This window comes from Pieris rapae, chromosome W (genome assembly GCF_905147795.1).
Source record: "Pieris rapae chromosome W, ilPieRapa1.1, whole genome shotgun sequence".
In the NCBI taxonomy this organism is placed as follows: domain Eukaryota; kingdom Metazoa; phylum Arthropoda; class Insecta; order Lepidoptera; family Pieridae; genus Pieris; species Pieris rapae.
This window is the reverse complement of record NC_059533.1, coordinates 77,303-221,481: the sequence shown is the minus strand read 5'-3', so window position 1 is coordinate 221,481 and position 144,179 is coordinate 77,303. Positions and strand designations below refer to the sequence as shown.

Sequence of the window (144,179 nt, the reverse complement as noted above, 5' to 3'; positions counted from 1 at the left end):
GGTTTTTTGTATATCAATGGATGACACCTTCTACATCAAAATAATGTCGGATTGCGTTTATACACTCTATTAATATAGTTTGTCATATTATCTATTATTCTCTATTAGTCTCCAGTCCCAATTAAACATACTTTGTATGACTTTATATGGAAAATTGTACCCCGACTTATGCGAATTCGACTAACGCGGATAGCGCTCAGTCCCACCTATCGCGTAAGTCAGATAACAATTGTATTACAGCCATCAGCGTTAGTCATCAAGAACGAGGAGGGATGATTGAAAAGAAGATATTATAGGTATTAAACTGAGTCTACAAATCAATTTTGAGTGCTGTTTAGACAACAATTGTTTTTATATGAAAAGTTGTATTACTCTCTCTGTTTAAGATAATTGTGTGTACTTTATAAAAAAAAAATTTTATCTAATAACATTCTATTAATAAAATGATTGATTTAATCTACTATTTATTTAATGACTGCCTAATAGAAACGTAATAACCTTAAATTACATGGCTAAGCAGAAATTAAAAATATACCTATATGCTGTGTTACTGTATAGGTTATAATAAAAGAACAGCATAATAAGCGACACAACTTAATTTAATGTTAATAATCAACTTTTAACACACTACAAAATAACTTTCAGTAATACAAACGCAAACTTAAGTGTAATGAAAACTAATCAAACCCAGCCTCACATAGAGCTAATCTATTTCATACTACTTCATTTCGTAGACAAATATTATTATAATATATTTATTTTAATATCTCAATCAATCAATCAAATCAAAAAGCATTTATTCATATAGGTAACATAATGTACACTTATGAACGTCAAAAAAAAGAAAGAAAATCTATCTTCTAATCAGTTTAGAAAAAGTAATTGTTATGAACAAAAAAAAAATAGAAAGCTTAATAAGTACTTAAATGATCATATACATTATGATGGTATTTCATACTAAGTGTAAAACAGAATAATGTTTTTATCCAAAACTTAATCAATATTTATAAAGATATAAGAACCGCCAATTTATTATATCATTTATTATAAATTGAAATTCAATTACTTATTTGAAAATATCTGCACTATTGTGTTTTTCTATATCCAGCGTTCTTGTCATTGATAAAAATGTGATATTCTTCTTCAAAGGCAGAAAAATACAACCAGAAGTTTTTGAACATTTGGAACTGTGAAATTATTACATTTATAATTTTAGTATACCTATTTATAAAACAGGATGAATCCGCTGGAGACAAGACATGATCAAGAGTGTTGTATAGGCAGGATAAAAGGATAGTTAAGAATAACTTATCATAAGAAAAAAGCATTGCATTTGCAAGATTGCAAATGAAAAATGATGGTTACTGGTACAGAGGTGTTATCGGAATGACAAATTAATTATAAAAAATAATAGACGCCTTGTTCCGCTTGTAGATATGACATCTGCTGCGCAGTTGCTTATCAATATGTGTAGGCGCTATGCACCAACAAGTGTATCTGTTACAGCCAAAGTAATTAATCTGGATATTATGTATATTATCTAGCCATTATTTATAATGTCTACTCAATTTAGATAAAGTGATAATTGACACGGAATTAATCACATTAACTAGCAATTTTATATAATATCTTCAAAGACTTGGATAATGTAATAAAACAAGTAGGTACTGTTAAGGTATAAATTAAGAATTAAAATGACATTGCCATAGATAATAATTCTACATTGGTTTGACTTTTTACATTTACACCCATTAGAAACGCATTCTCCAGTACAGTTGCAGTGCTGAAATCGTTGGCCGCCAAGATGTGACTCGGGAGGTGTAACAAGTCAGTTAGACCGTATTTATTACTTTGGCTAACTTTGACCCGCTATTATAAATAATATCCGGATGAAGTGATTAATTTATCATATTGTCTAGTCAGTTTTGTTATTATATATAATGACCAGTCATTATGTATAATATCTATTTAATCACTGTGACTGACATATCGATAAATTGGTTCTGAGATAAAAATTATATTTCATTACCTTAGATTATCTATTTACTAGACTCTTCGTTTATCTCAGCAGCCCATATAGGAAATGTTATAGATTTCGTAAATTCCACATCATTTCTTGGGTATTGAAAAAGAGAGACAGTGACCAACGACGAGAAACCAGTTGGTCGTTTCATGGTCGTTCTTTCTTCGCCATCTATAGATATTGTATTAAGTATTTTTTAATTGCTTGCATAATTTATTTATTGAAATAGAGGTTTAAAGTGCAAGAAAACGGGTCTTCTGTAACAATAACAAAGTTCTATTTGACTGATCCTAATGCTTATGGATATGAATTTATCGTAAAAAAATGCTGTATTTATAAATATTAACTTATACACTTACCACATATATATAGATTGTCCTAGATTAGAATATTTTCACATAAAACAACCCTTAACTTCGCTAAAAAATGGCTAACTCATGATTTACAAGAATCATGATATCACCTAGGAAAAAGCAACTTTTTATTTGACGTAAAAAATCGATTTTTATTATTACCATGACTGCGTATAAAGTATCGTAATCAGCTCGGCTAATTATTTTTATTATTTACATTATTTATGTACCGATCCCACAAAATATGGGGACATTATCGGATAACAGTTTCAACGCCCCAACTGGGAATTAGAAATACTAGTTTGCTGTGATAATATTTTTTTATTTATTCATACTTCGTGGCTAGAAAGAAACACAAATAACACAATACATATAAATTACAAGGGATGCAACGGGCGGCCTTATCGCTAACAAGCGATCTCTTCCAGGCAACCCTAGTAAGAAAAGAAAACAATAAATAAAAAAATGATGAGTGCAAGAAGTGCATAACCAGAAGTTATATAAAAAACAAAATATATTTATATTAATCTATAGAACCTTAATCTAGAGAAAATAAAAAAAACAATATTAATAACTAACTAAAACTACAAAGCTAATCTTACAGATTCAAGAATAGCAAATACTGAATGACATATACAAAAAGAAGAGGAGAGGAAGAGATGCTAGATTATTGAGTGTCTTCTCAAGAGAAGATTTATCATGGGTAGTAAGGAGTAAGAGGAAAGTGAGAGTAAAGATTGTCTATATCAATGAATGAATGAATGAGCTGAAGAAATATTATTCTGTGCCGCTCTGCCAATCCCCAAGTTTTTGAGGAACTTCCAGATTTCCGTGGTGTCGCCATTGGATATTGAATCGTGAATATGTTGTCTTTGAGCATCACGACAGCGAGTGTTACAACGATTACGAACTACTTTATATTTTTCGCGCTCTGCATCAGATTTGGCAGCTCTCATTTTAGCTTTGGCTCTGTTTTTTTGTGAATCAAACTTTTTATATAATCAGAGAAATGTTTAAGTTTAACACGTCTCACTGGGGCGTGCTTATCATAGAGGTTTGTGATAGAATAGGTGAACAGCTTGAGCACCTTGTCATCGAGGAAGGCTAAGTCGTATAGACCACTCCAGTCAAATTTGAACGCATCACTAAGCAGGCTCTCATGATCGATTCCACCATAGCTGCGACGCATAACCACTGTCGGTTTCTGCTTGGGTGGCTTCGCATTAAATGAGAGATAGAGAAGGTGATGGTATGAGAAAGCGACAGCAGGAAGTTAGAAGCCAACGCGAGCAGATCTGTGTGATGAGCTGGAACACTTTGAGAGCTAATGGGTATAACGTTAAAGTACTTAGACAAGTTTTGGAAAATAGAGGATAAGAAATCAGGTAGGGGAGGCGTGGAAGAGTCTATACTATGGAAGGAGTCACAATCGGACGATTCCAGAGATAAGACATCAGAGTTATCACTATTGCAATCCATGAATTCACAAAAGATATATCCAACAGACAATGAGATATGGCTATATCCAAGAACAAATCACACACACAAATAAACCTATGTAACTATAAGAACACAAAAGGGAATAGTTAGTTATGTGCCAGCCCTGCACCTAACAATATAGGATTTCTGCTGACGAAGGACGCCACCGGCGACGCTAGATATAGTACTTAGTTTTAAGAATTCATTCTTGTAAGCATCGCGCTTGAGATCACTCTATTAATTTGTAATTATAATAAATTAGTTTATTATTAAATTGGTTTTTTTTGGAGTGCACCGGCGGGTGAAATATAATTGGCGCAGTCGGTAGGATCATTAGTAGTTAATTTATCTGACTCCGAATCGACTGTGACATGTCCTGACGAGCGACCTCTTATTAGCCTTTCATCGACTGATACTGCACCAACTTTAAGAGCCTACAGCACTGACGAAAGCGCTGATATAAATCAGGAAGGTACAAAACATACTAGTCGCGAAAGTCCAATACTTGACATCCCCATAAGTGAAGACCCTCTTAACTTGTTTCGAAAGCAAATCCTAATAAAAATCACAAATAACTCACCCTCAACTAAACCCGTCCTTAATAGACCTTTTGAGAATTTTTCGCGCGTCTCTGTATAAATTACTGAGAACAGCCTTCAACAAGAAATTATCGCCATAATTAAAAAATATGTAGATCCGAAAATACGTACTGCTATACTCGTCGAACCCTTAGGAAAAATGTTGAGTATAGTACCTATTATCCAAAACACTTTTCGAAGCTCATCTATGAAATTATTACTTGTTAATTATACGGCAAGTTGAAAATATTAGAGATTATTTAACCCAACAGGACACGATTAGAAAATATCATCAAGGTAAAACCAACCACCGCGGAATAAATGAAACATATATGTCCTTATCCCAAAGGTATTTCTGGCCTAAAATGAAACATGATATAGTTAATTACATAAGCATATGCCCAATCTGTAACTCCGCAAAATACGACCGTAATCCCGTACGCCCAGAGTTTAAAATTGTACCGCCGCCTTCTCGACCATTTGAAACAGTTCACATAGACGTCTTGACCTTAGAACAAGATAAATTTTTGACTTTCATTGACGCATTTTCTAAGTATGCTCAAGCATACCGACTTAATGACTGTACAGCTCCAAACATAATTGATAAACTATTAACTTTCATGACACATCATGGATCACCTATGACTTTAATTTCCGATAGAGGAACAGAGTTCACAAATCAAGTATTTGCTGAATTCCTACGCCTACATAAAATAAATCACCATATGATAGCACCTCACAGTCCTAATGAAAACGGAATGATAGAGCGTTTACATAGCACCCTTATAGAACATATTAGAATATTAAGATTAAAACACAAAAACGAATCGGCAGCCAATTTAATTTTATACGCTATTTTAGCATATAATAATTCTATACATAGCTTGACTAAATGTAGACCATATTATGACATTGTTACTGGATATTATGACTTTTGTCTGGACATTAGGACTTTAAATCTGTAGGGTCTCTAGGAGACCCTACAGATTTAAACTTAACAGATAGACTTTTACCACAATACATACAAAGTCACCGTAACAATATGCTAACAGTGTATAGTATGATACATTACTCATCGTTCGCAGAACGCCGAACGATAATGCAGAGACACAATTCCCATAGGGAACCCGAGACTGATTACACACCTGGACAGGATGTTTATATAAGTAATCCGATAGCTGCGAGATAAAAGTTAGCTCAACGTTATATACAAGATAAAGTTATTACAAATTTACCCATACATATATATACCTCTAAAAAACGATTTTTTTTTTTTTTTTTATAGAACAGGGGGCAAACGGGCAGGAGGCTCACCTGATGTTAAGTGATACCGCCGCCCATGGACACCCTCAATGCCAGAGGGCTCGCGAGTGCGTTGCCGGCCTTTTAAGAATTGGTACGCTCTTTTCTTGAAGGACCCTAAGTCGAATTGGTTCGGAAATACTTCAGTTGGCAGCTGGTTCCACAGAGTGGTGGTGCGCGGCAAAAACTGCCTGGAAAAACGCGCAGTTGTGGAACGGCGGACGTCGAGGTGATACGGGTGGAATTTCGTATTCTGCCTCGACGTCCGATGATGAAACTCAGCTGCAGGTATTAATCCGAACAACTCCTCTGAACACTCTCCATGGTAAATGCGGTAGAAGATGCAGAGAGACCCCACATCTCTACGCAACGCCAAAGGATCAAGCCGCTTGGAGAGATTTTGGTCGTCAACGATTCGAACCGCTCTTCGTTGAATACGGTCAAGTGGAAGAAGCTGGTACTGGGGAGCACCCGCCCAAAGGTGGGAACAGTACTCCATGTGGGGCCGAATTTGAGCTTTATATAGTTGCAAGCGGTGGCCCGGAGTGAAGTACCGTCTCGCCCTGCTGAGCACACCAAGCTTTTTGGAGGCTAATTTTGCCTTTCCCTCCAAGTGACCGCGAAACTGAACGTCGTTCGATATGTCAACGCCAAGTATTCCAATGCTGGCTGTGGCTTTAAGGAGAGTGTTTTCGAAAAGAGGAGTAGCGACAAAGGGTGTTTTTTTAGCGGAAAACGCGCAAACTTGTGTCTTTTTGGGGTTAAATTGGACTAGGTTTAGTCTGCCCCAGTCAGAGACTCCACATAGTAGGGTTTCTACTTCAGACACAAGTTTGTTCCGGTACTCATCGACATCTGCCCGAGAAATACTTGCCCGGCCAGTGTAAAGAGTGTCCCCAGTGCTGTCATCCGCATAGCAGTGAATGTTGCTAAGTTGCAACATATCATTGATATGCAGAAGAAACAGGGTCGGGGATAAAACACAGCCTTGTGGGACCCCAGCGTTCACGGGTTTAAGGTCGGAACATGCTCCGTCGATGACGACCTTGATGCTCCGATCGGCCAGAAAGCTGGAGATCCAATCGCATAATTTCTCGGGAAGCCCGTAGGCTGGAAGCTTCGAGAGCAGTGCTCTATGCCACACCCGATCGAAGGCTTTCGCTATGTCCAAACTAACCGCTAGAGCCTCCCCCTTGGACTCAATTGCCTCCGCCCATCTATGCGTAAGGTATACAAGAAGGTCACCAGCCGAACGACCACGACGAAAGCCGTACTGAGAGTCACTTATCAGCTGGTGGCCCTCCAGATACTCCAGGAGCTGGCAATTAATAATGGATTCCATTATTTTGGAGAACAAGGAGGTTATCGCTATTGGGCGATAGTTGGACGGATCGGAGCGATCGCCTTTTTTAGGGATCGGATGTATCGATGCGATCTTCCAGCACTCCGGGACAGTGCCAAGCGAGTACAGGTACCGATTACCTGTATCGAAGTCCCGACTTAAACGTGTTGGTCAGGATGCTGCTGACAACCCTGGTGTTGTCCCTGGACATAGACTCCTGGGTCATTCCCAGGAGATAATACTTGAGAATATGGACAACGGACCTGGACTGTTACCGTTTAATATCGGACTTACTGACATAATTACCCATTATCATACCTTTTTGCATTTCATTGACTTGGATAAAATTGGCCTGAAGATTGAAACATTAAAGACTCAAATTCATGACATTGAGGGTTACTTTGACAACCACAGTTTACCTATTTCTAAAGCTCGTCTTCAACATTTAACGGAAAAATTAGATAAAGCATCGTTGTTATTAAGTACATTAAAACCTGGTCGCGTTAAAAGAGGTTTAATTAATGATTTAGGCTCTATTATTAAAAGTGTAACCGGTAACTTAGACTACAGCGATGCCATTAAATATGACGAGGCCATTAAATTTCTTCAAAATAATCAAGATAGATAGATTTCCGAATTTAATAATCATATAAGTCTTAGTAAGGCGTGGATGTCCGAGCACGCGAAAATTATTGATAAATTAGTGGAAAATCAAATTGATTTAAATAAAACAATGTATTTTATGATTTCGAAATTTAATACTGAACATTGTTTAGATACAGTAATCTTCGCAGAAATTTCCCAATTATTAAATTCATTTGATGATAATATTAATGAGCTACTATTAGTTATAAGAAATATCGAAGGTAGTTTAGCTTTTACGCGCATTTATACAGCGCACAATATTATGTTAGATATAAGTATGTTACGTAGTATGTTAGGTACTTTAAGTTCTGTTTATAAACTGGAACAGTTATTAGATTTAGAACTCCGCGAAAACTATAGCGTAATTCGCACTGGGTCATATTTTAGTAATAAGTGAATAGTATTACGGTTTCCCATAATATCCCCTTATACTTTTACCCTTTTTAAATTATCCATCTTACCAAATCATTACCAACACATTATTATACCTCCCTTTCCTTATATAGCAACCAATAACGATAATTATGTGTACATAGAGGCTGAATGCCCGAAGTCAAGAAATCGGTTTCTGTGTGAAGAGACACTTAATCATCATATAAAACGTTCACCTGATTGCATAGCAGACCTTGTCATCAGCCAGCAAGTGTCAAATTCATGCATACCTACCACGTTGACACTCGCCAAGCTTGCCATGGAAAAATAAGACGACCAACATTACTGCGTTGCGTTTCCAAGTTTAACTAAAATATTCCTGTCATGTAAACGAAGAGAATATCTGAATCTGCAGGGCAGTTACCTTGTAACAATACCGCCGAACTGTTCTCTACATACTAAGGACCTCACCATTGTTAACATAAATAACCAATTTAAGGGGGAGCCTTTGAAGATTTTGCTACCAATGAACTATACCCCTACGACACCACAGCGATCCTTAAAGTTACATACGATTGATTTGAATGGATTTACATAATTTAGAGAAGCAAATCGAAGTACAAATGCCTATTATTCCGGAAAATCCAACCATCATTTACCACACCACTTTACCATTCTATGTAATGCTCCTGTGTTCAGCTATTTTTGTAATATACATCGGATATCGTCGACTCCATAAAATTACCCAGAATGCTGGAATTCAAGAGCAACAGGGACAACCAGAAGGTGATCCAGCCGCAACATTTTCCCTCAACGTCCTCAAATAGTTGCGGATCTGCGGGGGAAGGAGTTATGTGCCAGCCCTGCACCTAACAATATAGGATTTCTGCTGACGAAGGACGCCACCGGCGACGCTAGATATAGTACTTAGTTTTAAGAATTCATTCTTGTAAGCATCGCGCTTGAGATCACTCTATTAATTTGTAATTATAATAAATTAGTTTAATATAAAATTGGTTCTTTTTGGAGTGCACCGGCGGGTGAAATATAATTAGTTATATAATAATAATAATATATAAACAAAACAAAAAACAAATTACAATTAAAACCCAGAAACAACACACTAGTTCGCTATGTGGCTATCGTATCAGAGCTATAGGTATTTCATTGGAACACAGTCAATGTATAAGAATAATATGTTTAAATTATTTAACATTAAAAAAAAAAGATTATGTTATGAACCGAGAAACACACAGATTAAGACGTGGTACAATATTATGAGGGAATAATTTAATGATCTGTGGATGGACAATACAATCTATCCTTCGCTGACAATCACAAACTTTGACAGTGTCACACTCACATAAAGTTTGCTAGGTATCTGTCACTGAGCTGTAATAACTGACTAACTAACAATAAATAAACAAGACAAGGTAAAGATTGTGAGAAACCAAATAAGTAATTGACAGAGAACTATTTATCACTTTAAACTTATGCCCAGAAACCAAGAAGAAGTTAAAATTAAACGCACACACGGAACATAAGCACACATAAAACATATGGAAGTTTTTAAACCTACTTTGAACCCTTTTTGTTACGGGTCTTGTCTCCTCTCAGCTTTGGATCATCAGTGGTGGACGATAAGGGGATGCTGTCTGGGACTGTATCCAGTTCCTTCAGTAAAGAGATGCGTCGAAATTTCCCATCAGCCCCTAACACTTGTACCCGTCCATCCCAAGTATCAAGCATTTAGTGACACCAAACCGCTTTCTCGCCTCCATAAATAAGGAGTGCCTTGATTTGGTTAAAAACTCAGACAAGATTATGCCGGTGCCTTTGAGACTAGTTTTGGCAGCCCAGATCCTTAATTTATTGTTGTACTGTCGAAGCTTTATTAAGATTGGCCTAGGCTTCTCTCTGGATCTAATTCCCAATCGATGACACCTGGTAAGGCTCTGCTCCGTTAAGTTGGGACACTTTAGCAGGACGGATATCATCTTTGCTATGGAGCCGGAACTTTTATCCTTTGTTTCGTTAACCCCATGCAGCAACATACACTATCTCCTGCTCATCCTGTACAATAAATAGCATCGCCATTTGAGCCTGGAGATTTTCAAGGCAAAAGAGAAGGGAACTTCTAATACCTGAAACTCAAGAACAAGAGGACCTTTGTTCCAGCGGAGGGGACCTACTCTGCGTTGCAATAAGGCGCTGCTGGAACTCCTCCATTTTGGCAGACACCATCTCGGATACATCTTAGAGACTTCTTGAGATCCTCCATAATAAGGGTTAATGACCAATTTCCCTACATGAATCATGAACAGTTAATATTAGACTGAAAATTATCTCGTTTTCAGAAATTATCTCGCAAATTTGGCCTTTTAACGTGATTTTGTATTATAGAGCGCGGTTCTAGGGGCTTGGTATATAATGAGAGGAATTAAACTAAGCCTTCCGATGATAAATTAGCACAAGTCGCGGCGGCGCGAACTTGTGGGTCCTTAATACCCCAAATAACTACTGCGACAATTAACTCTTCACTCATTCCTCGTACAACACGCAATACGTGAGATAACTATCAGAGTCTGTTGTCATTACGTCGAATAAAATATTTGCTAAGTCTACTCGCTACGGAAAAAGCTATTTAAATTCTCTCAACTATGATCATTACTAAGCCACTCATTTAGCCACACTTTAGCATCCCCTTTCAAACAATATCCAATCAGAGATACACACTCACGGTCATCCCAATAATTAGACAACCGCGCAGTCTTCCTGCTCACACCATATATCGAAATATTTGAAAGACGGATCAAAATTAGAAATATAAATGGAGTTAGATCTTACCAGAATTGTGCTCAACGCACTTACTAGTTTGTCGGTCACCTGATTAAGTACCAGATCAGTGCTTGACTCGCATGCGCTGCTTGAACTTGGCACCGGAGCGTTCTCAGTACCATTGTGCGAACCGTCAGTACCAGGTGGTAACGAGTGTCACTTAAGGAAGAAAGCAGCAAATCCGATGGTGTTGCGCATGTCGGTGCAAAGGGCCGATCCCCTCGCGGTGTGTTGCTTGCGTCGGTTGACGGTTTAATATCGACTGTAACGTTTCTTCAAGCCCAGAGACGGGCACACCGTCTTTTTTTTTTTACGTGTTCACCGCCTACCCTCCATTATTTTTATTAAACGTATATCACTCGCGTTTCAAACTGACTAAAATAAAACCACGTGGGCGTTAATTTAAACTAATCAGAAATGAGAACGAATCCCACTACTGAAGTAAGAAATTAACAAATCAAATTACTAAAAATAACCAAATTAAATTACACGAAATTAACCACAAATTCAACAACAATAGTAACGTCCTATATCTAGTGCGAGCGTCGAAGAAGTGCGCCCGACCATACAGCGCGCCGTGCTTATATAGCCTGAAAACCAGTTTAGTCCAGTATACCCCACTGCTACACGTCACTTGACTTTTTACAGCTTATTATACCATACCAGAGCCGGTAAAATGTTTGAAGTTAAATCTTGATAACGATACCGACATTTCATTATCACGGTTAGTTGAAGCTACCGCATCTGACGCTGACTTCTGTGGAGATATTTATATTGAAGGTTATTGTAATGGTGAGCCTAGGAAAGAGCATTATTTGCACCAGGGAATTTATAGGGTTGTTGATGGAAAGTGCTATTTGCCCGTGACAAATTTATCTGATCAAAATCTCACATTATCCAAGAAATGCCCTACTGCTAAAGGAACTTGTTTTGTTGAAAAAGATAGTACCTATGTAAATAAAGTAACCAAAAATAATTCGGAATATGAGCCTTTACTAATATCTGACATAAATGTTGGTCCCCAAGTTAACAAAGAGGCATTAGTTAGACTTCATTCGCTTTTACTCAATTATCGAGATTGCTTTGCATTTAATTTAGGAGAAATAGGTTGTATCAGCTCAACTAAAATGAAAATAGACTTATTGGATGACAAACCTGTAGTTTACCGACCGTATAGATTATCCTTTTCGGAAAGAGGTCAGGTTAAGGAGATAATAAATGACTTGTTGCAAAATGATATTATACAAGAGTCTAATTCAAATTATGCCAGTCTTATTTTATTGGTTAGGAAGAAAACAGGAGAACAGCGCTTATGCGTTGATTATAGGGCTCTCAATAGTAAAACGAGGAAGGATTGTTTCCCTTTGCCGATAATCGATGATCAATTAACTAACCTTAGTGGCAATAGATTCTTTACATCGTTAGATCTGATTTCTGGGTATTATCAGGTGCCGGTGGCGGAAGAGAGTCGTCCATTGACTGCGTTCGTGACGCCAGATGGTCATTATGAATTTAAAAGGATGCCGTTTGGTCTTGCGAATGCTCCAGCTGTATTTCAGAGATCAATGAATACAATGCTGGGTAATAAACGTGATGAGTTAGCGTTGGCTTATTTGGATGACATTCTTGTGCCATCGGTTACCCTGGAGGAGGGATTTGAGAGGTTAGAGAATGTTTTGAAATTGTTACGGCAAAATGGGCTCACTTTAAAATTATCTAAATGCCGATTCTTCAATAATACCCTGGACTATTTAGGCTATGAGATTTCTGCAGAAGGCATACGTCCTAACGAAAGTAAGATTCTAGCTGTTAAAGAGTTTCCTGTTCCTCAGAACGTACATGAAGTCCGTCAGTTTTTGGGACTAGCAGGATATTTTAGAAAATTTATCAAAAGTTTAGGTGAGATAGCCAGGCCTCTTACCAACTTACTCAAGAAGGGTAATGTTTTTAAATGGACAGATAAAGAATTTCATTCGTTTAATACCTTAAAAGATAAGTTAATTGACCGACCAGTTTTAGCTCTATACAATCCTAATTTTGAAACTGAGATGCATACGGATGCAAGTTCTCTAGGCGTGGGTGGGATATTGATGCAATGGCAGCTGGAGTCGCGTGCTCTCAAGCCAATTGCTTACTTTAGCCGGCAAACCACCCCGGAAGAGCGTCACTTGCACTCTTATGAACTCGAGACCCTTGCAATTGTTTGTTCGTTAAAGAAATTTAGGGTATATTTGTTGGGGATTGAGTTCAAAATTGTAACAGACTGTAACGCTATTCGAACTACATTAACGAAACGCGATTTAATACCCCGAATAGCTAGGTGGTGGTTTTTAATAAGTGAGTTCAATTTTAGTATAGAATACCGGCCAGGCATCCGCATGACTCATGTGGACGCACTGAGCCGTAACACAAAATTAAAACCCGAGGTTATCGATAACTCTGCAGTTACAGTCTACATATGTCTATCAGTCTATCAGTCTATATAGGAGAGTTGATGATAAGCTCTGTTTAGTAATTCCTCGCAGTGCTCGATGGCAAATATGTAAATCTAACCACGATGACGCAGGTCATCTAGGAATATCAAAGACTACCGAGAAAATTCAATCTGTTTTCTGGTTTCCTAAGTTACGTAGATTTGTAAAAAAGTATGTTAAGTCTTGTATTAAGTGTGCTTATAATAAGGATAATACGTCTCGACATAAGAATGGTCAGTTGTATCCGATAGAGAAGGTTAACATCCCGTTCCACACCATTCACATTGACCACTTGGGTCCATTTGTCGAAAGCAAGAAAGGCAATGTTTACATTCTCACCATAGTGGATGGATTTACCAAGTATTTGTTTGTAAGAGCTGTTAAGGATACAAAGACTAAAACAACTGTTAAAGTATTACAAAATATTTTTTATGACTTCGGTTTACCATCCCGAATTATATCAGATCGAGGTACCTCTTTTACTTCAGCAGCTTTTAAATATTTTTGTGATACCCATGGTATTAAACATGTTTTGAATGCTGTTGCGTGTCCCAGAGCCAACGGCCAAGCCGAAAGATATAACCAAACGATATTAAATTCACTTGCAAAGTATTCTGACGGTGAGGACGAACGGAACTGGGACATGTGTGTAGGAAAAATTCAGTGGGGAATTAATAATGCAACAAACTCCACCACTCAAAAGACAGCTACGGAAGCATTATTTGGAACCAGATTGAAAGATAGCCTAAGTAATATGTTAGATATAAATAACGAGCCTAATTCAAACCATACAGAAGTGAGGCAAGAAGTTCGTACAAATTGAGTCTAGTCAAATTAAACAAAAACATAACTACGATCAAAACAGAGTTCCTGCCCCGACTTATAAAGCCCCTTCAAAATAGCAAAAGTTTTGGGCAATGATAGGTATAAAATTGTCGAAATACCTGGCTTTAGTAAACGCAAAAATAAATTCGATAGTGTGGTTGCGGTAGACAGGATTTGCCCGTGGATCAATATAAATGTGGCCGAACATAATGATAATTTAGATGCAGTAGCTAGCAGCAGTAGTACGTCTGATAGCGAAAGTAACAAAAGTGACAAATAAACTATCACAGAATCAATCTGAATCCAAATAATAGCCGAATGTAATGATTGTAATAATGATGTAAATGTAATGAATTTATGATAAAAACCAAATGTATAGATAGGTTACAATTAGTTCACAGGAAACTAAAATATTTTGTTAGTGTACTTATTTGAATTTATAAAACCTTCCCATGATTATATACCGTGCGTCAGGAGATCGCACGTAGTCGGACGGCCGAATGTAATGAATTTATGATAACTTATTATTATTTTACAATTTTATTATGCTTAAAATTATTATTTATAATTTAGAGTATAGATTATTTGATGATTGTATTTGTTAAATATGTTTTACTCGATGTAAGTAAGTCGATTGACTCGATACCAACATTCACGAACAAAATGACGAGTCGTCTTGAGACGATCAAAAAGAAGCGGGGGGGCATTCGGACCGATCCGCTTGACCAAGACGGACGTTAAATTGTAAGCTGTGTGGTTGTTTAAGGATAAGAAGTGTTGGAAATATACTTAGTTATTGTTGTAACAAAGCAGGCGTTTATTATTACACCGAGAATCGAATAGAGAGAATTCATCGCAGAAGGTAAACAAACAAGCTTGCCATTCAAAAGTGAAGGTTTCGGCGCAGTCTCTGCCGGTGGGCCTCCTTAGTGTAGGAGTACCACGCCGGCGCCGCGTACGTGAGATGTGGGCGCACGTACAGCTTGTACAGCGCGAGCTTGGTGCGGATCGGTATGTTGCCGGTGAATAGGGGGCGGAGTTTGCTCGACACCCCCTTCGCTCTTCCTACGATCCTCTTGACGTGGTGCCGCATGGTCAGATTCCGGTCGATGGTGACCCCAAGGTAGGTGACCGGCGTCTTCCACGGCACATCCTGGTCCAGGAATCGCAGGGGCGGCGGCAACCAACTCCGGCCGAAGGCGATCGCCTGTGTCTTGGTGGGGTTGGCGGCTAGTCTCCACTTGTTCAGCCACTCTGGCAGGAGGTCCAGAGCGCGTTGGAGCTTCGCCGCTGCTTCCTTGGTGTTGAGCGAGGTGGCCACGTACGCCGTGTCGTCGGCGAAGAGGGCCAGGCTACACCCGCTCGGGCAGGGGACGTCATCCGTATAGGTGGTGTACAGCAGCGGCGATAGCACGCTGCCTTGTGGGACGCCCGCCGTGATGGGTCGCGGTCTCGACGCAGCCTCTCCCGTCGCAACGTAGAACGTGCGGTTGGTGAGAAAGGCGCGGAGCACGGCGACTATACGGCGGGGCAGTGGAGACTCGGCGAGCTTCAGCACGAGGCCATCGTGCCAGACACGGTCGAAGGCCTTCTCCATGTCCAGCATCACGGCGGCGGCCCCTTCCTTCTTGTTGAGGGCCGCGGCTGCAGTGAAGAGCACCTTCGTCAGCTGCAGCGTGGTGCTGTGTTCGCCGCGGAAGCCGAACTGCTCGGGCCTCGGCTGCAGGTATTTGTAGGTCCTCTGCAGCAACAGCCTCTCGAACAGCTTCGACTGAGTTGAGAGCAAGGTGATAGGCCGGTAGCTCTCCGGTCGGGTGTAATCCTTTCCGGGCTTCGGCAGTAGGATCACCTTGCCCTCTTTCCAGGTACTGGGGAAGTGTAGGGACCGGATGATCCCCGTGAAGAGGCGTGCCAGCGCGACTATCCACCTCATGGGTAGGTGGCGCAGCGCCTGGTGAGTGATGCCGTCCGGTCCCGGCGCCTTCTTCAGTGGCAGCCGGAGTATCGCCTTCCGCACTTGTGAAGGCGAAAAGGCAATGGGGTCGTCATCGGGTGGGATCGGGCGAGCTAGCCAGCCCTCGACAGCGCTCTCGACCTCGGCCACGCGCGCTGGGCATGCCGCGGCGTTCGGTGAGAATTGGCGCTGGAGGTGCTCGGCGAAGATTTCGGCCCGATCGTTGTCGTCATAGGTGATGGCGCCGTTGCCGTCGCGTAGCGGACGCTTTGGCTCTGGAGTCCTATAGAGGCGGCGGCAGAGTTGGTGGAGGCGTGTGGGCTCGGTGGTCGCCTCCCCCAGCGCTTGCTCCCAGGAGCGCTGGGCGTGGGCGGCCAACTCGTTCTTGACCCGTTCGGCGAGGCGGTTCAGCTTTGTCTTCAGCACGGGGCAGCGATTGCGCTGCCACTGCCTCCTGAGCGCGCGCTTCTGTCTGATCAGCCTCAGCACGAACGGGGCTAGGTCTTCGCGTACGACCTCCGGCGGACGCGTGGTCGTTGCTTCCGCCAGAGCTGCCTGGAGTTGCCGCGTCATGGACTCCGCCATGTCGTCAACGGCGCCTGGTGTCGTGTCCGGTGGGCCTGGCGCGGTGGCGCCTTCGAGTATCGATTCGAAGGCATTCCAGTCGGTGACCCTCCAGCTGCGTGCGGGCGGGGATGGTGCCCCCGCGAGAAGGCACAGCACTGGTTGGTGGTCCGACTGGTACTCGTCCATCAGGACCTCCTGCGCCAGGTAGAGATCAGGCCGGTTATGCACCACCAAATCGATAATGTCCGGCCTGTGGGTGTTATTTCTCGGGTAGTGGGTGGCGGCATCTGGTCCGCACACCTGGTAGCCGCGAGCCTCGGCATGTTGCAGAAGCCGGTTGCCCCGCGAGCTGCTGGAGTGGGAATGCCAGCTAATGTGCTTGGCATTCCAGTCGCCCGCGAGGAGCGTCGGCTTCCGGCTGAGCGCGGCCTCCAGCTCGGCCGCTGCGAAGTTGGCGCCGGGGGGAGCGTAGACAGCTAGCACGTCTGTGGGCTGCCCGCCCAGTTCTAGCTCAACCCCCAGCGTCAGGATTTTTTCGCCGTTGACCGGCGGGATTGCGCGGTGAGCGATCCGTTGCCGTATCATCACCGCCAGTCCGCGAAAGGGCGCCCCGTTGGCCGCCTGGTGCTCTACGCGGTAGACGTAGTAGCCCGCGGCACGCAGTCGGTCGGTGGGGCGCAGATGCGTCTCAGAAATGAGCGCCACATCCACGTCCTGTGTGCGTAGGATGTGACGCAAGTGGTGGCCTTTATCCCGAAGGCCGTCGGCGTTCCAGTGCAGGAGGCGTAAGTTCATTTTCGTTGCCTCACGCCTCGACTGCGCGACCGGCGTCCTCCGTAGGTCGGTTCAGACGGGGTCGGATATAGGGCGCCCAGCAATGCGGTGACCGCCCTGTCAACCGCCTCAGCGATCGCCGTCTCGCTGGGGAGCGTCTGGCCCCTCAGTGGGCCCCCGCTGCGGGGGCGTGCGGCGCGCTGGTCAGCGGCTCTGGTAGCTCCAGCAACTGGAGCGGAGTCGGCGGCGGCCCTACTGGGGCCAGCCTCGGCGTGCGCGGCAGGTTCCGCGCGCGGGGCGGCGGGGGGTTGTACCCCCCCACGTCCTCTTCTTCTCCCCCCTCTGCGGCGTCGGCGTTGGCTGGGAGGCTCCGCGGGGTAGGTGACCATTTCTACCTCCTGCGGCTGCGAGAAGTGCTGCCCATGAGCACGCGGGTCAGCCTGCGCGTATTCGCGCGGCTCGTCCCTCCGCCGTGCTTGGGCAGCTGGTGTACTAGGCGCGCCAGGTGCGCCAGGTGCGCCAGGTGCGCCATGTGCGCCGCGGGCGCCAAATACGCCCTGCGCGCCACGTCCGCCGCCAGCGCCAGGCGCGCCATGTGCGCCATGTGCGCCGCGCGCGCCGCGACGTCGACCGCGCGCCTCGGAGGCGCCCATGCCCCGTGCTGCAAGTGCCACCGTGCCAGCGCGCTTGTTGCGCGCCTCCTCCTTCAGCACCGGACACGTGCTGTGGTTGGCCGGATGCGCCCCCTTGCAATTGGCGCATCTCGGCGTGGCCCCCTTAGGTAGGGGGCAGTCGGCGGTACGGTGGCCCTCCCCGCACTTCACACAGGCCAGGGCCCGGTGGCATTGGTGCGAGGAGTGTCTGAATCCCTGACATCGATGACATTGTGCGGGGCCCCTTTTGCCCCGCCAGGACTCGATGGTCACCCCCGGAATGCACAACAGCTCCGTTATGCCGTAGATCGCGGGGGTGATGTCTGGAGTGCGACGGAGTATCACCAGGAAGATACACCCTGGTCTCCCCTTCCTGGCTCTAATGGGCTGGGCGTGTTCAGGCTCGTACCCGAGGTCGCGCAGTTCTGATATGATGGCCTCGGGTTCCGTGTCCGCCGGAATGCCTCTTACTGCCACCTTCAGCTGCCGCTCTGCTGGTAGGGAGTAGGAGAAGTATACCACGTTAACTCCGCTGGTCTCCAACTCCCCAAGGTACCGCTGCACCAGGCGGTACTCCTCCTCGTCCTCCGGTGTTATTTTAAGCCCCTGTCCGTAGGCGCGCGCGTTCACCGTGCGCCCCAGTCTCTTTTTCATCTCCCTGACATGGGTGGTCCAGTCAGGGAGGGATTCTATGACAAATGGCGGGTATTTTGGTGTCTGAGGCGCGGCGGGCAGGGGCGCGAGTGGTGACCGACGGGCCACCGTCGGCGACGCGGTCATCGCGGCGTATGACGCCGCGTTTAAATTTGTAGTCGCCGCGTCTTGCGGCGTTGGTTGAGCCGTCGCAAGGGCCGCGCGGGGCGCGGGGTGGGCGGAGGGGGGCGCACTTGCCGACGCCGTGGCCATGGCCGTATCTTCGAAACGGCGGCGGCGCGGGTCCCTCTGAGAGAGCGGCGCCGGTTGCGCATGTTGTGTAGATTGATTGACGCCAGGGGGCGTCGTCTGCGCGCATACGCGCTTAGGCGCCGACCCGGCGGCGTCCTCGTCTGAGTCCGGCGGCGGCGGGCGGCGTAGAGCTTGATGCGCTCGTTTCACTCTAACGAGCGCATCGTGTTCGTCGCTCGATAGCGGCGAAGTCAGAAGGCCCTCGTTTAAGAGGCGCCTGCGCGTCTGCGATAGATACTCGCACATGGCGCGCGCGAGTCCGTCCGTTGCGAACCGGCCTATGAGTGTCTGCGCAACAAACAGCGCATCCGACTCATAGCCGGCACGGGGCGACACGGGCTGCGCCGGGCGCAGGTCGCCTTCTAGGAAGGCCAGCAGCTCCGCCGGGTCTTGCCCATGGGCAATACTTTCGTCTTCATGAATTGATAATGTTGGTGGACTCACCGTTGGGTGCTGTTGCTCCGGTGGCGCCACCAATGAGGGGCGTGGCCTGTGCGGTGTTGCGGTGAGGGCGCTCTCGCCATCGCTATACCGCGACGAGAGCTGCGGCCTCACATCACTATCACTTAGCACATTTAATAGGTCCTGAGTGTCACTATCACTATAACCCGCGAGGGGGGCTCGAGCGCCAGCCGGGCGCGAGTCACCAGCGACCTCGGGGTCATTCTGCGACGCAGTGTACCGCGGTAAAGTTTTTTCCGCGGGAGCGGGGTTGTGGGGGGCCGATACGGCGGGGTATACATGCGAAGTATACCGCGACGAGAGCTGTTTCTTATAAACGGCCGTCTCGCCCGGTTCTTCGGCTTCTGGTCCCGGGGCTCGATCGCTACGCGAGCGAGAGCCACTCAGGGACCGGTCAGCCATGCGCGACGCGGGAGCACTGTGTTCTGACGATGACGACGGCGGCGGCGGCGCGGCTCCACCGCGCGAGCGGGAGCGTTCCTTGGCGCGCGGGCCAGACGTATCGCGGCGGGATTTTCGCTCCATGACGGGAGCTGGAGTCTGCCAGGCACAGCCTGGACACCTTAGCGCCTCCCGCGCATGCGCATCCCCCGGTGAGACCCTCTGGTGGGAAGCCGGGATAGACGCAGCGCGTTCGTTGCTTCGGTGTCGGCGTAAACGGGTGCAGGCGGCTACTCAATGGTTTCTGCGTATGTGTTTTATAATTAAAACAATAGCAGTATTAAAAACGCGTAGAGGCTCGTGTGCACAAGGAGGCAGACGACCGTACGATTTTGTGATTTTTCGTTTAAGCATGTTTGATTTTGTAAGTATGGTCACCCTAAAATTTAAGTAGTAGTACAATGCGGCTAAACATGGGCCGCTTTATCGAAGAACGTATCGCAATGACAATACGGCTAATGGTTAAAACGCAGCATTACAAAACGGCTCTGTTTTTGAAAACAGCTAGCCGTAATGTAATACAGCGGATTATACAATACGGCTGCGACATTTATATTGTTTAATAAGCTTATAAGGTTTAGTTTTATTTTTAAATAACTTCCAATTTATATACCCAATCAGAAAAGAAATGTCACACGTATTTAACGATCCATTTTGATCTACTTTTAACACAATTGGTAAGAATCAGCAACCAGGCCCAGCCCTAAATATGACTTCAGTGTGACAACATCATTATTTTACTTAAGGGAGCCATAGTTAGTGCTAGCATTGTCGCGTAAAGAGCTTATTACACCACGCGATATTCAGACAGTCTTACTAAGATTCAGCCTAATGTAATAAGAGTTAGCCAGTTAGCCTGTCTAATTAGACCGACCGAATGGGTTCGGCGGTGCTTACTGGCTTACTTGCTGAATATCGTGTAGTGTAATAAGACTTAGCACGCTAAACCATTCAGTCAGCGCGCGGCAGTCGCAGAGCAAAGACGTTTGTACATGTTTGTTTTCTGTGGCCGCGTGCACCATGGCGTGTTCGCAAGAAAAAAAAGTACTTTGGAATGTTTTTTATTTTTTATAGATAAAGTTAGCCAACGCTCGACACACTGATACATTGGTAAAAACAAACATGAATCTTAAATTTAGAAAGAAGGTTCGGACAATCAATCTTATTATAGAATATCTTAGCTGCAAACGATGTGTCAATAAATTTAAATAAATTTTCTGCGATTCTCTAATGACAACATACTAAAGTGTGCCAGCCTGGTTCTGTTCTTGATTTGTACCGAGACATGCCATTTTTATTGCCATATTGAATGTATGGAGTGTATCACAAAGAACGGTTCGGTGGCCGTCGATACGTAATCTTATACTAAAATAAGTCCTGAGTACATACCTCAAGGTTGCTCCTTGTTAGGGCGAAAGGATTTGTCTCTTATATGCAGATGACTTAAAAATATTTACTTCTATTACTAATTTAGATGACTGCTTAACATTACAGCGTGATATCAATACCGTATCACAATGGTGCAAGACGAACTACATGTATTTAAATATAGACAAGTGTTTTGTCATATCGTTTACTAATAAACGAAACAAAATCGTATGGAACTACGTCATAGATGGTCAATTAGTTAACAGATCAGATGTTGCAAAAGACCTAGGTATCCTGTTCGATGACAAGCTTTCATTCCGTGCCCACTATAGTCACATCACGTCTAAAGCAAACCATCTACTGGGTTTTATTCTTAGATCCACAAAAGGTTTTAAAAATCCTCGTAGCACCTTGTACTTATACTTCAGCCTCGTAAGAAGTATATTAGAATACGGTAGTCCTATATGGTCGCCGAATTATAAGGTGCACATTGACGATATTGAACGAATTCAGAGGAAATTTCTCAGAATTTTATGTTATCGTATAAAACCTGGCCGGTCTAACTTAAATTATTGCGATAGACTCCTGAAATTTAAAGTTCAACCATTAGAATCCAGACGCATAGTCTTCGACTTAGTTTACCTTTACAAAATCACCCACTCCATTATAGACTCTCCCGAACTACTAGCTCACATTAGCCTTAACATTAGATTTAGTGCCCGTAGAGCTAACGAAGTCAATTTATTTTCCCTTCAAACTTATAAGAATAACATCTCTTTTTACAACCCTTTGACCAGGATGGCTCGTCAATATAACGAGATGGCAAAGAGCAACCACTTACTTGTGGACATATTCTGTCGCAACATCAATAAATTCATTAGTGTCGTTAAAGACATCCTCCATCGTAGGTTAAGTGCTGACCCTTGTGGTCCTGGTTAACGTTACGTTAAATTGGTGTCGAGGAACTTATTATTATTATTATTATTGTTTTTTTTTTTACTATGTTACCTTTGTTAGTTATGAGCCTTTTATTGATGTAACATTAATTTTGCAGTGTGCACATGGTTTTACATTAGAATCCTGTTCATAACTATTAGTTTTAAGTTTATTTTTGTAAAGATTATAATGTGTTTTGTGCACCAAATAAATAAATAAAATAAAAATAAAAAGGCACAAAAAAACACGTCAGCCGTAAGGATGGATAGATTGTTAGTTTTGGGAACAAGAAATGTTAGGACTGATGCTGTACCTTGCCTTACAATAATAGTTCACGAATACGCACAAAAACACTCACTATAATAGTCTAAATGGAGGACGTAACTATTGACAAGAGATGCACAAAAAAACACTATAAAATTGCATCTAACTGTACGCAACGAATGTTCAACCACGACTCATTCAATGCGAATCGCGGATCAGCCGAGTTAAAAATATTTTTGGGACCACCCTCATGGCCCTCAATTAATTTTACAAACTAAAAATGATTCTATTCCGAACAGTCCCCCGTCCCAGTCAGGCTTAACATGACTGAGTCCAAAACCGGAGGCTGGTAGCAAAGTTTATGCCACTGGAAGACGTGACAAGCAGGCCACCAATTTTCGGGTTGGTACAGCCAACCTGGAGCCCACCTTAAGGGATGGTCTAATATTACTGGAGCCTCACAACCTCGAGATGCACAGTCTGCCGGATTAAATTCTCCCGGTACATGCCTCCAATCCAAGGTCACGACAGATTGCTGAATTTGACAAACCCTATTGGCCACAAATACTTCCAAAACATGAACTGACGCTTGCAGCCATGCAAGAACTATCTGACTATCAGTCCAAGCAAAACACTTCTGAATATTCATTTTTTGGCCAAAAATGGATTTAACATGGTTTATCAAACGTGTCAATAGAACAGCACCTGATAACTCTAATTTAGGAATTGTTAAGCGTGTTCTTACCGGTGCAACCTTACTCTTTGCCATAACTAGTTTAACCGTTACAACACCAGATTGATTGACAGAACGAATATAAACTGCAGCAGCATAACCACTTTCCGATGCATCACAAAAACCATGAATATCCACTATGCATTTCCCTGGTGGCAATAAAGACCTATCAATTTTAATCAATTGAATTTCAGGAAGCGACGAAACAAACCTAACCCAAACACTTAACAATTCACCAACTAAAGGGGCATCCCATGTTAATCCTTGTAACCAAAGCTTTTGTATAAAACATTTTGCCCAAAAAACAACTGGAGCTAACCATCCATTAGGATCGTATATCCTGGCTACAGTTGAAAGTACTACACGCTTTGTCCAAGATTTAATTACATCTATGTCTTGCACTCGAAAGGTAAATATATCACCTAACGGTTGATACTGAATACCTAATACTGCAACAGCGTCAGGGTTGTCCACGTTCTGAAAAATATAAGGATGTTGTTGATGATCCTCGGGTAAACCAGCAAGAACAGCTTGTGAGTTAGACACCCATTTCCTTAACTCATATCCACCAGCCTTAAGAATCCCAATTAGCTCATCGCGTAGTATCAAGGCTTCTTTCTCATTTGCAGCTCCAGTGCAAATGTCATCAACGAAAACATCACTATTCAAAACATCAGCTGCTCTTGGAAATTGCAAACGTTCTCGCTCAGGCAATTCTAACAATGTACGAATAGCAATATAAGGACTTGATCTGAGTCCGTATGTATTGGTATTTAATTCAAATACTGTAACTGGATCGGATTCCTTCTCACGCCACAAGATAAGTTGATAGCAACGGTCATCAGTATGAATTACAGTTTGCCTAAACATCATTTTAATATCTGCAACAAATACAATCTGATGTCTTCTAAAATTTGTTAAAATATCACCAATGTCACGATGTAACTTTGGGCCCGAATGCAAACATTGATTTAAAGAAACTCCATTGGAAGTAGGCGCTGAGCCATCAAAAACCACTCTTATTTTACCACCTTTAAACACAGCATGATGTGGAATGAAGTAGTGCTCCTGTGTGCGCCAATCATAATCAGAAACTGACATATGTCCGAGCTTAAAGTACTCGTCCATAAACTCTATATACTTAGCACGAAAAGTAGAATCTCTCTTCATTCGTCTCTCCATGGATGTTAACCTTTTCTCAGCTAAAGACCTGGAGTGACCCAAAGGTGGTCGGGATGGTAAAAAAGGTAACCTCGTGACAAACCTACCCGAACGGAGACGACCAGTGTTATTCTGAAAAAACAATTCACATTCTTGGTGCTCCGGATTTTCACGAACCGCTGTGGGAGGCTCTTCGACTTCCCAAAACCGTTGAATGGATTCAGCAAGTGAGAGTCCCACACACAAGTTACCATCTTCAACGCTAAGAGATTCTATTGGAAACACAGGACCCATAATGACAACACCAAAATCAGTTGTGACTGCTACTAAACCCGCTGGTTGTAAAAGTGTGCTTTTACTTAGCCGCAGCATTCCCAAAACTTCTGCTCCGAGTAGCAAATCGATTTGACCTGGAATATGAAATGTACAATCCGCTAAGTTTAGACTACGTGTAAAATCTAATATCTCCGATGGTAATTTAACAAGTGGGTGTCTGCCCATAACATTATCTAAAATTATGGCAGAAATTGTAATCTGTGGCTGAGAGCATTGAACAGGAGAAAAAGTAAGTGTAACTTGTCCCCGCAAACCAGCAACCTTAGAGCCACCTACACCAAATATACTCCCGCTAGCAGGGAAAATACGCAACTGTAACCTATCCACCAAATCCATTGACACCAAACTTCCCTGTGCTCCAGAATCCAAAATCGCACGCGTGGTTACCTGCTCACCTGATGGAGAACCAACACAAATCTGTGCGGTGGGTAACAAAACAGTAATAGGAGATGTAGGAGTTCTAGTAGGGACGTGACCTAGTCAATATCCTTCTGGTTCAGGGACCCGCTGGCCTAAACGAGGCCACTCAGAAAAGGGCAAAGGCCTAACAAAATCACGACGTTGCTGTTCAATAGCAGGTAATGCACAAGAGTCATAATTATCTTTGCTCTTAGGAAGTTGTTGCTGATCAGAGGTGACACGAGTCCTGTCATGAGACCTTAAGTTTCCCCCGCCCCTGCAGGGTGGTGGCTGCCTCCGATGATAATCATAATAACCTGATCCTGTACGGTGCCTGGAAGCATGACCAAAACTACAGTGTCTAACCTTCACACCACCATTCCACTGATCACCTGTATTTTGCATATCTTCAACAAACTCCCGTGCCGGTGCAGCTGATTGGGGTGAACCATTCATATTACCACAAAGTATAATGTGATGATTGCCATTACATTGTTTGCATGGTCGTGACACTTGGCATTGTGATGCCAGGTGCTTACCTAAACAACCATAACACCACTTCCGCTGTCGGGCAATATTTCGCCGTGCTTGAAAACGTAATGCTAAAAACTTTTGACATGACACTACGGTGTGATCAGGGACTCGACAATAAACACAACATTTGCCTGGATGTTGAGTTGCCACGTTATAAACTCGCTGGTCAGGGCGTCGCATTAAGCGCATATGCTGTTGTCGCGGCCTAATAGAAATTGGGGCCGGCGTCGTGGACGGCGCTGGAACATTATCCTGTCTGCGACACTCATCCTCTAAAAACAAGATCAATTCATCAAACGTGGGAAGATGAGTGGTTGAATCTCCACCATACGCCTGTTCAAATCGGGTGCGCATATCTAAATTTAGTTTTTGTAATGTAATATGCAACAAAATAAAAGACCAACTATCTACAGGCAAATTTAAACCCCTTAAGCCATTAATTGCCACTAATAAAGGATTTAAAACTTGAATTCTTAAGTTGTGGCTCTGCACATTACTATGTAAATTTAAAATGACATTTACGTGGCTATCCGCTAGCCTACGTATATTTTGATAACGCCTCATTAGTAAATCTCTGGCTATATCATAATTGTTGTCCACAAGTGCTAAATGTTGGACTAACCCTTTAGCCTCCCCGGTGAGACTAGCCAACAAATATGCCAACTTTTGCGCAGATGTTAAATCACCCCTTGAGTGCACTAAACTATCGAATAAATGTATAAACGCCACCCATTGGCTTAAGTCGCCACTAAAATGGGGCAAATCTAATTTGGGTAACCTACCTATAATACCACTTGAAAAAGTTAAACTATCCTTCGATTGAAGGTTATTTGACTGAGTAGCCGAATTTAATTTAATAATACCAACGGCTTCCCTGATTTGATCAGCCAAATCCTCAGCCTGATCCATGTCTGCACAAACCTTGTCCATCACCTCCGGTTCCAAACCCAATTCAAGCAATGCCTGATACGATTTATATAAATCTTTCATCCTATCCTCTAACGCGTCACTTCTTGATAGAAGGGCCTGTACGCGATCTTTTCGCGAAATATTTAAAACGGCCGATCCTAGCCACCGCAATACACCAGCTATTTGTGCCTTGTGCGAAACCGCCATTATATAAAAGTATAAAAGTACAAACAATAGCACAAAAATCAAATAAAAAGCAAATTATAATAAGCGGCTAATAACTTACTACACAAAACGATTTATAACACTATCAAAACACTATAATCCCTACAAACATAACAAGATATATGCATTAATAAGTTATGAACCCAGGACTTATATACCGAAAAATCATTAACTAAAATGAAACCACGCTCTGCTACCAAAAAATTATGTATCACAAAGAACGGTTCGGTGGCCGTCGATACGTAATCTTATACTAAAATAAGTCCTGAGTACATACCTCAAGGTTGCTCCTTGTTAGGGCGAAAGGCACAAAAAAACACGTCAGCCGTAAGGATGGATAGATTGTTAGTTTTGGGAACAAGAAATGTTAGGACTGATGCTGTACCTTGCCTTACAATAATAGTTCACGAATACGCACAAAAACACTCACTATAATAGTCTAAATGGAGGACGTAACTATTGACAAGAGATGCACAAAAAAACACTATAAAATTGCATCTAACTGTACGCAACGAATGTTCAACCACGACTCATTCAATGCGAATCGCGGATCAGCCGAGTTAAAAATATTTTTGGGACCACCCTCATGGCCCTCAATTAATTTTACAAACTAAAAATGATTCTATTCCGAACATGGAGTATCTATTAAATTACATATAATAATATAAATTACTAATATAACATTTTAATAGTCATTCAAACTCGGCAACTCCTACTCTAAGGTAGTTTCTTAAGTCACATGGCGACATCCGTCACCGACAACGTACGCTTCGCAAATGAGTAAAAATGAGTTAGCATGCGGTATTCAGTCCAGTGTAATAGCGAGCTTGCTAATTAGATTTTAAGACAGTCTTACTAAGTCAGTCTGAATATCGCATAGTGTAATAAGCACTTAAGCCTCTAAGGAGTAAGGACCTGAACTCAAAGGTCCCCATTAGATTCAGGAGCGTCTACTGCACTACAGCGCGTTAAAATATTTTAATGTTTACCAAGACATAACTTTTTGGTTCAGTGGCGTATATCAATTACAGTTAAAGTGTATGTTTGATTGTATGGAGTTCGAAATATCTTTATCCATTTCTATATATTATGAATATTACTAATTAAAAATATTACTTTTCTTGTGCTGCGTAAACAGAAAAGAGTGTAAGGAAAAGCATATCAAAAACTGGTGAATTGATATGGCTTTTAGTGCACAAGCTTATATAAACATCGTCAACACACGTGCGTGAAAGCTTGAATATATTATTCGATTTTCAGATAGCTCATACACACAGGTCAAATTGATAAGATAACCTTCTTTTGGCGTCGGCTTACAAAATAATAGGCAAGTGCCACGAGAGAATTTATATGCAATGCGACGAAATTAACTTAACCTACCAGCTTAACTAGAAATACCAGCACAGCTAAGAAAACATAAATTTAAAACTGCTTCAAATTCATTTCTATTTAATTTACTATTCATTTCTATTTTATTTAATTTTTTTCAGTATACTTAATGTGCATAAAGGCATGCCATTTAAAATAATAGTTTGTGATTGTATATAACTTACCTACGTCTCTTAGAGGCTCTTCAGTTGTTTGGTTTTCTTTGTATTCTTGAATAATATCTTCGCTATACAGATACAAATTTCCATTGTGTTCATGATACACCTTTTTTATAATATAACGATGTTTTAGGTTACTATGTTGGTTAAGTTCCAATACAGAAGGGTCGCATAGTAAAGGGTGTGCTTGAGGTTTATCATTACATCTCACTTTTTTATTTCGCGTATAGCATTTTTTGCAGCGTGACGTTTTTTGAAAAACATTGAAGTTCGTCTCTTCTGTGACAAGAATATTTTCCTCTATTACTTTAAATGTAGTTCTAAATAAGAACGGACATTCGTCTTTAAAGTTATCATTTTTTTCAATACCGTTAGTTGCGTACCGTTGTACCCACAGAACATATAAAGGAGGTTAGAAAGGAAATAGTTCCTGATTTGTATCAGAACCCGTGTCGCCGTTTGTCTCCCACTCTTTAACTTCACTACAAGCATGAGACCAATGCCTACGCGGATTACGCACACTAATAAACAACACACACTTAAATCGTGAGTTTGCTATTGGGTTTCACACTAACGCAATCACTGCGTTTGACATACACTCATACACGCGTGAAAGCTCATTTATGCTAGGGCGACAAAAGGTCGATTGTTGATATCGATAAAATGAATGTAATCTTGCTTATTACTTTGCAAGTATTGTGGACTCTGTGGACTTCTGTAATGCATGTTGTGAACATGTATTTATGCGAATATAGAAGCAAATAAATAAAAGTGAATGAAATAAAAAATACATAACTGAATTTTAAAACCAATTTTATTATTAACATTAGGATTTAACATGGAATATCTACCATGTTTATTAGAGAAAGTCGGTTGCCTCTCAACCTTATATTTTTGGTGCTTATCACCAGTTCACAAATAAAAAAATTATTGTCCCTGAAATAATACTTATTTATTAAGTAGCATACGCTTGCTCTCTTTTAAATTACGGTTTTTCAAAATGAAATGCAATCTAACACTAATATATTTTTCTATAATAGCCTTAGATCTGTCACATGGCTCGCACTAGAATATAAGCCAACCTGATGATGACTTATGTTGTTAAATAAATCAGTCCCGATTGTCATCGAAATGTTGCGAACAAATTGTGCTACATTTAGTAGGGATCCAATCAATTCTACCAGTTGTCTCAATCCACAGTTTTCTTATACTTGGATCTGTTGGAAACCTAAAACATATTTAATCATAATATGTCAGTTTCAATTGAAAAATTACATAAAACTTAAATCCAAAAAAAATACGAATACCTTACCCACTTAAAATCTATATTAATAATTGGTCGTAATTATTTTAGTTATACTTTGTACTATTGATAATAATCAATTGTATCTTAGTCATTATCGACATTGCTTACAAATTGGCACAGCACTATCGATATGTCTAGATTTCGTGGAAATTAACCTTTGGTTTGGTATTCGGGACTCTCGCAGTGAACGTGATACATTGCGCGATCGCTCACGTAGTGCAAAATGGTACCCATATATTGCAAGCAATGTATTACTATCCGTCTGCTTGCGATTATATCGTTTTTGTCTACAAACTTCATAATGCTAATGTTATAATTACGAATATCACAAGTATTTTAATGTTTTTGGACTTATCGGTGGAAAGAAATCCCTTCTCGTACTACACTACACACCTGGCTTCTTTTCCGACACGATATAATAGCACAAGATGGCATAATTTGATTTTTTTGCGGAGCTTACGTACGCTGTCAAAACAAGAGCGCGATTGATGGCCGGTAAAGAAAATTTCGGTTGAAGTTGAGCATTTGCTCATAACCGCGGCGCGCGTGCCCCGCCCACAAGGCCTTTCTAACCTCCTTTATATGTTCTGTGGTTGTAACCCAGGAGGTTTTTCCTCCATTTCGCAGATAAGTCTCACAATTTGTATGTATGACATCTGAAAAAAAAATAGAATAGTTAAGTCTACATGTTGCTTTCTATGAAAAGGTAGCCTTTGTATGTCTTGATAGACCCTGCGCAGAGACCAGGACAAACATCCCGATGACGTCTCTTACCCTGAATTGCTCAGGACATGACAATCATAATTATACAAGATCGCGACGCCTGGGGCTTTGGAGGCGTCTAGTGGAAAGTTATTCTACGTTTAAAATAGTATTGTCCCGGACATTACATCACAATGAAATGAACACTATGTAATGCTTCGACCTCAGATTAATGCTGATTTTAACGATGAATATTTAAAATGTTTTGAGATTAATAAATTTTATCTTTCAAATGTTTTCGATATTTTCCTGACATCACTTTTCAATAAATTTAAACTAGGTTCTGGTCCGAATTAAGTTTAGTCTGTTGGAAAAATGCAAAAGTTATATAGAGAGAGACAGACTAATAGTGTTGTCAAAATAAATAAAAATATGGCTATAGTGAGAAGGCGCCACTGAAGTAATTTTTATTGTAGAAGGAACGACATTGTGGTGATAGTTGTATTAGAAGAGAAGATTATGCTGTATAATAAGAAATAAAGAACATTTTTTTCAAAACATTTTCTATGGTTTAAGTTCTACTACTAAATAAAATTCTACTATTCCAAATTGATCTATATTCAAATATTAAAACAATGATTTACAGGTGTTCTACAGAGTTTTAATTCTGTGGAAATGAAAATTTTATAAGATACCGTTACATTTCCCCATGCATGAAAGAGCGTTAACATCAAAATCTCAAAATGAATATGTTTGTAAGCGTTTCGTTTACTCGAGAACATGTTGTTCTTCTTCGTATGTTGAAATGTATATCTATGTAATATATGGTGCATATAAGTATTATATGTAGCAAACAAGTCTCATATCTATTATGACTAGATTTTTTTACATACATGGTACAAAACGCAGTGCTTTGATTATTTGGTATTCATCTTTGAATTGGTATGTAATTGTCTTTTTATACTAACAATAAAGATTTAAATCGACACTATTTATACAATTGTATTTACTTTAGTCTAGCTGCTCCCAAAACTTTAGATTTGAAATCGTTTTATAGTACTTTTTTTTTTAATATTTGTAATTTTCAGCAATTACTTTGATATGGCGTCGTTTTACCGATTTCTATATTTGGCCACTGGCTAAAGCTTATGAATTCTGAAGATAAATAAAAAAATGATTGCGTATTACTTACGGCGAGGCGAAAAGAAGAAATTGCACGTGGTGCAGTATGAAAATTCGCAGATGTCCCCGTCTATTGAATATATAATTGTTGAACAGTCTTTTCTCTTCATTGATGATTACAAATAATTCGCAACGTACACAAATAAGTGATATTTTTTTAAATCCGCCAGAAATTAGCACACATGGCATAATGAAAGACTGTGCACACTTCAAAGGACTACAATTTATGTTGTGTGGCGTTTGTTCGCTGAATAACGAGTTTTTTGTAACTACCTCCAAATAACTAAATCAGTACAAATTTTTCATTTGTTAACACACCAAATATTAGCTAGGCTCGGAAATTTTTATTTATTCACTCCACTTTTATTCCATACTAATTTTGCTATTGTGTAATACTATATACTTGGACTAACTTAGTTAGTTTTTATTATTATTGATTTGGGCCTTTTAATATGCACCACTAGGCTGAAAAAATAATATATTTTAAAATTTAATTATAGATACTCGGCGTACTATTTACACATTAATCGGTTAGTGGGTTCACACAATCTGTTTTAAACCTATCTTTATCGTTAATTCAAAGTATTTCTGCTGAGAGATATCGCATGTCAACAAACCGAGATCCACGAATCGTAAACACCTATTTTAATAATAAATAAGTAATTTTCTTGGTTATATGTTTATTTTTTATTTTTATTTGTTGTATAGCTAAGACCATATTAAAGTTTTTTACTTTGTTGGCTACGCTCTTAGCAAACACTATGACACGGTAGAAACTGCACCAGAGCCGAAAGAATTATCTCCAATGATAGATTAACTGGTAAAGGCGAATTTTAAAAGGTGTCTGATTCAGTAGTCACCGAAAGACTTGCCACGGTTGACTTACATGGCTTATAAGTTGCCATTCTGAGAACGACTAGTCATTTCATATAATAGGTATTCCACTTAGCAAATGTTTTATTAATTCGGTGCTACTTCGACATACGAGTTTAATTCGTGCCGTACCTTCGCTTGTAACGGCGACTTGTTTTTAAATAATTGCTTAGCGTAGTTGTTTGTGTATTTGCTTCTATTGGCTTCGACTGAGACAATTATATTATATTGACTCTAAACAGCCACAACATACAGCATTTGCAATGTACATAATTTCGTTATTATTTAAGTAAATTATCGTTAAAATATATTAAATTTACCTTTTTCTACCGCATTAGTGATGTAATTAAAGTTAGAAATTATTTTACGGATTTCGATTTTATAGGATTTCGGATTAATAGGGTATCAATAAAACTACCAAATATCCAAACTATATCTTTTTATTAATAACATTGGCACAATAACATTTTTATAAGAAGCTCAGCCTGGCCAGCCTTTTCGTTATGTCATTTAAATTGAAAACAATTCTATTCCAGGCACTAAAATATATATTTTCAATTAGATATTTATATTCTGTTACATAAATAAAAATAATTTTAATTGCTTTCAAATTTATTTCAAATATTTTATAATGTATCTCATGGAAAACGGTTGGTCAACTAAACAAAGAATATATTTACCGTAATCTAAATAAATGCCCGGTTTCTATATTCAAACTACCAGTCGTAATGATTTTCTTCGAATGTTTTTCCATAAATTCATTTTATCGATAACAAAAATATCACAGTTTGCGTTCACTACATTTCACCAAACTATAAATGCATATTTAGACAAATAAGAGCATTTTCATCTTTTGGTGAAAATGATTACAGTACATTTAATTACCCATCAAAATTCCGGTCGCGGCAAGCGTTCCTTAACCTTAATGTTCAAACTCATTTGTACTTTAATAATCCAAATTGTGCGAAGAAAAAATTCTCTGTCTGTCAAGAGAAAATATTTTTTTTTATTACTTTGAATAGTTTAGATTGTTAACGTGTCGCTTTTTTAAAGAGTCCGTTGTACTAATAAAAAACTAATTTTTGAGAAGGTAAAAATTGTGTTTCTAATAACCATTATTTTTATATTATTAAACATATTTTTGTTCGTTACCGACTTACAATTATTTAATAAAGCACAAATATGCGCATCGTTTTGTGTGTTTATAGGAAATATGTTTTTTATATATTTTACATAGACATGTCAAAAATAGTTGCGATCATGATCTCATCGTGAGACTTTAATCTAAGAACTAGCTCAAAATACAATCATGAAAAGTTTTTAAATTTAAAATTATGGCAATTGTACAAAAACACGAAATGTCAGGTTTATCTAAATATAGGTTGTGTCCGCCTCGAACGATGGATTCGTTGCACCTTTTAGATCTTGAAGCTTCGATATATCATTTCTTTTCTAAAACAAAAAAATGAAGAATTAATTCATATTATAATATTATAAATAATATCGGGACGAACGAAAGTTAACAGTCTACAGTCTTTTAAAAAACGGAAAGTCTCTGAGACGTTTTGAATCAACTTCGATACGATCTGTTGCAGCCTCTAACGATGGGCAATGAAAGGCAAGAGGCTGGCCGGGACGAGAGTGAACCGGCATCACATAGAGAGCTTTTTAGACTGGCACAAGATCACAAGCACAATTCTAATTGTTAACAACCACCCTTTTGCATTAAAATCATCAGTCGGACAGTAACATCAGAAGTCGTGGATTCGATTTCGTTCCGATGTTTATAATGAGACTTGAGTGCAACGAAAAGTGCAACTATAACAATTCATTTTTTTATATAACGGAAGTAGTCTGGTGTTAAACGATACCGCCGCCCATAGACACTTACATTGCCGGAGGGCTCGCAAGTGCGTTGCCGGTTTTACAATCTATTTATTATATCTATTCCGTTTATAGGCAGAGATCCTGATGATATTTTATTCCCGGGACTCGAAGGCACGACTTTAGGTTTGACAATAAGGAAACACTACTCACCAACGAACGGTACACTGTATTTGTAAGCCTTTTGACACCTGCAAAGTGTTTTTCTATATCATTCAATTTTTTCCCCTCGGTCTCCGGTAAAATGAAATAAAATACGAAACATCCCGTTAGGCTGAAACAATATTGATAGACAAATATAATATATTAAAACCTGTTTTAAATAATTAGGAGTACTTAAAGCTTGGGTCTACAAACAAATAAATAATACTTTAAAAGCATTATGGCTTTTGCCCGGGAATTAACAGTTCACGCTAAATATATTTTTTTGTCTTATTATTAACAAATTTTTGCTAAAAACTTCTTTACTCGAGTTATGTAACCTAACATTAGTTAAATTACATATTTATTTTAGTCAATACAGAAGCGTAAACCAAATGTTACAAATGATCGCATAATTGAAGCCGAAATGTCACAATTAACATGTTAACTAAGTAATATGTACCTGATAATTCCATAGAATCCATATGTGCCCCAAATGGACAAAGAATCGACCATCCCGATGTACAGTTTATTTGTCAGGAAGCCGAAGATGTAACCGACGGCACTCGTCAACCCAGCGCCTCCGGATCGAGTTTGGGCACCGAAAACCTAATATTGTTGTTAATTAATGTTCCCACCACAAATAGACATAAGCACGTTAGCCTTTGTGAACAATATTGAAAATTTAATTAATTATTATGTATTTTATTATACGATGTATATGTGATTTCAAAATATGCCCTATACTCCAAAATAAACTTCACGTTTTACTATTAATTCAAGAATATCAATTGAAGTCGCCTCGATTTACTCATTGAAACCCACTGACATATGACCATCACATAATATGTCAAAAGACAATGCATTTTTCATGTACGAGAGTACACCCGATTACGTCATTGACGTTACTTACCTCTCCAATAAGTAACCAGGGTAACAGCCGAATTCCCGTATGGGTAATCAAAGCCAATAACATTAAAAGTGTTGTTGGAATCCACGAATTTGGGTTATTCTGAAAAAATATGTCACGATAAACGTTGTTGAAATTAATTAATTTATAATAACCGGACGGGCATCACCCGATGATGAGAGACACCGACGTCACACTGCCAAAGAGGAATGCCACTGTTTTTTAATAATACTCGATCGTTATGTCTATATTTTTTTATGCACATTATTATATTTCATGAAATGTTTCTCCACATTGTCGTATTGGCATAGGCTCTAAAGATACAGTGTGTATTTCTGATATAAATAAATAATATATTATACCTTACCATGGTTACTTCGGTTCCCAGTGTAGAATTGTCCGCGCGCGGTAATATATTCTAAAATAAAAACACTTTTTATTATTATACTATAAGTATATTTGTAATGGTGACTACAAATCGTTCAATATGAGTCAGTGTAAACTTCAAGCCATACTTGATCAAATTTTTCAGTCAAAATTATTAGTTTAAGAAGTAACAGAGACAGGTTGTTCTTGAAATAATTTTGAAAAGCCCAGAAAGTCTTTTTAATGATTTACGATAGTTGATTTCTTGACATGGAATAAAATTGAAACACAAGAATGAAGCAATTAATTTTATCCATTTTTCAATAAAATTACATACCTTTTGTATATAGACATCATATCCAGCAACCAGCAGACAGCAGACTGCGGCTCCAGCTGTCGAGAAGAATGTGAGTGGTCTTTTCCCTGTATAGTGGACCATCAGAACACAACCTCCAGATCCAACAATTTGCAGCACTCCAAGAATTAAAGTGGCATAGTACTTGTCTATCGGAGCCTCCAGCATTTGGAAAATTGATACTGCATATGTCTGGAATAACATTATGAAATATATTCTTTTTATATAGATAATGTATATATTTTATTCCATTTATTAAGAAGTTTTATTGCTTATAATATTAAACATATAAACAACTATTTTGACAAATACATAAAAACATTTACATATAATAAAGTACAAATAATTAGCTGGATTGTACAAGTAAAATCATTATAATGAACATAAAACAATATACTAAATTAGGTTAGTTAACTATAAGTATAATAGAACATTTATTTCACTAAAGAAATTAGCTCTCTGTTTAGATGTTAAATTTAGTCGTCTATTGTATAATACACAATGAATTGAATAAAGACAATTTGTTAAGAATAAATGAATGAATACTTCAGTAAAAAGAATGCAATTGGCACTGATTAATTATAAACTCAGAGGTAATCTTTGTTTAAAGTCATGGTCCACTTAGGGCCTTAAACATTGCTAATAATAATATGCATAAATGCTTTTCTTACCTGTAAAGTCGTCATTCCACTGAAGTGTCCAACGAAAAAGGCATAACTTCACCTTCTGCTTCTGAAATATAAAAGTTCCCAATTATAAAATTACAATGTTTTTAATCTTGTTACTATCTTGTAACTATAAATACCTTGTTTTTTATTATAAAGTGCTTCTATATCACGCAATTCAGCATCCACTCTCTGTGGGGTTGTCCATCCCCGAAGCCATTGTAAGCTCTGAAATTATAATTATATATTTATTTAATTTAAGGTATTTAGCTATTTTAAATATTTTTAAATGTACATGTTTATTTTAGACATATATAACATAATATGTATAAGAATATTTTATATTTTATTCACAAAAGCTTGATTCTTCCTAAAATATTGCAGTTATTATTATTAATTTTCAAAAATATTGTTGGTTAAAAAGCAATAACATTATTTATATGTTTAAGTCAAACCTTTCTGGCATCATTATATCTTCCTCGTGAGACAAGCCAGTGTGGAGATTCTGGGACGAAGCAAAGTACAAAAGAAGCAAATTACAGCAAGGACCTAAAAGTTTGACATACTATTAATTTACAAAAATATCAAATTATATATATAATTATAAAAATCAAAACTCAATTTTAAAACATTATATAAGATATTTGAGAAAAATATTAGTTTTCTGTTTAAAGTTTTTAAAGTATCTATACTTTACTTTGACTTGTTGACAATGATAACAGACAAGAATAAGAAATACAATGGTATACCATATGCATACTAACTTAAGGTTATTCTTCAGAAGGGGATGGCCTAGAATTTCAAATCAGAAACAAATAGTCCTAATTTAATAATAAAGTAATATGGCTATGTTTCTCCATTTTGTACTTGGTATAGCATAGCTTAATAACACAACAACTTTCCTAATGCCTCATATAACTTAATTTTTGGAATTTAATAAGTCACCTAGGACATGGCTATCAAAATTCATAGCACTATATTTAGTCATAAAATTTCAATTTTCTTACCGTGAATATTATATTTAGTAATGCCACATGCCGCCAATAGAGAAATAAACCAAAGAGAAACTGTGTAAAGACACCTATGATGATGCACATAGAACTGGTAGCTGTAAGAGCTCCACGCAAGTGTGGCTGAGTAATCTCTGCTACATATGTTAGCACCTGGAATTGGAACATATCATCAAAATTCAGGAAGCTGTATTTGTAATAAAGAATAAATATTTTATAATCTTATAAATAAACAATCAGTTCTCTATATAAATTATTTTAAACTGCTACCATCACAAACTAGGGTATCTATTAAATTTGTATTAATTTTTTTGTTCTGAAATGACTATTAAGTACTATTAAATTAGGTATATAAGCCACTATTAAGAAATACATACCAGCTTCGTATTCATTTAACATTTTAGTCATTTTTACATCGGTTTGTTTTATAAGGTAAATGAGAAGGAATAAAAGTGAAATTCACAATTAGTCACTATTTTAGGAAACTGACTGACAGTGGTTTTGTTTATGTTTTTTTAAACATTCTATGGCCTGGTATCGACCTTAAGCCGAGTATTACTTTTTTTTTTTCCCCCCTTTCTTGGCCTGCACGGTTTGTGCGTCAGCCATGTACAAAAGTTAGGAAGTGCATTATTAGGTTTATTGGATAGGAAATTAGTACGGAATTTGGAAAAGGATCAGATAAATTTTATTATAAGTACGTATATACATAAAACATAGGTTATAATTTTATATTGTTATGAAAAATGAAACTGGCTAAAATTTTATATACATCAATATTTATATTAGATAAAAGGACAGAAATAGAAGTAGGAAAAGGAATATTTATGGATAAAAGCGAGGATATAAAAGCGGAACGGTCATGTCTATTACAGGCAAAAATATATGGTTAAAATCCCCAACGTCATTGCCACACTCACATGTGTCGTCAGGCAAAAGGTTAAGCCTTGCCAAATGCAAGGGTATGCATGCATGGCCCAGCCTCATACGTATAAGGGTCGAAGTAATATCTTTACCAAGCGTCAAAGTAGAAAACCATGGTTTAGGAGGTATATCCCCCTGAATCATGTTGTAATACCGTCCTTTCGTCTGACTTGAAGAACGCCAAATGTTTATCCAAGAATTTATTAACTGGGATTTAGGAAGGAGAGTTAAATCACAAGAAAATTTTTTGTATGGAACCAGGTCTCCGTCATTGACCGCAGCTTTGGCAAGCCTATCAGCCTTGGTATTGCCAAAGATACCTGAGTGACCCGGAATCCAAGCAAAAGATACAGTGTACTTTTTGATGAAGCATTGATATAATAAATCGCGACATGCAATAATTACTGGGTGATTATTTATATTACGGCTAAAAGGAAATCTTTTCAACGCTTGGAGGACACTTTTAGCGTCAGTTAAAATTATTGACTTTTTAAGCTTCATTATTAAAATGTACTCCAGAGACCTCAGCAGACCAAAGCATTCTCCAGTAAATACTGAAGTCTCTGGAGGTAATTTTATTTTCTGTACAATGTCAAACTGTTGATGGAAAACGCCAATTCCCACACACTCCTCGGGACCGGGTTTGGAAGCATCACAAAAAATTAAATGGTAATGTTTCCATTGGCTGTCACTGTCAATAATATCAGTAAATTTGGCATTTGCAGAAAGATCTTGTTTACTTATACCGAAGTCAAACAAAATAGTAGGGATGTGACCTCAAGTCGAAAAAATCGATTATTTAATAATCGATTCTTTTTGTTTCAAGATAAATCGATTTGTAAAAAATCGATTTTCGAGGAAATAATCGATTTTTATAGACATTTCGATTTTTCATACGAAAAATGCTTGTTCGATATATTATTCATCAGTATTGTTTAAAATTTGACTTAAAAAAATAAAATAAACTGATAAGGGTAAATAATGAATAAAATGACAAATTTTTAGTATGTTTTAAAACTAAAAAACACAATAATTTTATTCTTAAACTTTGAGTTTAAATAATAAAAAAAAACTAAAATAAATAATTGCCACAAATGTTTAGTATCACTTAACATTTGACTAGAATCGAAGTAAAATTAACTGATTAGTTTAAGTAGTAAACATAATGATAATTTTAAGTATCAAACTTAGAAAAAGAAAAAAAGTTTTCTTCAAGCTTTGAGTTTAAATAACATTGTCACAAATGTTTTGTATCACTAAACAATCGACTAGAATCAAAGTGAAATAAACCGATTAGTTTATAGACTTGTAATGCCCTAAACAGGAACCTGTCAGATAGAAATTGTCGTCTGAGGTGCAGGGGAGCTTCAGAACATTCGACCTGCAAAGCGTTAATAGGGCTCGATCTCATAGCCCCAGTAATTATTCTCAGAGCCTTAGACTGGATAATGTTTAACTTATGGAGAGCTACTGCATTACAGGGTTCAAGTATAAATGTTCCATAGTCTAAAATACTCCTTATTAGTGCATTATATAGAAGCTTTAAAGAGAAAGGGTGGGCTCCCCACCAAACTCCAGAGAGATAACGCAGTATATTTAGGATCTTCTCACATTTGGCACTTATATATTTGCAATGAGAGCTTCCTGTAAGTTTCGAGTAAAATTACCCCAAGAAATGTTGCTTCACTTTTAACAGGAACTCTAATATTATTATAAAATACAGTTACTGATGGAGGAAGTCTCATACGTGAAAATAAGACTATTATACTTTTATGAACTGAAAGGCTTAGAGAGTTATTGTCCAGCCAGACTTTTATGTGTGTATATTTTATGACTTTTATGGAATATGTCATAGTATCAGATATGTTGTCAATAGAATTACCTGAGATATATAAGAGTAAATCATTTGCATATTGGAGTGAGTTAACTTTACCCTTAAGGGAGGCTTCCAGATCATGAGAATATATATTGTAAAGTAAGGGACTCAAAACTGATCCCTGTGGTAAACCTTTCCAGGCAATACGGGATTGGTAGGAATCTTCTGACATTACTTTAAGCATTCTACCAGAGAGAAGATTTATTATGAAACTTATAAAAATTTGTGGGATATTCAAATTAATCATTTTTTGTTTCAGAATTATAAGGTTGACATTATCATAGGCTGCAGACACATCTAAGAATGCTGCTATCACAGGCTTGTTGTATGAAAATGCCAATCCTAAGTCTGTCATAAATATACTGAGACTATCCATAGTACCCCTGCCTTTCCTAAATCCAAACTGGTTTGGAGATAATAACCCGTTACTCTCAATAAACACTTCTAACCTATTTTTAACTAAATGTTCAGAAATTTTGGATATAACTGAAGCTAATGCAATTGGTCTGTATGATGATGGATCATTAATCGGTTTGTTAGGCTTATGTATTAGGATAACTTCGTGGATTTTCCATGATGGAGGAATATTACCTGATGTTAAAATTGAATTAATTAAACTGAGAAAATAAGAAAGGCTGGAGTCATTTAGGTTTTGAAGAAAAGAATATGGAATTCCATCACAACCTGGGGCTGAGTCCCTAAGTTTTGAAAGAACCCCTTTGAGTTCTGAAAGGCTAAACGAAATGAGTGAATCACTACTTCTGTGCTGGGAGAGGAAAGAAGGCTGTGAGTGAAAAGAAATATTATCTATAAATGGCACATATGGTGGAGCTAATTTGTCTAGAAACAAATCAACTGTACTGCTATCCATAAAATGAGATCTAGGAGGTTTAAAGGCAGATCTGAATCTCCGAATATTTTGCCAAACTTCCGATGGAGAAATGTCTGGTGAAATTGAGGCACAAAAAGATTTCCAGCCATTGAATTTTTTTTGCTTTAATAATTTACGTGTTTTAGTTATAAGATTACTAAGAATATATTCGGACCAGAATGGGCCGATGACGCAGAAGCAACAACGTCTGCATAAGATTTAGAAATTAGTGGATGGACTTTACTGGCTTCTGAATATGATATTGACTTTTTAGCCATTGTTTCTTTAATAGCTTTTAGCCCACACTTTTTATCCGTTGCAAAATGAGAACCAGAGCATAAGATACACACAGCATCATCCCTTTCAGTCTTGCAACTAATACTTGAATGGTTGTCACCACATTTGTAACACCTTGGAGTGCCTCTGCATTGCATTTTGGTGTGACCAAAACGGCAGCAATTGAAACATTGCAGTGTGGGGTAAATATAAAGGTCTACAGGTAGGAAGTTGTAACATATAAAGACCTTGGGAGGCAAGATCTTCCCATCAAAGGTTAAGACTACAGTCTCAGTTGGAATGAACTTGGAATTCTCTCCTTCAAAGATCTTCCTGTTTAACCTCCGAACTTTCAAAAGACTTCCACAATTATGCGGAAGCTCAATGTTTTCTAAAATTTCTTTTTCATCCCATTCACACGGAACACCTCTCACAATTCCCATGCGGGTGATTGTGAAAGCCGGAATAAAGGCTTTGTATTTATTTGTGTTGAGAGATTTATGATTTAAAAATAAGTTAGCATCTTGAAATGTCTCAAATTGCAATGACAACATATTCCTCCCTATTTTTTTTTATACTTCCCTCTACAATGCTTTTTACATAATTTTTTTTAAGGAAAAATCCAAATTGTATGGGGTGAACAGATCCGGTTTGATTTGTTTCCATGATTTTTTGGACATGGACAACATAAGGCGCAGGGTCTGACGCCTAGTAAAGCGACCTAGCAACGCGAGGATTAATTGAAATATTGTTAGAGTGGGCAGCCTCATTTGGGGGTATTTCTGTTGTTTTAACATCAGACTCGATGACTTTAGGAGTTATATTGTCTTTTATAAATCATGAGGGAAATTTTGGGAACTTTTTCTCTTTTTTTCATTTCTAACAGATACTCTTTTTCTTTTAACAGACTTCGTGCTATCCGAACAGTCTGTATCGAGGTTAAACTTTCCAATATGACCCGTCGATTTTTGAGGTTTTTTTGATGGGAGATGGAAGAGGGGATGGAGAAATACCCCCTGTGTCATTCCCAACCTGCGGAAACCCATAGTTACGGAGATATTCATGTTTAAAATTTTAAGGCTAGAATGGTAACAATTTAGAAATGTGTCCCTGAATTTGATAATACTGATTATGTAAGTGTCTCTTTACCTTTAATGGAACACCTCCAAGTTATTTTTTCTGCCGGAGTTCCGTCTAAATATTAATAAAGATTATTTAAACCTGTATAATGTATAGAAATTCGTAAATAAATCGTACATTTTCCATTGCTTATTTTTTTTTATTTTCAATTTATCCCTAATGGGAAAGGCAAAGGACTTTAGCCATACAGATTCCATTAGTTATTAGAGACGTGACATTTTGCATCAAAATCGTTTTTTTAATTTGTCGATAGTTTTTTTAGAATAAAAACTTGAATTTTATTCAAATATAATATAATAATATGATATAAATATTAGTTTTTTATATGTTTATTGATGATTTCAGCAACAGTTCTTAGAAAAAAGAAATTCATATACTAACCTAACCTAACCGAACTAGATAATAATTCGGTTTTTGAACGGCTCCGATTATTTATATACACTCTAGGGGTAGGAAAGACAAGACCACGTGGATAGTGGGGTGCTCTGATTCGGTGTTGGGTACTTTTAGGTTATTAAATAAAATGTTATTAAAAAAAAAATATTCATATACTAACCTAACCTAACCGAACTAGATAATAATTCGGTTTTTGAACGGCTCCGATTATTTATATACACTCTAGGGGTAGGGCAGACAAGACCACGTGGATAGTGGGGTGCTCTGATTCGGTGTTGGGTACTTAGTTATTAAATAAATTTAAAAAAAAAAATCATATACTAACCTAACCTAACCGAAATAGATAATAATTAAGTTTTTTGATTACAAATAATTAATTTGATCATAAGTTACAAATAATCTATGGTCCATATTGGAAAGTTTAGTAGTATCGATACGTCAAATTTTTCGAACCCTTCACTAATCGATACGTGAAATGGTTGATGTTTGACATCAGTCATTTGTCAAATTCATTGTGTTATGGCGTGTTATGGAATGATATTTGTCCATTTGTATGGAAAGTATAAATAAATATATCTCATGAACCGTAAGTTTCCGCAGCTTAATACTTTACAAAACGCTTTCTTATGGTGAGTACTATCTACAAAAAAAATTTGAGCATTCAAATCGACGGGTCATATTGGAAAGTTTAGCCCAGAACCTGTATTATTATATTAATTTAATTTTCAAAAGTTAAGCCAAAAAAAGACGCACGCCTATTTTTACACTTCCCGCGCTTTTCGAGTATTACTTTCTTTAGATGTTTTTCTGAATGTTTATTTTGGACTTTGGTTAGTGTTCTCAAAGACAATTTGCAAGTCAAACAAAGACAAAAAGTCGAACTACAGTTTATATTTATTTAACGTTGCTACTTATATCTGTGAATACTTTATGGCGGAGACAGATAGTACTATCACATAAAGTTTTTTATACTTATCTAACAAATAACGAATACATGTAATATTTAGGATATTCTTTGTTTATTTTACAATAAAAAGATATTAGAATAAATTATAATAATATAAAAGGATATCTTGCGTTAAGCGCTCTCTATAATAATTATTGAGCATCAGGACAGTAGAAAAGGTATTTTGTAATTCGCACAAGCGTTGATCCACAGAGGACGCTGCAATCAAATTTATTCAAAGTTTGGTTGCTTTAAATATAAAACAATCTGCACCTTGAATTGAGATCCTCTTCTAAGGTTTTTAAATCGGTAATTTGAATCTTACCGGTCAACGCACGCCGTATAACCTAGGAATTTTCGATTTTATACAGTTGAATACAAAAGACTAAAACGTCATCTAACGTTGCAGAAAAAATAAATTTACATGATTGGTAATTTTCTTTTTTTTCTACCTTAATTTTTTTCATAATAAACACACTAAAGTGTAAATAGCTTAAAGAGATTTTGCTCGACCTAATTCTCTTAGAAATATCAAGGTTATTGAGTCAATGTTGAGAACGCAGACAAGTCAGATGCTCATCGCGCGGAAAGGTCTTTCTGTGCATTGAAGGGCTTTTATAATCTAACTTAATAACTAATTAACTAATTTTATAATTAACTTAATATAACTTAAGAGCTCTGCTTTTGTGGCTGTCTTGACTACAACTATCACGGACCATGCCATGGTAGTATTAAACCTAGCACAAAAAACTGTAACTAGAAACTGCCATAGGTATTCAACTTCTATTGACTTTGAAAACGCGTGTAAAGACTTAATTAACTCAGACATGTCATTTTTCAATATTTACAATGATCCGGAGACCTTGGCTAATAAATTTATCCATGAAATAAAAACCATATTACTTTGTAACACTAAAACTAAGACAATCTCTAATAGCAAGCGAATTCTTAAACCTTGGATATCACTAGGAGCCCTACGCTGTATTAAACTTCGCAATAAAATGCAACTTAAACTAAAGAAAAATCCTTTTAACGTAATCTTAAAAATAACATTTAGACGCTTTCGTAACTTCTGTTCAAACTTAATTAAAAAACTTAAACGACAATTTCATAAAACTCAAATAGCTAACTCAGTTAAAAATCCTAAACAGCTTTGGATAAAAATTAATGAAGTAACTCAATTTAAAACCCCCAAATCCTCAAATACATGTCTACTGAATATTACTCCGAATCCGCTTGACTCACTAAACCGTATCAACCAATTCTTTGTTAAAATAGGGTCAACTTTAGCTGAGGACATTTTACTTAACTTCGGTAACCCAACAACTACAGACATTTGTTCTCGGGTGTCTTCGTTTGTTCTTCTTGAGACTAGTCCTCGTGAGGTGGATGCTATACTCATGGGTCTCGATTCTGGGAGCGCACCTGGTTGGGATGGTATACCCACAAAGTTTTTGAAAATGTCCAGAGACTTTATTGTCCCGCTCATTAGCCAGCTGGCTAATTCCTGCTTCAAAACAGGAATATTTCCAGCCGTATTTAAGAGATCGTTGATTACGCCTGTGCATAAGAGTGGGGACCTGAACGACGTCAATAACTACCGTCCTATATCCGTACTGCCATGTATCTCTAAAATATTAGAAAAGTTACTGAACAATAGACTGGTCAATTACTTAAATAAATTCAAAATTTTATCCAACACACAATACGGATTTAGGAAGGGCCTGTCTACACAAGATGCCGTGACTGCACTTACTAATGACATAATTGATAATGTAGACAGAGGTATTAAATGCGTAACAATATTCTTGGACCTTAAAAAGGCATTTGATACCGTTTCCGTTCCCATTCTTCTGCGCAGGCTGGAAGCCATAGGAATTCGTGATACAGCTCTCTCCCTTTTTAGAAGTTATCTACAAGGTCGAAAACAACAAGTTAAAATTAATAATTTGATAAGTGAAGAAGAAACCGTGGAATATGGCGTCCCGCAGGGAAGCGTGCTTGGCCCGACATTGTTCCTGATATATATAAATGACCTTTGTAATATTCGGAGCAATGGCGGACGGATCTACTCATACGCGGATGATACCGCGATTGTGTACACGGGAGCGACTTGGATGGCTGTGAAATCCGCAGCTGAACTAGGTCTGGCTGAAGTAGCTGGCTGGCTTAATACCAACTTACTTTCACTTAATGTTAATAAAACAAATTTTATATGTTTTACTGCGAATCAAAGATCTCAGCCGGGTTACGACTTTGGAGTTAGGATTCATAGGTGTGGTGATCCGATTGCCCAGAATTGTAGCTGTCAGACCATAGAACGTGTCAACTCTACCAAATATCTTGGAGTTACAGTGGACCAAAGGTTATCATGGCACTTACACATCGAAACAATTATGGCCCGGGTTAGAAAACTTATTTGGATATTTAAAAACTTACGCTACGTCATGCCCGCGTCATTGCTTAATAAAGTTTATCTAGCCCTGGCTCAATCTATTATAATATACTGCATTCCCGTATGGGGAGGAGCAACTAAAACTAAGTTTTTAGATTTAGAGAGATCTCAAAGGGCCCTTATTAAAGTAATGAACTACAAACCATATAGATACTCTACCGATGACCTTTACAGAAATAGTGGCTTATTGAGCGTTAGAAAATTATACATTTTGCATATCACCCTACGTATGCACAAAACACTACCATTTAGTCCAGGTAAACTAAAGAAGAGACGTAAAGATATTGTAGCATACGCCCCACGCGTGCACACAGTTTTTGCTCAACGTCAATATACTACACAGGCTGCCTACATCTATAATAAACTGAATCAGAAATTAAATATATATCCGATGTTATTATATAATTGTAAGAATACCGTAACTGGGTGGTTGAAAACTATCACATATGAAGAAACAGAATTAATTTTGACGAGAATCAGATAAACACACACACACACACACACGCACGCACGCACGCACACACACACACACACACACACACTCACACACACACTCACACACACACACACACACACAAATACACACACACACACACACACACACAAACACACATGCACGCACTCACACGCACGCACGCAAAGACCGTGCGTTATTATTTGTTTAATTTAGTTAGTTTTTAATTCAAAAATAAATAAATAGAAAAATAATATATTTTGTAACTAAGTTTGTCAAGTCATATTTCAGTTGTTTTGGTCCAAACATTGTAATCTATAATTTAAGGGAAGTTGCGAGGTTGCTCCATCACAAGTATTATTTAACTTACTGGGGCTACCTCAATTTTACATGTATGTTAATGTTTGTGATTCAATAAAATACTTTTTACTTTTTTTTTACTTTATAATCTTGACTACCTTTATAGGAATTCGGAACTTGTCATTTAAGTATTATCTATTTAAATGGCACTTGGCACATTAACAAGAACCTACTATTTAAGTGTGTCTAGAACACGCTCGTATTTTATACGCTATAGAATGTGTTGCTTAGAAAGTGACCTGCATGAAACTTTAAATAAATAGGTATTAATAGATCTGTTTCAATTGCTAACTAGAAATCTTGGAAATAAATTTGCCAGTGTTAGAAATAGGCCTACTGGTCTTTAGGAGTACCAAGTGAAATAATAACCATTTTTTTTAAATGGAATAAAAATAATCGTAATCTTATAATAATCTATATAATATAATCATGTAATTTATTATTACGAGGCAAATCTCCGCATCACCTCGATGTATGGAATACATTTTTTCTTTGATGGGATACCACGGCCGCTTTAAGATATTTTCTGCCATTTATTACTAAAATATCCAGTGGTAGAAACTCGTAAGACTTGCCCAATTACTAATTTGTCTTTTTTCCACCCCTAGTTAACTTATTAGAATATAATTAAATTATATAGACCCTCAATCCATTATGATGTAGTCGAATAAAATAAAAATATATGTCACATATTCCTCCAGCCTCCTGGAAATGTGATTTTTCTGTTGCAGATGGTGTATAAACATAAAAATGTATTTTGACATCTTTGAGTCACTCGCTTTTAATTTAAGCAGCGTCGATTCTTTTGCAGTAGGTACTTTACCGGTGCTTCGAGAAGTCCTCCCGCCAGACCAGTTAGAATGAGAGCCATGTAAAGATGCGAAGTGTTCTTCGAGAAATAGAAGATCAACCAGGCTATGAAGAATGGGACGTTAACCATCTGCATAGCCCGTCGTCTTCCAAGTGGTGCTGTTACTACGCCAGAGAGAGCGCACCCCAATGGCACTACTATTAAGTTTATTGAACCTGAAATTAATAGAACAGCTTGAAATTTGAAGGAAATTCAACTTTATGCAATGAACGTTAAGTGCAATTTTAAACGGACCACATACTTGGAACTGTTTTTAATCTATAATTGAGACGCAACATAATAAAACAATCCCTACACTAAGGCTCTGTTTCACAATGTCCGGATAAGTTCCAAATAAACTATTTATTACTTTTTGGCAGGATAAAAAGTATTTTTGCGTTTCACGACTGTCAGATAGCGCTATTTGTCATGAAACGCGAAGTATCTTATTTTTAACATGTATCTTTCGAATAATTTATGTGTTGCATAGCTATTGGGTACTTTATCCGTACATTGTTAAACAGGCCCTTAGAATAATTTTATTATCGGTTAGGTAAAAATTAAAGGTTCTATTGTCTATAATGGGGCCATTATATTAACACTTACTTATCCAAGAAACTTCGGAGCTGTGCAGCCGCAGTACCTCCCCCTCAACAGGGTTCTGCACGGCTGGAATTAGGATGGTGGGGAAACCCAGAGTCATTCCATAACCTAGACAAAAAATTTCAAACATTACATACCTTAATTTAAAATTATTATAAATAACAATACATCCCGAATGAAATCCCAACGGAAAGTAAAACAGACATTTCCTTGTGTCCGTTTTAATTGTTGTTAAATTTTGTCAACTGAATTTTCTACATATCAGCGATTATGAATAGTCATTGTCAAGAAAGAGGGGATGAAGCTCCGCCCCTAGTCATTATAACAAAACCTAGGGTTAGCTGTGACCTAAGTATTGTAGGTATCGTATTACCCGTGGGGGACGCCCCCTTTAGATACTCAACGGTAGGGGGGAACGCTCCTATGTACTCTGTGGACTTGTGCGTTTAAACAAAATTTTCATCCTTTAAAGCATATAAGGTAATTATAGTCGGAATAATGTTCTAATAAAGTGCAAATAATATAATATATTATGCATATGATACAGATATTCAGGCTGCACTAAGCAGTTGTTCTTGTGTCCAAATTTATTTTAACACTACAAAAACGTACCTATTATAAGACTTGAACTTAATCTCATCCTTATTATATGAGTATTAAATGCGACTATAATGATGTTAATATACATAATATCTTGAATTAGAAAATGAATTCATTCACAAGTTAGCATTTAACTTAGAAAAAGATTAGTCTCTCAATTTCACCGTCCGTAAACTTATACATTTTCTCCGCAAGCCTCTAACCCGTTGTTTCTAACAGCCAAGAGCAGGAGCAATTGTAAATAAAAATATCCTAGTGAAATATATCCATGCAAACAGTTTCAGCCTAATACAGATCAGAAGGTTTCAGAGATGCGCAACACAAGACGCGTTTCCTCCAATAGCATCTTAAAAATTGATCCCAGCAAAATAGGTGTTTGTGAAGCTGGGGCCCTGAACTAGAATACGGCAGGCGTGCTGCAATGCAATATAGAAACTAATGGACGAAAATAATCAAGATTGTGTTATCAATGGAACTGGAAATACTCGGTCTCTGAATTCATTAATACTTAATGTATTCTCAGAAAATAAACAAGATGAAATAGCTAATGTTTCTTGCCCCAAGCAAATTAAAAATATTTTGTGCTTTGGCAGAAAACGGCAAATTTTACTAAGAAAATATCGAGGCTTCAGAAAAATGTAAAACACTTATGACTTTGGCTTATTAAAATTATAAACTTACTAGTTAGTATAATATTAGTATAAAAATTAATATAATAAGTCTTTAGTAATTCTATTTATAGTAATAAAATTTATATCAACAGTTTCGCCTGAAGTGGTTTATAAAATTTTAAAAACCTATTCAAGTTAACCAACTAACCGCAAGCTAAGCATAATATTTTTATATTAAATTAACAAATATTTCTTATAATTTTTCCTTTTAGTTTCCAAGATAACTTGCAGCTGGTTTCCTTAGAGAACATGTGCTGTAGTCGCCTGGAGGGTGTACGTCTTTTGCAGCAGTTAGCTTGTTTCAATTCGCATTCACTTAAATATCTTTTCTTGTGGCGTTTTGTCCTTCCCAATGAGAACCCTCTTTTGGTCAACTACTCGTACATAACAGGTATTGTACATTAATAAAAGAATATATGAAAAAGGTTTTATTACTATAATATGCAAATTATGGTTTAATTTTCATGACCGGGCGTTATGATTTATAAGTGTTAGAGTTAGAGTGACTGAACTTTTTGACTTGAATGTTGGACAAATATGTGTATGACGACGGGACAAAAGAACCTGCATTGATGCATCGTTTAAATAAGTGAGTGTTGTTGGCCTGGGGTCGTAGTTTCGAGTCCCGGCTGCTCGATCGGTGAGGAATCCGACTTGCCTTAGACCCAATAAGTCGACGGTGTGTGTTGTGTGCAAATAATGTTAAGGGACCGGTTTTAAGCAACAACCTAAACAATATTTTTCTAAACGAATTAGTAGGGACTCATTGAGTGGATAAACAATATTTATTTATGTCTTACCGTTTGAATTAAAAATCGATATCGCATTGATCTGATACAAATTTAATATTAAGTTTAGGATAGTGCATACAATTAACAAGGCAGCCTTGACTTGCTGTCCTTACTATGTGATTTTTATTTTGGTCATTCGATTCAAACATTTTCTTGTGTAAAAAACTACTTACAGATAGAGATCATTAATAAACTTCATAAACATTATGACAACGTCATTTTATAAAAATAAAAAATATACACATGAATAAAAAATATTAAAATTAAAATGATACTATGTGGTCCCTTACTACTTTTGTGTATTCCCTGTTTCAAACTATTGTGTGTGATTGTTCCTTGTGCCTCAATTCTTAGCGTGGTTGGAATGTATATGGGGGGCGTTTTTTCGGCATTCAGTAATACTACTAATGTTAAATTGAACACATTTATAAACAACACATCATTTTGATGAAATCAATACTTATTATTGGAAATGGGAATACTGAGGAATACCTGTATAAAGGAGAAATTAAGCAGATTTCCTATAAAACCTTTATCAGTATAGGGCGGCGACTCAGTGGTCCAAGCAAGTCTGTTGCTCAGAAATAATGTAGCATTCCAATTTCCAGTGCTCCAGTGGTGAAATAATTGTTTAAATGGTCCACTTTTTGTTTATTCGTTACAAACATAACATAATGTATATGATATATTAATGTATCAATGGTTTTATTTTTACTAAAACTAACTTTTATTAAATTTACCTATATAAGCTGTGAAATCGTTTTTTATTGCATTTATATATTTAAATAAAACCTAAAAATAACAATTAAATTTAGAGAATTTACAATCGTAACCTACACAATAATTATAAATATTATTAAAAATATATAATTATAACAAATTTATAAAGTTTGGTCTCTGTAGCAGTGTACATTTAATGCCTTGCTGTATTGCGATACTTATTGGTTGAGCGAGGAATGCACCAGCTCTGGCTTATTTTTTTGCACGACACATGACAGCGCTCGAGACGAGATTGATACTTATTCAACAAATAATATTTAAAAAATAAGGCGATCAATTTTAACAACACACAAATTAGATTATCGTCCAATAGATTATGATAATAAATGACAATACCATACACAAAATATGTGCTTAGGGTTAGGTTATGAGTTTTCCAGTTGTTTGACGGTTACCCTACGTTGCCATGACAACAAAGAGCTTTATCAATGGCTACAGATGAAGAAAAATGTAAAGTGGCAAAATTACTGCATGATTTAGAAGTGCCCGAGCTAAAAATGCTCGAACGATGCTCTGGATTAGTGAAAGAATTTGAGCAGAAATATGGACTGGAAATGGAAAGTGAGGTTTTAGTAGAAGAGATTTACGATAATCCTTATGTTGTCGATAAGAAGTTATTGGATGAGAATGAGAGGAAGTTACGAGAGCTGTTAGCTGAGAATAAGCGGTAAATTTTAGAATACGATAAAGGACTATGGGAGTTTTGGAAAAGACACCAGCATCATCCTGTTTGTCGGGGTCACCATTTATGGGATGTTCTATATTTATAAATCACAACCCATCTTTATCTTTGTTAAATTGATATATTTCTTCACAAACAACGGTAATTAATTTATATGCTTATAGAAAAGTTCATAGGAAAAAATACATGTTCACTCATCTTAAAAGTCTGTTCTGAGTGACGTCTGTTTTCTTCTTTTCTAAGTGTCCTGTATTTATATTGCCACATACATCAAAATCGTATAGAAAATACTACACCATATAGTATGTACATTTTAGTGCGTATTTACGATACGCTACAGGACATAGTCCATAAATTATATTAGTAAATTTTGTCGATCTCATAACTATTGTTTCGAGTTGGAAATAAGAAAAAAGGTAAATAAAAACATCAGTTGCAAGGCAAATGCTTCAAAAAATCTTAGTTATGTGCCAGCCCTGCATCAGTTATGTGCCAGCCCTGCACCTAACGATATAGGATTTCTGCTGATGAAGGACGCCACCGGCGACGCTAGATATAAGACTTAGTTTTAAGAATTCATTCTTGTAAGCATCGCGCTACAGATCACTCTATTAATTTGTAATTATAATAAATTAGTTTGATATTAAATTGGTTTTTTTTGGAGTGCACCGGCGGGTGAAATATAATTGGCGCAGTCGGTAGGATACTCGGGTCGCGCCTCGCGGGCAAGATTTTCCGGAAAATTAAGAAAATATAACGGTTTCGAGGCCCCGCCTGGCCGACCGGTTTTTCTAAAAACCGCAAGCGAGTATCGAGAAGAAGAAAGCCCCTGGAATCTAGAAATCGATGCAGCAGTCCAGAAAACCAATGTGAGTTGCACAAATTACTTATTGTGTTGTTATATATATCCTAGTTTCCTAGTTGTTCCAAAATTTTCCATCCGAGGGAATTAAGTAATAAGGAGGCTGTTACTTACCAACAGTCTTTCAGAGGTAATTTTATTGATAGAATAAGAAACATAGAAGAAATGTCTTTCGACCCTGATATTATTTTTAAAGCTTTACGGGTGGTGCCCGAATTTGACGGGAACCCACATGTATTAACTAGATTTATAAGAATTTGTGATGAACTGGTGAAAAGATATTTAAAAAATGACGCCGAATCAACTGTATCGAATTTATCTTTGATTAACGGCATTTTAAATAAGATAACGGGACCGGCCGCTTGCCTCATAAATAGTAATGGCATCCTTGAGAGCTGGGGTGGCATTAGGGAAGCGTTAATTAACAACTTCTCAGATCAGAGGGATGAGACGGCGCTGTACAATGACATTTCTTTGCAAACTCAGGGTAATAGTACCCCTCAGGAATTTTATGATAGGTTACAATCCTTATTTAGTACAATGATGACTTATGTCACCTTACACGAAACCCTTTCTACAACAATAGAGGCCAAACGGCACTTATACAAAAAATTAACGAAACAGGCATTTATTCGTGGCCTTAAGGAGCCACTTGGGTCTCGTATAAGGTGCATGAGACCCGAATCTATTGAAAAGGCTCTCGAATACGTTCAAGAGGAATTAAATACTATATATCTACAACAACGTAACGATGCTTCATCTAAGCCAAATCACTCATCTAACTATAACAGTAATGTACCTAAGCCTACATATAACACTAACAATTCGTCAAACAGATTTACTTTACCACAAGTACCATACACTTTTCCGCCACAATTTAAACCTAACCCACCTTACCAATTTAGAATGCCTATTCTAAACCAACAATACCCACCTAGAATGCCCACACGTACCCAACAAATGTTCCGTGCCCTTCCACCTAATTATAATCCTCAAAGTAATGTATTCCGTGCACCCCCACGTCCTCAACCGAAACCCCAAACTGGCCCAACTCCAATGAGTGGCGTGAGTCATTATGTGACAAAGGAATCCGTACCTAGACACGATTGGCGTATACACGGAAATCCACCACCTACAAATTATTTTAAAACTCGTGACGTAAATTTAAATGAATGTGCAACCAATAACTTTTACCCAAATTATGACTATTATGAACCTGAGTATAACTATTACTATGATCGATATTCTGACGATTACAACTACTATTACGAAGACAGAAATCAAGAGTACTATAACGAACCTTGTGACTATAACGAAGATAACGAATCAAATACACAAACTGACATGACTGACACCGGAAATTTTACCAAGGTCAAGAGTTCAAAAGAACCAAAATAGATATTAACCTTCAAACGCAAAGACAGTTGCCCTATATACAAATTGAGAATCCCCCACTTAAACTTTTAATAGACACCGGGGCAAACCAATCCTTTATTAGCCCCGACGCAGTTAATACTTACTTTTACCATATCCCATTAACTTACGATCCGTTTGAAGTCACTAACGTTCATGCAACATCTCGAAATAAATATTCGATTACGATACCTTGTTTCCAGGAATTTAATAGTGATAAAGAAATTAAATTATTTATGTATAAATTTCATGACTACTTTGACGGTTTAATTGGACTTGACTTGTTGACAAAATGGGAGTCTAAAATAGACCTTAAACATAAAACATTAGTGACTAAATTTGCAACTAACCCGATTCGAATGTACGATTCTAAAAATTGTAATTTATACGAAGACATAGTGCCTGCAAACAGTTCAAAATTAATTAGAGTTCCTATTAATACATTAGACGGTGAAGTCTTAGTGCATGAGCAATTAATATGTAACTGTATTATACATGAGTGTTTAACCACAGTTAAAAATAATCGCGGATTCTTAGAAATTGACAATCCCACAGATAATGACGTAATTATTTCATTCGATCGCCCTGCAACCGCGGAATTATTTAATATTGAAAGTTTTGACAGTCGTTCACCAAATAAAGTCGAAGAGGTTATTTCAAAATTACGTATGGACCATTTAAACCCGGAGGAAAAAGCGAATTTAATTTCAGTTTGCTCTAAATATGCAGATGTTTTTTATATTGAAGGGGAATCGCTTACTTTTACCAACAAAATTAAACACCGAATTAGAACAACCGATGAAATCCCCATATATACTAAAAGTTATCGCTATCCGCAAATACACAGGCAGGAAGTTAGGGAACAAATTGAAAAAATGTTAAATCAAGGGATAATTAAACCTTCTGATTCAGCTTGGAGCTCACCAATTTGGATAGTACCAAAAAAGGCAGATGCTTCTGGAAAACAGAAATGGAGATTAGTCGTCGATTTTCGTAAATTAAATGAGAAAACTATTGATGACAAATATCCTATACCAAATATAACCGATGTCCTTGACAAATTAGGGAATTGCCAGTACTTCACTACTCTCGATTTAGCTAGTGGTTTTTACCAAGTGGAAATGGACCCAATCGACATTTCAAAGACCGCATTTAATGTAGAACACGGGCATTTTGAATTTTTGAGAATGCCCATGGGACTTAAGAACTCACCATCAACCTTTCAAAGAGTTATGGACAATGTTTTACGTGGCTTACAAAACGTTATTTGTCTAGTATATGTCGGCGCGAAGCACCTGTAAATAACGAATCCAGATTAATTAAAGCTGTCATTAAATTATTGAAGATAATGACGTCAGTAATACTGGTGTCATAGATTAGTTTGTTGGCATCTGCCATTTAATTTCGACATTAGAGTCTACACTTTAAAGGCTTCTGCTTGGTTCGACCGCTCAATCGAACTGAGGCTCGTACCAATCAGTTCCTGTATTTATAACAACCAGAATTTGTAATAAACAAGCTTCGTAACATTTCGGGTACTCGTTCCACGACCGAACCCGAATAGACAACAGAGTCAAACAGAGTCATAAGAACGAGTGTCAAAGATTACTTTAATATTTATTGTTATCTAGTTTCCAATATTTAAAATTATGATAAATAACTTTCCATAATAATAATTATGACTATGGAGTCAGAATTATTATCGATCATTGAATAGTGATTAATTATAAGATCTAGCAACATTGACAAGTTAAATGAACTAGTCATATTAACGGTTTTAAAGAGATTTGACTTCGATGTCATTAAATGATAATGACAGTGGCAGCTGACACTAACACGCCATTGCTGTAACATAAATAATAAAGAATATAAAATTACTACAGACTATCATAAAATATGAATCCCAAACATTATTAATATTTTTCGTAACAATATATAAATTTGCGCCGATACGGCCATACTGACTCCAGCGCGTCCCTTGCGCTGCTTTACATTGCAACAACTTTAAACAAGGCATCACTCATGACGAGATCTAGCCAACACGTAACGCATCACCCATCCTGGGTTCAGCCAACAAGACCAGGATCAAGGATACGCATGGTGGCCAGCCAGCGTTTTAGGAAGGTTATTGGATAGGAAAACAAAAGGCATCACTCATTACGAGATCTAGCCCAAACACAAGGCATCACTCATTACGAGATCTAGCCCACACACAAGGCATCACTCATTACGAGATCTAGCCCACACACAAGGCATCACTCATTACGAGATCTAGCCCACACACAAGGCATCACTCATTTAGAGATCTAGCCCACACAAGGCATCACCCATCCTGGGCTCAGCCAACAAGACCAGGATCAAGGATACGCATGGTGGCCAGCCAGCGTTTTAGGAAGGATATTGGATAGGTAAAACACATTTTTATTTTTTCATAAACATGTCAATGCATATACATAAAATAATTATTACCTTTAATTAGATTAGTTATTCAGTAATTCAATGCAATTACCTAGATCCAAAAACGTCAGTAGAAGAGGTCGAGGCCTCCTCACATAAAACTCTCCGACAAATCTTCCGCCGATACGGTCAATTCGACTGAAGTATAAACTCATGGCGTTCAAAGAATTGCCCCAATTGGTTACTCAACCAACCACAACATGTAAACCGCCTCGGCCTGCTGACATCTAGACTAAGAATTATAAAGCAGTTCTTCTCAAAAGCAGTCTAATGACAGAATATACCGATACCCGTTCTCTTTAAAAAAAGATATATTAAAAATTAAAACCCACAGTAAAATGGTATCACAAAATACTTGATATATTTTTTTTTTGTCATCACACTATTATCACATTAGTTATTCACATCAAATTACATTCATGCACCTGATGTTCGTCAAAAATATTAGAAGGTTTAATTTTACAATTACTTTTACAGTTACATTTACAACTTAAATTCAAATCTTAATTACTCATATCTGTAACGTATGGAATGTTTCGCTTATGATGGTTGATATAAAATGCACACTTAAGTTTTTAGTAATGGGCCAAACCCAGCAAAATAGAATAAGAACGAAAAGTGGGTAGAACGAATACGCAACGTACGGTAGACAAAAATCACTGCATTTTGATGTGTAGAATGCAACTGAGCTGAAGAGAAAGCGTTTTGGATTGAGTATTCATACAAAGTTGATATTTGTCATGACAACTATGAATAAAATTAAAATAAAACACATTTTGGAACATAAGATCGTCAAGGTATCACATTTTCCACGTCACCAAATTCGATCCCGTAGGCATCCCTACTCATTGGCAAAGAAGACAGGGTGTAGGCCGAGAGAAAAAGCCGACGTAAAAAACTCTCGGTAATTTTTAAAATAAAATAAGTCATCAAACAATACTACAACGCTCATAGCAAATTAATTAGAAGTAGCTTGCCCAGCACTAGTCCTAGGCCCTTTCATCAACTAGACAATCGCTGACTTTATAGTAAGCCTTTTTACACAGCTCCTCTTTTTAATACATTTCCCAAATTTATTAAAAGACAGAGATACAAGAGCATCTGGGATTTTATATTAAAGAAGAGAATCCCTTTTCCCAAAAAGAATTAGTAACTAAACCACTCAAATCAAATTTAATTTTTTTTTTTTGTGAGCAGTTAACGTCTCCAAATATTTGAATGTTCAAATTTATATTTACAACTTTGATTTGGATTTTACTTTGCCATATGTGCAAAATATTAGAGAATGTTATAATGACCGATATAAAATTCTCTTTTCACTTTCAGCGATGACGAAAAGTAAAAATACATAAATTTACCGAAAGACATACGTAAATATTAAACACAAAAGCTGTTTTTTTTAATAGTGTCATCTGATTAGGGAATTCCGTGAAAGCCAGATGCTATATCTAAGCATCTGTAATATCGGGCTCTGCCTAATCTCTAAATTTGGTCTGCTAATATCTCTAACCGCACTTGAATTCAACACGCAAAAATCAACGCAAAGTTGGTCCGTCCCGTTCTTTTTCTCGATTCATAAAATTCATATCTTATTATGACTTTCTCGAATTAATTGACAATTTTAATAGTTTTAAAAAGTCTTATACCTTTCTTTGAACAATTAATTACATATTTTGTTGTAGTAAGTTTAATAAATGAACAATACTTAATAGTTTAATTTAGCAAGTTACATTCGTCATTTTGACGGTAGTAGCAATTTTACTCTAGATGACCCACACAACGGCAGAAATCTCATTTAATAAACTGTGCCATGAAAACCGGTATTGTTGTTACTGAATTATGACGAAATAACGTTATGCTTAGACGAATTTCTCACTTTGCAGTCCCGGTAACACGGCAACGACAAACGACCCGGTTTAAGAAAGTGAAACGAACGAATTGATATTTTGAAGATACCATAACACGGGATCTTTGTTATATCATTATATTTACTCTACTTTCGATTTTACGCCTACGAAATATTATAAGAACTGATAAGAATTTATTTAGTGAATCGGAGGTAATTCTCAGTTACTCAGATCGAAAAAACTCAGGGTAAATACCTGTGATCACCGCAACCATTACCTCGGCGTCGGCGTCGGTAGCATATGGTCGAATCCTCTTAAAAAAACGTCCGTGCCATTGTAGCATACTCTGCGTAACGGCTCGCTTGGTCCGAAGTGTAGTTGCGCCATTTCGGCACGTCAATCGAGTACCGAAACTCTACACGTCACTTACGTATGGATCAGCTCTCCCGAAGTCTCTTGGAGATGTGTGATCCCGCCGCTGCTGTCGGCGCGAAGCACCTGTAAATAACGAATCCAGATTATAGACTGTCAAGTATAAGTTGGCGTTCCAGTGGCGGCGCCTCCTACAACCCTCTGTGTTGCCACTTTTTTTGTTTAGTTTGGATTGATGGATATTCTTAGATATTACATTAAAGGTAAATAAAAAACTCAATAACAAAAAATTATTTTTTATAGTAATTATGGTCTGTTAGAGGCATTATTCCTTCCATGAATTCTTCAGAGTCATCTGTGTCAGAAGAATCTGAGTCGCTGCTATTCAAATCAATTAAAAATGGTTCCATTACTGTTTCAAGGCGGTTGTCTGTCATACGATAATTATTTTCAACATTCTCTTCTGACTTCAGTTCTCGCTGTAAAATTACTTTCCATGATTTTTCCCTCTGAAACTATACGGTTCACGGTTCTTTCAGAAACACCTTAAATAAAACAAAAAATATTTTAAGTTATCCATCAATCACATTTACTTTCAAAAGCAATTATTATTTTTCCCTAAATTTGGGGATATAAATATCACTTTTAACTGGCAATACTTTACCTGTCAAAGCCGCTGTTCGAGCATTCACTTGTTGAAATGGAATAATCGGCCCATTGTTACATTTCTCCTCTTCACAAAAACGTTTTACAGCTAGAATAATTTCTCTAGCTGCACTCCGCACTACTTTTGGCATGTTTCGTAATGATTTTTACACTTTAAAACACAAATTATTAGCACCGACACACGTGAGGCTACCAAGCTGTTAGAACTGTCAACACAACTGTCAAAATTAGTACCTTTTTCTGCCACACGCCAACTTACACATGACAACCTATAATTAAAGCTGTCATTAAATTATTGAAGATAATGACGTCAGTAATACTGGTGTCATAGATTAGTTTGTTGGCATCTGCCATTTAATTTCGACATTAGAGTCTACACTTTAAAGGCTTCTGCTTGGTTCGACCGCTCAATCGAACTGAGGCTCGTACCAATCAGTTCCTGTATTTATAACAACCAGAATTTGTAATAAACAAGCTTCGTAACATTTCGGGTACTCGTTCCACGACCGAACCCGAATAGACAACAGAGTCAAACAGAGTCATAAGAACGAGTGTCAAAGATTACTTTAATATTTATTGTTATCTAGTTTCCAATATTTAAAATTATGATAAATAACTTTCCATAATAATAATTATGACTATGGAGTCAGAATTATTATCGATCATTGAATAGTGATTAATTATAAGATCTAGCAACATTGACAAGTTAAATGAACTAGTCATATTATAGGTTGTCATGTGTAAGTTGGCGTGTGGCAGAAAAAGGTACTAATTTTGACAGTTGTGTTGACAGTTCTAACAGCTTGGTAGCCTCACGTGTGTCGGTGCTAATAATTTGTGTTTTAAAGTGTAAAAATCATTACGAAACATGCCAAAAGTAGTGCGGAGTGCAGCTAGAGAAATTATTCTAGCTGTAAAACGTTTTTGTGAAGAGGAGAAACGTAACAATGGGCCGATTATTCCATTTCAACAAGTGAATGCTCGAACAGCGGCTTTGACAGGTAAAGTATTGCCAGTTAAAAGTGATATTTATATCCCCAAATTTAGGGAAAAATAATAATTGCTTTTGAAAGTAAATGTGATTGATGGATAACTTAAAATATTTTTTGTTTTATTTAAGGTGTTTCTGAAAGAACCGTGAACCGTATAGTTTCAGAGGGAAAAATCATGGAAAGTAATTTTACAGCGAGAACTGAAGTCCCTAATCAAGCAGCTCAAGGACCTTCCACATCCACAGCTTGTGATGACAATTCCACACCAGAGAACACTACTTCCGAGGCTAAGACGATAAAACTAGTCACTCCAGGTAAAAGTAGAAAAAGAAAATTAACTGTTTCTGATTTGGATGACTTTGATCTTTGTGTTATTAGACGCAAAATCCAATCTTATTATTTAAATAATTCCGTCCCTACTCTCAGAAAATTACATTGTGATCTAAAGGCAGACATCAATTTCAAGGGTAGTATAGAATCTCTCAGAAAAATACTACACAAGTTGGGATTTAGTTATAAAAAGAATAAATCCAAAAGGATGGTTCTCATGGAGCGATATGATGTTGTTGCCTGGCGATCAAGATTTTTACGAGAAATAGACAATAATAGAAGGAGTGACAATCCGAGGCCAATCGTTTATTTGGACGAGACTTATTTACACCCTGGCTATAAAGTTAAAAAATGTTGGCAGTCTGAGGAAACTGAAGGTGTCCTTACAGAAGTCTCAGAAGGTCAGAGATGGATCATAGTGAATGCCGGAAGTGAGAAAGGTTTTATCCCCAATAGTCTTTTGTGTTTCAAATCTAAGACCAAAAGTGGAGATTATCACGACGAGATGAATGGAGATAACTTCAGTAAATGGCTACAAGAAAAGCTTATCCCAAACTTAGAGCCCAATTCATTAATAGTGATGGACAATGCGTCATATCACTGTATTAAAATAAATAAACGCGTGACAATGAACAGTAAGAAACAAGAGATGCAAGATTTCATAAAAAAAAACAATCTTTCATACTTGGAAACCATGAAAAAAGCAGAATTGTATGAAATTATAAAAACAATCAATCAGGAGAATGTCTACTTAATTGATGAAATATTAAAGAAACATGGTCATAAGGCTGTAGGACTTCCGCCTTATCATTGTGACTTTAATGCAATAGAATTCATTTGGAGTTCGTTCAAAAGAATATTTGCAGACACAAATGTTACTGGCCTCTCTGAAAACATGGAACAGAGAATCCATAGTGCATTTTCCAAAATAACTGCTGAAGAATGGCAGAAACAATTATCGTATGACAGACAACCGCCTTGAAACAGTAATGGAACCATTTTTAATTGATTTGAATAGCAGCGACTCAGATTCTTCTGACACAGATGACTCTGAAGAATTCATGGAAGGAATAATGCCTCTAACAGACCATAATTACTATAAAAAATAATTTTTTGTTATTGAGTTTTTTATTTACCTTTAATGTAATATCTAAGAATATCCATCAATCCAAACTAAACAAAAAAAGTGGCAACACAGAGGGTTGTAGGAGGCGCCGCCACTGGAACGCCAACTTATACTTGACAGTCTATAACGGTTTTAAAGAGATTTGACTTCGATGTCATTAAATGATAATGACAGTGGCAGCTGACACTAACACGCCATTGCTGTAACATAAATAATAAAGAATATAAAATTACTACAGACTATCATAAAATATGAATCCCAAACATTATTAATATTTTTCGTAACAATATATAAATTTGCGCCGATATATACTTAGATGATATAATCGTATTTAGCACTAGTTTACAAGAGCATATAATTAACCTTGAAAAAGTATTTCAACGTCTCCGCGAATCTAACTTTAAAATACAAATGGACAAATCAGAATTCCTTAAATTAGAAACAGCATACCTAGGACATATAATAAGTAAAGAAGGAATTAAACCAAATCCGGACAAAATTAAAGCTATAACAAAATACCCAGTCCCGAAAACTACAAAAGAAATAAAACAATTTTTAGGTTTATTAGGCTATTACAGAAAATTTATTCCAGATTTCGCACGTGTTACCAAACCATTAACTAAATGTTTAAAAAAAGGTAGTAAGATTATTTTAAATTCAGAATATATGGATTGTTTTGAAAAATGTAAAGCTCTTTTAACTAATGACCCGATTTTGCAATACCCCGATTTTACAAAGGATTTTATACTGACCACAGATGCATCTAATTTAGCTATTGGCGCCGTTCTTTCTCAAGGCCCAATAGGCTCAGATACACCTGTCTCATTTGCCTCGCGTACTTTAAATGAAAGCGAAATTAATTATAGTACGATAGAGAAGGAATTGTTGGCTATAGTTTGGGCTACAAAATACTTTAGACCCTTTGGCCTTTTTATTTGGCCGTAAGTTTAAAATCGTTACAGACCATAAGCCTTTACAATGGATAATGAATTTGAAAGAGCCTAACTCACGTTTAACCCGTTGGCGATTAAAACTTAGTGAATATGACTATACGGTTGTGTATAAAAAAGGTAAGTCGAACACGAATGCCGACGCTTTGTCACGTGTAGAATTAAATAACGAGACAGTAGAATCATTAGTAGTTAATATATCTGACTCCGAATCGACTGTGACATGTCCTGACGATAGACCTCTTATTAGCCTTTCATCGACTGATACTGCACCAACTTTAAGAGCCTACAGCACTGACGAAAGCGCTGATATAAATCAGGTAGGTACAAAACATACTGGTCGCGAAAGTCCAATACTTGACATCCCCATAAGTGAAGACCCTCTTAACTTGTTTCGAAAGCAAATCCTAATAAAAATCACAAATAACTCACCCTCAACTAAACCCGTTCTTAATAGACCTTTTGAGAATTTTTCGCGCGTCTCTGTACAAATTACTGAGAACAGCCTTCAACAAGAAATTATCGCCATAATTAAAAAATATGTAGATCCGAAAATTGTTAGTCTATGGAATGTAAATTTGGTGCCTTCAGCAATTATTATAGAATACATTACTTATTGTCTATGTTATATCTGGTATCTATGATCTGCTCTGTGTAATATAATTAAGCCTACTTCCTTTTTCGCCATGGTCTGGTTAACATTAAAATATAATTAACACAGTGATTAAATAAAATACTCGTTTCATTTAACAGGTTATGGGCCCAGACCACCTGATTTTATTTAAAAACAAAATAGTTAAAGTGAAAAGTACGAAATTGAGTTCAGTATAACCTCAAAACTCGCCACGCGTTTTTCAATTTTCTTCATCAGCAAAAAATGTCTTCAAATAATACGATGGCACTGATTGAAAAGCTGACTGGAAGAGAAAACTATCCTACGTGGAGATTTGCAGTGCAAACCTACCTCGAACATGAGGAATTATGGAGTTGTGTCACCGCGAAAGACAATGAAGCAATTGATCCCAAACTTAACACAAAAGCGAAGTCGAAAATTATCTTATTAGTACATCCCATCAACTATGTACATATACAAGAAGCCAAAACAGCTAAAGAAGTTTGGAATAATTTAGCCAAAGCTTTCGATGACAAAGGTTTGACACGCCGAGTTGGTCTGTTGAGAGATCTGATCAATACAACACTTGAAAATTGTCTGAACATTGAAGATTATGTTAACAAGATCATGACCACTGCTCACAAGTTAAGAAACATTGGTTTTGAAGTCGATGATGAATGGCTTGGGACTTTATTACTTGCCGGTTTACCAGAAATGTATCAACCAATGATCATGGCACTTGAAAGCTCTGGTGTGACAATTACAGCTGATTCTGTGAAGACTAAGCTTCTGCAAGAAGTGAAAAGCTCTGAGTCTAGTGCATTGTATGTCAAAAGTAAGGGAAATCAGTTTGTCAAACAAGCTCAAGATAAAAACAAAACAAGTAAAGGTCCAAGGTGCTATGTGTGCAATCAATATGGGCATATAAGCAAATATTGCCGAAGTAAGAAAAAGGAACAGAAGTCTAAGGAGAACACAGATTCTGGGTATGTTGCTGTGCTATCTGCAACAATAAACAACGACAATAATTGGTATATTGATTCTGGAGCATCAATGCATATGACAATGAATCGTAACTTGATTTACGATGAAATTACACCTCCAATTTCCACAATAAGAGTAGCTAATGACAAGAAGCTAGTTGTGAAGGCCTGTGGAAAGGTAAATATTGAAGAAGCTGGACACCTGTGCTGAAGGTGTGCAAATGTCCCTGAGCAGTAATGTGACCTGTATTTCCTGTATAGAAGGTAAACAAACAAGCTTGCCATTCAAAAGTGAAGGTTTCCGAGCAACAAAATTGCTAGAACTTGTTCACTCCGACGTATGCGGGCCCATGGAAGTGAAGTCACTTGGAAATGCAAGGTATTTTCTTACCTTTACTGATGATTATTCTAGAAAAGTGACTGTTTTCATTTTAAAATCAAAGTCTGAATGTCTTAATAAATTTAAAGAATACAAATGTCTTGTAGAGAACCAACTTGACACTAAAATTAAAGTATTAAGAACCGATAATGGAACTGAGTATATAAATAATGATTTTACTGAATTTTTGACGTCATCCGGCATACAACATCAAACATCAATTCCATACACGCCTCAACAAAATGGCTTATCTGAACGTATGAACAGGACACTGCTTGAAAAAGCCAGATGTATGTTAATCAATGCTAACTTACAGAAAAACTTGTGGGCTGAAGCAATAATGACAGCAGCATACATAGTGAACCGTTCACCTACACGAGCACTAAATTATAAAACACCTGAGGAGATGTGGAGTGGAAGGAAACCTGATGTAAGTCACATGAAAATATTTGGTTGTTATGCAATGGCTCAAATACCTAAAGAGAAAATTAAGAAATGGGACTCTAAATCACAGAAACTTATTTTTGTTGGTTATTGTGAAAATAGTAAAGGATATAGATTATTAGATTCCAAAACAAAAAATATCATAAAAAGTAGAAATGTAATTTTCCTAGAGAATAGTATAACAAGAAATGTGGTTCCTCTCTCATTGTCAGAATCAGAAAATAAAGAATCAGATCATGTAATTGAAAGTTTTTCAAACCGTGAAGATAACACCACAGATTTGTCGTCTCATACACCCGTGGATCACAGCGATGGTTCTGATGACCCTGAGTATGTACCGGAGATGTCAGTGAAGTATCCTCAGAGTTCTAATATTACACTTCGTCCTCGAAATAAAATTAATAAGAACACAGGACCTAAGACATACCTATGCTCAAGTAATGTACCACTCTCTGTCACACCACAAACATATGCAGAAGCATTGTCATCAAAAGACTCTAACTTGTGGATGAAGTCGATTGAAGAAGAGCTGAAAGCACATAGTGATAATGGTACATGGCAGTTAGTAGAACAGCCACCTGAAGCTAGAGTTATAGGATGTAAATGGGTGTTTCGTATAAAGGATGAAACTTAAGGACTAAGGTACAAAGCAAGGCTATGCGCTAAAGGATTCACACAGAAAAGCGGTATTGACTATACTGAGACATTTGCACCAACTGTCAGGTATGACTCAATTCGCTTACTTTTATCTGTTGCTGCAGAACAGAAAATGTCAATGATACAATTTGATATTAAAACTGCATTTTTATATGGTGAGTTGAAAGAACAGATTTACATGACGCCGCCAGAGGGCCTTACTGTTCAAAAAGATATTGTATGCAAGCTCAAGAAATCTTTGTATGGCTTAAAACAATCACCTAGGTGTTGGAATGCTAAATTTGATAATGTTTTAAAGAAATATGGTTTTAAGAACAGTCATGCTGACAGATGTGTTTATGTGGGCTGCATCAATGGTATTAAAATATATTTATTACTGTATGTGGACGATAGATTATTACTGTCTACAGATGCCTCTGCTCTTACTCAAGTAATAAATGACTTAAAGAAAGAATTTGATGTAAAGATTTGTAAATCATTACATTTTATAGGAATGCATATAGAAAGATGTGATGATTATATATTTGTGCATCAAAGTACATACATTGAAGAGATGCTGAAAAGATTTAACATGTGTGATACCAATACTAATAGCATTCCTGCTGATCCGCATGTTACTTTGGTAAAAAGCACTGAGTCTGATAGCAACAACAAACACATTCCTTACAGAGAAGCTGTGGGTTCTCTCATATTTGCTGCAATAGTGAGCAGACCTGACATCATGTATGCAGTGTCGACAGTTGCTCGCTTCCTCAATAATTATGATCAGATGCATTGGAATGCGGTAAAGCGTATTTTTAAGTATTTAAAAGAAACAAAACATTTTGGACTCTGTTTCAGATCAACTCAAAGTAACATACTTGAATGTTACTCTGATGCCGACTATGCCAATGATCCTGACACCAGAAGGTCTATCACTGGTTACATCTTCATGAAAAATGGAGCAGCAGTGACGTGGAGCACTCAACGACAATCAACCGTCGCTCTGTCTACCACTGAGGCAGAGTTTATGGCATCCTGCTGTGCTACAAAAGAAGCTCTCTGGGTTCGGCAGTTAATGCTTGATATTAACGAATATAAACAGAGTTGTATTAATCTTCATATAGATAATCAAAGTGCTATTTGTTTGATCAAGAATAATGATTTTCATAAACGATGTAAACATATTGATATTAAGTATAACTTTGTAAAAGAAAAATACGCACAAAAATTGATAGATTTGAAATATGTTAGTACTAATAGTCAGTTAGCTGATATATTTACAAAAGCTCTATGTAAAGTAAAATTTCAATATTTCAGAGAGAAACTTGGTGTGATTGAGAAACCAAAAATGTAAAGCTATCATATTACTGTGTTGCTCAAGTATGTTTATATAAAGTTTTATAACTAAGCTATTTAATGTTTGGTTATCATTTGTAAGCTTTAATAGAAGGCTCAAATTTAGTAGGAGTGTTAGTCTATGGAATGTAAATTTGGTGCCTTCAGCAATTATTATAGAATACATTACTTATTGTCTATGTTATATCTGGTATCTATGATCTGCTCTGTGTAATATAATTAAGCCTACTTCCTTTTTCGCCATGGTCTGGTTAACATTAAAATATAATTAACACAGTGATTAAATAAAATACTCGTTTCATTTAACAAAAATACGTACTGCTATACTCGTCGAACCCTTAGGAAAAATGTTGAGTATAGTACCTATTATCCAAAACACTTTTCGAAGCTCATCTATGAAATTATTACTTGTTAAACGGCAAGTTGAAAATATTAGAGATTATTTAACCCAACAGGACACGATTAGAAAATATCATGAAGGTAAAACCAACCACCGCGGAATAAATGAAACATATATGTCCTTATCCCAAAGGTATTTCTGGCCTAAAATGAAACATGATATAGTTAATTACATAAGCATATGCCCAATCTGTAACTCCGCAAAATACGACCGTAATCCCGTACGCCCAGAGTTTAAAATTGTACCGCCGCCTTCTCGACCATTTGAAACAGTTCACATAGACGTCTTGACCTTAGAACAAGATAAATTTTTGACTTTCATTGACGCATTTTCTAAGTATGCTCAAGCATACCGACTTAATGACTGTACAGCTCCAAACATAATTGATAAACTATTAACTTTCATGACACATCATGGATCACCTATGACTTTAATTTCCGATAGAGGAACAGAGTTCACAAATCAAGTATTTGCTGAATTCCTACGCCTACATAAAATAAATCACCATATGATAGCACCTCACAGTCCTAATGAAAACGGAATGATAGAGCGTTTACATAGCACCCTTATAGAACATATTAGAATATTAAGATTAAAACACAAAAACGAATCGGCAGCCAATTTAATTTTATACGCTATTTTAGCATACAATAGTTCTATACATAGCTTGACTAAATGTAGACCATATGACATTGTTACTGGACATTATGACCCTAGAGACCCTACAGATTTAAACTTAACAGAAAGACTTTTACAACAATACATACAAAGTCACCGTAACGATATGCTAACAGTGTATAGTATGATACATGACTCATCGTTCGCAGAACGCCAAGCGATAATGCAAAGACACAATTCCCATAGGGAACCCGAGACTGATTACACACCTGGACAGGATGTTTATATAAGTAATCCGATAGCTGCGAGACAAAAGTTAGCTCAACGTTATATACAAGACAAAGTTGTTACAAATTTACCCATACATATATATACCTCTAAAAAACGATTACCTGTATCAAAGTCCCGACTAAAACGTGTTCCAAAAAGTAGTAAATTGTTACAGGATGCTGCTGACAACCCTGATGTTGTCCCTGGACATAGCAATGACCCAGGAGATAAGACTTGAGAATATGGACAACGGACCTGGACTATTACCGTTTAATATCGGACTTACTGACATAATTACCCATTATCATACCTTTTTGCATTTCATTGACTTGGATGAAATTGGCCTGAAGATTGAAACATTAAAGACTCAAATTCATGACATTGAGGGTTACTTTGACAACCACAGTTTACCTATTTCTAAAGCTCGTCTTCAACATTTAACGGAAAAATTAGATAAAGCATCGTTGTTATTAAGTACATTAAAACCTGGTCGCGTTAAAAGAGGTTTAATTAATGGTTTAGGCTCTATTATTAAAAGTGTAACAGGTAACTTAGACTACAGCGATGCCATTAAATATGACGAGGCCATTAAAATTCTTCAAAATAATCAAGATAATATAATTTCCGAATTTAATAATCATATAAGTCTTAGTAAGGCGTGGATGTCCGAGCACGCGAAAATTATTGATAAATTAGTGGAAAATCAAATTGATTTAAATAAAACAATGTATTTTATGATTTCGAAATTTAACACATTTAAACATTTAGAACATGTAGATACAGTAATCTTCGCAGAAATTTCCCAATTATTAAATTCATTTGATGATAATATTAATGAGCTACTATTAGTTATAAGAAATATCGAAGATAGTTTAGCTTTTACGCGCACTTATACAGCGCACCATACTATGTTAGATATAAGTATGTTACGTAGTATGTTAGGTACTTTAAGTTCTGTTTATAAACCGGAACAGTTATTAGATTTAGAACTCCGCGAATACTATGGCGTAATTCGCACTGGGTCATATTTTAGTAATAATAGAATAGTTATAGTGTTACGGTTTCCCATAATATCCCCTAATACTTTTACCCTTTTTAAATTATCCATCTTACCAAATCATTACCAACACATTATTATACCTCCCTTTCCTTATATAGCAACCAATAATGATAATTATGTGTACATAGAGGCTGAATGCCCGAAGTCAAGAAATCGGTTTCTGTGTGAAGAGACACTTAATCATCATATAAAACGCTCACCTGATTGCATAGCAGACCTTGTCATCTGCCAGCAAGTCAAATTCATGCATACCTACCACGTTGACACTCGCCAAGCCTGCCATGGAAAAATTAGACGACCAACATTACTGCGTTACGTTTCCAAGTTTAACTAAAATATCCCTGTCATGTAAACGAAGAGAATATCTGAATCTGCAGGGCAGTTACCTTGTAACAGTACCGCCGAACTGTTCTCTGCATACTAAGGACCTCACCATTGTTAACATAAATAATCAATTAAAAGGGGAGCCTTTGAAGATTTTGCTACCAATGAACTCTACCCCTACGACACCACAGCGATCCTTAAAGATACATACGATTGATTTGAATGGATTACATAATTTAGAGAAGCAAATCGAAGTACAAATGCCTATTACTCCGGAAAATCCAACCATCATTTACCACACCACTTTACCCTTCTACGTAATGCTCCTGTGTTCAGCTATTTTTGTAATATACATCGGATATCGTCGACTCCATAAAAGTACCCAGAATGCTGGAATTCAAGAGCAACAGGGACACCCAGAAGGTGATCCAGCCGCAACATTTTCCCTCAACGTCCTCAAATAGTTGCGGATCTGCGGGGGGAGGAGTTATGTGCCAGCCCTGCATCAGTTATGTGCCAGCCCTGCACCTAACGATATAGGATTTCTGCTGATGAAGGACGCCACCGGCGACGCTAGATATAAGACTTAGTTTTAAGAATTCATTCTTGTAAGCATCGCGCTACAGATCACTCTATTAATTTGTAATTATAATAAATTAGTTTGATATTAAATTGGTTTTTTTGGAGTGCACCGGCGGGTGAAATATAATTTCTTCCAAAACAAAGGTGCTATTATTATTTAACTGCCCGTTGAAAGAAATCGCCAAAATATAATCCCAATAAAATCTTAACATATTGTTTTTTCCTAGAATCTTACATGGAAATAATGATACCTTTGTCGTTGCAGAGCCAAAAAACAGTTGCCAGAGAACGTTTTTTCTGGACCCGATCCGAAACGACCGTGGCGTACACAATCATGCAAAGAAAAGCTTATGCGTATCGACAATGATATCAAAAGACTTTTGGAAAAGAGCAATCAGACTATCGACCCCCTTAAAGAAGAAGAAATGCAAGATCTGTTGAATGAATGTAGGGAAGAGACACTGCGTAACCCGCCCGTAAACCCAGACCGGCTCCGGGAAACGGTGGACGAGGCACGGAAGAATCTACCTTATTTCCAATACCACACGATTGAGAATAGCACAGCAACAAATAATAATAATAATAATAATTTATTCATTGCACGAATATGGTACAAAATGTCAAGGTGGTACAATTGTCAGTCGTTCGCATATTCTGCCACACACAGTGGCAGAATATTCTCCCTAATGCTCACGAAATGAACTCTGAAGTGCTTATCAAAGAATTTCCTTAATTATATGTCATAGCAGCGAACTGTATTATTATTAGTAACTGTATCACAAAGAACGGTTCGGTGGCCGTTGATACGTAATCTTATACTAAAATAAGTCCTGAGTACATACCTCAAGGTTGCTCCTTGTTAGGGCGAAAGGCACAAAAAAACACGTCAGCCGTAAGGATGGATAGATTGTTAGTTTTGGGAACAAGAAATGTTAGGACTGATGCTGTACCTTGCCTTACAATAATAGTTCACGAATACGCACAAAAACACTCACTATAATAGTCTAAATGGAGGACGTAACTATTGACAAGAGATGCACAAAAAAACACTATAAAATTGCATCTAACTGTACGCAACGAATGTTCAACCACGACTCCTTAACAATGCGTGTGCGAGGATCAGCCGAGTTAAAAATATTTTTGGGACCACCCTCATGGCCCTCAATTAATTTTATCAACTAAAAATGATTCTATTCCGAACAGTCCCCCGTCCCAGTCAGGCTTAACATGACTGAGTCTAAAACCGGAGGCTGGTAGCAAAGGTTATGCCACTGGAAGACGTGACAAGCAGGCCAACAATTTTCGGGTTGGTACAGCCAACCTGGAGCCCACCATAAGGGATGGTCTAATATTACTGGAGCCTCACAACCTCGAGATGCACAGTCTGCCGGATTAAATTCTCCCGGTACATGCCTCCAATCCAAGGTCACGACAGATTGCTGAATTTGACAAACCCTATTGGCCACAAATACTTCCAAAACATGAACTGACGCTTGCAGCCATGCAAGAACTATCTGACTATCAGTCCAAGCAAAACACTTCTGAATATTCATTTTTTGGCCAAAAATGGATTTAACATGGTTTATCAAACGTGTCAATAGAACAGCACCTGATAACTCTAATTTAGAAATTGTTAACCGTGTTCTTACCGGTGCAACCTTACTCTTTGCCATAACTAGTTTAACCGTTACAACACCAGATTGATTGACAGAACGAATATAAACTGCAGCAGCATAACCACTTTCCGATGCATCACAAAAACCATGAATATCCACTATGCATTTCCCTGGTGGCAATTGAGATAAATTCTCTCTATTCGATTCTCGGTGTATAATAATAAACGCCTGCTTTGTTACAACAATAACTAAGTATATTTCCAACACTTCTTATCCTTAAACAACCACACAGCTTACAATTTAACGTCCGTCTTCGTCAAGCGGATCGGTCCGAATAACCTCACTTATTTTAGATCGTATCAAGACTACCCTTCATTATGTTTGTCACTGTCGGTATCGAGTCAATCAACTAACTTACATCGAGTAAAACATATTAAACAAATACAATCATCAAATAATCTATACTGTAAATTATAAATATTAATTATAAACATAATAAAATTGTAAAGTAATAACATATCATCATAAATTCGTTACATCGTGAATCAAGTACAATCATCAAAATAAAGTAGCTTGTAAATTGAATATAAATATTATTTAAAAATAAACGTGATTTAAATAATAAATTTGTAAAATAATAACAAGTAATCTTAAATTCATTACATTCGGCCGTCCGACTACGTGCGATCTCCTGACGCACGGTATATAATCATGGTAAGGTTTTATAAATTCAAATAAGTACAGTAACAAAATATTTTAGTTTCATGTGACCTAATTGTAACCTATCTATACATTTGGTTTTTATCAATTATTCATTACATTCATATAATCATGGTAAGCTTTTATAAATTCAAATAAGTACACTAACAAAATATTTTAGTTTCATGTGACCTAATTGTAACGTATCTATACATTTGGTTTTTATCAATTATTCATTACATTCATATAATCATGGTAAGCTTTTATAAATTCAAATAAGTACAGTAACAAAATATTTTAGTTTCATGTGACCTAATTGTAACCTATCTATACATTTGGTTTTTATCAATTATTCATTACATTCATATAATCATGGTAAGCTTTTATAAATTCAAATAAGTACACTAACAAAATATTTTAGTTTCATGTGACCTAATTGTAACGTATCTATACATTTGGTTTTTATCAATTATTCATTACATTCATATAATCATGGTAAGCTTTTATAAATTCAAATAAGTACACTAACAAAATATTTTAGTTTCATGTGACCTAATTGTAACGTATCTATACATTTGGTTTTTATCAATTATTCATTACATTCATATAATCATGGTAAGCTTTTATAAATTCAAATAAGTACACTAACAAAATATTTTAGTTTCATGTGACCTAATTGTAACGTATCTATACATTTGGTTTTTATCAATTATTCATTACATTCGGCTATTATTTTCTTATTTTGGACGTTGGGGGGAGAAGCTAGAAGACTGCTTGCGTTTCTTCTTTGATCACTTTTTGTGTCTCTTAGACTTAGTTGCTGCTTTGGTGGACGATCGTGAACGCTTTCTCTGAAGTTCGTCATTACGAGTACGCGAGCCTTCGGGAGTCATCGCTTCATCAGTATTCATACTTCTTATTTCAGCACGTTTTTCTTCTTCTAGGTACACATGACCTCTACTCCAACATACTACACGCTCACAGAGACATACATAGCCTCGAATATCTAAAGCACACATGGCTCGATAGGCATACATAGCCTCTAGTAGCTGAAGCACACTTGGCTTCCTATTGTAGGCACACATAACCTCTAACAACTGAGCACACATGGCTCGATAGGCATACATAGCCCCTAGTAGCTGAAGCACACTTGGCTTCCTATTGTAGACTTAGTTGCTGCTTTGGAGGACGATCGTGAACGTTTTCTCTGAAGTTCGTCATTACGAGTAGGCGAGCCTTCGGGAGTCATCGCTTCATCAGTATTCATAACTCAAAAATAAAATATCATTTTATCATGTTAGTATATCAATTCATTGTCTAAACGTACTGAAACTATATGGATATTTTTAAAACATTTCAAAATTAAGTATTTAAAGAAATAAACTTCATTTATTTGAAATTAATCCTTGACTGAAAACAAAATACAATAATGATCCTTTAACGTTGAAGCGCCCTAAGGGGCACGAAGTATTCTATAGGCATACTTAACTTCTTATTTCAGCACGTTTTTCTTCTTCTAGGTACACATGACCTCTACTCCAACATACTACACGCTCACAGAGACATACATAGCCTCGAATATCTAAAGCACACATGGCTCGATAGGCATACATAGCCTCTAGTAGCTGAAGCACACTTGGCTTCCTATTGGAGGTACACATAACCTCTCACGACTAAGCACACATGGCTCGATAGGCATACATAGCCCCTAGTAGCTGAAGCACACTTGGCTTCCTATTGTAGGCACACATAACCTCTAACAACTGAGCACACATGGCTCGATAGGCATACATAGCCCCTCGTAGCTGAAGCACACTTGGCTTCCTATTGTAGGTACACATAACCTCTCACGACTAAGCACACATGGCTCGATAGGCATACATAGCCCCTAGTAGCTGAAGCACACTTGGCTTCCTATTGTAGGTACACATAACCTCTAACGACTAAGCGCACGTGGCTCGATAGGCATACATAGCCTCTAGTAGCTAAATTACACTTGGTTTCCTATTGTAGGCACACATAACCTCTAACTAATAAGCACATATGGCTTGCTATTGTAGGCACACATAGCCTCTAACTCAAATCAAAATGTATTTATTCAATTTAGATACGACTTAGGGTATGCTTATGAATATCAAAAACGTTTACAAAATTCGCGAAAGAGCAAAACTATGCCATTCGTTCGCCAAACTAAGAGGAGGCCTTGTTTTAAGGAGAACGGGCAAGAAACTCAGCAAGTTTTACCCTCCCTCTATCTACATACAATAATTCAAAGGAAAATGTCATAAACTACAACGTCATTTAAGTTACATAAGTGAAAAAAATTAAATACAAATCTGTTCTGTGATTTACCACATTCACCATTACATACATGTTCACAACACTTCCAAGATTACAAAACAAATTATAACAATATAATTAGAACTATTTCCAAGCGTTTTTATCTTCTAGATAGTCATTAACTGTGTAACGTAATTATAGGTGTTTGTGAAGAAAAAAAAAATCTTCAAAAATATCCGCAATCTCTGAGCTTCTTATCATCTACCTTTAAAAATAATGAATTATTAAGGGATTTAAGGTTTTCCAGTTTCTCTATAAATTATGATATTCCAAGTAGTTTTAATTTTATTACTTGAATTCTTAATTTTCTTACGTATATGCAAGGCCTTTTTATATTTACAGACTTTTCTAAAAGTTTTGGAATAATTTCTGACATATTTTATAAGCACTGCGTTGTGATTATATTATTTTTGAATGCATATAATTCATATAGCCTATTCCTACTCTTAAAAATACCACTCGTGGCCCAGTCATCAAACTTGATATTTTTGTTGCACTTTGCAGTCTAATGGGTAAACTAAATCAAACTCATTTTGAATAACATTTAAAAAAAATCTTTTGCATTGACTCTCCGAATTATTTAGAATTGAGTAATCTAACAACACAGCACAAACCTTGGAATTAACGTTATGCCTAAAACTTTCAATGCGACTTTTTGTGAAGGGTTGATATTTAACGTGCTTGCCTTAATCTAATATTTTATCAGAGAAGCCAACTATCAGACCACAATGGTCAGAAGTAAGGTTTGTTATTACTGATTTAGAAACACATTTGTCACTCAAAAATATGTTATCTAAACAAGTCGCTGAATGGGAGGTGATTCTAGTTGGTTCAGAGAATTGGTTTACAAAATTCAAACATTTAAAAATTGAAATAAATCTAGTGCTTACTGAAGTACTTTCAAGTATGTTTAGGTTAAGGTCTCCGTAAATATACATCTTCCATTACTGACTCAAATTTGTAGTAATCCCCGGAAGGGGGCCTGTACACGCATACTATAACATAATTCTCCAGTTCTACACAAGATAATTCAATAACACATTCAATTGATAGACTTACAATATCCTTACGATCTTTGTATTTGACACTACTATTTACTAATATTAATGAACCTCCACGAATCGTATACATATAATATACATACACAATTGGAAGTTGTCAATGACAACAGTTTCATAACTTCTTAGCTAATGTTCTGTCATGTAAATAACTTCAATTTCGCGACTTTTTGTAAACAGTTCTAATTCTAATTAATTGCCAGCCAAACCTTGTACATTTTGATAAACAATTCTTAATAAAACTGGCTTGGCTTTTGTCTTAGGTCCTAGTTTAAATTTGTAAAAAGTACATTTTTCGTGGCAGTTTTACTATGTGTCACGGATACCTTTTTATTATAATCACAATCATATTTCTTTATCAATTTGACAGTTTCTTTAAAATTACATGCTATAACAGCTTAGCAATTTGTTCTTTTTTATTTTATAAGAAAGATACAATGTATATCTTTGGTCAGTGTAAATTTAGTATTTAGTAGTTTAATAAGAAACTTGTTTCAATCAAAATATAAAAAAATACGTCACTATGAAGACATGTCAGATGGTGCATAAATTGATTTAAATTATAAATCTGTCGATTAAATTTATAATCTTGCATATAGAAAGAACACAGTGTTATTTTACATTTTTTTTCTGCCAAACTCCAAAAGTTAGTGATTGTTTGAGTAATGTGGGTTTTTTTTTATTCCCCTTACTGTCAACACACAATAATATTAATTAAGAGCTGCTACCTACACAATGATAATTTAATATTTTATCTACAATCCCTTGGTAAGACATTCCAGGTAAACAAATAATGACATTTTGAGGTAACTCATACCCCAGTAACTGTCCCAGCCCATGCCCTAAGGCCTAACCTATCTGAAAATATGTAGGTATTATTATTTCTTTGAGTGTTTGAACTGCTTGTAGGATAAAACTCTGGCACGTGGGACTTTGGTGATGAATTATCTCTATTCAGCTGTGAAGGAACTTGGTCATTATAAATTAACTTATTACCTTGCTCAACAGCACAAGTACAATGCTTACTGGTGAGAGATGCATACCTCTCAGTACTATAATTACATAAATCAATGATGTCATGCCTTGCAGATACTTGGTAATCTATTTTTTTTTTAACATGACATGATGATTATGACATTATTATTTATACATTGCTCCAGTTGATTAATTTTAATATTTAATTGTTTACTTATGCTCACATATGAACATTGACTTTCAATTACATTTTCTTTACAAGTTTTCCATTTCTGTTTTAATAATGTATGTTGTTGTCTTAGTAATAAGTGATGTTTCAAATAATTTTTCCTTTTAATTAATTTGTTGGTTTTTTTTTAATAAATTTACTAAGCATAATTTTTTTTTAATTCTTTTCCTACTTGTAAATAGGGAACCGATTGGGTATGACTTATTGCACCCACAGATCAATATTGTTACATAGTTCATTTACAATACCTGGATCACAGCTTTTTAACTTACTGAACAAGCTCTGAGAGGCATTAGCTTCTATGGCAACCTTATTTTCAAGTATTTGGACAGTTTTATGTGCCTCTGACAAAGTTAATTCCAAGTCACTGGTGCAATTCAAAGCCTGTTCCTGAGTATCATAGCACTGTTTATAAGAGTCAATCCTGTAAATGCACACACTGATCCACAATATCTGAATATTTCATATGTATTTCAGATAGTTCACATTTAAGTTCACTGTTTTTCCTAACAATATTCTGAATTCCCGTTCACTGTCCTCGCGTTCTTGCAGCAATCTATTATTGAGATCCTGCAATTTCTTCTGCTCCAACAAAGCCTGTTTCAGTCTCATTTCAATATCTTTAGTTGTGGCTTTGCGAGTCATTATTTGTGGTGTTATTGTTTTCTAGACTTAGATTGGGTCTTATCCCACTTCTGAATTGAGATAAATCCTCTCTATTCGATTCTCGGTGTATAATAATAAACGCCTGCTTTGTTACAACAATAACTAAGTATATTTCCAACACTTCTTATCCTTAAACAACCACACAGCTTACAATTTAACGTCCGTCTTCGTCAAGCGGATCGGTCCGAATAACCTCACTTATTTTAGATCGTATCAAGACTACCCTTCATTATGTTTGTCACTGTCGGTATCGAGTCAATCAACTAACTTACATCGAGTAAAACATATTAAACAAATACAATCATCAAATAATCTATACTGTAAATTATAAATATTAATTATAAACATAATAAAATTGTAAAGTAATAACATATCATCATAAATTCGTTACATCGTGAATCAAGTACAATCATCAAAATAAAGTAGCTTGTAAATTGAATATAAATATTATTTAAAAATAAACGTGATTTAAATAATAAATTTGTAAAATAATAACAAGTAATCTTAAATTCATTACATTCGGCCGTCCGACTACGTGCGATCTCCTGACGCACGGTATATAATCATGGTAAGGTTTTATAAATTCAAATAAGTACACTAACAAAATATTTTAGTTTCATGTGACCTAATTGTAACCTATCTATACATTTGGTTTTTATCAATTATTCATTACATTCATATAATCATGGTAAGCTTTTATAAATTCAAATAAGTACACTAACAAAATATTTTAGTTTCATGTGACCTAATTGTAACGTATCTATACATTTGGTTTTTATCAATTATTCATTACATTCATATAATCATGGTAAGCTTTTATAAATTCAAATAAGTACACTAACAAAATATTTTAGTTTCATGTGACCTAATTGTAACGTATCTATACATTTGGTTTTTATCAATTATTCATTACATTCATATAATCATGGTAAGCTTTTATAAATTCAAATAAGTACACTAACAAAATATTTTAGTTTCATGTGACCTAATTGTAACGTATCTATACATTTGGTTTTTATCAATTATTCATTACATTCATATAATCATGGTAAGCTTTTATAAATTCAAATAAGTACACTAACAAAATATTTAATTTCATGTGACCTAATTGTAACGTATCTATACATTTGGTTTTTATCAATTATTCATTACATTCGGCTATTATTTTCTTATTTTGGACGTTGGGGGGAGAAGCTAGAAGACTGCTTGCGTTTCTTCTTTGATCACTTTTTGTGTCTCTTAGACTTAGTTGCTGCTTTGGTGGACGATCGTGAACGCTTTCTCTGAAGTTCGTCATTACGAGTACGCGAGCCTTCGGGAGTCATCGCTTCATCAGTATTCATACTTCTTATTTCAGCACGTTTTTCTTCTTCTAGGTACACATGACCTCTACTCCAACATACTACACGCTCACAGAGACATACATAGCCTCGAATATCTAAAGCACACATGGCTCGATAGGCATACATAGCCTCTAGTAGCTGAAGCACACTTGGCTTCCTATTGTAGGCACACATAACCTCTAACAACTGAGCACACATGGCTCGATAGGCATACATAGCCCCTAGTAGCTGAAGCACACTTGGCTTCCTATTGTAGACTTAGTTGCTGCTTTGGAGGACGATCGTGAACGTTTTCTCTGAAGTTCGTCATTACGAGTAGGCGAGCCTTCGGGAGTCATCGCTTCATCAGTATTCATAACTCAAAAATAAAATATCATTTTATCATGTTAGTATATCAATTCATTGTCTAAACGTACTGAAACTATATGGATATTTTTAAAACATTTCAAAATTAAGTATTTAAAGAAATAAACTTCATTTATTTGAAATTAATCCTTGACTGAAAACAAAATACAATAATGATCCTTTAACGTTGAAGCGCCCTAAGGGGCACGAAGTATTCTATAGGCATACTTAACTTCTTATTTCAGCACGTTTTTCTTCTTCTAGGTACACATGACCTCTACTCCAACATACTACACGCTCACAGAGACATACATAGCCTCGAATATCTAAAGCACACATGGCTCGATAGGCATACATAGCCTCTAGTAGCTGAAGCACACTTGGCTTCCTATTGGAGGTACACATAACCTCTCACGACTAAGCACACATGGCTCGATAGGCATACATAGCCCCTAGTAGCTGAAGCACACTTGGCTTCCTATTGTAGGCACACATAACCTCTAACAACTGAGCACACATGGCTCGATAGGCATACATAGCCCCTCGTAGCTGAAGCACACTTGGCTTCCTATTGTAGGTACACATAACCTCTCACGACTAAGCACACATGGCTCGATAGGCATACATAGCCCCTAGTAGCTGAAGCACACTTGGCTTCCTATTGTAGGTACACATAACCTCTAACGACTAAGCGCACGTGGCTCGATAGGCATACATAGCCTCTAGTAGCTAAATTACACTTGGTTTCCTATTGTAGGCACACATAACCTCTAACTAATAAGCACATATGGCTTGCTATTGTAGGCACACATAGCCTCTAACTCAAATCAAAATGTATTTATTCAATTTAGATACGACTTAGGGTATGCTTATGAATATCAAAAACGTTTACAAAATTCGCGAAAGAGCAAAACTATGCCATTCGTTCGCCAAACTAAGAGGAGGCCTTGTTTTAAGGAGAACGGGCAAGAAACTCAGCAAGTTTTACCCTCCCTCTATCTACATACAATAATTCAAAGGAAAATGTCATAAACTACAACGTCATTTAAGTTACATAAGTGAAAAAAATTAAATACAAATCTGTTCTGTGATTTACCACATTCACCATTACATACATGTTCACAACACTTCCAAGATTACAAAACAAATTATAACAATATAATTAGAACTATTTCCAAGCGTTTTTATCTTCTAGATAGTCATTAACTGTGTAACGTAATTATAGGTGTTTGTGAAGAAAAAAAAAATCTTCAAAAATATCCGCAATCTCTGAGCTTCTTATCATCTACCTTTAAAAATAATGAATTATTAAGGGATTTAAGGTTTTCCAGTTTCTCTATAAATTATGATATTCCAAGTAGTTTTAATTTTATTACTTGAATTCTTAATTTTCTTACGTATATGCAAGGCCTTTTTATATTTACAGACTTTTCTAAAAGTTTTGGAATAATTTCTGACATATTTTATAAGCACTGCGTTGTGATTATATTATTTTTGAATGCATATAATTCATATAGCCTATTCCTACTCTTAAAAATACCACTCGTGGCCCAGTCATCAAACTTGATATTTTTGTTGCACTTTGCAGTCTAATGGGTAAACTAAATCAAACTCATTTTGAATAACATTTAAAAAAAATCTTTTGCATTGACTCTCCGAATTATTTAGAATTGAGTAATCTAACAACACAGCACAAACCTTGGAATTAACGTTATGCCTAAAACTTTCAATGCGACTTTTTGTGAAGGGTTGATATTTAACGTGCTTGCCTTAATCTAATATTTTATCAGAGAAGCCAACTATCAGACCACAATGGTCAGAAGTAAGTTTTGTTATTACTGATTTAGAAACACATTTGTCACTCAAAAATATGTTATCTAAACAAGTCGCTGAATGGGAGGTGATTCTAGTTGGTTCAGAGAATTGGTTTACAAAATTCAAACATTTAAAAATTGAAATAAATCTAGTGCTTACTGAAGTACTTTCAAGTATGTTTAGGTTAAGGTCTCCGTAAATATACATCTTCCATTACTGACTCAAATTTGTAGTAATCCCCGGAAGGGGGCCTGTACACGCATACTATAACATAATTCTCCAGTTCTACACAAGATAATTCAATAACACATTCAATTGATAGACTTACAATACCCTTACGATCTTTGTATTTGACACTACTATTTACTAATATTAATGAACCTCCACGAATAGTATACATATAATATACATACACAATTGGAAGTTGTCAATGACAACAGTTTCATAACTTCTTAGCTAATGTTCTGTCATGTAAATAACTTCAATTTCGCGACTTTTTGTAAACAGTTCTAATTCTAATTAATTGCCAGCCAAACCTTGTACATTTTGATAAACAATTCTTAATAAAACTGGCTTGGCTTTTGTCTTAGGTCCTAGTTTAAATTTGTAAAAAGTACATTTTTCGTGGCAGTTTTACTATGTGTCACGGATACCTTTTTATTATAATCACAATCATATTTCTTTATCAATTTGACAGTTTCTTTAAAATTATATGCTATAACAGCTTAGCAATTTGTTCTTTTTTATTTTATAAGAAAGATACAATGTATATCTTTGGTCAGTGTAAATTTAGTATTTAGTAGTTTAATAAGAAACTTGTTTCAATCAAAATATAAAAAAATACGTCACTATGAAGACATGTCAGATGGTGCATAAATTGATTTAAATTATAAATCTGTCGATTAAATTTATAATCTTGCATATAGAAAGAACACAGTGTTATTTTACTTTTTTTTTTCTGCCAAACTCCAAAAGTTAGTGATTGTTTGAGTAATGTGGGTTTTTTTTATTCCCCATACTGTCAACACACAATAATATTAATTAAGAGCTGCTACCTACACAATGATAATTTAATATTTTATCTACAATCCCTTGGTAAGACATTCCAGGTAAACAAATAATGACATTTTGAGGTAACTCATACCCCAGTAACTGTCCCAGCCCATGCCCTAAGGCCTAACCTATCTGAAAATATGTAGGTATTATTATTTCTTTGAGTGTTTGAACTGCTTGTAGGATAAAACTCTGGCACGTGGGACTTTGGTGATGAATTATCTCTATTCAGCTGTGAAGGAACTTGGTCATTATAAATTAACTTATTACCTTGCTCAACAGCACAAGTACAATGCTTACTGGTGAGAGATGCATACCTCTCAGTACTATAATTACATAAATCAATGATGTCATGCCTTGCAGATACTTGGTAATCTATTTTTTTTTTTAACATGACATGATGATTATGACATTATTATTTATACATTGCTCCAGTTGATTAATTTTAATATTTAATTGTTTACTTATGCTCACATATGAACATTGACTTTCAGTTACATTTTCTTTACAAGTTTTCCATTTCTGTTTTAATAATGTATGTTGTTGTCTTAGTAATAAGTGATGTTTCAAATAATTTTTCCTTTTAATTAATTTGTTGGTTTTTTTTTTAATAAATTTACTAAGCCGGACATAATTTTTTTAATTCTTTTCCTACTTGTAAATAGGGAACCGATTGGGTATGACTTATTGCACCCACAGATCAATATTGTTACATAGTTCATTTACAATACCTGGATCACAGCTTTTTAACTTACTGAACAAGCTCTGAGAGGCATTAGCTTCTATGGCAACCTTATTTTCAAGTATTTGGACAGTTTTATGTGCCTCTGACAAAGTTAATTCCAAGTCACTGGTGCACTTCAAAGCCTGTTCCTGAGTATCATAGCACTGTTTATAAGAGTCCATCCTGTAAATGCACACACTGATCCACAATATCTGAATATTTCATATGTATTTCAGATAGTTCACATTTAAGTTCACTGTTTTTCCTAACAATATTCTGAATTCCCGTTCACTGTCCTCGCGTTCTTGCAGCAATCTATTATTGAGATCCTGCAATTTCTTCTGCTCCAACAAAGCCTGTTTCAGTCTCATTTCAATATCTTTAGTTGTGGCTTTGCGAGTCATTATTTGTGGTGTTATTGTTTTCTAGACTTAGATTGGGTCTTATGCCACTTCTGAATTGAGATAAATTCTCTCTATTCGATTCTCGGTGTATAATAATAAACGCCTGCTTTGTTACAACAATAACTAAGTATATTTCCAACACTTCTTATCCTTAAACAACCACACAGCTTACAATTTAACGTCCGTCTTCGTCAAGCGGATCGGTCCGAATAACCTCACTTATTTTAGATCGTATCAAGACTACCCTTCATTATGTTTGTCACTGTCGGTATCGAGTCAATCAACTAACTTACATCGAGTAAAACATATTAAACAAATACAATCATCAAATAATCTATACTGTAAATTATAAATATTAATTATAAACATAATAAAATTGTAAAGTAATAACATATCATCATAAATTCGTTACATCGTGAATCAAGTACAATCATCAAAATAAAGTAGCTTGTAAATTGAATATAAATATTATTTAAAAATAAACGTGATTTAAATAATAAATTTGTAAAATAATAACAAGTAATCTTAAATTCATTACACAATAAAGACCTATCAATTTTAATCAATTGAATTTCAGGAAGCGACGAAACAAACCTAACCCAAACACTTAACAATTCACCAACTAAAGGGGCATCCCATGTTAATCCTTGTAGCCAAAGCTTTTGTATAAAACATTTTGCCCAAAAAACAACTGGAGCTAACCATCCATTAGGATCGTATATCCTGGCTACAGTTGAAAGTACTACACGCTTTGTCCAAGATTTAATTACATCTATGTCTTGCACTCGAAAGGTAAATATATCACCGGACGGTACTCGTCCATAAACTCTATATACTTAGCACGAAAAGTAGAATCTCTCTTCATTCGTCTCTCCATGGATGTTAACGTTTTCTCAGCTAAAGACCTGGAGTGACCCAAAGGTGGTCGGGATGGTAAAAAAGGTAACCTCGTGACAAACCTACCCGAACGAAGACGACCAGTGTTATTCTGAAAAAACAATTCACATTCTTGGTGCTCCGGATTTTCACGAACCGCTGTGGGAGGCTCTTCGACTTCCCAAAACCGTTGAATGGATTCAGCAAGTGAGAGTCCCACACACAAGTTACCATCTTCAACGCTAAGAGATTCTATTGGAAACACAGGACCCATAATGACATCACCAAAATCAGTTGTGACTGCTACTAAACCCGCTGGTTGTAAAAGTGTGCTTTTACTTAGCCGCAGCATTCCCAAAACTTCTGCTCCGAGTAGCAAATCGATTTGACCTGGAATATGAAATGTACAATCCGCTAAGTTTAGACTACGTGTAAAATCTAATATCTCCGATGGTAATTTAACAAGTGGGTGTCTGCCCATAACATTATCTAAAATTATGGCAGAAATTGTAATCTGTGGCTGAGAGCATTGAACAGGAGAAAAAGTAAGTGTAACTTGTCCCCGCAAACCAGCAACCTTAGAGCCACCTATACCAAATATACTCCCGCTAGCAGGGAAAATACGCAACTGTAACCTATCCACCAAATCCATTGACACCAAACTTCCCTGTGCTCCAGAATCCAAAATCGCACGCGTGGTTACCTGCTCACCTGATGGAGAACCAACACAAATCTGTGCGGTGGGTAACAAAACAGTAATAGGAGATGTAGGAGTTCTAGTAGGGACGTGACCTAGTCAATATCCTTCTGGTTCAGGGACCCGCTGGCCTAAACGAGGCCACTCAGAAAAGGGCAAAGGCCTAACAAAATCACGACGTTGCTGTTCAATAGCAGGTAATGCACAAGAGTCATAATTATCTTTGCTCTTAGGAAGTTGTTGCTGATCAGAGGTGACACGAGTCCTGTCATGAGACCTTAAGTTTCCCCCGCCCCTGCAGGGTGGTGGCTGCCTCCGATGATAATCATAATAACCTGATCCTGTACGGTGCCTGGAAGCATGACCAAAACTACAGTGTCTAACCTTCACACCACCATTCCACTGATCACCTGTATTTTGCATATCTTCAACAAACTCCCGTGCCGGTGCAGCTGATTGGGGTGAACCATTCATATTACCACAAAGTATAATGTGATGATTGCCATTACATTGTTTGCATGGTCGTGACACTTGGCATTGTGATGCCAGGTGCTTACCTAAACAACCATAACACCACTTCCGCTGTCGGGCAATATTTCGCCGTGCTTGAAAACGTAATGCTAAAAACTTTTGACATGACACTACGGTGTGATCAGGGACTCGACAATAAACACAACATTTGCCTGAATGTTGAGTTGCCACGTTATAAACTCGCTGGTCAGGGCGTCGCATTAAGCGCATATGCTGTTGTCGCGGCCTAGTAGAAATTGGGGCCGGCGTCGTGGACGGCGCTGGAACATTATCCTGTCTGCGACACTCATCCTCTAAAAACAAGATCAATTCATCAAACGTGGGAAGATGAGTGGTTGAATCTCCACCATACGCCTGTTCAAATCGGGTGCGCATATCTAAATTTAGTTTTTGTAATGTAATATGCAACAAAATAAAAGACCAACTATCTACAGGCAAATTTAAACCCCTTAAGCCATTAATTGCCACTAATAAAGGATTTAAAACTTGAATTTTTTTTTTTTTTTTTTTTATAGAACAGGGGGCAAACGGGCAGGAGGCTCACCTGATGTTAAGTGATACCGCCGCCCATGGACACCCTCAATGCCAGAGGGCTCGCGAGTGCGTTGCCGGCCTTTTAAGAATTGGTACGCTCTTTTCTTGAAGGACCCTAAGTCGAATTGGTTCGGAAATACTTCAGTTGGCAGCTGGTTCCACAGAGTGGTGGTGCGCGGCAAAAACTGCCTGGAAAAACGCGCAGTTGTGGAACGGCGGACGTCGAGGTGATACGGGTGGAATTTCGTATTCTGCCTCGACGTCCGATGATGAAACTCAGCTGCAGGTATTAATCCGAACAACTCCTCTGAACACTCTCCATGGTAAATGCGGTAGAAGATGCAGAGAGACCCCACATCTCTACGCAACGCCAAAGGATCAAGCCGCTTGGAGAGATTTTGGTCGTCAACGATTCGAACCGCTCTTCGTTGAATACGGTCAAGTGGAAGAAGCTGGTACTGGGGAGCACCCGCCCAAAGGTGGGAACAGTACTCCATGTGGGGCCGAATTTGCGCTTTATATAGTTGCAAGCGGTGGCCCGGAGTGAAGTACCGTCTCGCCCTGCTGAGCACACCGAGCTTTTTGGAGGCTAATTTTGCCTTTCCCTCCAAGTGACCGCGAAACTGAACGTCGTTCGATATGTCAACGCCAAGTATTCCAATGCTGGCTGTGGCTTTAAGGAGAGTGTTTTCGAAAAGAGGAGTAGCGACAAAGGGTGTTTTTTTAGCGGAAAACGCGCAAACTTGTGTCTTTTTGGGGTTAAATTGGACTAGGTTTAGTCTGCCCCAGTCAGAGACTCCACGTAGTAGGGTTTCTACTTCAGACACAAGTTTGTTCCGGTACTCATCGACATCTGCCCGAGAAATACCTGCCCGGCCAGTGTAAAGAGTGTCCCCAGTGCTGTCATCCGCATAGCAGTGAATGTTGCTAAGTTGCAACATATCATTGATATGCAGAAGAAACAGGGACGGGGATAAAACACAGCCTTGTGGGACCCCAGCGTTCACGGGTTTAAGGTCGGAACATGCTCCGTCGATGACGACCTTGATGCTCCGATCGGCCAGAAAGCTGGAGATCCAATCGCATAATTTCTCGGGAAGCCCATAGGCTGGAAGCTTCGAGAGCAGTGCTCTGTGCCAAACCCGATCGAAGGCTTTCGCTATGTCCAAACTAACCGCTAGAGCCTCCCCCTTGGACTCAATTGCCTCCGCCCATCTATGCGTAAGGTATACAAGAAGGTCACCAGCCGAACGACCACGACGAAAGCCGTACTGAGAGTCACTTATCAGCTGGTGGCCCTCCAGATACTCCAGGAGCTGGCAATTAATAATGGATTCCATTATTTTGGAGAACAAGGAGGTTATCGCTATTGGGCGATAGTTGGACGGATCGGAGCGATCGCCTTTTTTAGGGATCGGATGTATCGATGCGATCTTCCAGCACTCCGGGACAGTGCCAAGCGAGTACAGGTACCGGAAAAGGCGCGTTAAGACCGGAGCCAACTCAGGAGCACAAGTACGCAGCACAATTGGAGGAATACCATCCGGCCCGCTCGACTTATGTATGTCCAAGGAAGATAATGCTTTACGGACAGCACGTTGCCGGAATGTAACTTCCGGCATCGAAGAATCACACCGTGAAATGCTCGGTGGTGATCTCCCTCGGTCATGCAAAGTCGAGTTGGACGCGAAGAGACAGCCTAAAAGGTCGGCCTTCTCCTTCGCAGTGTGGGCCAGCGAGTCATCCTCCCTGTGCAATGGTGGAATGGAGGGCTGACAAAAATTCCCTTGGACAGCTTTGGCTAGAGACCAGAAGGCTCGAGTCCCCGAAGGGAGTTGGGCCAATCTCTCGCCAAATCTGGCAATGTGCTCTGACTTTGCTTTAGTGATTTCCCGTTTGAAGGACCTGGAGGCTGAGTTATATGCTTTTTTGAGTTCGCTGGTATTAGCATCACGAGATTTCGCCGCTTCTGCCCATGCCTTAAAACATTCTCGCTTTCGACGCGAGGCTGTCTTGCAAGAACGCTTAAACCAGGGCTGAGACTTGCCACCGATCGGCACCGCAGAAAAAGGAATAAAGAGTTCCATTCCCTGCAGAACCACTTCGGCGACAGAGGCAGCGACGGAATCTGGAGCTTCAGACGAAAAGCAAATAGGCCCCCAAGGGTAGGACGCAAAGAAAGACCGCATCCCGTCCCAATCTGCTGACTTGTAGTGCCAAATACGGCGAAAACCCAAAAAGCGCGACCGCGAAGGGCGCGTAGATGGCACAGTACTCCGGACCACACAATGATCTGATGAACCCAATGGCGGGTCAACGGAGACCTGATAGTTCTCCGGATGCGAAGTCAGCAGAAGGTCCAACAAAGAGGGTTTATGACCGTCCACATCTGGTATTCGCGTAATCGCAGGGACCATTTGTGTCAGGTCGTAGGCTAAAGCAAAGTCGTGAAAGGATCTTCCCGCGTGATCGGTGGTTTCAGAACCCAGCCAATCGGCATGGTGGGCGTTAAAATCGCCAAGTATCACGATTTCGGCGGTAGGAACCCTTTCAAGCAGGGAATCTGTAGCCATTTGGATGTGCTCGATGAGTCGGTCAGTTTCGTCATTTCCGCTGTGGGACCTATACAGGCACGCATAGAATCGCGGATGGTCATCGCAGTCTATGCGGAGCCAGAGGTTAGATAGGTCCCTTCCTTCAAGCGTCCCAAGGCGACGAGAACAGATATCCTCTCTGACGTACACGCAAACTCCCGCCCGCGGCACAAATGAATGTTCCAATTTGTACCCCGGGTAGGAGAGGTAAGAAGTATCAGCCGGGGAGGATATCTGAGTCTCAGTGAGGAAGAATAAGGCCGGCTTCGCAGATTCAAGGTGAAAGTGAACCGCGCTTAGGTTTGAGTTGAGCCCCCTAACATTGGTGAAGTCCACTGTGAGCGTGGAAGGGGTTGCCTTCGGCGAATTCTTCCGTTTGCCCCGAGATCGAAACCTAAAACTAGAACTGGATGTTTTGTTTAGAGCGCAGTTTTTGCCCACCCCAGAATACGAAGGGCAGCCTGTGCATCCACCACCGGATACTGATTGTTCCGATGATGGACGCCCAGAGGGGGATTCTCCACGTGTGGTACCCCCCTGGGGTAATCTTTCTTTAAACTGCACCGTCATACTCAGGGGAAGGGGGGGGGATGGGCTCCGGGAGTCTCACTCACCGAACGAAACGCGAGTACAATAAGATAAACCTATTGCATCACTTCACGCCGGTTTTCTGTGAGACAGTGGTACTGCCCCGGTCGTGCCTGCCCATTTGGCTGAAGCCCGAAAGCAACAGCATGGCACTCCCACTAGGAAGGGGGTTGACTGATTGCACTGGTGAAATAACCTCTTTCACAGGTTATTTCACCAGTGGGCGATGGGGTCGTCAGGTCCCTACGCCTAAAAAATGAATTCTTAAGTTGTGGCTCTGCACATTACTATGTAAATTTAAAATGACATTTACGTGGCTATCCGCTAGCCTACGTATATTTTGATACCGCCTCATTAGTAAATCTCTGGCTATATCATAATTGTTGTCCACAAGTGCTAAATGTTGGACTAACCCTTTAGCCTCCCCGGTGAGACTAGCCAACAAATATGCCAACTTTTGCGCAGATGTTAAATCACCCCTTGAGTGCACTAAACTATCGAATAAATGTATAAACGCCACCCATTGGCTTAAGTCGCCACTAAAATGGGGCAAATCTAATTTGGGTAACCTACCTATAATACCACTTGAAAAAGTTAAACTATCCTTCGATTGAAGGTTATTTGACTGAGTAGCCGAATTTAATTTAATAATACCAACGGCTTCCCTGATTTGATCAGCCAAATCCTCAGCCTGATCCATGTCTGCACAAACCTTGTCCATCACCTCCGGTTCCAAACCCAATTCAAGTAATGCCTGATACGATTTATATAAATCTTTCATCCTATCCTCTAACGCGTCACTTCTTGATAGAAGGGCCTGAACGCGATCTTTTCGCGAAATATTTAAAACGGCCGATCCTAGCCACCGCAATACACTAGCTATTTGTGCCTTGTGCGAAACCGCCATTATATAAAAGTATAAAAGAACAAACAATAGCACAAAAATCAAATAAAAAGCAAATTATAATAAGCGGCTAATAACTTACTACAAAAAACGATTTATAACACTATCAAAACACTATAATCCCTACAAACATAACAAGATATATGCATTAATAAGTTATGAACCCAGGACTTATATACCGAAAAATCATTAACTAAAATGAAACCACGCTCTGCTACCAAAAAATTATGTATCACAAAGAACGGTTCGGTGGCCGTTGATACGTAATCTTATACTAAAATAAGTCCTGAGTACATACCTCAAGGTTGCTCCTTGTTAGGGCGAAAGGCACAAAAAAAACACGTCAGCCGTAAGGATGGATAGATTGTTAGTTTTGGGAACAAGAAATGTTAGGACTGATGCTGTACCTTGCCTTACAATAATAGTTCACGAATACGCACAAAAACACTCACTATAATAGTCTAAATGGAGGACGTAACTATTGACAAGAGATGCACAAAAAAACACTATAAAATTGCATCTAACTGTACGCAACGAATGTTCAACCACGACTCCTTAACAATGCGTGTGCGAGGATCAGCCGAGTTAAAAATATTTTTGGGACCACCCTCATGGCCCTCAATTAATTTTATCAACTAAAAATGATTCTATTCCGAACAGTAACTGTCCCTAAGTAGTATTTTAAAACGTCTCAATACTTGATAATTTATCTTCAAATAATTTTGACTATAAATAGTCATTTCGATGATAATATGGATTCGATTTTATAAAAACTGTCGTGAAACGTTCTTATAGATCTGTAAATGTGTTCAAATCTTGTATGATTAGTGATAAAAAATAAAAATATTACGTATTTCTTGAAAATTTTTATTGTATTATCTACTTCAAGTGGATGAAACTGTTGTCCGACTCCAAAGCGATTTAAGTTATAATTAAAATTTATTATTATTATTCTATTAGAATGTAATAATTAATTTATATCTATATAAATGAGAAAACTTTATAGGAGTTATAAATTTAACTATAATTTGAAAGGCAGTGGTAAGCACATACCACGTCCAGAAACTAGACGCTGTTTCCTGCGGAGCCTGGCGGAGATGAGAAATTTGCGAATATTGGCATTAGAGTACTCGCACATAGCGGACAGCACCGGGGCAGCTCTTATTTCCTTGCTTACCGTTTTGCGCAGACCACATTTTCGTTTGCAGGTAAAAACTGTTTTGAAATAAAACAGATTTTTTAATCAATACGGTGAAAGGAGTTTCCGTTGATATCCCTCTGGTATGATTTCAGTTAATCTGTCGAGAAGATCAAATTCCTGGCCGCGCAGATGCGTCTCACGGTGTGGGCGGTCATCATATACCCGATACAGCCTGGCGTCGAGTTAATATCGCCTGCCCCGATTTATATTTATTGATGGCTTTCTGTTAGTAGAATATAGAAATGTTATTTTATTTAGCACATACTATATTTGAAACCAGAAATAACTGGAACTGGTTTTTATACATTTAGGTGTACTAAAATATAATATATCAATTGCAATAAGACGATATTGAAATGAGCAACTATCGCGCTGTATAATGATGATATACTACACCGATATATACACTAGACCGAGTAGAATGATATATTAGATTGTTAGGTTAGCTACTAATTATATTTTCAGTCCGAATACGGGACTACGACAACATCCGTCGGTTCTTGACACCCAGCATTCCTCTCCGGGAGACGCATTTGCAATTTGCCATCGACCTATTTAAACGGCAAAGGCAGGATTCCGACTTAAGCTGCTTTATTAGACATATTGCTTGGCGATACGGGGATACCTTGGGTAAGTCTTAGTTGTAGACAATAAGTACCAAACTAAAATCACTTATAGGCAGATTTTGGTCAATATCAAAATGTAGTCCTCAATCCGTACGTCATTTAATTTATAATTGTTTAGTCAAGCCGTGGCGTTCACCAACCAGATGGACCGATCAAGTGAAAGACTCATCGTCTTCAAAGCTATAGTGTCATAAGAGAAGCGCTGGACAGAAACCGGTAGAAGCAGATAGTCCACTCTGGATGCTTCGTTGCTGACCACTACGCTCAGACATGAGCTGCCGACTAAAGAGGGAGACACACATGACACACATGAGGGACTAGAAACGAACATCTTTATATGACACAGACGCTTTTATACTGTAGTCACATATAATTTTAAGAATACTTATAATGCGTAAATCTTGAGTCATAAAATTAGAATTTTTTTCTCAGTTTGGTGAGTGGATGAGAGGTCCTAAATTTATTTCCTAGTGATATAAACACTGTATACTTTTAACTACTACGATTTCCTTATGTTATATATAAGACGTGGAATACATTCTTTTTTAATTATATGAAAATGTACTTTGTTTAATAACCCTTAGTATTCACCAATGGCGTGGCGCGATCGTCCAACTACAGGGTTTCGTAGAACTGATACCAGGGCTGGTGAGACTGCTGTATATAGGCCTGGTGGATGAAGACGATTTGCGAAGCTTGTTCAATTTAATAGCGTGCGGAGTTGCCAGAAGTACATTTCAATCTTTATTTACTAACAAATCGTCAAGATTAGTCTTTTTTAATTACGTTTAAATTGATTGTAATTGCGGCATGAATTAATTACAATAATTATATGTATAACGATTTGCAGAATTGAAACAAGTGCATATACAAGTCCAGGATGAAGAGAGGAAACGGGAATTTTGGTCAGGCGCTGTTCGTAAACTAAACGAAGAATTTAAAGAGATCATGTCACTTTTTGATATCGAATTTTGTTTAAAAGTTTATAAAAGTTAAATCTGTATTTCGTTGTATCCTATAAATCCTAAACAGCAATGAGCTTTTAAATCATTCAAAACCTTTTTTTTTTTCAATTTTCATCACAAATATTTTGTGCTATGTCAAAACCTCGAATGGGGCATGGGGCGGATTAATTTCTACCGATTGATACAATTGCGGTGAGGATGAAATCTGCTGCTCGATTTTCTCGGTCAGAGAAATGAGCGCACGGCTCTTGGGCCACCGCTCTAGTTGTGGGAAATAAAAAGACCATTATCAAAAAAGTAGAATGTTTATTTTTACATTTTAACAATGTTTAGTCGCAGGCACGCGATACATATTTTGAAACTTTACCAATAATAATAAGTAAATATTTTCTACAGCGATAATTGTTACTATATACATTTTAACGCTGTGGAACACGGGGACGTTCCCCACATGAGCGAACGTTCGCTACGGCGCTAGTGTGGAGGACCACGAGCGTCTGCACAATAGATCAAACGAGCGTGGCGTTAATATTACAACTCTCGATTATATAATTTATTACTAACAAGGAATTTTACCATTCTCGTCCAGGGCCAATGGGCTCATAGGAATGCCACATTCTTCTAAGGTTATAATTATAACAAAAAACCCTGATTATCAAACTTCATACGGAAGCTAGGGACGAGCACAATCGTGTCAAAAATCTCACTAATGAACGAGGTCAACCTCGCAAACGGATGGGTCGTCGACCTCGAGCCGGGAGGTCAGCGACCCTTTTATGTCGCTCGAGTCGAACTGTTCATATAAAAATTTATATATCATATTTACGCGACATATAATCCTTGCCGATTCATTATCTCTATAGAATGATAATATTTGAGATGATAAATCCAGGCTGTTAATTATAAATAAATATATTAATTTTAACTAATATTCTTCAAATTGTAAAATAAGATTTTTAACCTATGTATTGAAACGGGTGCGGCTCGTCAGGCTTCGGAGCACGAGTCCTCGTTATCCGCCTCTCGTATGCTCGTGAAGAAAGACGTCAAAGCTTTCAGCATAACCGCTGAAAAAGAAAAAAAAAACAATAATACAATAAATAACATTACTTTAAAATAATACAAAAAAATGTTGCTCTGTAATTATTTTATTAATACAATTAATTGCTCAAAATGTGGCGTATTTGGCGTGAAGTTTTTACGATTTATGCAAATTTTACTTTAAAGAAGCTACTAATTCGTTTCCATATCAGATTTAATTATTAGATTCGATGAGCTAGCTCAGGTTTATTTTCATTTCATATCATTCAAATTCTACCGAAGACTTGGCCGGGTGGGCGTTCCCTTTGCCAACCCGGAATGGATGAAGAAAACAAAAAAATAAATCTCTGCTGCGGTTGACGCCGTTATCCAAAGTGTTCTTGCGAGTCGAGTCGTCTATATTTTATTTGAATTAATACCACTCGAACTCAGAATTGCACAAAACGCTTCGGAGAACATTTTACCGGAAAAGTAAAAAGGCGCTACATATCTTCGTCCGACGAATTTATTGCGTGAAGAGAAGATAAAAAAGCAAATAGTTTTATTGAATAGTTTAATTTTCGCAACTGTATTAAAAATAGTCGTTCAGTACAAGCGCGGAACCGTCATCGCAATTCGCTCCTACCGTCAGCCGGAACTGTTTGCAAATGAAATTTACTAATTTTTAAAAGTAAAATTGCTCAGTAAACCGAAAACATGTTGCAATATTTTTACCTTTTCCCTCTGGCTCCATCTCTGAAGTCTCCCATGCGATAAATCCATCCACAGATATTACGTATTGCTCGTGTAGGTATTGGAAAATATCTAACGTCAAGCCTGAAACAAATGCAACACAATTTTAGACAATCAACAGAACCGGAATTAAACGAGATTCGAGAAATAAACTTTGATATCGATTTATAATATACATAGGTCTGCAGGCCTCAGATTCCTCTATCCGTTTCATAGTCATTTATCGATCTAAAAGAAGCGAGTGGGTGAACATGGAGAGAGAGCGCCCAGCCGGAGCCGACGCTGCCTACGAACGCTTAGCCAAATCCAAATGGATCGGAACTCACCCTGCGGGTGTTCCAGCCGATGGATGAGCTGCTGAATGCCGAAGAGGCAAGCGGCTTCGCGCTGCGCCTGCGAGTCCCCATAATCCCCGATCAGGGGCGAATACTTGTTCATGCGATCGTGGCTCAGGTGCGGGGTCGGAGTACGCTCGGGGCCAAAGAGGGCGTGTTCGCATATCGCTTGCGTGAGACAGCGTAAGAACCACTCTTCACCGGTAGAGGCGCCAATGTTGTCCTGGAATCATAATCCACGTGCACTGTACTCTTTCATATAGCTCTTTTTTTTGACCTTCATACGTGTACATTATGTTACCTAATTTATATTGTTAAAATCTTGCTAAGAAAAAAGGAAACTCTCTAGAATTGTATCGAGTGATATTTTTCCATTCGTGGAATTAGAAGTTAGAATTTGACGCATTCGATATCAGTCTCTACTACGATTTATTAATATCAGTTCAAATTTAAAAGTTATAGTTAAAAAGCTCAGTCAACAGTGACAGCTGGTTAACGAGACGATCGTTTACCTTGACCCATCCCCTGAGGCAATCGCAGCTTTCATCGCCATTCATCAGCTGGAGCAATTTGCTCTGCGTCTCGCAAGGAGTCATGATCCGTTTGGTGTCTTCGATACTCTCTGAATCCTCAGAGCTCTCGAGAAACTCAAAGTGGTTGTCCGACATCCACTTTGTAATCTGTAAAGAATTCATCAATCAATACATATTTTATGTTCTGAGCCGGTAATCAGTTCTATATTAAGTAAGATAAGAAACATTTACATGAGAATATAATTACCATGTCGGAGTTCATCCACTGTTTCAATTGTAAGCCTGATTCCAGCCACTTGGTCCTAGTAAATGTTTTGCCCATACTTTCCTTGAGCTCGGCTATGACAGATTTTAGAAGCAAATTGCCCTGGTCCACTGAAATCAGGCTCTCGGCAGCCTCGTGGACCTGGGTAAATGTAATGTGCTGCAAAAAATATTAGTTTGGAATTAAAATAAAATTTACCTAATGTAATAAATAAAAAATATATATTTTACTGTTCGCCTCATACTTCTATATCTATATAGATACAAAAATTTATAATATAAATAAAATAATTTTATATACATAGATTCGATAAAGACTCACTTTCTTTTCTATATGGGGTGCGATAAATTTTCCTAAGTACGAGTATAACATCGGTATGTCTATATATAGGTCTGGACCGCATTCGAATATTTCTGCCATTCCCATCATTAAATTCTCTCTCGAAATCGCCCCACAACTGACCACGTGCGTCACTGACTTTGCTAGAATGCAAATATCTTTAGCGCTCCTGAAATCATAATATTTTATTAAAGTACACATTTGAAGTTTACCATATTGATGGTAAATTGGTGAATGTTGTCAGATTGTATAATAGTTTGTAAAAATATAATTAATATTGTCACATGTTTTTAAAGAAAATTCACTTGAGCATTGAATGTAAAAAACACCAGTCCAAGCCAAAGGTTATCCAAAAAATGTGCTCAAAACAAGTAAAACTTCACTCACTTCTCGAGCGCAACGTTAAGTATTTCCGTAATCACCGCTTCGGGTTGCAGGGAGGGCGAAGGCGTAGACGAAGGCCGAGCCCCTCCAGTGGAACCGGAGCGACCGCCGGTGGCTAAAGTTGACGATTGTATTACTTTCGAGAAAAAGCAAGTACACGGAACCACACTTTTTATTCAATACACCTAAAGCTGTGAGACCCCGATATAAAAATAACAGTGGAAATCTGAAGCCAAAGAAAAGTTTTATTAGTGAATTGCTTAATATATAACTTTGTACAAATTATATTAGCTTCAGCTCGGTTTAGTGATTATTTCTCCATTTTGATTGACAAGATGGGATTTTTGCAGATTTTCGGAAATCGGCTTCAGACAAAAGTTAGTCAATATTTTAAAAATAATTTCTTAAAATAAATATATTTATTATGAAGAAAGTGAAGCAGATCAAATATAAACTTCATCAATATGAACTACAGATGACCCATTAATAATAATAGAGCTTTGAATAGAATTTAATCAACATATTAAATTAATAATAAAGTGAAAGAGAAAAAAATCACTCACGGTTCAGGCCAACTATGAAAAAAAAATCATGTTAGTCATAGAATATAAAGAAACATTTACAGTTATCCCAATCATGTTAGTCTTCTAGTTATTTAATCAACAGCAATAATGTACATGTTAATATGTATGTATACAACAAAAATAAATGTTCGGTACTCACTGAAATCAGAGCGAGTGTTGAAGGTCGATCTCTCTATTGACTTTGATTGTTGATAAGCAGCAGGGGAAAGTTCCTTGCTACCTATAAACCAACAAATAATACAAATATAAATCCAATAATATTTCTTCGTAAATTTTGACAGTGATCTGATGATATACTTCCTTAATAGGGAAATTAAATGCATTTTGTTCTCACATAGCAAATTATTTTAAAAGCAACAGTTACTTTTGGTAAGATAGATATATGTTTAAGAAAAAGAAAATACCTCTCAGGGTAGTCGGGTCGACCTGTACATTCTCTAGAATGCTGTACATATTCTTGACAGGTGCAACCGCTTGAGCCTTTGTTCCCGAGCCCTGGTTCCATGCAATGTTGTGAGGAGCCAATTTAATAGTTCCTAAGTTCTGTAAACAATGTTTTAATACATTAAACTTTAAGTAAATCAATGCCAAGTTAAGATGAAAGTGGATTTAGTGGCTTATTTTTGAATTAAATATAGGTAAGAAAAAAGACAGCCCAGATTAATTCATTATTATGAATTTAAATTATGAATAGTTTAAAAATTACATCCAATACTGATGCACTGTCGGAGGCTACAGCTCAAGCTGTCAATAATGAGTTATAGTCAAGGTTCAAATTTAACGACGTGGAATAAGTGATACCAGGATGATCTTACCTTATCTTGACTTTTTTTGTTTGACACCGATATATTATGAGGATCCCGGTTACCATTTCTGATAGTCCTTACCTTTGGCGGCATGGACTTCAATTTGGTTGTGTCGACAACGAAGCTGGTTCTAGTCGCCGTAGTCTTCCATGAATTATCCATAAAGTTATTGCCCTGCCTTCGGCCTTCGCCTCCACGTTTTCTTCCACTTCCGCTGTCATCACGTCGGAAACCACCACCAATGGGCGAATTCATCAACTGTAAAAAGAAATAATATTCTGCTATCAAAGCTAATATAATGCCACTTCCGACACTAACAAATGACATGTATATTTTAGATTGGTTTTCCTAATACCATTAAGACCGGGGAAATTCTAAATTTTGTTTTAATATGGACGTTTGGTTATAAAAATACAGCAATAAATAAAATAAACAAGTAAATAAATAGACTTAGGAATAAATGACTCTTTAACTCTAAAAATTTACCTCAATATGTCTCTGTTGTTGTTCAGCCTCCTTCTGAATCTGGTCCATCATCTTGGGTTGTGAATCAATAACATTCTTGGCCACCCATTTGCGCCTTCTTAGTTCAATTACATCCTGTATGCAAAATCTTTATAAATATTCACTCGAAGAATGACAGTTTATAACATTAGCCGTTTTTAGTTTTTAACAATGCATAATATATAATTAGCTTAGTCTTTTTCTACTTCTTCTTCGTAAAAAAATTATTATTATATTTAAAACATGACTAAATAGATTGCCTATTAGATTGACGAATGATCATGAAACAGATACTGAAATCTGAGGCCGAGACCTAAAAATGCTGTTGCGATTTTTTTAAAGTAGACATTAATGTATAATTTCAGAGAGAAACCAAATATTTAAAAGCCCATTAAATCGCACAATCAGCATTAAAACATAGGCACAATGTCAATACTCGGATCAAACGCAGGCTGCAATTTCCCCGTACTAGGCTATCTAAAGTTAGTAATTCTTTTTTGGGAAAAGGGATAGTCTTCTTTAATAAAATCGCAGAGGCTCTTTTATCTCTGCATTTTAATTAATTTAAGAAATGCATTAAAGAAAAGCTTTGTAAAAAGGCTTACTATAAAGTTAGTGATTATCTAGTTGATAAAAGGGTCTGAGACTAGTGCCTGCCTAGCCTACTTCTAATTAATTTGATATATTTGTTTTAAATATTGTTTGATGATTTGCTTTTTTAAAGGAGTACCGAGAGTTTTTTAGGCCGGCTTTATCTCTCGGTCTCTGTCTTCTTTGCCGAGGATGCCTATAGGTAAAATTTATTGACGTGGAATAAGCGATATCTTGATGATCTTATGTTCCAAAATAAACGTATATTTTTTTACCTGTATCATAAATCGCACACGACTGCTAATCTTATTACTCTTGCGATCATTAACAATATCTTGCATTTTGTCCATTATGGTGTCCAACTGATCCTTCACCTCACCCTCCACTTGCTCCCCAATGGTGGTCAGAAGCTTACAGAGACATTCAAGTTTTTCCTCTTCCGGCTTATCAATTAGATAATTCATACAATATACCATAATTTTCGATATCAATATTTTTAGCTTGTACAATTCACCTGAAAATAAATATTGAATATATTATATTCTTGTGCAGCACACGTATTATTTCATTTAATTCACTAGTTAATAGTTATAATACATTTAAAGCTTTGGCTAGCATATCCACATGCTCTAGCCAATATAAAATATGATTGACACAGATAATCGCAATAAACGCAAGCTTTGCACGTCAAAACAGCATTTCGCAGTTCTAATATAGGCAATTCTAAGATTTCGCATTATCACCGACTTAATATAGTAATAATCTAATTTTGTCGTTATAGTGTTACGTCAGGATGTAAATCTACTTAAGATACTCGATCCCTTTTACTTCGTTATAGGCCGGTGATAAATTTAATAACTTAGGGTAAATTTTATGAATTCCGCTGCACTGCTACCAGACTGCACTTCTCAAAATTATTATTAATACAAGTCATCCCTCAACACAGTAAAAAATCTGGGAGATTTTATAACAAAAAAGGAAGTGCGATAGGCCTTTCAAATTACAAAGTTTGTCAGCAGTTCAGTTATTTCGAGCGCAACAAATCCTCAAAAGGGGATTTTTAAATTTTTTTACTCAATTTCTCGTTATTTTCAGTCTCATAAAACATTTTATCTATACAATTGCATTGGCAAATTAATAAGCATGAAAGCAAAACAAAACAATCGCAGTTGCACAGTAAATAAATATTTCGAAATCGTAGCACAATGTTTAGTTATATCTGTGTCAATCATAGTGGAATTACGTTTTAAACAAAAAATATTTAAAGCGTAAAATTAAACTAATTTCCTAACTAGAGATACATTGAAACTATTTTATTAATATGTCAAAAATGCACATGGCACATCTTTTATGGGTTATTATATTAATACAAAAAGCGAGCAAATCGATGTTATTATCGTAATGTAACAAATATATTTATTTATTCGTACTCATCGAGCAAAGTATGTAAGGAATATGAGTAAAGTTTAATATAAAAAACAGGACGTACCTATAAACCTGACATTTCCAACTGACCGCATGCGAATTCGACGCTGGACTTCTGCGAGTTGTAAATGCAGCTCCTTTTTCTTTGTCTGTTAAGTTTAATAAATATATACTATTAATCTTACAAAACTCAATAAAAATTGAAAAATCACATATACACATACTAATAAAATACTTACGGCGTCATTCGACTCGGCAATCTCTGCCTCGAGTTTGAGAACGTGCTCATCTGTCTTCTCTTTGATAAATTGATTTTGACATTTGCTAATTATCATCGCACGGAAGTTCACGCATTGTTCGGGTGAATTTGTTGACGGTACCTGATCAAATTATATTTCTTAAATAAGATTATTAATTACACGTATGTTTTCACAGATGCTCAGAGAATTTTATTTGTGGAAAAGACGCTTGTTTTGTTTGTTTATTTATGTATATCTGTGAGTTCTGGATTGATTATAAAATAATCGTATTTCTTTTATAAAAAGTGACTTTCAACTGAAATAACAAACTCTAAACGTTGTTTCCTGAAACAAATCATTTGGGCAACACATTTGAGTTTCACTCCCTCATATACATATACATTTAAAATCATTTTTAAAGTGGGACCAACATTTATCGATTTGATTCTTTAGGTAGCTTCAGTTTATATAGCTAAACTTGAGTTGTTGTATGTCAATAAACTTATTATACATTCGCCAACTTATACTCGACAGACTGTATAAGTCAAGGAAGTTGCAGGATACTGCGTGGCGAGAACGCGCATGCGCAAAAGGACATTTCATTCAACGTCGCACGCGCACATTTATTTCTGCGTCGTTTAGAACTTAAAAAAACTTGAACAAATCCTGGATATCATTTAATTTGGGGAAAAGTTTGCGATTCAATTATAGCAACAAACAATTGAGTGTTAAGAAGATTTTGTAAGTATAAAATTTCGGATACCAATACGCATCGCTAAATAGTATTAAAACAAATCAGAGTTTTTAGTGCATAGTCATAGCAATATCACATGCTATTTATTACTAGATGGTACATAAATTTATGGACAAATTCTTGAACCAAAGGGAAGGGGGTTCATAGTCGAGGCATTAACTGATTGTTTAAAATATTTTTTTCTGACGTATAAACTTCTGACATAATAAATTTCTAACATATTTTTATACGACGCCGTTTAGTTAAATGACTAGGCTGTTAACTGGACGGTTAATTAACCAAGTTGGCTGCGACATATTGCGATTTCATTGATGAATTATCCTTTTTTAATTCTACGTATCAACACTGTTCAAAGTAAGCAACTTGTTTTTGGGCTACACGAACACTGTAACATCTCTTTCGTGTGATTTATATTGTATGGGAATGGCATTAGATAACTCGACTGACGATGAAATATTGAGACTAATTGTAGGTATTATCTTGAATTGCAATCTTAGACAACCTTAAACGTGTTTATGTTTAATATGTTTTTAACAAAACAAAATGTCCAAATCTGGGGTTCCTCCCAATTCGAATAATATGTATCAATTTATTTATCAAAAATATCTGTATTTCAACCCAAGATCAAAGAGTATACAAAGTAATGTAATAATATGAGCTAATTATGATAATAGTATTCCCATGTTATGAAGGTTAATATTGACCAGTGAAGGACGGAAGTACCTATTGAAATATCCTGCGTCATTCTTCGGATGTCTTTTGCTTTTGAATAATTCAATAAGTCTCGCATCTTATACACTTGCAACGTGCTATTCAAAAATTGGCAACCTCGCCTGTGCCTCAGGCCGGAAATTTTTTGAATTATAAAGTAAATATTTGTTATTTTGATACAGCAATGAGTTTATTGTTTTTATTTATTTAGTGTAATTGTCGTTGGTATTACCACGACAAAAAAGATATTCCTAACACCGCGTACCTTCAATGTCGAAAGCTTGTTACACATAGCAGCATAGGCTTCAGAAAAGTTCGGCTCGTCAATAGCCTTCTCGAAGACGAGATCAATTACGCCTTCCAGACGCTCTTGTGTGTCAATTTCGAGTGACCTCACTTTGTCAACCAGAGTATCAAACTTCTGCGGCGTCAATTTGTTAAGTATACCACGGAATTTCTTATACAGCTCCTGTACAAAGATATATATGAAAAACCACATTTATCTTTCGCGGTGAATCGAAGCCATATTATCATTTTCGTAGAAGTGACAATTTTATTATAAATAAAATAAATAAATAAATAAAAAAATTTTATTACTGCCTGCCTTTATTACTGATTAACCTGATACAAATATACATTAGATTTATTTCAATTTTCGGTATCAGTTTGCCTTTTGGCATAGGCCTCCCCTAGGCTTTCCCATCCTTGAAGAATTTAGGTTTATTTGACAATATGAAATCTCATTTTTCACGTTCCCGTCTGGAGAAATCCAGGTCCATTTTTTATTTTTGTTTTTCTTATATAAACTATTTAATATCCTAAGGTTATGTGCCTGTGCCAGGTGTATTAGTCTTTGTCCGTTATCATTTCTTTTTCCTGTGCTGAATTGGCCTAGTATGTTATTTTCGTTTGTTAATCTTTTACCAATCTGGCCATTGAAATCTCCCATCAGTATGATTGCCTTGTGTGCATCTGCCAGTCCTGTCCAGGTCTTCGTAGAAATTATCCTTTATGTCTTTTGGTGTCAGCTCTGTCGGTGCATATACTTGAATTATTGACACAGTTGCATACCCAGGCAAGTTGATATTTAGTTGTGCAATTCGTTCTGATATTCCAATGAAGGACTGTATGTATTGACTTTAGCATTTTTTAATAAGGAAACCGACACCGTGTAGGCCTGGTGTGGTTCCTATATGGTATAATATGTAGTTTTCATGTTGTTCAATCTTTTCTCCCATTCTCCTCACTTCGCTTAGGCCAATAATGTCCCACTTTATAAAACCTAAGGCACATTCCAGTTCTTGTAAAGATTCGTCTGTTCTTAGAGTCCTGGTGTTAAGCGTTGCTATGTAAATACTATTTCTCTTATATTTTTTGACATTTATTTCTTTTCCGTTGTTTTCGTGTGCATTGTCTTGTTTCTGTATGTTGTGTTTTTTGTATGTTGTGTTTTTTTGGGAGGGGGCAATCCTAGGGGGTATTGGTCTCTTGCCCCACGGTGACCAGCCGGGTTGGGGCGATTTTCCTTTTCCAAATGTTCTGTGCTTGTAATTGTTGTTTTTGTCCGGTTACCGATGTCTCGAGATTGCTATGCTTTTGGTTTTGTTGTTTCAGTCAAAGAATGTGATCTAGACCTCATGCATGCGAATGGGTCAGTTCTTTGCAGTTTTGCAGGGGCTACTATATTTTTGTTGTTATCTCCTGACACTTGTTGATGTTGTTGTGTGGGTGATAGTCTTGCCCTCATATACTCAAATGCGTTCGTTTTGTGCAGTTTAGGAGGAGCAATGATCTTTTTCGAGCCACCGAAGTGTATGTTGTCAGGTGACGTCGAGTTTTCTGTCTTTCTTTTTTCTGTATCTGAAGTTTCTCTTATTACAATTTTTTTGTTTCGAATGAATGCGTCTTTTCCATTTTGTTTTTCTTGTTTTAATTTTTCTTGCAGGTTTTTACGCAATTCCATCGTTTCCTTCGAAAAATCTTCAGTTATATAAGTATGTTTAGACATTTTCATTTTATTTTTCAATATTGTTATCTTTTTTTGGAATGACGTAAAAGTTATAAGTATTGGTCTTACTTTTTTCTCGTCTTGTTTCCTTCCCAGTCTATAGTAGTTATTTATTTCGTAGTTATCGATGTTAATATCTAGATTTTTCAAGGTTTCTTTTATTGTGTTAAGTAATTCTTGGTGATTTTTTTCTGTTTCTTTAATACCGTGTAAGATCAAATTATTTTTCTTATTTTTATCTTCTAAATGTCTAACCTTTTCGTTCAATTTTTGTATCTCAGTTTTTAGGCATTTGTTTTCTTCTAAAATTGGTTGTAATTTTTCATCTATGGTGCGCATGATACCTTCAGTTACGTTCTTGGTAATAGTTGCGGTTTGTTCATGGAGTTCTAGTTTCATCATTTCAAATAACCTCACCATATCTTCTTGCATTCCTGTAGTATTCATGTTGCAACAAAACGTTTTACTTTGCGTATATCTATCCTTCTATCGTCTATTGGAACGTAATTCAACCGTTGGCTAGTGCGCAAATGACGTGTTGGTTGTATCAGTATTGTTATAATGTATATTACTGTTCAGCGACGTTAAACTTTATAATAGAATTTGCACATCACCTCTTCACTTACAGTTGATTATGTACAGACAATTTCAGAATGTTTATTGTATAAATGTTATCATTGAATAGCCTGCAGTGGATAATGTCCACTTCTTTTTCTTTTGTTTTATTTTATTTTTTTTGTTTATTAAGTAATAATGTTTCAAATGATTTAATTTGACAGTTTTGCTAATAGTAACAATACTACACTATTCCTGTTAATTTCATACATGAATAACTGTTACTGCCAGTTGCTTAGTCAGGTTTCTTTTAGACAATTTATGTAATTTACAAATGTTTAAAACAGACAGTTGAAGTTTGAAGGTGTAACAACTTTATACTTACACAATTCAACCTTTTACTTTTTACACAGTAATTATTATCAATTTAAAAAGTGAGATGGATTAATACAACTTCATTCAATTCGTGTGTTAAAAATCTGGACTCTAATTTGGAAACCTCACAACAATACAATACCTAACATATTGCTATTTACAACCAACAGGGTTATGACCTAGCTTCCTGTACAATATTTTATATTTACATTTATATTACATAAACTTATAAACATAAAGTAACAACTTTATACTTACACAATTCAACCTTTTACTTTTTGCACTGTAATTATCAATTTTGAAGTGAGATGGATTAATACACCTTCATTCAATCTATGTGTTAAAATCTGGACTCTAATTTGGAAACCTCACAACAATACAATAACTAATATATTGCTATTTATAACCAACAGGGCTATGACCTAGCTTCCTGTACAATATTTATATTTACATTATATAAAGTTATAAGCATAAAGTAAGAACTTTATACTTACACAATTCAACCTTTTACTTTTTGCACAGTAATTATCAATTTAAAAGTGAGATGGATTAATTACAGCTTCATTCAATCCATGAGTTAAAAATATGGACTCTACTTTGGAAACCTCAAGACAATACAATAACTAATATATTGCTATTTATAACCAACAGGGCTATGACCTGGCTTCCTGTACACTATATATATTTACATTTATATTACATAAAGTTATAAACATAAAGTCTTTCTAAAACATAAAATTTCACAATTCTGCAGTGGTGTTGACGTCACTGGCTTGTTGTCTTATTATTTCGGTTGAATTGTGTTTGAGTTTTCCTTTCAGCCACCAGTTAGTCACGATTTCCAAGTTTTTGTATTATTCTTCAAACAGGACATTGACGGTTTAGTTTGGTCCGGACCCTCTCTCTTTACGCAATCTTGAGTTGGGCGTAGCTTAATCCTAGTCAGTATGAAAAAGTATTTTTGAGTTTATGCTGACATCAATAGGGTCACCGTTCTTTTGTTCTGGTAGTTTTTGTACTACCGCCAAAGTTCACTTTAGCAGCAATTTTATTTTTGGTCTAATTCCAACTTACATATGCTATTTGTACTTCCAATTACATACGTATAGTGTTTTAGTGAATAAATTTTTCGTCTCCAAAACAATAACGGTGAGGGTATTTTTGTAATATAAATTGTTCACTGTATATTTATTTCATATTTCACTAATTTCTCAATAAATCGGGGTGTATGGGAAAGATCTCCAATGTATGTTATTTACAGTACCTTTATATAGTAAGGGATACACTTTTTAATAGGATTCACTTTGTATTTACTATGTTATTTTAGTAAAAACTTCACACAACCGCTTGCTTTGCGTCAAGGTATCCGGACACCTGAGAAGTGACAATTTTATTATGGGCCCTAAATATAGGTGGATGATAGTGGACATAGAAGCATTAAATAGGACGGGCATTATTATTATTAGATGACATCACTTAGGTAAAAACTTTTTTATAATAAAATGGATAGATTAAGAAAAATGATACCTGAGTTTTCAACTCCTGTTCATTCAGACTCTCTTTCTTTAGTCGAGTTGGTTTCCAAGCATCTTTACTCTCATTGAGTTTCACTTCTTCACGGAGAGAAATATATATATTTCTTCCCGCACTGTTGCTGGATGGTGAACTAAGTTTCATGCTTCCTTTTCCTATGATACGGTCTATATAGAGATACATTTTTAAGAGTACGAAATTACCAACAATTTTAGCACAGGGCAATGTTTCAGTTAAACAGTTATTATGTTTAAAACATACCTCTAATTGTTGTACCTATAAAGCTGTCATTTCCAAATTGCCCCTTTCTACTACAAACTAACCCCTAACATAATCACAAAAGGCAATATTTGTTTCATAGAAATCTTTAAAATATTGAATAATTCTCTCTTACCTGGTGGTGCGCCTACATTTCTAGTGTCTTTCTTGTTGTCCCGAAGAATAGGACTTCTCATGTTACCGGGACTCATATTCTTAAGGAATGTGGGGAATAAGGAGTCATTTGCTGGTCTATGAATATTTATTTATTTATTTATTTATTCCAGTAAATTTTCCTACCCAACCAACCAACTACCAACCAACTAGCCCAACCTCGCGACAATCATCGCAACAGTCGCTCTCGCCACTGTTACCAACAACGCTCGCGGAATGCATCAAGAAATCACCACGAAAGCCGACGTGAATCACCGACGGAAGACCGAAGCCGTAGAAAATCTCCAATGTTGTACTGCTATTATCATAATCGGTACGGTATGGACGCGAAGAAATGCGCATCGCCATGCAGTTTTAAGCCCATCGACGGTCAAGCACACGGTCAATATCAGTCGGAAAACTAAATGTAACGCTGGCCGCGGCGGAATCTGGCGTTACCGAAGCATCACACCGCCTTTTCGTTACCGACAAGAACAAACAAAACTTACTTTTTTGGTAGACACAGGAGCCAATATCTCCGTCCTACCAAAGAAAAAAGGCTCTCACGAAAAACCATTGCCATTCCAACTGTACGCCGCTAACAACACCGTTATACCGACATACGGAGAGAGGACACTGCAACTCAACCTAAACCTCCGAAGACCATTCACCTGGAAATTCATCGTAGCAGATGTGTCGAAGCCAATACTGGGAGCAGACTTTTTACAGCATCACCATCTCATTGTTGATGTTAAAAACAGAAGATTGATCGACGGGAAAACACAGCTGGTAACAAACGCTCAACTCAGTACTGCAAACATACCTACAGTTCGCAGTATCGACATTGAGCATAATTACCATAATATACTGGCAGATTTCCCTGGGACGACTAGAATCACGTCAATGAAACTTCCGGATCGGACCGCCCCTTCACTGCAGGCCACGTTAATCAGCGCTCTTCAGCGCTGCCAGAGACTGGCACGACGGCTAACGATCTCCTACTACTACTTCAATATTCAAGTCATTTATTTGATAGAATATCTAGTCGGGAGCAGAGGAACGGTAATTGTTGATATTTATGCCAATTGCGAGATTATTTAATAATATGTGGAAGTAAAACAACACGGGGGCAAGGTCGCGTAGGTTTAGCGGTGCGGCCAAATCTTCAAACGGATAGCCGGTTCGGTGTCCGGGAGCTCGCTGCCACCTAACTAACATAGACTAACTTACTTACGTTGACAAGATCGAAACTAAACCGCGAAACATAGTCTCACAACTTCCATATATTATTATCACATTCATAAATATAATCATCTAAGCTTCCCAATTTTGATATCATTCACTTAATTCTTAATCTCACAATATATCTCCCTTGGCACAATTATAACACAAATACTACACTCGCATCAAAAGCGACGACGCGTTCTCTACCTAGTCTAGGGGCCGGCCGGCGGCGGGCCGACGGCGCGTTTCCAACGTTAGTCGACGGCGGAACCGGCTCGGCCCCGAAAACGCGACGACACAAAAACCGTTATAAAGCTAACAAAATTACAAAGAAAACGATCAACAAATGTCACTTATAAATTAATCGTACACAAGTCCTCGACGTCCAACAATCACCGTGAGGTACAAATCTCTTGGAACGTATCATTCGGTGCGCGAGGGGCGCGTCAGTCCGCGTAGAGACGTCAACAGTATTCATCAATCGCCTGCAATCGTTTCAGGAAAGCCTCAGTAAAGCGAAAGTCAGTACGACCCACACACCGTAACATATTAATCTATATCTCAATAACAAAACATAATACGCGTCTGTATAATCGATTCGTCTACTTAACACTTGTATAAGAACCTAACGTGGACCACTATTGCATTTCATCCGTCGGATATATATATAACGGTAAACAATCTAACAATTATATACTTCATGAATATATGAAAAAAATATGTGTATATCTACATATGTGTAAAATACATTTGACAAATCACTCGCGGAACTTACAAATTTTATGTTTGAACAACGACTCTTTGCTATTTACAAACTCTCCCATCTTTATAATATCGCTATAACATTTGTATCAATAAACAGACAATCGTGTAAATATATAGACAGCTAGTGTAAAGGTGTGTCCGCGCCGGCGGCCGGGGCCGGGTGCGGACATAGCTTTACGATATTAAAGTAACAGTAGCGTATAAGGCCGATCATATTGTGGTGGAATACGCTAGCTCTACTGGCACTGAGGGGGAGGACGCGAAACGCAAAGAGGCAAGTGCATCGGAGGGGCGAGTGGGTATCGGGGGGTTAGGGGGGGCGGTGTGTCGGCGCGGTGGGGGTAACGTGTCCGGTCTACTGCTGCTGGGGAGGCGGCGGCGGCGGCTGCGCAGCACGGCGGTGCCGACCCGGCGCACTCGCCTGAGCCACCATGGCGCGGATGCGCCGCTGAGCAGACTGCACAACATAACACTTGGTTACTAACATCGCATCGCATCGCATATCACACATCGCTCAGCAGACACTAGTCTAGCTCCTATAACTTATGCTATTCACATTACTTTGTGTATTCAATACCTCAACTTAAATACCTATTTACCATTGTTGTTAGCAATTTAGTTTGTTTATGTTCATGTGTATGAAAAACCACTAATTTGCATGTGGTGCTAATTCTGAAGTACACAATCTATATTATTAACTACCACAGTATCTACCCGAATGCTACGGTTGACTGATAATGGCAATAAATAATGTCTTCAGATGTTCGAGAATATCGAGAAAGTTTTTTTAGTTATAACATTGCAATGCACAAAGTTCATGAAAATAGCAATAATATAAATAAAGCATCCAACACCTACAACTAATACGACTTCTAGACGCCGAGCAACGCGTCAGTTCTTCAAACATTTCATTGCGATCTAAAGAAAAGACCGCATTTAAAATTCAACTATAAACATATCTACTTATTTAAACATAAATATATGTATGTAAATCACAAATACACAATCTTTTCTTCAACTCGCCCAGTCGCAAGCCTTAAACTACATTACACTAAGAGTTACAAATACTATAATATATACGTTTGTATGACGTACTATGTGTAGTGTATAAATTTGAAGCTCGCACACATCCGTCCACTCACGTCCCAAGTACGAAGTCCGTGTCAATCGCCAATGACATGTAAAACATTCGCCGAGTCAATAAATTATGGAACGGGCACTCACCTATATTCGAGTGTAGTGAGGAGAAACCGTTGTTCAGCCGGGGTCGGGTGTTCGCTACAAAACGTACAAAATTATTATGACAGAGTTGCCGTTACGAAAAAATTTCGCAGTGCCAGCAAAACCCGTCAATACTTATCTTCCACCTCTCCTCTCGCTTCGAACTTGGAACTATCACATTCATTCATTCAAATACCTTTAACGCGAGCCCGATTTTTAAGTACGCGTAACTAATGTAATAAATAAACATGTTTTAGTGTGCAGTGTTTGTGTTTTATATATAATGTTACATCAGTAACCGACCATAAAAGATTACAATATACCAAATATTGGCTGCTATTTTGATTTAAATAGTATATAACTGTTGCCTTTTAATACTTATAATACAATATAATATACACTCCGATAGCTCAACGTCAAAAGTGCCGGTATATATATTTTTTGTATTTAAAACTTTCGACACGAGTGCCATTACTTCATTAAAAACGTATTATTATAACACTGATGTATGTTGCAATGTTATAACTTCAAACTTATATTTTAGTATAATAATAGTTTTCGTGAAGGTCACCGATAATACGACATAATAAGCATCCAAATAAAATTACATTTATTCATTGGTAGGCAACCGAGAACATAGCAGCCAAATATTTGCTATTTTGTCCTACTAATTTCGAAAGCTGATGCAAAGCATCTCAGACATCAAGTCGTCATCCACCACATTACACGTAAGCAAAATACAATACTACGAGAACTATGAATAAAAATTCTCTATAGTCCGATCTTTTCTTTTCATTTGCAAACAAAAACGCATTTAGACATTCTACCCGATGGATTCCATCTGCGCATAGCATATATATGACATACCTGCACACTGTAGAACGGCCCGACGATGTGGACAGTAGTCTCATGGTCCTGAGCGATCGCAGCCGCCGGCTGAGCTTGTTCGGGAAGCTTGATCACCGACCCGGTGACGCGTTGCAGTTCGCGGACATTTTGGCCACCCTTTCCTATGATACGTCCGACTTGGGACGAAGCCACGACTATTTCGACGGTGAGCCGCACATCGTCAGAGCCAGACATGAAGCCCTCCTCGCGCATCTTCTCAAAAATCAGGTACTGCGCCTGTAATTTTAATATACAGAGTTTAGTGACGTCTGGCGGTCGGAAAATATACAATTCTAAGACACCAAGAGTAATTTTGCAAGTCACCTTCCACTGAGCTTCGGGGCTGCCGACGATGGTCACCTTCCTCTCTTGCTGAGCGGCGGCCGCAACGGCGGCTCCGGCTCCGGCGTTCCCTTCGCCCTTGTCCTGCTCGAGCGGAGCAATTTTGACCGAAGCGTTGCTGAAGCGAATAATGTTGCGGATGTGCGAGCCCTTGGTGCCGATAATCGCTCCCACGGCGTTATTGGGTATGTACAGGTAGGTAGTCTCCTGTTAAAACATTTCGATAATTTGAAACGATATTAAATTTGTTTCGTTTTAATTATTTAGAGCCCGTAGTAACGAAATAATGGCAGATATCTGTCTAAGCAAATATTTCCTCGACTTGTTACAGTATCCAATAAATATTTAAAAAGTTATAAATAGCAGCGGTGCGCGTAAAAACGATAACACTCCACCAAATCAAAATCGCATTTTATCAACATGCATCACGAACGGCTAATCATTTCGTAGTAATGTTATTATATGCGACGTACCAACGATGAATCATGGCCCTATGGAATTTTAACAACCGGGCGGAACAAATTATTATTGTCAACTATGACAACTGCTTTAACAACTCAGTTCAAGCTAAATATATTGTAGTCATTACCAGTCAGTCACATAACTAATACTCCACAAATCAGTTTACTCTATTAAGTCGAGGAATTCCTGGTTCCAATTAAGAATGCCTCGGCACCATAGTATCGGAGTTTACCTGCGAATCACCAGCGCCCTGCTGAGCGCCGCCCTGGCCGCTAAGGGGCGCGTAAATGGGCGGTGGGAAGGGTGGTGGGGCGCCGCAGTAGCGAGTCGACATCATGGCCATCGGGTGCAGTCCCGGGAACATAATGCTTTGCGGAGCTAGCACCTGAAAATATCAGCAGTAAATCATATGGCACTTGAAAGCATAAAAAATATTAATGTCCCTTATAATCTCAAATAAACTTCTGAATCTTATAACTACTATTAATTCTTATGTACAGCAACGCAGTAACATACAGTACAGTATACCAAATGTATATTTGTTGCTAATCCTATTGTCAGATAAATATCATTAAACTCCGAAAAATATATACACAAACAAGATTTACGTATTTTAGCTGGCTTTGATAATTTAGTTACTATTCCGTTGCAACTAAAAAGACAATTCGAGTACTTGATTACCAATATAACTTTTTACCAGGATAACGATATGTTTTCTTCAACCCCATAACAAAGATGCGACTTATTAGAGACAAATGGACTTTAGTTGTGTACCACACCATATGGCCCCGTACTAGCAAGGTGAACAAGCATACAAAAAATTATCAAATCACTTGGACAAACTATGTACTAACATAGAGCATAATCAACAATGCCATATGATTTTACTACAAATGAATCACGACTACTCAGAGTTACAATACAACAATCAACTTTTACTGACACAGCATTTTACCGAGGACTCCAGGCAGCGTCGCGGTCTTATCAACGGTGTAGGTTACCTTGCGAACACATTGTTTGGTGTGCTAGATCAGCATTTTGCAGATAAATACTCTTGAGGACATAGAAACAATAAACAACGCATGGTAAATCTATGGCATACCAAACTTCTATAGTAGAGAAATAAACTTGCTAAAAAGAACAGAAGCATCGTAAGTAGTCGGTTAAACTCTCTCGATCAGGCAACTAACGTTTTAATAAGCAAATATAAAGCATGTCGGAAGTCGAGGATTTTATTACGTCAGCAATGTCGGCTATGAACTTTCTTCAGAATCTAAAAAGCATTCAAAATACCCTCTTGGACACCATTACTGACGTTTATCAAAGCCAACTGAACGAACGAACTAACAATTTATCATCTAAACACTGTACTTATGTTGCGATACATACAATTTGCGGATCATATATGACAATACAGTACATAGTCGCGATATAAAGAAATCTGGAATAATAACTCTGCAAGATAAGTGCCAAATTAAAGGCAAGGATTTCACATTACTGGCAAGCGGGCAACAATTCAATACTTTACAAACGGCACCGAACATCCTTACACCAGATGTTACAGACATCAACCACATTATCAATATAACAATGCCTTACTTCAAAGAAGACGATACAGATATCGATAAACTGAAGCCCTTTAGATAGAAGGCTTGGAATCCCAAATAAAGGGCATGAAGAGCAACATAGATGAAATGCCTGAGCTATCGAGCCACGACATACAATACTCCAGGGCGCGTCCGCAGCGCTCGTCGTCGCCTGGAGGAGGTGTCGGATAACAGTCAAATAAAATCACTTGTTCACAATGAAAGTGAAAGTGTTAATGCGCGAAAGGCATTCTTGATAATCGAAGATACTGTTATGTAGCTTAAGCACTCATAATTTTTTTTCTCTCATATTAATTAATAATTTTTAAGTGAAAGCAATCTTTTATTTAGTTGTCATTAAAGTGTTCGGCAGCAGCCCGAACACACACATTTACTAGAAAAGGATATTCTAATATAGTAAACTTTGCTGAACAAACTCATAAATCCTTAACTGAAGCAAGTCTACTTCAGAGAAATCTGTCTAAAAATACATGTTATGTTGCGCTTACGCAGAAATGTGTTCGTACAACATAAACATTAGCAGTATGTTATAGATTTAGTCTTATTTCAAAATACTTTTAAGAGGATGTATTGGTGTTTGGAAAAAATATTAATAAGCGATTTCAAAGTTCAAGTGCTGTATTGTAAGTGATACCATGATTATCTCATGTTCCAAAATAAACGTATTTTTGGATTTATAGATTTAATATATAATGACTTATATATTATAAAACAATGTAAACGTAATATATTGTACTTGAACAGATACGCACCTGCAAATCATTTTCGTAACTCTGCCGCATCTTAGCAGATATATATTTGTGACTCGGCCTACGCCATGTTTTCGATGGAACCCTTGACCGTGATGATGCGTTCTAGGTTAAAGCTGTTGATGTCATTGATAGAGGAGACAGTTATTTTTGTGTCAGTCTCTTGCATGATGCGTTTTATTGTGTTACCACCTTTACCAATAATTCGGCCGATCAGATTGTTGTGTGCGAGGATCTTCAAGCAAATCTCACTGAAAATAACAATTTCTAAATCAGTTCTATAAATTAGTAAGTCATATATATACTTGACAAACTTGATAAAATAATTTTCTAAAAGTAAGTTTTATTAGAAATTGCGTCTGGAAATAAGGAAATTATCTTAAGGAAAACTTTTAAACTTAAAAAAAACGTTTTCTGATACTTCAGAGGTCAAATTAAAATGTAGAAATATCTTTCGAATCGGGTTTAATTTGTGTTAAGCAAGGTTATGAGACAGCTTATTATGAGACTTCAAAACTTGACACTTTCAAAACGTAAAACGTTATCTTTGACCTAGTTTTTAGAAGTACCTAAGTTTTTAAATTAAATAACTAAACATACCCCTTGTTGGTGTTATTGGCCTCCTGTTGCATCACTTCCAGGATACGCTTGCAAGCGTTGGTGCAATTCTCCGGGTTACCATAGATAGTGATCGCCTTCTCCGACGAGCCAACATTATCCTTGCGATGCACGTCCACTCTAGCACGACTCTGCTGGGTGATTAGGCGAATGGTGCTGCCCTGGCGACCTATGATCGCACCGACCATGTCGCTCTGGACAAGTAGTCGCAGCGGAAAGTCCGTAGGCCTAGACCCGGCACCTGGGGCACCGCCACCACGGCCACCGCCCGGCCGTCCGCGCCGGCCGCCACGTGCTCCACCATCCGCCGGTTCCACCTTCATACGGCTGCCTTCCAGCTCAAACCCGTTCAGCAAATTTATCGCCCTGTTAAATCCCAACCATTACACATGTAAAACAACGCCACAGTCTACGTTATTAAATACCAATACCAAAGCACCATTCCATCCCAACCCACGAAAAATACCACCCAGACACTTACAAATTAACGATGGGTGTAGCATTGTAGACTTTTTTTTATTGATTAGATCAAAGATGCCAATTTAGATACTATCATAAACCAGTTGTCATCTAATTTAAGTTAACAATTATTTGAATATAAGTAGGTAAGAAGGATACATTGCGGTGCACTCTTTATTCTCGGTGTATTACAAATTATTTAGATAATATAATTTAAAAAGAATTAGGTCTGTGTCTAGGTTTATGCATATATCTACGACCATAATAAAATTTCTCAATAGTGAAGTAATAGGTGGTATGATATTTTCTGTAAAAGTTAATTTTCTATATGACCTTTAATATCAAAGTGCACTAAATCATCGCCATAAATATTATGGATATGTACGTTGTCTGATTATTAAGAATTTAAACCACATCCTAGCATGCAACACGCCAAAAAACTTGCGAAAAGAAAGCACACACATATCATGCAGTGGTTCAAAAGCCATTTACTCACTGCTGGGCCTGCTCAGGCGTTTCGAACGTGATGTACACCGCTTGGGTGTTGGCATCGCGCGCGTTCGCCTTATCGCAATGCTGCACGTTGCCGTATTGAAGTAAAAGGGGCTCGATGTTGTCGAAGCGAACGTGCAGTGGCAGCCCGCTGATCAGCACTTTAGAGGATCGGCTGCGACAAGCGACACGGCCCATTGGTAACAGTAAACAAAATAAACAGTAAAAAAAATGAATGGCCTCAGTATAGGGTGAACGGCCCCAAGTCAATCCAGGCTAGGCGCTATTTGTACGTATTGTAGCCAACTTTATCCTAGTTAAACAACAGACGGAAAAGCGCAATACTTGTGGCATATTGTGTTGTACTTCGGTCGCGGCGATGTGCGGGGAAGGAGGGGCGAGCGGCCAGTCGTGAGCGATATGCGACCCTAATCACAAAATGGCGGTGCCGGACATGACGTCATCGGACCGCCGCTTCCCGCACCCCGCGCGCCATTCACAAGTCGAACGTAGTGGCCGCTTGCATTTACGCTCCCGCCAGGTAGTGACGACCCCCACTTAGTTCGTTTACCTACATTCGCTCACAAAGTCTACGATAAGTTATAAAGAGATAAAGCGTATGCGGTAAGTTTATCAAGATGATACATCGCTTAATTCAATTATCGCTCGCCGGACACCGCACCCAGTATCTACAATATGCGACACGCAAACGATACATTTCGACGACAAGAATGATCGGCAAGCCGGCAACAAAAACTATCGGTAAATTTCATATACATATATAATTTTAGCTATATATTCTATGAAATTTACTGATCGTAAGTATGTACGTAGTAGTACGGCATCAAAATACATAGTATTTTTAGAACTCGATTATATTGTCCAATTTGTAGAGATTATGATAAATTATATTTATTTAATAGTGGCCCGACTATACTCAGGTAAATAACTAGAATACAAAGTAAACTGGTTTCATATACTCTTTGCAAGCGAGGTAAATTGCGAGAGGGCCTCGCGAAGGGTGGAACACTACACCCCAACTATTCACCAATATGCACTTTACCCAGTTGCTCTATGCATTATATAATATTAAACATGTACCTACGTTTTACCGAGTTTTTTTATGCCGCCTTTTTCTCTCGGCCTACACCCTGTCTTTGCCGATGAGTAGGGATGACTAATGTGGCAAATTTAATGACGTGGAATAGTGATACCTGTTAATTAAATCTGTACTACTAATTGCGCGCGAATGAGAATAAGGACATAAAAAGAAATAATTACAACAATTCAGAATTTTTACTTAAAGTGGTAATATGCTACTTACTGTTCAATGATTTTAGCGATAAGGATTTTATAAACGTGTTATTTCAAACCAGGTCGTTGACATGAAATTAATCGGAGCTTCCCAATTTTAATTCTTTGAGCAACTTTACAAACCAATCGAGCGGTTACACTCTCGTTTTTTTAAACGTTAAATTCTAGCGATAACCAGAATGCTTATGCCAGATATTACCCATTTTTTTGTTAATAATAGAATTCATATCAGTACGGCGTAAAAACATATCTAGGTATTGGTCAAAAACAGCTATTCGGTTCGTGGCTCGAGATCGTGTTTCGTTTTCGAGAACTCAATTTTTTTCAGTAAAGTTTCATTTCCCAAGTCATTAAGGCCGTGTCTCAGTAAACAAATAAAACCAAATATGGCGGTCGGCTGTCGGCCGCGAGCCGCGACCAGTTTTCAAACTTTTTGGCTTTCGTTTGGAAAGTTACAATTACTGAGCCCCCATCCGACCGGTTCCCGACTCGAAAAATAGCGCAAAAATCAACTTGTGCCTGTTAAATTTTCGCAATGAATGATATTTAACTATATCTGTAATTAAGCGTCGACTATGTCAAAATGTTGTAAGTACAAACAACACACTTGTCATTTTACAAAGATTTGATTGATTTATTTTAGTCAATTTATAGTTGAATGTAATACTTGGCCTGAACCAGTAAGAAAATTTATCAGTGTCGGATAAATCTGAGCTTGAATTTAGTCCGAATCACTTTCACATTTACTATATTTGGTGCCAATCCCCACGACACCTCACGAGACTCAGGCCTGCATGGTATATATAAAACATTATGTGATTGTTTGATAACACCAAAGTAACGAGACGGATGGGCCTGAATGATTTTGCTTGGGTATAGTCCTCTCTGCCCGGTTTTGGGATAAAAATGATTTTCACTTCTCTCCATTTCAGAGGTATATTACCGATGAGCTAAGCAGGCTCGAAATACTGGCACCAGATGGTTCACTAAGATACTCCCACTCCATCTATGCCCAAATAATATCTTGGAATACAGAGGAACAAAGAAGTGCTTATCACGGTTAAGAGAAGAAACTTTTTACGTAACTTCAAAAAATACAAGCTCCTTCAGCTAATCATACAAGGCAAAATGCCAGGTGGAAGGAGACCTGGCCGCAGACGCACGTCCTGGTTTAAAACCTTGAGACAATGGTTTGGTCAAAGCACCAAGTCATTGTTTAGAAGCGCGGCAGCCAAAACTAAAATAGCCATTAAGATCGCCAACCTTCGCTAGGAGATGGCACTATAAGAAGAAGAACTTATTTGAGTTTTGAGTTTTTTATGAGAGTTTGAGTTTGAACTCATACATAAAAAATCTACTTATGAGCTTAGAGCAATATTCTTATTTTACTTGCAATTAATTTAGTCGCCAACAATAGTAGTAAAACAACCGGTCCTCGTTTTTACAACAATGAGTTCCGATACTCCTGAAGTTGAATATTACTAGGTAGTAATATTCAACTTCAGGAGTATCGGAACTGTACCCATGAATTTTAAAACAATTTCAAAGGAAATTACTTTATTAACAAGTAAACAACATTAAGAGGTATAACTAGGGCATCGAAACTCGGTTCAATTCTGAAAACCCGGGTTTTCGGGTCTAAGAGTAATCAAAACCCGGGTAGACCGGTTTTTTCGAGCATTTCGATCTTTTGGCCTCAATCAATTCATGGACCCGTGAATGCGTATGAGACCTAGATTTCGAAAACTGCTATCCCTTGCAAAATTTGGTGAATGTAAAGTGATCCCTATATATCTTCTATTTTTCATAGATGTCCATTCATCGAATGATATCGAAAACTTCTTTTCATCTGACAGTATAATTTTTATCTCGTTTATTATTTCTAGCTTCCTTTTATCAAAGTCTTTGAGAATTATGTGGCGAACGGTATCAGCAGTAGTTGGTAATTTGTTGCCGGTCTTTTCAGAAAGGTACTTTAAATCTTGTGATTTTGAGAACGTTCTAAGAGAAATTCCATATTCCAAACTGCAGCCATATGAGACACCATAACCTGCATACTTGGGTTGGCATCAGTCTCAAATGGCGCCGGTATTCATCACCCGCGCAACGATACACCCTCCCCTCTCAACTGCTCCACAGTTCACCTCTCTCATGTCCTGAGATGGACGCGCATTTAACTTGCATGTCTTGTTTATGGGTAGGAACGTAGCAAGGAAGCTACTTTTTGGGTCATAAATAATAATTTATGAAAGCGAATTTTTATTTAATTTACTTATTATTGCATTCAAAGTGCTTTAAACTTAATAAACAACAAAAACAAAAGTATAAAAAAAAAACCCGAAAACCCGAGTTTTAAAAATTGAAACCCGGTTTTTTTTTGTAATCCTCAGAACCGGGAAAACCCGGGTTTTTACGGCCCGGGTAAACCCGGGCTCGATGCCCTAGGTATAACGAATAATGGTAATAATATCTTAACGAAATGAGGCTAGTCTTAAGCTATCTAGGATTTTTGGTCTAAATCTCTATTACATGTTATACAATTCGTCCAATGTAAACGGTTTATTTAACTTATCACTATCCTTCATATCATAATGTCCTTCGCCATAATGATATAATATAACGTTAGCTGAATCAATTTATTCCTTTGACAGTGCTCTACCAGGATAATATTGCGTTTAACTTAGTGAAATGCAATAATCCTGTTAAACTGAACGCATCCACTTAATATTATGTAGTCTGTATCAGTCAATGTAATCTGTATCTGTCAATGTAGTCTGTTATAATAAATATATCGCCCCTGTCTGTTCCAAGATATTGAGCGGTTCGCACCATTGTCTAACTCAGCTGTTTTATTTATTTCTCTTTACTAAATTCCTACTCTAAAATAGTTTGTAACAGGTTATGGGCCCAGACGCCCGGATAGAAATAGGGAAGTAGGATTTATAAAGTGATAGGCATCACGTTGATGCAAATTGATTTCGTGATACGTCGCGACGTCATTAACTTTTCAGCTTACAATGGCGGACCCCCGTTTTGCTCAAATTGATCGTTTGGCGGGCCGTGATAATTATCCTACATGGAGTTTCGCGGTGAAAACCTTTTTAGAGCATGAAGATTTGTGGAAATGTGTCGAGACATCGGGCATGGCTTTTACGAAGACCGAAGATACGAAGGCAAGGTCAAAAATAGTCCTTCTAGTTGACCCTATGAACTATGTTCATATCCAGGATGCCACCACGGCTAAGGAGGTATGGGATAACCTGAGAAAGGCTTTTGATGACTCCGGCTTGTTGAGGAAGGTAGGTCTTCTGCGAGAACTAATTACAACAGATCTGGAAAGTTGTGGTAGTGTTGAGAACTATGTCAACAAAATCATCACATGTGCACACAAGCTTCGTAATATAAAATTCATTGTAGATGATGAGTGGCTCGGCACATTATTATTAGCCGGGTTACCAGAGTCATATAGTCCTATGATTATGGCTATGGAAAGCTCAGGTGTGTCCATCACTGCTGATTTAGTTAAAACAAAGATTTTACAGGATGTAAAGTCTCCGGACAACTCATCTGTTTTTTTTTTCAAATTTCTACAAAGGCAAGGCAAAGAATAGTAAATGTTCAGGTTCTAAAGCAAATAGTAAAGGTCCCAGGTGCTTTAGGTGCAATAGGCATGGTCATTTAGCCAAATTTTGTGCCTCAAACAGCTCAAATCAAAAGAATAAGTCTGAAACTATTAATACTTCTTCTAGCTATGTTGCAGCGTTTCCAGCCTCACCAGGCCTAGAGAGTGGATGCTGGTACATTGATTCAGGAGCTGCAATGCACATGACAAACAAGAGAGATTGGCTTTATGACTACGGACCTGCTTTAGTAACAAACATTAAAGTTGCAGACAACAAAATATTAACAGTAAAAGGCTGTGGTAAAGTAAATATAGAAACATATGATGGTGAAAGTGAATTAAAAATTGGTACAATACAAGTAAAAAATGTTTTATATGTGCCAGATTTGGCTGTTAATCTTCTGTCAGTCCGCCAAATGACACAGAATAACTGTCAAGTAAAATTTAGTAAGAATACATGTAATGTTTATAAAGAGTCTAAATTAATTCTCACTGGATATATAAAGAACAATTTATATGTGGTTCATAATGAAACTTATGCTTTGATGTCATCTGTACATCTATGGCATCAAAGGATGGGTCATCTAAATTATAATGATCTTCAGAAACTTAATGAGTCTACAGATGGAGCAGATATAGAATCAAGTAGAGAGGAGCATGTGGTATGTAATACTTGCTTAAAAGGTAAGCAAACAAGGCAACCATTCAAACATGCTGGCACAAGGGCTTCCGCCCTCCTGGAGTTGGTGCATTCAGATGTATGTGGGCCAATGGAGGAAAAGTCTCTCGGTGGTGCCAGATATTATGTCACTTTTGTCGACGATTGGTCTAGAAAGGTATTTGTTTACTTTATCAGCTCTAAATCACAAGTACTCGAAAAGTTTAAAGATTTTAAGCTACTAGTAGAGAATCAATTAAATGCTAAAATTAAAACACTAAGATCTGACAATGGAAAGGAGTATGTCAATGAAGCATTTGATAAGGTTTGTAGGGATTCTGGTATCAAACGTCAACTCACTATACACTATACCCCCGAACAGAACGGCATGAGTGAGAGGATGAACCGAACTTTAACAGAACGTGCTAAATGTATGCTTATTAATTCTGGCCTACCTAAGAAGTTTTGGGCTGAGGCAGTAGCCACTGCTGCATATGTTATCAATCGCTCACCAACAAAGTCTTTACAATATAAAACTCCTGAGGAATTATGGTCCGGCATTAAACCTAATATCAGTAACATTAAAGTGTTTGGTAGCAGAGCGTGGTATGTTGATGACATTTTGTTGTTTCACAACTGTCAGGAGTCAGCAAACAATATAAAAGTAAAAATGAAGAATAATTTCAAAATGAATGAGCTTGGAATTGCTTATTGTTATATTGGACTTTGTATTTCATACAGTTCAGAAGGAATAGCCATTGATCAAACTAGGTACATAGAAAATACATTAAGACGTTTTGGTATGGAACAATGTAACTCAGTAGGAACTCCAATGGAACCGAATATAAAGTTTTCAAGTTCTGAAAAATTTGAAAGTATACCTTACCAGGAAGCCACTGGCTGCTTATTATACATCTCACAAGGAACAAGGCCAGATATATGCTATGCAGTGCATACATTATGTCGATATAATAGTTCTCATACAGAAGAGCATTGGAATGCTGTTAAGAGGTTATTTCGATACTTACAAGGTACAAAGTATCTACAGCTTGTATACAAAAGTAATGTTGATGAAGAAATCACTGGATACTCAGACTCTGATTGGGCTTCCTGTACTGAAGACAGAAAATCATGTACTGGATACATTTTTAATTTCCAGGGTGCAGCGATATCTTGGAATTCAAAAAGGCAGCAAACTGTTGCCTTGTCTACTACTGAGGCAGAGTATATGGCGCTCTCAGCTGCTACTCAAGAAGCTATGTGGCTGAGACAGTTGCACTGTGAACTGTGGCCTTCTTTAAAGGTTACACCTATTACTTTGTACTGTGATAATCAAAGTGCTATTAAACTTACAGGTACTTACAGTTATCATGCTAGGAGTAAACACATTGATGTTCGTCACCACTATCTGAGGAACAAAGTTGAATGTGGTGATGTCAAGATTGAATATGTGGGCACTGATTCGATGGTTGCTGACTGCCTCACCAAAGCCCTACCGAAGCCCAAACACCAGCACTTCCTCATCGCTATGGGTTTGCGTTCAAGGGAGGATGTTAAACTGAACGCATCCACTTAATATTATGTAGTCTGTATCAGTCAATGTAATCTGTATCTGTCAATGTAGTCTGTTATAATAAATATATCGCCCCTGTCTGTTCCAAGATATTGAGCGGTTCGCACCATTGTCTAACTCAGCTGTTTTATTTATTTCTCTTTACTAAATTCCTACTCTAAAATAGTTTGTAACAAATCCACGTCTAGTTCAAAAAAAACTACCAGGCTAAATCGCATTATGCTAGCATAAAGAAAAGTAAGAAATAAGTAGAAATCTTTTCTCATTTGTATATTCGAACTTATGTGTTTTTAAACCAACACCAGTACGTGAAATACAGAATACACACACAATAAGTGTTACAAATTTTATCAGTGACTTGTCCGTTGCCGGCTGGCGCAATGACTCATCAAGCTTAAAAATTCACGCCGTCGCCGCAGTGCTGCCCCACTTGCTTGAGTATGTCGCTATATTATCTAGCGGCTTTTGAAGAAGATAAGGTAATTTCATGCACATGAAATGCTTGTGTGCTTTCTACACACTGCTCTAGGTTTACTTTCTGTTTACCTGTTTGTACTTTATTAGTTAGGGTTAAAGTTTACAATTCAATACCTAACCTAACCTAAACAAACTATATAATAATTCGTTTTTTGGACAGTTGTTTAAAATAAAATATTAATATACTAACCTAACCGAAATAGATAATAATTCGTTTTTTGGACGCTTAGATTCGTACATACTCAGTATAATCAAATTCAAGGTATTGAATTGTAAACCCAAGTTAGAAATACCCTTACTTACTTACCTTCTACGCCACAAGTAATAAATTAAAATGAAACAATAACAAAAAACATAACTGTCTCCATTATAGAGGAGAGTGCGAGCCTACTACTGAAAAACATTATGTGACGTCTTTTCAGAGTTTGTTGTTGTATATGGTATGTATAGTATCGGTCTCGAAATCGTATCAACGAGATTTTCATAAAAACTGAAAACTTTCGAATTTCGATCTCGACATCCATAGTAATTCAATGTGGAAAACTGCGGCGCCGGCGCCGCCATTTTATTTACGAACCACGTGCTTATGTGTAAGAAACACAATAAACTACAACAAAACTTTTCTAATGCATTCAAGAAATATCTTTGCTATACGTTCGAAGGTAATACAATAGTAAAAACCGATTGGACGACGTACCTGCGATATTTACTTCTATCCATGTTATCAATTGCAATTGGTTACACTAGAAGCCAGGACTTATCACACACGCAACTTAATGTAATTTTGAAACGGTTTCAACGACCGAAGAGCGGCGTATCACCACAAGTGACTCCGGTTGACTGCGTCGGCCGTCGGGCTTGAACCGCTTGTAGCCGGCGGCAGTGTTACCGCTATATTAAATTTTAAATTCCAGATAGTATCCGGAAAAAGCAGCCAGATAATATTATCTAAAATCCTAACACTACGCGATAGAAATCTATAAAACATAATGAATATCGGCCTTGCTCTATAGTTCAGCCAAATTTTTTTTTACATATATTATGTGACAAATATATACATACATCTAAGCATATTATATTATATATCATATGTATTGCTATTCGCAATAATTTCTAAAATATATAGTAAGCTAATCAAATAAATTGCCTAGGTACCTCATTCTAAACAAAGGACCATCGTCTTGAAATTTCATTTATAACCGATCTAGCGAAGCCATTTTAAAGAGACAAAGTTATTTTCTTTGCTAAATACCACCAACGCTCTTTTTATAATTAAGGGAAAATTTTGTAAAATGGCAACACTGACCCGTGGGCGTGCGATTGCGTCCTGTTGAGAGGGATGGGGGGAGGGGAGTTATAGTCACCGGTCGCGGGTCGCGAGGCAGGGTTCCTGCAAGTTGTACTCGAGCGCATTATTGTTACATACTTGCAACACACAATTAAAATAGTAGTTTGAAGCGTCAAATAATAGCATCCTGAGTAAATTAACTACAATGTCTAGGTTGTGACGGAAAATATGTTTATGTCACAAGTTTGGCTCATCAAAATCACAAAACCATTAATTGGTGTCCATTAGTCCATTAAACTAAATCTTAGTTAAAAACGCCACAACAAAGACCGACTAAGAATCTAGATTTTCCAATGAGTTATTTTTAGGTTTGAAAGTAAATTAGCACCCATTTGACTTGTAAGAAATGACACTAACACGAAATAGGGGTGGTGAACCCCAAGTTGACAAAATATGTAATCTGTATTGTATTCTAGTACCTAACCATGTATTAACCAAGTGTATAAACATTACGCAAATGATTTCAAACGACATTTGGCAAGCAAGGATATCTCACGCCCGAGCCCAATAATTAGTCCACAATGTCACATTGAAAACAATCTGAGATCAGACCATGACAGTTCATCTATCTCCTATCTTATATCAATCCGTTGATTAGTTATTGGTACACTTTTATCAAAACTTGGATTAAGATCTCTATCTCAAATGGTGAAAAATGGAATGAAATTGGGTTTGGACGTCAGCCCCTTCTGGCGTTATACTAACACCAGTTAATATTAGCACCAGAACCTCTCTTCAACTAGCGTGGCAATTAAGTGCTTAAATTTGAAAAATTTCAGTGTCAGCTCCGTTAGCAAGATTATATTAAACTACGGTAACAGACTGTCTAATATTAAATATTTTGTGTAGGCACTTTATTTTAAATTTTATTTGTATACTAAATTGATTGAAACGACTTCTAATCTGATGAAAACCCTTTACTATTTGAAAGCCGAAGTGTAAAATAGCACGCGTCGGAATTTGCAAAGAAAGCTGCAATAATACACCTGCATCTTAACATGAACTAAACTTTAATTGTTTTTGAAAAGCATGTTTAATAATAAGAATAAATTGATTCTAGTATGTAGCCAAATGACTTACGGGCAATTCTTTTAAATTATTCATTCTTTAAAATTTTATTCATCAGTCACCAGAGAGGTCATACATACATAGCGTTAATGTCATTTAAATCACGCAATGCTGTGGAAATAGTGGAAGAAATGGAAATATGATTTATATTGTTGGCTGAAAGTAAACTATGTAAGTAGATAAATAATTTTTTATATATACAAAATGAGAAGTTTCAAGCGTATACAACTCCAGCATGTTTTGGCCGAAGTTTCAAAAGCAGCGCAACTAACTGGCTAATTCCATGTCGAAAGCAGGACAGGAAGAAGGTAACATCGGCTCGCGATATATCTCGTGATAAAAACGATCGATTTAAAACGTTTTAAGAGTATGAGGGGTATAAAAAGCTGTGTGCATTTGTGCAATCTGGCGAGCCGCGCACGTGCGACGTTTCCACCTGTCGACAGGTGCGCGGCGCTCCAACATCTATGTAATATAATATGTATATTATACAAACATGTTACCGGTATGAATATTAACACAACCATACACATTCTATAATTTGACAAAACAGCTACCATAAACAAATCAAACATCTATACATATTAATTGAACTGTTTACTTTAAACTTTCTTAGGATTTATTTACGCGTTGCCCTCTGACAATAGCTTATATAGCCCTAATAAAGTATAGTCAAATCACATCTATATACACACATAGGTACATAATCCATCAGGTGAGGTAAAAAAAGCCACGTTTATGTGTCATATTATATTAACCCGAAAGACTTGGTCGAATATGCAATGTAAGTCGAAGAAAATCTGTAGGACATGAAAACGGTTTTACTTATATTACAGTCATAATTAATTATAAGAGTTCAAATAAGCGTTTTAAAAATCGTCACGAGATGAATCTTGAAGTCGGGATTGTACCGAGGGGACCATTAAGATAGATTTTATTCAATTTATCGAGTTCAAGGGACCGAAAAATATTTAAATTATTATTAGTGTTTATTGTAAGTATGTAAGAACAAGTCTTCATCGCGTCTAACGGTCTTTTGGCGACAAAGAAAAAAATTTTTTTTGAGGAAGGTATAATTTTTCATGATTTACGTACTAGCTATTAACAATCTACCAATAGTTAAATGTTTACATTATTGCTATCTTGTTACCTCCGCATTTAGATAACTAGCTGCCCCTTTCTAGAAGGTACCTTCGTTGAATATAACAGTTATATTTGTAATGAATCATTGCCAACAGTTCAAAGTACTTACTTGTAGAGATAATTAAAAACGCCAACTTACGATAAGAAGGTTATCTTATTCTACTGTGCCTCTATTATCTTTGAAGAAGCTATTTAAAATCATGAAACACACGTATTGGTTTTAAATGAAAATCTATATGGATTTCTGTGTATAATCCATGTGACGCTACATTTAACCAGATAGTATTATAAATAAACATTATCTATCAATTCTTTCTTTCTGGCAAGAAATATAAAGAATTATGAACGGAGTGCGCCAGACCAAAATAAAAATAGCCAACCCCTTGCTACTTGAAGCAAGGAAGTGTACGCGGTCGTGATCAAGCTAAATTCTAATAATAACGAGCCCAATAATGCGTTCAATTTTCCACAACGTCGAAAATGTCACTGGCCTCAGCGGAATTTTGCATTTTTCCATTGCCTCTTAAATAATAAGAGCACTAATATGTTTTAAAAAAATCCTTCTTAATCTCTTTAGAAAGCCTTATTATTTTGTTTTAGTTTGGTTTTCATTATAAAAAAAATGATAGGGGGAAAATAAAATAGGTTACTTTTCCGGTTAAAGTAACCTATTTTATTTTCCCTTAGGTCTTACGATGTTGTTATTTATATCAACAAATATGGTTAGTAGTTATTATTTTCTCCTTTGCAAAAACATTAATTAGTCTAGTCAGTCAAGACAATTAATTCATTATATGTAATTCCAAAAGTTTTCAAACTACGGGCAAGTGAATGGTACATTGTGGCGAAAATAAATCTCATTTTTCAACCTTGCTCGCAGTCCGGAACATTGTTAAAATTGCAATTACATTAATTTTTGCTGTATGGTCGTGAAAAATATTCCAAATGTTCTGCAAAAATCACGTGTTAAATTTAAGTGTACGGAACATTTTTTGTTATAAAAAATTAATGTTTTTCTTTATTAAACTGAAGGAAAACGTTCCAAAAGTTCTGCAAATTTGACACATATCGGAAAAATATACCGGAAAAATATATATATATAGTTTTCAAACTTGGTTGCAAACTTCGAAACAAAACAAACACCTATTCTGATGCATTTACAATTTGTAACCTCATACACGATCCGGAACTTTATGCAATTTGCAAAAATGTAATTTTTTCATTTTCTAAAATGTTTAAATCATCCCCAGTATGGCAAAGTTATCACCTGGCGATGACTTAGGCATGACCTACCAACAAATTTTTCGTGTTTGTGAGTCATCTAATGACCTTGACTTGGTTTCAATTCAGAGATTGGTATGATATTGAACTTGGCCGACTAGCTCCGCGACTTTACTAGTCACGGACGTAAATAGCTTGTAAGCACTAATAATAAGCACATAATATGTGCAAAATATACAGTTTTCTTTTCTTGCTTACGCAAAGGCAACTCTACTTTGCAACGACGCTGACTTGTATTTTGACGTCGCAAGCACTCTCCAAACGCAGACCACCCCTGAACCATTCCCTAGTAAAACTGGCTATATTTAATAAGATAATTTAGTATCTGTATGCATAAAATATGACCTTTTAATTACGTTTATATAACTTCTAGTAATGTAGAGTAAAAAAAGATTTTGAAATTAAGATGGAATGATAGGCGGACGCCATTCTATAATGCCACAAGTTTATTCGATCCAGTTTCGTCAGGCTAGCTACTCAAGGCCAGCATTAGCAGTTTAAGCCAAATTCGAATTCCCGTCATACAGCAACCTTTAACTGCTAAGATAAAAGTTCTTTGAATGACAAACCTTCTTTCGGCAGACAAAGAAAGGATTAAGAGTAACAAAACCTCCCCTATTCTGGGAATCCGAGGGGATAGGGAGTTTAGAATGCAGGCTACCTACCTACCCATTATTATATAATGCGGAATGCCGTTTAGCCGGTCGAGATTTTTAAACTGGGTTGTTATTGTGCGCAGAGTATAACCAAAAACTGTTTCCTAAACTGTAGTACATGAAAATAGCATAACAATATTTAAGAAATCGTTATGATTAAGTACTTGGAATTGTGAATAAATTAGAAAAGCTATTAAAATAATTTTAAAATTCCTCGTAACGATTAATATTAAATTATCGTCTGTGATACGATGATGATAACGGCAATAACATGTTTGTTAGTTAGTTTTTACTATAAGATAAGTAATGTTATTTGTTAGAATGCGTCAGTCGCATCTAAACTCATGAACAGGAAAACATTATATGAATATTGTATAAACCAAGTTGAGGATAAAAATGTTTGAAAGCAAATTAACTAAAACCGAAATAACAAAAATAACTTATAGTTATAGAGATAATGGTTATTGAACTATAAATAACGCTCCGCTTTGTAGGTATACACATAATAAGTTCTCAACTTCATAATCAGCTTCGTAATAATTACGTCGTGGGTATAAGATTAAGCCTTACTAATTTGTTGGGGACCATGTGGTCTTTTCGATTTCAAATTCTAAATTCTTTCATTACCAAACGCCAGTTCGCAAAAATCGTAAAATTGGTGGCGGCAAATTTTTTTAAATATTTGGGCCGGATGTCTTAAATAATGGAACTCTGTCCTTTTCTAAACGCAGCGCGGGAAAGCGAGATAGACGCCAAGATCGGGGAGCCATCAATTGAACCTTTTAGGGTTGCCATACAATTCAAATCTACCATATTGGTTTTTAATATATAGAAATATCGTTAGAGAATAACTTTATTTTCCACTTTTTTGAAAACTACCTATATGTACCGTGAACGAATTATATTTCAATAATTTATTTAATTTGCATGTATCGTTTAGTATCGATTGAGCGTCATCAGACTCGTTTTGATGATTCCGTGTTGAAACTGAATTATTTATCTATAATATGTTAACTTAATTAGAATAATAAAATTCTACGAAATTTCCGTATTATGAGAGCAAGTTATGTTAAGTTATGCGTAGATACATGGATTTTTTAACGACAACCCTAGCCGCCATCATAAATGTGGCCGGCGTCACGGCGCGGCGATGCGCGGCGCGGCGTCGAGTGGCGTAGGTGTCTTTGCTGATAGTCTATTTTATACACGAAAAATGGTACTGTAACAACACTGCGGAGTATGAAATTATTAAATATGAGTAAATCTATATTTAATTTCTTATATACGCACCTGTCTTGCTGATCATCTTGATCGTACATTTGATCATGCTCGTCCTGGGAAAGGCTGAGCTCGCCAAACTGTTGCTCCACAGAGTTAGACATTTCATTTTCACAACCACAAACACAGGAATACTGGATAAACAGTTCACTTTGTCCGAAACGTGGGTTTACACGAAAATTGGTGTGTTAATGTAGAGTCGGAAATGCTTGATTGTTGGACGACCGGTGCGCACACGTGCTCGTTAAATGTCGTGGTTTATTTTTGTATTACATAATAATGTGAAGCGGGCAAAAGCACCGAGAGCGGCGTGGTTTAGATACGGGCACGTGTGCGCCGCGCGTACGGTTCGCTAGCTATCGAGAGCTGTAACCGACTGAGTGACGTGCCGTGCGTAACGTCGTAATCGAGTCGAACGAAGCCAACCCAACTTGCGACGATTCTCCTTTCATCAATTTCGTGTACATTTGGTCGAGAATGCGCACGTTGGGCGTGTCTGACGAGGGGCCCGCGGGGAGCACAAACGCGCCTTAGTGACGTGCCCGTGTCGATAACCTTAATCGATATTTGGAGAAACTAATTTTCCTAACAAAAATTGGCTCTATTATAACAGTTACGAGCTTTTAGTTTAAGAAATACTATAGAAATACTTATGAAGTCTAAAAATACATAATTAAGACGATGTTCAGATAATACAATTGTCTATGTGGTCACTGTCAAATATTTTGTCTCTACGGCGGTACAGGTACGATTCAATTGACTTCACAAGCGTGTTCTATACTGAATATGACAACGGAGACTGCTTTTGCTTATTGATACCTATAATTGTATCGATAACTTCGGCACTACATACAATTATTATTTTAGAGGCTTATTACACTATGCGATATTCAGACTGACTTAAAGGCTTATTACACCACGCGATATTCAGACAGTCTTACTGAGATTCAGCCTAGTGTAATAAGAGTTAGCCAGTTAGCCTGTCTAATTAGACCGACCGAATGGGTTCGGCGGTGCTTACTGGCTTACTTGCTGAATATCGTGTAGTGTAATAAGACTTAGCACGCTAAATCATTCAGTCAGCGCGCGGCAGTCGCAGAGCAAAGACGTTTGTACATGTTTGTTTTCTGTGGCCGCGTGCACCATGGAGTGTTCGCAAGAAAACTAAGTACTTTGGAATGTTTTTTATTTTTTATAGATAAAGTTAGCCAACGCTCGACACACTGATACATTGGTAAAAACAAACATGAATCTTAAATTTAGAAAGAAGGTTCGGACAATCAATCTTATTATAGAATATCTTAGCTGCAAACGATGTGTCAATAAATTTAAATAAATTTTCGGCGATTCTCTAATGACAACATACTAAAGTGTGCCAGCCTGGTTCTGTTCTTGATTTGTACCGAGACATGCCATTTTTATTGCCATATTGAATGTATGGAGTATCTATTAAATTACATATAATAATATAAATTACTAATATAACATTTTAATAGTCATTCAAACTCGGCAGCTCCGAAGCTCCAAAGCTGGCGAATGAATGATTCTAGTCGCGGGCGCTGCGTCTGGTATGCTGCAGTCTAGTGTTGCTAACATTGTTTCATTCAATATTATTATAAAATGTAAAAGCAATTTTAAGACAAAACAATACGTACGTATATTATGTATATTACGTACGTTACGTACTGTTAGAAGTATCCCAGTAATTGGGATTTTAAAAAAAGAAAGATGAATTCACTTTTCACAACTTTATTTAATTACACGATATAATGAAAGCCAACAAATGTGTGTGCGCGACGAAGGATGATACCGAACTGATTCATATTTTAATTATTCATTTTACCTCTCGGTTGAGAAATGCTGACTAAACAGAAGGTACTAGTATGTCAGCCACATAGGGTGCAAGGCTATGATATAACAACCCCCCGTTTAAGAGTAAACTTACAGTTTTAGGTAAGTTTGCGAAAAAAGGTAAGATGGTTATTCCATGCGGAGACGAGGCTGAGGATGTGGGGCTTCACTTGTTGAAGAGATATTATCTGGATTCTCTATGTCTTTGTTTCGGAAAACGCATTTATTGGCTTTTACAAGGATTATTAATGCAATACTTAAGATAATTATAAAAGAAATTACACTAAAGCTAAAACTAACATAGTCTGAAGAGTCATTAAGGAAAACATCTAAATTATCATCAATGGGCTTAATAGGTAAGTCGTGAATTAAATTCAAACTATCAAGATTCACATGACGTAACTGATGTGTTGAAATATTAATATTTACTTTGGAAAATTCCATTAAATTACAACAACTATCATTAATAATGTTAAAATTTGAAACAATAGGACTTACGGTAATTTCATAAACATTTTTCGCTTCAAATCTATTTTCTTTACAAAATGCGGTACAACCTGGTGTCAGGCTAAGTATTCCGGTTCCTGATATAACAATTTCGATTGTTCTATGATTACATTTAATATTCAGTTTCTCATCATTAGATTCAACATAAAACCATTTATTATTATTTAGTTTATGCCAGATATCAACTTTACCGAATATAAATTTTGTAGTACAACTTTTAGGTAATTTTTCAATAGCTTTGGTGATTATTTCTGTTTCACATATTGGATAATTAACAACACTGAGAGTATTCAAAGGGTTACAAATATACTGATGTCCAATTATTAAATTACAAGAATCTATATTATCAAAATTAAAATATAATTTCTTATCTTCACTAATTCCTATAAAAGATTTCGTAGCAGTAATAAGTGCAAATGAATTTGGAGATGTCGGGTTATGTGGTACAGGGATAGGTATAACTTTATAAAGATTGTATGTTTCTACATTTACAAGTGGAATTTTTATTACAAATACTAGACAATTATCGATAACATATGAAATTATTTTAGCGAGGTTCATGAGGATATTAATATTATCTAAATTTAACTCTACAGGGAAATCCTTAAGTCTAGATACATCTTTAATATTACTTACTAAATCTACATATAATTGCTTAGGAGTAATGATTGACGGATGAATAGTGTTTGATTTTGAAAACAATACACTGTTTACAATGTCTTCAATCTTAAATGAAAGTGTTAATAAGCTAGCTTGTAACACACTCAAGATTTCATCTAAGTTCGTTTGGAACTTGACAGAGTTAATGACCTCAGAAACATTTTTGACGGAAAGAGATAATTTATCAAGCACATCGTTAAGTAGAATTTGGTTTTTATTGAGTTCGTTCATTGAAGCGTTGAAATTTGTAATTGCTGATTTAGAAATATAGATGCTTTGTTTAAGATTCGAATTTAGATCTTTATCGGTTTGTTGCATTTTAGCTATTGCTTTATTATATCGATGTGCATCATCTGCATCCAAAGTTCCAAAGATATGTTTAAACACAGTTCCAATACCGGCAAACCAGGCAGATCGTTTCGATTTGGAAGTTGTAAGGTGTGATATAGACTGAAAATCCCGAATTATATCTTTGAACAACGAATCGAGTGGTTGAATAAGATTATGACATTCAAAGTGGTTGAATGATTGGCTTTGTTGACACAAGTAACGTATTGTACCGAAAGCATTTTTAATATTGTCAATATGAGTTGGGGCAAAGGATATATCAATTGGGATCACTATGTGAATATGATCATTTATTATTTTTGCAGTACCGTGTGGATCGAAGTATATACCAGGACTTGAGGTGATAGTATGAATATACTCTGCATTCTCGATTCCCAGGATAGGATTATAAATTATTAGTCTGTAAGAAGAAATAGAATAATAAGTGCAAATTAAAATTAGTACCCTGATCGGTTAGGATAGATTTTGGAATACCGAATAAAGAAATAAAATGAGTTAAGCATTCACAGGATTCTTCAGCATTAGCATTGGTAATAGGATAAGCTAAAGAGAATTTAGTAAGATCATCTTGTAGAGTAAGTATGTATTTAAGTTTAATAATACCAGCTTCGGGCAAGGGACCGACTATGTCTAAAGCAACTCTTTCGAAAGGACGAGTTGATGTCGTAGTTATTTGCATAGGAGCTCTATTGATTTTGCGAAAAGCTTTGTTAGATTGACATAAACTACAATTTTTTACATAATTTTCAATGTCGGATCGCATTCCTTTCCAATAGTATCTTTCTTTGATGCGAGAGAACATTCGATTAGAGCCTAGATGTCCAGCAATAGGAATATCATGATTTTCTTTCAGCAGTTTAGTAATTTCTGTTGGAACAGGATATATGATACTGTTATGATAGACATTAACTATTATGTTTGTATTATTAAATAAATAAATTAACATGTTATATATTTTACAGAAAGATTGGTTTTCATACGGATTTTTAAAGTCAGATATAGCTATTTCACTGATATTACCGGATAATAAAATTTTATCCCGTATAGTTTTTAAGGTTTTAAATATATCTGTATAAGAGCAACTGTCGAAATAGTAAACTTTTGTTAAGAGGAGGTAAAAGAATTTTTCATTTATCTGAAGTTCCTTAAAAGAATGGAGTTCTCGTTCTTCATTCAATATTTCCTGGTTTTCTAAATTAGAAAGGATTTCCTCGAGATAAGGATTGGATTCGTCGAAATCGATTGACACCGGTACAAGGATAGTTTTGGATTTAGTCTTCAGGAGATTTTCATTATGTTCTTTAATGTGTTTCTTAAAGTCTAAAGTTTTGGTTGCTTCGCTGTTTGAGTTTATTCCTTTAAGTAAGATCTGGGGCGGTTCGAAGAATTGCTTCTTCTGGATGCAAGATTGTTTCATTAGGCTAACTGACGAGCCTGAATCAATAAGGAATTTAATTGGAGTTTTGGATACATTTGTCTGGAGTAATACATATGGTAAGGATCTCTTTATGGCATTGGATGTCACCTCGAATACAGTAGGTGTGTCTTTAGAGTAAGAGCTTGTGGATGTATTGGGTATAGTGGAATCAGGAAGCCCAAACTTCGCGGCGGAAGCATAAGATTTAGTGGGGCTTATAGGTATACTGGAAACAGAGGATTTAGTCACAATAGCATCTCGTTGGTTAATAATATGACAACCATGTCGCGGAGTCTGTGGATTTGGATTACCCTGAGAGGATATTGAAGATTTACAAAATTGACTACCATGTAGCGGAGTCGAGGAGTTGGATTTTGGTTTAGAGGGTAAAGAAATGGGATCACTATAATTGATAGCATTGTTGTTAGATGTTGTGCCGTATTTTATCCTTTGACCCGCACGGCACTTACGCGAGTCGGGATTCAGTTTAAATCATCGACAACTTCATCATTATTAGTATCTTCATAAGATATCGGATCTGCAAAGTTTACGCGGTTAGAACTATCGTTAGTTCGTGGTTGGAATGTGCGTGGATTTTGATTTGTATTTTGGAACCTTTTATTATTAAATTCACGCTTCCGGCAGTTTTCAATTACATGTCCTTTAGCTTTACAGTATCGACAAAATAACGACTGTGCACTGCTTGCATTTACATTATTAGGAGCCCGTTCATAAGTTAATGTTGGTTTGTTTTGATAACGATCTCGGAATTGGTAGTTAGGGCGCGTATAATTATTCTTATTGAGTGGCCCTTGAGGATTATTGTATCTTTTCCGAGAAGCTTCGATGATTTTCTCCTCGGAAATTGCAAAATTTATAGCGTCATTTAAAGTTTCCGGGTCTCGACATCTGACAATAGTAGATAATTGTGGTTTTAAACCAATAACAAAATGATGCAGAGCTAGATCCTGCATTGCTGCGATTCGGCCAGCAAGTTCGCTCTTCTTTTTTTTTTGGGACAGATTTACTTCTGTCAATAGTCTGGATAAACATGATTCTACACGTAAAGCAAACTCATTAACCGAATCATTATTCTGATTACAATTTTGTAAGTCGGATAATAAGGCCGAATAATGTTTTTTTTTCTCCGAATTGTGTATTTAAAAATTCCGATAATTGTTCCCATGACTCGAATTCTTTAATGGCACATGCACTTTCGGCTTTACCCTCCAACTGACTTAAAATATATTTTAATAATACGGGCCGTTTTGAATCACTTGCTAAATCATAAGCGTTTTCGCAATTGTTGAGAAATGGGATTAGTTTTTCTCTAGACCCATCGAAAGGTTTAATAAACTTTAATAATATATTTAAGTCCATCTTATCGTCGTTGTCTTCCTTTTTTGTTCGCCTTGAAACTATCTCGGCTTGTGTAGTCATAACAATTAAGGTGTCACGTTACTTGTTATGGTATGCGGAGATTGATAACTCGGTATTGAATTGTAAGTTGGACAAAAGTATTTAGAAAACTTACAGGGTGATGTACATAAATATCATTCTTGGAAAATAATATTATAGTTCCGTCGGTGCTGGGCTCAACTGGGCTGATGATGAGGCCTGTGCCACTTATCACACAGTGGACGGAATGAGTTCGATACCACTTTTCACTTTCACTAAAACACTTTCACACACAGGAGACGTTTCCAGGATTTATAAAAATCCCACCGCTGCCACCAATGTTAGAAGTATCCCAGTAATTGGGATTTTAAAAAAAGAAAGATGAATTCACTTTTCACAACTTTATTTAATTACACGATATAATGAAAGCCAACAAATGTGTGTGCGCGACGAAGGATGATACCGAACTGATTCATATTTTAATTATTCATTTTACCTCTCGGTTGAGAAATGCTGACTAAACAGAAGGTACTAGTATGTCAGCCACATAGGGTGCAAGGCTATGATATAACAGTACGTTAACAAAATATATAATAAACTTAAGAATCAAACCTAACTCGTTGCATCTTTAATTATTTTGTGAAATAGTGGAACTTTTATATTCCATAGTATTTGTTGTAAAAAAAAATTAAATGTATTTTTTTGTTTGTTAGAAAAAAAATATCTTTGATTTTTCGTACCAAAGTTGTTATAAAAAAATAGCAAATTTGGTACGAATAACTTCTAGTTTCTACCCAAACACACAACACATTTCATTATTTTCACAAATAGGTACATACGCCAAAGTTAGGAACCTGAGCTGACAAGAGTAGCTTAACATCCAAGGACCTAGTACACAAAATTAGGTAACTAAGATTAAGTTGTATTTCGACCTTGAACTTGACCTTTCGTTAGGATTATGATACAGGCGAGCGAGCCCGCAAAACTGCCTCTTAGTGCTCTTTAGTGTTTTGTTAAGCACCCTTCGTGCTATGCTATTTTGTTTTTGAGCATTCCCCATCGTGATTTTCATTAGCTCACGTTAATTTAAATCACACGTGACCAAGAAATGCATGAAAACTCCATGGTTAATTATTTAGTAGGAGTTCCTCCGAACTTGCACTATTATTATTAAGGGAGTCTCTCTTTACTAACTCCCACATTCCAAGACTAAAAAATAAAAATAAAATAAAAACTCACTAGAGTCTTTAGTTAGTTTACTTTGGCAATTTCAGTTTTATAACGAGCCTGGGGTCTACAAAAGAAACCGTTACAATAATTTTTGTACGTTGCACATGTTTAATAAAGAAAATTGTGTATATTGTATGTGAAAAGAATAAATTGTGATACGCACTCATTAAAGTATCCATACAATTTTAACCCTAATTAGGCAGGCCCAGCAAGTACACTTATTTTAGAAAGCTATTGATTTTTTATTCTCATAATTCAATCGCTCACTGTAAAAATTTAACACGGCCTCAAACTTGTCACTACCAAAAAAGTACATCCATCTGTGATAAATGCACGAGGGTCTGAGGGTTCGCTTTTTGTTTATAACAATAATAAAAAAATCGCTGTGCGGTGGGCAAACAAGCGTGAACCTTTCGATTCCCGCGCATTGAGCTTTACAAATAGTATTCTAATGACGTTACGGATGTAATAATAACAGCGCCGTTACAACCCCATTAAAAGCGCTTCAGAGCTGCTTCGCCCAACTGAATAAGACCGGCTATCAAGGCTGTAAGGATGCGAGCGGTAAAAATATCTTATCCGTTGCCACGTGCTCACACATGCAACAAGCAAATCCATTAAACGCAACTTAGATCTTATCCAAATTTATTTCTTTATAATCGAAAACATGTTTCAGTTCAGTGGGGCAACTGAAGGACGTGAAGTCCGCGACGTTTGCGTTATTACGTTACGCGCGGCCGTTAGAGCCGATAGAGCATTATTAGCTTAAAAAATAAGCTTAATTATATCAATATAAGTTTAATACAATCTTTAAATATCCCCAACAATTAAATGCTGAAATACAGTGTAACTTCATAATAATGGCTCTAAAGAAATTATAGAAAGTAGGGTACACTTAGATGCACATAATATAACGACCTGGGAGATAGGGCTCTACTCTACACATGCTAATTCATCATCACAATGTACCAAAATGCACCAATTTTAATGAGACATCTAAAAGGCTACGTTTTGACACATATCTCACCTCAACAAACGTTCAGCCATTCAAAACCGGGGAACCTCCCAACGAATATAATCTACACTAAATATCACAGCTAATATTACAATAATTAATTCACGTATTCAACCACCCCCCATCAACTTGATAGCGATACTGTAATCGTTACGCGACTTGAGCTAAAAATCTAGAAGCCTGATCCTGTCTAAAGACGTCGTTAAACTCGGATGCTTAGCTCACGGGGGTGAGGTGATTTGGGCGGAGTGCATGGATGCAATGCGCGCGCCAGGTTGCATTCGACCAATCAAGGGGCGTGTCCCACCCGCGACCCGTTTCTAGGACACCTAGCCACGTGCAATCACCTTTCACCCCATCCTAGGCTCATGTGTGACGTCACCCCTTATCCAATTAGGCAAACCAAATGTACTCTACCTACAAGGATATTAATATATTGTATGCTGTACGTAACAACAGGTGCGTTTAAAAGTGTGTGCTCCCGAGTTATCAATATATCTGCATGAAATTTCCTAGTTTTGTGAGTACCACCAGAGACGCTGTAAATTTTCATAGCAATTCTTAAAACACGTTAGCTTACAATAGATTGCCAACAAGGTTCAGCTATTATAATACAAAGTTACCTGGACGAGTAAGTGAACGACCCTTTGTGATGTAACTTTTTATAAAGTTCCAGGTAATAATAGAGCTGAACAAAAAACAACATTTTTTTTTTTACCAAGTTAACAAATAACTAAAACTTAATTATACAAATTGTATGGCAACTATCGTATTGAGAAATACTTTAAACTATCGTATTGCAAGTGTCAAATACCTATCCCAGCTGTCGTGTTTCGCTAGGTCGCGCGCGGCCCGCGAGATGGCGCTTTATGAAGTTGAAGTCACATTACATATGAGTTCAGCATAAAGAGACACTTTAAGGAATAAACAATAAAGGTAATCCGCAATGGCGTACCCGTGAAATATGTTAATGCTTTCAAATAACACACCCTTTGCCGAAGAAGCGCGGTCCGCTAGTTGGAGGGTTATACGATCGATACCGCATTCACTATCGCCCGAACCCAATAATTAATCCACTATCTCAGATTGTTTTCAATCTGATTTGATTGGACCGTGACCAAACCCTACGCAGACAATCCATTTTTGGCGGATAGAATGCAATTTCTTCGCTCCTATTTGATATTTGATAAAACAAAGTAAATAAAACCGTACAAATAATATTAAAATATACTTGTCTATGTTAAAACCATATCAAATAGCCTTTTAATTATTTTAAATACTGGTTGGTGTAAGTTAAAATTTTAAGATAGGATATTTGCACAGATGAACTGTAATATTCATACAAAAGTGTATCCACATACACCGATCCTACCTATGGTAGGTAGGATCGGTGTATGCGTGTATGTGATAGCTTGTATCGACAGATGCCAAATAACAATCCGTTGATTGGTTATTGGCACACTTATAACAATATTTGGATTTAGATTCTTATCACAGATGGTCAAAAATAAATTGAGACGGATATTGCGTTTAGGCGTGAGAGTTTAAATAGATTATTCCTTTAGAAAAAAAATACCAAAAGTTGAGTCAAAAGTCGCACGATTTAAATTTTCTTTGTACGATGGACATATCACGCAGCGCAACTATAATAAAAAAAACAGATTCTACTTGAAAACCAACATTTGTCATATAGAAAATGTATAAAAGATTTTCATCTCTCTCGGACGTGCTACCGTAGTAATGTTTTTCTCTGGAAATAGGTAAAATTTACTTTTCTCTAGACTGCGCATCATTTCATATCGCTCCGATAGATAGAAGTGGGCGTTCTGTGAAAAAATATTAAATGCGCTCCAATTTTTCCCCACCCACACTAATTTTATATACAGGTGTAATATACAATTCAATTTACAGCTGGATCGCGTGTCAAAGTTGCACTTGTATGGCGACTAGTTTTTATTCGGCCATTTTGAATTTTTGAATGTATTTTATTATTCGTTAATCTAACCTAGCATTAATAATTGTCTTCATGAACATTTGCCTTATTTAATTTTAGATTACAATTTGTTAACTAAGTTACGCACCTCGCGCACTTTCCTTTCGTCTTAATAATCCCCGTATTTCTATTTCTATCTATTGATCTTTTCTATGCCTGGGCAACATGGCTTGATAGCAACTAGGGGCTCGCCCGCCTCTTTAAATAAGTTTTATTATTATTAAAATAAATTAATTTTATAACGTAGGTAGATATATACTGATTCTCAGGACAACATCTACTTTCATCCCCCTAAATGTTAAGATGGTCCCACACCTTTGACGAAATTTTTGTTTTTATTTTTACACTACAGCGAACAAATATACATACAACCCCTTCACCCCTCTACGATCAAGTTTTTTAATATGTTTATTAAAAACTTATTAATGCGGAAAACAGAACAGTCCCTGGGGTAGCACAGCGAAATGAGTTGAGTGATGTTGGTAGGCTGAGTAAAATCACATTAAAGACATTTTTCCTGATTTTACATTTAAACTTTCAAAGTATATGTATATAAAATATATATGTTATATGAAGTAATAACAGTGCATCGTGGCAACCCTCACTACTCGCGAATTCGGTAGATTTTTATACAGTCTCGATAAATGACCAGACAAAAGAATCTCAAACCAGTAGTTCCGGAGATTAGGGCGTCCAACCAAAAAGCAAACAAACGCTTCAGCTGTTTAGAAGCTGCTTTATCCATTCAACGACTTGCAACGTTTATTTTCAATCACTGTTGCCATCTATTAAAAATATTCCACATTTTTTTAAAGTATGTAGTGTCTTTTAGACATTACGTATACAACCAATCAATCAATCATTCAGTCTCAAGAATCAAAAAACATTTCTGCTACGCTTTATTAGCTTTGGAAATTCAAATATAACTGCAAAATAATGTCTTTTACATACACTTCCTACTCATATACTATCCCCTCCGCTCGATCGCACCTTTCGTAATTAATTATTAAAAAGAAAATATTCTTTTGTTTTCATTCCATTCATAAACTAATTTTAGTTTTTCATTTTAATAGTTTCTTTTAAGAGTTTCACAATTCTGCGTTCGCGTTTCGAGGAGGGCCGAGATGATGTTTTTGAAAAATAAACTACATTTAATTACATAATCATTCTATATTTTATTTCAACTATATTTAGTATTTATTTCTTTAGCCTATACTTATTGCGTCACTCTGTTTTTTATTATTATTATTTTGTCAGTCACTTTGATTTTATTTTTTTCCCCTAGGCAAGAAGACGTCGTACCGGTTCCCTAATTGACATAAATACACATCTCAGGACAGTATTAGTATAAGTCAGGAAAAGATAATTTTGTCGTATGCTAGGTCATCTGCGGCCCGACTAGTCAGTGCCCCATTTCGTGTGACTCGTATTACGTATACAATCAATGATCCCATTACTGATTACATATATTATAAATTATTTATAACTCCTATCGCTTTAAAAAGCCATATGTTATACAAATTACTGACAACAACACTTAAAAAGTAGCGTCAATTCTGGCATTAATATGCTAGGCGGTGTTAGATTCCATCCACTACACAGAGGTAAGTGTCAAGGCGACATTACATTTATTAGTGTATCATAATAGGTTTACTCGCGATGCGACCCGGCTCGTGTTACCAATGTTCGCTCGACTCAATAGTCGGCACTCATCAGAAATTGGCCACCCACCCAAGTGCCCACCTTGTCGACTTTTGTACAACATTGTTTGTACAACCACTAGTATTTTGAAGTCGGCTTAATAAATCTTAGGTCACTAATACTAATTTATTCATATAGGTAACATAAAATACACTTATGAACGTCAAAATAGAAAATAAATATAAAATGATTCTAATTTTACATTTACTGCCAGTTCTCAAATCAAGGGCGTAAAACGGAAGGGAAGAACTGGCAATTACTGGCAGAAAACCATGTTCACACCGCATTATCAACAAAGTCTATTTCCTCGTCTTTAATTATTATTTGAGAATGACTACTTTTTACATTTAGTTTTTGTCTTCTTTTCGTTTAACTTAAGATAATATTAGTACTAAACCAGTGAACCACACTGGAGATGTCAATTGATGGATTTCGTCGTTTCACTTTAAATAAAAGCGAAGTGTCAACAGCAAACAGTACTATCTCGTGAAGCTCCTTTACAAGAAATGGTAGGTCATTTATATAGACGACGCATAAGAAGGGATGGAGCCTTGCGGTACGCCCATAGTAACAGACGATCCCTGTGATATAGCTCCATTTACACTTACCTTTTGAATTCTATCGCTCAGGTATGATTCCATAAGATTTAGCGCTTTTTCGCCAATGTCATAGTGAAATATATATATATATATTTGTTATATGTATATGAAATAGT

At 37.0% G+C, this 144,179-nt stretch overlaps 6 protein-coding genes and 2 long non-coding RNA genes across 9 annotated transcripts; 1 reads left to right on the top strand and 7 right to left on the bottom strand.

The window, feature by feature from the left end:
- Window positions 1-29,235: 29,235 nt before the first annotated feature.
- LOC111002279 lies at window positions 29,236-30,334 on the bottom strand. The gene is made up of 2 exons (XR_002600510.2): window positions 29,752-30,334; window positions 29,236-29,667 (listed from the first exon to the last, which is right to left on the bottom strand). It is a non-coding gene; the product is annotated as an uncharacterized LOC111002279 (long non-coding RNA).
- A 2,590-nt stretch (window positions 30,335-32,924) lies between these two features.
- On the bottom strand, window positions 32,925-37,047 carry LOC123690468 (facilitated trehalose transporter Tret1-like). Its single transcript, XM_045633893.1, has 8 exons — window positions 36,964-37,047; window positions 36,830-36,890; window positions 36,141-36,350; window positions 35,805-35,855; window positions 35,441-35,539; window positions 34,991-35,136; window positions 34,540-34,660; window positions 32,925-33,954 (listed from the first exon to the last, which is right to left on the bottom strand). Exons 2-8 carry the CDS (start codon window positions 36,842-36,844, stop codon window positions 33,874-33,876), a joined length of 723 nt encoding a protein of 240 aa, XP_045489849.1. The 5' UTR covers window positions 36,845-36,890; window positions 36,964-37,047; the 3' UTR covers window positions 32,925-33,873.
- A 5,670-nt stretch (window positions 37,048-42,717) lies between these two features.
- LOC123690469 lies at window positions 42,718-43,209 on the bottom strand. The gene is made up of 2 exons (XR_006751094.1): window positions 42,930-43,209; window positions 42,718-42,812 (listed from the first exon to the last, which is right to left on the bottom strand). It is a non-coding gene; the product is annotated as an uncharacterized LOC123690469 (long non-coding RNA).
- Window positions 43,210-48,391: 5,182 nt separating this feature from the next.
- Window positions 48,392-94,005, top strand: LOC123690427. The gene is made up of 7 exons (XM_045633858.1): window positions 48,392-48,402; window positions 50,468-50,646; window positions 92,218-92,390; window positions 92,476-92,608; window positions 92,849-93,013; window positions 93,584-93,739; window positions 93,860-94,005. The coding sequence occupies exons 1-7, from the start codon at window positions 48,392-48,394 to the stop codon at window positions 94,003-94,005; spliced, it is 963 nt and encodes a 320-aa protein (XP_045489814.1).
- LOC123690513 lies at window positions 85,519-91,146 on the bottom strand. Its single transcript, XM_045633908.1, has 2 exons — window positions 90,541-91,146; window positions 85,519-87,054 (listed from the first exon to the last, which is right to left on the bottom strand). Exons 1-2 carry the CDS (start codon window positions 91,057-91,059, stop codon window positions 86,131-86,133), a joined length of 1,443 nt encoding a protein of 480 aa, XP_045489864.1. The 5' UTR covers window positions 91,060-91,146; the 3' UTR covers window positions 85,519-86,130.
- A 258-nt stretch (window positions 94,006-94,263) lies between the features above and the next one.
- Window positions 94,264-112,309, bottom strand: LOC123690453 (eukaryotic translation initiation factor 4 gamma 3-like). Of its 2 annotated transcripts, none has more exons than XM_045633881.1 (19): window positions 112,177-112,309; window positions 111,313-111,366; window positions 108,083-110,545; window positions 107,683-107,855; window positions 103,483-103,686; window positions 101,753-101,893; window positions 101,578-101,662; window positions 100,364-100,602; window positions 99,480-99,593; window positions 99,075-99,251; window positions 98,592-98,730; window positions 98,327-98,407; window positions 97,607-97,718; window positions 97,202-97,388; window positions 96,863-97,039; window positions 96,595-96,762; window positions 96,074-96,305; window positions 95,730-95,831; window positions 94,264-95,041 (listed from the first exon to the last, which is right to left on the bottom strand). In XM_045633881.1, exons 3-19 carry the CDS (start codon window positions 108,156-108,158, stop codon window positions 94,962-94,964), a joined length of 2,487 nt encoding a protein of 828 aa, XP_045489837.1. In that variant the 5' UTR covers window positions 108,159-110,545; window positions 111,313-111,366; window positions 112,177-112,309; the 3' UTR covers window positions 94,264-94,961. The 2 variants fall into 2 exon arrangements, with proteins under 2 accessions (XP_045489837.1, XP_045489838.1); XM_045633882.1 differs by having other exon boundaries at window positions 107,683-107,843.
- On the bottom strand, window positions 110,444-113,335 carry LOC123690426 (insulin-like growth factor 2 mRNA-binding protein 1). Its single transcript, XM_045633857.1, has 4 exons — window positions 113,234-113,335; window positions 112,522-112,746; window positions 112,177-112,434; window positions 110,444-110,545 (listed from the first exon to the last, which is right to left on the bottom strand). Exons 1-4 carry the CDS (start codon window positions 113,333-113,335, stop codon window positions 110,444-110,446), a joined length of 687 nt encoding a protein of 228 aa, XP_045489813.1.
- LOC123690454 (insulin-like growth factor 2 mRNA-binding protein 1) lies at window positions 113,251-131,775 on the bottom strand. Its single transcript, XM_045633883.1, has 5 exons — window positions 131,357-131,775; window positions 116,931-117,101; window positions 115,958-116,341; window positions 115,361-115,608; window positions 113,251-113,386 (listed from the first exon to the last, which is right to left on the bottom strand). The coding sequence occupies exons 1-4, from the start codon at window positions 131,446-131,448 to the stop codon at window positions 115,419-115,421; spliced, it is 837 nt and encodes a 278-aa protein (XP_045489839.1). The 5' UTR covers window positions 131,449-131,775; the 3' UTR covers window positions 113,251-113,386; window positions 115,361-115,418.
- Between the last annotated feature and the right edge of the window lie 12,404 nt (window positions 131,776-144,179).

Excerpts from the sequence above, each read along its gene's own strand:
- LOC123690468 (XM_045633893.1), bottom strand. Across the intron at positions 35,540-35,804 it reads TGGGAACCGAAGTAACCATG|AATAACCCAAATTCGTGGAT; the intron begins GTAAGGTATAAT and ends ATATTTTTTCAG. Across the intron at positions 34,661-34,990 it reads GGATTCTATGGAATTATCAG|CCTAACGGGATGTTTCGTAT; the intron begins GTACATATTACT and ends ATATTGTTTCAG.
- LOC123690427 (XM_045633858.1), top strand. Across the intron at positions 92,391-92,475 it reads GACCACATTTTCGTTTGCAG|TTAATCTGTCGAGAAGATCA; the intron begins GTAAAAACTGTT and ends GTATGATTTCAG. Across the intron at positions 92,609-92,848 it reads ATATTTATTGATGGCTTTCT|TCCGAATACGGGACTACGAC; the intron begins GTTAGTAGAATA and ends TTATATTTTCAG.
- LOC123690513 (XM_045633908.1), bottom strand. The coding sequence starts at position 91,059 with ATGAAAGATTTATATAAATCGTATCAGGCATTACTTGAATTGGGTTTG. Across the intron at positions 87,055-90,540 it reads TGCAGAGCCACAACTTAAGA|ATTCAAGTTTTAAATCCTTT; the intron begins ATTCATTTTTTA and ends AAAAAAAAAAAA.
- LOC123690453 (XM_045633881.1), bottom strand. The coding sequence starts at position 108,158 with ATGAGTCCCGGTAACATGAGAAGTCCTATTCTTCGGGACAACAAGAAA. Across the intron at positions 103,687-107,682 it reads AACAGGAGTTGAAAACTCAG|GAGCTGTATAAGAAATTCCG; the intron begins GTATCATTTTTC and ends ATCTTTGTACAG. Across the intron at positions 100,603-101,577 it reads TGGAAATGTCAGGTTTATAG|GTGAATTGTACAAGCTAAAA; the intron begins GTACGTCCTGTT and ends ATTTATTTTCAG.
- LOC123690426 (XM_045633857.1), bottom strand. The coding sequence starts at position 113,335 with ATGTCGACTCGCTACTGCGGCGCCCCACCACCCTTCCCACCGCCCATT. Across the intron at positions 112,747-113,233 it reads AGGGCGCTGGTGATTCGCAG|GAGACTACCTACCTGTACAT; the intron begins GTAAACTCCGAT and ends ATGTTTTAACAG. Across the intron at positions 112,435-112,521 it reads GCCCCGAAGCTCAGTGGAAG|GCGCAGTACCTGATTTTTGA; the intron begins GTGACTTGCAAA and ends TTAAAATTACAG.
- LOC123690454 (XM_045633883.1), bottom strand. The coding sequence starts at position 131,448 with ATGTCTAACTCTGTGGAGCAACAGTTTGGCGAGCTCAGCCTTTCCCAG. Across the intron at positions 117,102-131,356 it reads CAAGATGATCAGCAAGACAG|CCGATCCTCTAAAGTGCTGA; the intron begins GTGCGTATATAA and ends CGCTTGTCGCAG. Across the intron at positions 115,609-115,957 it reads GCCAATAACACCAACAAGGG|TGAGATTTGCTTGAAGATCC; the intron begins GTATGTTTAGTT and ends TGTTATTTTCAG.